At 41.6% G+C, this 115,611-nt stretch overlaps 3 protein-coding genes across 3 annotated transcripts; 2 read left to right on the top strand and 1 right to left on the bottom strand.

Annotated features, from left to right (window-relative positions):
- Positions 1-17,905: 17,905 nt before the first annotated feature.
- On the top strand, positions 17,906-85,381 carry LOC146649775 (uncharacterized). Its single transcript, XM_085387554.1, has 15 exons — positions 17,906-18,151; positions 22,979-23,044; positions 29,434-29,620; positions 33,287-33,721; positions 34,393-34,899; positions 39,979-40,125; positions 46,056-46,235; positions 49,703-49,779; positions 51,611-51,716; positions 58,098-58,322; positions 73,301-73,371; positions 74,576-74,686; positions 74,790-74,887; positions 79,727-79,796; positions 82,974-85,381. The coding sequence occupies exons 1-15, from the start codon at positions 18,002-18,004 to the stop codon at positions 83,223-83,225; spliced, it is 2,682 nt and encodes an 893-aa protein (XP_085243680.1). The 5' UTR covers positions 17,906-18,001; the 3' UTR covers positions 83,226-85,381.
- Positions 85,382-87,056: 1,675 nt separating this feature from the next.
- ascl1a (achaete-scute family bHLH transcription factor 1a) lies at positions 87,057-88,748 on the bottom strand. Its single transcript, XM_085386656.1, has 2 exons — positions 87,967-88,748; positions 87,057-87,876 (listed from the first exon to the last, which is right to left on the bottom strand). Exon 1 carries the CDS (start codon positions 88,547-88,549, stop codon positions 87,983-87,985), a length of 567 nt encoding a protein of 188 aa, XP_085242782.1. The 5' UTR covers positions 88,550-88,748; the 3' UTR covers positions 87,057-87,876; positions 87,967-87,982.
- Positions 88,749-91,000: 2,252 nt separating this feature from the next.
- itfg2 (integrin alpha FG-GAP repeat containing 2) lies at positions 91,001-100,987 on the top strand. The gene is made up of 12 exons (XM_085386846.1): positions 91,001-91,204; positions 91,925-92,020; positions 92,095-92,136; positions 92,228-92,405; positions 92,482-92,621; positions 93,425-93,573; positions 93,659-93,753; positions 94,166-94,219; positions 94,444-94,535; positions 95,132-95,249; positions 96,796-96,969; positions 100,837-100,987. Exons 1-12 carry the CDS (start codon positions 91,109-91,111, stop codon positions 100,902-100,904), a joined length of 1,302 nt encoding a protein of 433 aa, XP_085242972.1. The 5' UTR covers positions 91,001-91,108; the 3' UTR covers positions 100,905-100,987.
- The last annotated feature ends 14,624 nt before the right edge of the window (positions 100,988-115,611 follow it).

Here is a 115,611-nt window from a genome sequence, read left to right as displayed (position 1 = left end):
ACTCCATAACTTTATTAGTGCAAAAAAACCCCAACAATGTATTTTCACTTGAACAAGCAGCTGTTTTTTATGTGCATTAAGGCTATATAAAAATTTTACAGTGCAAATGCAAATCCTTGCTGACAGTTTAACCAAAAGGCATTTCCAGTGGAAATTGGCCGACATATCCTCAGCATAACCATGTATAATATCCACAAAACTTAAAAAGAGGTAATACACACACACAATAGACTATGTGCATGTTAGCATATGCCACTTCTGGTGCGAAAACTCCTGTGGGGAGCTTTGTTTCCGGTTTCCTATTCGCGCCTTGTTTACGGTCCAAAACAAGTTAAGCAAATGAATGAATCAAGCAGCGATTTACATTTCTATAGATGTCTTGAGCATTTACCCAATATATCTGTAAATGATGTTCATCAACTTGTCGATATTTTTCCCCCGCGTCTCAGAGGAAAAGAGAAAAGGGATTCAAATGTTATATTTCTCAGTATCTGTAAACAGAGGTCCCTCGTTTATTGCGGGTGTTATGTTCTAAAAATAACCAAGTAGCCAATTTTATTTTTTGACGGTGCAAAACGTTTCGTGGACATCGTGGACATACAGTACTGCACTTCAGAGTCACACTGATACTGATCAATGCAGCGATTCTGCACTGTACAGGAGAGACGTCATGGAGGAGATCGTCTGCAGTGATCAGGGCGCAGGACACAATGTGATGTAAAAAAAATAAGCATGCAAACTTGCACTAAAAAATCCGCGAAACAGCGAGGTGAAAGGTGAACCGCGTTATAGCGAGGGACCACTGTAATTTTGAAGGTAAGTCACAACATACCCTTCGTAAATACTAATGTATAGAAACCGTTACCAGCAATCATTCATTTTTTGTGTGGCTTTTTTTCACGGTTTGTTAACATGCTGTGTAAGTGTGTACTTGACTAGCTGATATCGACATAACGGGGGAAACATCTGGTTTGACTATTGTTCACCTGTAATTTGAATGCTGAACATTTGCCTGTTTAAATCATAAGACCAGTATACAGAGATGTGCTTCTGAATGTGGACAATGTGTCTTCTGATTTTGTAATGCAGTTCTGCTTGTGTTGAGTGATGTAAACAACTGATTGATCTAAACTCTTTAAACGTCAAAATTGATCATTAGATTTTTTATGACACAACAGTGGTGAGTGTTCCCACCTTCTGCTCTTTGTAACTTAACGCGATCTTTCTCATTTTCGAGTTTTGGACATGATTTTGGAGTATATCTTCGCAGTAGTGATTGGCCGCAAAGTAAAGCTACTGGAAATGTACAACCCTACATCCGGTCTCAAACCATGAAGTTAGCATTTTCTCGTGCACAGGGTCTATACGGTAATATTGGTTTTGTCCAAATTCAAGGCTGCATCCTCCTGAGGACCCGGCCTTCGCGGTCTACGTGGGCCGGGTCCTCAGAAGGTCAGGTAGGCCGGAAGTAAACGGCTGGGGAAATTGGACGGTCTAGCCTTCTGATTAGCGTCACTGCTATCTCGGTGGAGTTTAATAAACTCAGCCGTCTGCTCCTTGCTATCTAAAACATAACAGGACACTGGCGTAAATTCTCGACTGTCTCATACTTCTGTTTAATCAGTTTTCTGTTTGACGTTTAGTCAGCTGTGTAAAAACCAAGGAGGAACCCACCAGGGGGATTAATAAAGTTTTATTTTATCTAATCTAATCTAATAACTTTAATCTCAGCCAAACCGATTTACTCACGAACAAACAAAACACTGAAAAAAGCCCAACAATAACATTTTTAGGTTGTCTAAGTGACTTATATATTACGTTTAACCTGAGTAGCGAAACTCCGCAGTGATCTGAAAATGATGTGCCGGGAGTTGTGCCGTTCTCGGCGGCATCAGTGACCATCGAGCTTCCGGCTAGCTATTGAGCTGGTGGGTAGCAGACGTCTCCGAAAACGTCGAAGCACTTTAGCAAATATGCGATATCTTGATAAACCGAGCAGATATTTGATGTTTACACAGCTACTTTCTCGCCTGAAAATATGTTAAAAGTTTATTTTGTGACCCAGAAAGATTAGTAAGAGTAATTCTAAAACTTAGTAACGGCTACCATTGTTGGAAACTGGAGTTTGGCTGGGCTGCGCTATGAATTCTGGGATATGGTAGGCGACGAAGGACACACCCGACCTATCCTTCAAATTCGGGGAAAAGGAGGACGCATTTGTCGGCTGCATTCGGAGGAGTCTACGAATTTGGACAGCCTTCGGCGCGTCGCTGTGACGTAATCGGTCTACAAATGCGGCCTCAGGAGGATGCAGCCCATGAATTTGGACACGACCATTATGTTGAAGCACAGTATGTATCACTCCGCGAGGCTCCTGCCTACGATAGCTGTAATGCTCCGACAATCCATCAAGCGGTGCAGGTTTGTAGCTTAGCAAAGTCGTACTAAAACATTTGACAGATTTTCGAGCACCGTGTACCACATAAAATCGCTTCGAGGTCAGTAAACACAACCAGAATTCATACATAAGGCACACGGGATTATAAGGGACACTGTCGATTTTCAGAAAAATCAAAGTGTGCCGTATTTTCCAAAAAACACGGTAATAACGACGGCCCGCTAGCATGCTCTACCAAAAATAGTGCTTTGTTGTGTATCTGACGGACGAAAGCTAAACCAGTTGCACACCACTGAAGTTGCAGCATTTTTACAAACCAATTCGGGTTCATCCGTTTCATTTAACAGTCCGCTTTCGCCCTCCTCATTCTCCGTTGCCGCCATGCTTTTTCCGCCATGTGTGTATGAAAACAAAGGCACTGCGCATGCGCGTTTTACCCATATTCTATTACCGTATGATATGGCTCAGCCCTAGTAAATAGTACATTTCCAGAAGACGCTAAAACCACTAGAGAATGTTTAAGAGAAGCTAATGTTGTAAATGTATTATTGTAGAGTCTTTACCTTACAATATAAAGAGCCTTGAGGCAACTGTTGTTGTGATTTGGCGTTATATAAATAAAATTGAATTGAACTAAATATGAACTTTCAGCAGACGTTTAAACTTCATGTACCAAGCAATTTTAGCAGTTAAGGCCAAACAAGGCTTTGAATATGCTTTTTTTTTTTGCACACCCTACTGGCCTCATTTAAATGCACATCAACATACAGTTTCTCTGCCAATTAGGACCCACAATGGACCTCTGTATGTGCTTGTCTCCTCTGGTTAGCAATTTGCCCATGAACCCATCTGGGACGTGATGTCACATGAAATCCAAAAGGTTTCTCAGTGTTGTCCTCACACTGTACAGTAGATGGAGAGCTCCCTACTGCGTCATTTACTGTCATTAATGGTGATGGACACAATTGCTCATTTATCACAAGAAGTGGTGCAGTGTGTGTCTACAATGGCCTTCTCCATAGGGCCTCAGCCTTATTCACACACTGAAGATCCATTCTCACGCTGATGATTAGACAGATGCAAGTCAGAGTTAATGTCTGATAGGTTTAACATGTTAGGAATGAGCTTCTGAACATGCTGCAGCTGTCTACACTCTAAAAAAATAATAATTTGAGTTTTTCTCCTGATTATACAACTCCATGTTTTTTTATAAGTGGAAAAGTGCAGTTAAACAAGGAAGGCCGACTTCAGCACAGAGCATTGCTGTGCAGGAGGAGTAGCAGGGGTGCTTAGAGATGATAATCGGTTATAGAGTTGTGAGGCTCCTAATTGTGCTTTCATAAGACGTTGCTGATTAATGGACTAGTTGACAGACATCCTGTGAATGTTGTCCACATGTGCACAGTCCACAGGGGTGCTGAAGAATCCACTTCAGCCTTCCAGCAGCATTGTGGAGACTCTTTTCTGAGAGGAGGAGAGCTAGAGAGGGAGGGGAGGGGAAAAAAGGAGTGGGAGCAGGGAAAAGAGAATGAAACTTGGAGGCTTTCGGCAGCGCTGTTGTAAAGGAGAGTGAATGAGAGCAGGGGCCGTGCAGCCAGCCACATGGGCAGTTCTCACTCGGAATAATGGGAGCCTTTCTGTGGCTCTTAACCCCCTTGTCGCATGCTGGGAACGGGCAGCCGTCCGCCCGCCGCTCACAACAGACACGCTCAGCCACGCTCACCCGCTGGATAATTGAATTTTACACCCAAGAAAGTCATCCCTTTCCCTGGTCATGTCCCCTGTTACACGTGGCCCTGACAGGAACTCTCCCAGGATCAACTTTTTATCCAATGAGAAAGTCTGATGAATATACTGAGAGGCAAGTTAGCAGTGTGATTCAGTGGACAGCTGAAAAATCCCAAATACTATTGGCTGGATTGCCATGAAATTTGGTAGTTTTAAGTGAAACAAATGGTCAATTGAGTGGTGGTACTTTTAGCTTATTTCTAACAGCCCCTTAACTATAAGTGGTTATAACAGTTAATAGTGTATGTTTCAGACCCTTGGTGCCAGTGTGAACAAGTTCCTTTAGATGAGGCAGAACTAAAAACTTTGAAAATGAGCTTTCTAATGTGTTTTATGTTGGAAAAGACTCAGCAAACTATCTCTGAACAAGTGGGCGTGGTACCTAAAATGAACTAAATTTAAAAATAGACTCAGGTGAGACTCAGTCTCTGTATTCCCTCCAACCCAGCTTAGTTCCTAATGCAGATTTTGTCACCTTTTGGAAGGGGACTTGTGTGTTACAGTCGGTAGAAACAAATGGCTGATATCACTGTGTATTTGGGACACTTCTTGCATGGTTGACAGACTGACTTGTAAGTTTGGTGACCATTTGAAACTGGGGTAGGAAACCTGTTTCTCGCCATCTTGGGCAAACAAATCCATTGTAACTCTTCAGCATATTATACTTGAAGAGGCCTCACTCCAGTACCACCTCACAGTGTTTTAGAAAGTCTAGACCATGATGGGGCCAATCTCAGGTCTGGTTAAGTCATGAGGTGAGCAGGAGAAGTAGTACAAAGAGCAAAAAAGACCATGTAGTAAGGAAGCAGTGGTGACACAATAGGTTAAGTGGAGGACTTTGACCTGCGAGAAAGGAGATGTCAGAGACGGCATATTTTTGGTGTGTATAATGCACATGCACATGTGTGGGAGCTAACTGATCGAGACACTGGGCTAACCACACTACAGGGTTATAATGCATCAAAGGTCATGCTGGTCCAGAGAAGAAAGTTCACAGTGCAACAAAAAGAATTATGCAAAATTTGCACAAGAAGAAATCTAAGTGACAGAAACGTGATTTTATATATAAGAAAACCTTAACTATTATATTTATTTAAATACTTGTGCGGCCTGTTCCTATGTGGGTGTCTGATCACCATTTAGTGACCAGATTATTTGAACAAGAAAACAAAACAAAAAATAACAAAGACATTTTCAATTACTTTCTTTATTGCAATAAAGTGATTAATATTTCTTCTTCTTTCTTTAAGAAACAACATTAACATCTGTCAGTCTACAGCATCCAGTTTCATTGGCGTACCTTGGCTTCACACTGCTGCCTTCTGTAACATAACCCATAAGATAAGGTTTATCTCTAGGAAGTCATTATTATCAAGTTCTTGGGTCAATCACCATATTAACTTATACTGGAAAACCTAACCCATTTTGCAGCAGGTTATGTTTCAGATATAAAAGATAAACACATACTGACCAATCAGTTCTCTGAAAACTCATGGGAAAAGCCTGTTGACCTTAGTGCATAGGTAGCAGGAGTGCGTATAGGTTTGTCTTTCCCTGATGAACATCAGTCGAGAACTAAGCAACCAAGTTTAGAACAACCATGAAAATATAATCCAGAGCACGTGTTTGTACTGCCTGACTTTACAGGCGATTAAAGCAAAATGTTAAAACAGGCCCTTGCTTGGCATTAGCATTGCAGCATTTTCAGGTTGAGTGTGCTGTCTTCTCATGACCAAAAAATAGGAACATCTTTTTGATATTGACTAGAAAGTATTGTTGCATAATGTATGTATGCGTGTTAGCTGCAAAATGCCAACCTGACTCATCTGCTTCTCTTTAGTGACATCTTCTGCTTTGCAATTCATCTGTGTATGCCAAGAGAAATTGAGGCTAAAAGATATATTGAAAACTTTATCACTTTATTCTTGAGTCTACCAATATCTGTGCTGACAAAGCTTGTAATGGGCTTGACAACTGTTTTGTCACCTCTGCAGAACACGCAGCAGAAAACAGAGAGGGATAATATTACCTACAGGTGGCTGCTGTGTTGTAATGGCTTTTTAAGCCATCTTGTTTAACAAATATAGTAAAGATTGAGATTAGATTAAGTTTGTTTTAAGGAGCAGACCTGAGGTGCCTAACAGAGGAGATATGGCTTCGACATATTGATGTTGTGAAGAGTGATCCATCCAGACCCTTCCTCCTTAGCCTTAGGCTGATAAGCAAGTTGGGAGGGGGACCCGGGTCACCGCCTTCCCCTGGCTCTGTGACCAAACACAAAAGGTGGTTTCCTTCTGTCAGTTGTGGTCACTTTCACCTGTCACTCAGACTCTCTCTGAGTGAACCAGCGTCCAGGGAGGGCGGCTCCAGGTGAGCATTCAAGCGTGGATAATAGCTCCTGTCCTCTCCTCACGTCACCTGGGAGTCCCAGGCACAAACCCAGGTTTATCAACTTAAAACTGATTCTTAGTGGTTTATTGTTATACATTTGTGCCACGATAGCAGTTGGAATGATGTTGGAAGAATGTAGTTAGGTTATTAAGAGAGTTGGTTGCACAAAGAGTCCTGATGTTATCTTAAGTGGATCAAAACCTGATCAGTTGGAGCTAAATTCTGGATTTCAGACTTTAGCTTCTCTGTGCATCAATCCACACAGGTATGAAGAGCCTCGAAGTTTTCTTAGCACATCATGAGGCAGTTGTTATTTTTCAAGCTCTTTAATTTATGATTAGCACGCAGCAAAACTAATGAAGGTTTTTTCTCCATACATGGATTTCTGCTGTCTTCCAAAGAGGATTCAGCCGAAGCCAAAGGAAAATCCTTAGCATTGCAAACAATCACAAGATTGAGAAAAAACATCAAAACATCAAAAACATCTGCGTGCCTTGTCATTCCAAGTACATAATCTGTAAATAGTTGCCTCTGGACCAAATGAAAACTTGTCTAAACTGTCAAAGTGTCATGGCGGGACAGTGCATTTATGAAATGGACCCAAGGGCGGAGACAGGAGAGATGAACTGAGGTTTAAACAAAAGGTGATCCTTTATCCTGATTGCATGAATGCAAAAGCAAAGAAACATGAACAGTGGCAAAAACGAAACAAAAACAAAACTGGAAAAACTAGGACTGATTTTGTGCAGGAGTATGAGAGCAACTATGAGATAGAGAAACATAAACTAGAAACATGAACATGCCCAAAATCATGAAAAACCTGGAAACTTGACGAGGTAGAAAGGAACACAGACGACCTGACAAAGACTGAATGAAAACACACAGACTAAGTACACACAGGAGGTGATCAGGGGAAGTGGAAGCACTTGGGGAAACAGCTGGCTCAAATAATCATGACACCACAGGGAAAAGTAGAACCAAGCACAATGAACTTAGAAACATATAAACAAGACTTTCAAAATAAAACAGGAAGCATGGAGAGGCATGAAGTGGGACAAGCTTGACGTTAGAAACGTAAGAAATCAACAATACAAAATAACACAAAACGCTGGGTCACTGACCCAGACAATAAAACCACTCAAATGTGGACCTCTGTACTCCTCTTTTTATTGGTTCTCAGTTTGTTAAGCCAAAGAAGATACCACCAGAAGCCATAGGTCAACATGCAGATCATAACCGATAGGAGGGGGGAAGACGAATAACAGCTCTCAATCTCATCACAGCACTTACAGTGCTTTCTGCTTAGTTTGCATCAAAATGTTTAATATGACCATCACAAATCAACAAAGCAAGCACAAGCTTTATGATGACTTTTAGTAAAAATATGATAATATTATGTCTCCACCTGTGCAAAGGCAGGCTGAACAATATAGCTGAGAAGTAAATAAGAGGTTTTTCACAATTCCTTTAAATTCTTGAAAATGACAAACTACAGAGACTTTAAGTAAGGTTCATCAGACTCACAGACCAATCACACTTACATACATAGTCCCTCTTTATAGCCATTAAAAATCCTGATTAATGATGTAAGTCTAAATGATGCTAGGTACTCAGACATAACCTCAAATTTAAGTTAGAAAAGGAGTAATATTTAAATATTTTTATGTATGTGTGCATGCTGCTAGACAGTTAAATGAAACAGTGAGGAGCTACAGTAAGAGTGGATTTTTTCATGTTCAAACAGGTCTGTACATATGTTCTCTCAGTCTCAACAGGCATGTTTTCATAATGTAATTTAATCCCCTGGAGTAATCAGATGTCGCTAAATCCATAGTGTTTAAATGAATCCTGAACAATGGAGTGAGTAAATAGATATCTGTCAGGGGATTTTAGATTTCCTTGGCGTAGGTTTCCTGTAATAAAAACACTATCTGACCTAAGGTTCATATTACAGTCCCAAATGTGACGTCCCAAACATTTCCAAGTACTGCTGGCTGACGCGTTCATCAGCCAGGCATCAGCTCTTACGTGTTTGCCTTTCGAGGTGCCCTCAGGTCTGTGTTTACCCAGCCGTCACGGGCAGAGCCAGCAGCGTGCTGTACTTGGCGGGTGACAGTGGTTTAAATGAGAAACCTGTGATTGATCTGCATTCATGCAGCCTGTCATAATACCTGCATCAACACACACAAAGGGAAAGTCACTCTGCAGCTGCTAATCAGGCTCACATATGACAAGTAATTTCCTCACTCTGTATGATGTATGGTATGATTTTTTTAAAGAGATGGAAGTGAAAAGATGTTGTTTACATTACACATATCAAATAAAGTATAAGTGTCCACACTTAATCGAGCAACAAATGTAGGTATCAGAGCGCCTTCTTTCAGAGACATCACAACATAAACACTTGTTGATTATAAGCAAAAATGTCTAATATTTGCCACATTATTCAGAAATTATTTATTTTCGCCAATAATAGTAATACCTATACAGTAACCTTTGCGATTATTTGGGACCTGGTGTCACTTGATATTAATAGATCATTGTGATGATAATGATTTTGTAACCTTAATCCTTAATGGAAAAGAGGCTGCTGTTCAGACTCCAAAATATTCTTTATCAAGACTCTAAATCCGTACTGCCTAGTGCACCTTTAACCATCAGTTAAAATGGAACATTTCCTGTGGATTGATACTGGGATTTTTATGAACAGAAAGTGGGATCATGCAAGATGTAGGATACTTTGACAATTTGCTATTCATATTAAGAATATGTATGTAAACTTATGAAATAAAAGGAAATGTTTTTCTGTTAACCAAATCAGTACTTTTTAAAGTTATGCTTTCCCCCCCAACAATCAACACGTCGGTCCTCTAAATAAACCAAACCATGACAGCCCACCAACTTTACATGTGCCCCAAGAAAGAATAAAAATGATAAGCACTTGCAAACCCAAATATTATTTGCTGTCTCTGAATATCACAGTCACCGTTACAATGAAGAGCTCAGCTATTCAAGTTACAGTTTCACCTTGAAACATCCTAAAATGACATTTTTAATTAACAAAAATTATTAATAACTGTCATCAGCGGCAATTATCTGCTGCAGAAATTAATGCATTATGTAGCCCATTTATGACTTTTAGAGATAACTTCACTTTATGGGACTTGAAGAGCTCTGAAGACATCCAACATACTGACCTAAATCTCACTAACTTTTCTCTAAATTTATTCTGTTTTCAAAGAAAAAATAAGTGATGTAGCGTAATGTACGATAAAAGTAAGAATTAAATGGTATCTACTTAGCTTTTCCATAATTCTCATCATATATTTATATTGTTGCACTGGTAGAACAGGTACTCGGATTAACTGAGTTTCAAATAATGACATCAGAATATGTACAAGTAATCCCTGTGAACCAAATGCTCGGACTTCATCTAGATCTAAATGCTCGGTTTCAGTCTTTTTAACCCTTTTCAGTCTGTGCGTTCACATCAAATACCTGAAGGCAGTCTTTTTGGAAATATATGAATACTTGGCAGTAACAGCCAATGGCACGAGGAGGGGAAGTACCCAGAGCTTGAGTCAAGTTACTGTAACATGTTTTCAGAACTTGCACTGCATCCTCAGTGGAAGCGACGTGTCAACCAGAGAGCAGATGAAACTGTCTTACCTTCCAGGATTGCAACTAAAGTAACTGCCAGTGAGAGTGCAGGATACCATTTATTGGCAAAGCTAGTGTTGCAGAGCATTCTCATTCCCGACGCGTAACATACCGACGATTTGTCACATCCTGAGGCATCCCATTGGAATGCAAAAGATAACTGTGATACGCGTGCGATTGTGGATGGAATCCAATAGAATGACGCTCCCAGCGGCAACACACGTTCCAGCCATGTATTCGAGCCCTAACCTTAACCTTAACCCTAACCATAACATTAATCGTGTTAGATAGTATTTTTCAAAGCTCGTGATGAGAAAGTAAAATAAATGTACATGTGTAGATTCAGTCCAAATGGTTCTCCTGTTTCTGAACGCGTAACATAGGAACGTGTTGGGTGGCCGAAAGCGTAACATAATGACGATTCATCACATAGCGTAATATGTTACCCTTTGGGAGGGAGAACGTGACGTGTTGGGTGAATATATTAGTTGGTTACCTAGGTAACTTGATGTTGGAACGCCCACAAGCAACCAGCCATAAGCTTGAAATCGATGAGTGATATCGATAGTATTGATACCGATGCGGTTATCGATACACATTGATACTAGTATCAGTATAGGTGTCTGCAATACTGGCCCTGTATTTAACTATCAGATCGATACTAAAATTTGCACATTATTTTAGAGAACCGAAGTCCTACATTTGCAATTACATCTCCTTATCTTTATATATAAGAGAAGTTGAACCCTACAGCCCCAGCTGCTCTCACACAGCGTCACTTAGCTTGTTTTTCATTTTCAGACGAATCCTGACGATATGTGTATAAAAACTTTTTCCCCAATTCGATACATTTAACTTGCATAAATACAGGTTCGCTTCTGTTGCACAAATTCATGTCAGTTTGTCTGAGGTTACACAGCTATAACTATAATGACAGAAGCCCCACCCACCTGCTCTTCAAACCTTCTGTTTGTGATGAGAAGAAAGCTGACATAAAAAGAAAGGAACTAAAAGAGGTCAGAGAGGGTGCACTAAGAGGGCTGTAGCACAGCTCAGCATAAGATGAACTGATAAATAAGGATTATTTTGAGCTGTAAATCATGCAGAGCTGCTCTGAGCAAAAGCCTGCAAACTGAGAAACATAAACTTTTGCTTTTTTCCTCATTTTAATGGACCTGAGCTTTTCTGTCAGCTTCATAAATGCTCCAGGACTTTTTTTGTCTTTTAAATAATTCATTCAACAAGTGTTTCAGCGTGGTTTGTCTCTGCAGTCCATGTGCAGTACTGTAAACCCCCTGCTCTAACACTCACCTCCAGCAGAGGACGACATTCGCCGAGTAACCTCTTTCCAATCGGCCCCCACCTCACCAGTGACCTCCTCCTCCTCGTCCCCATCGACGGCCCCTCCTATCAAAGCCATAACCTCTCCTAATCCCCCCTCCCACCCCTCGTTGCCCTGGAGACGGCTCAGACGAGCAGGTGATGCATTGACAGGGAGCAGATGGTTCCCTGTGGAGGTAAGCATGGCTGAACAATGCTTCCATATTCATCATAAAGTCCTGCTAACTCTCGGCGTCTCCCTCCTTCGAGTACATGCGTACACATAACTTCAAAGTTGGCGTTTGCAGAGACCGAGCAAGGTGAAAATGTTGTGACAGGGCTCAATAAATGAAAGCGCCTCCATTCAGAGGGGGCTGGTTTACAGTATCTCAGAGAGGAGGCAAGAAGGCAAGCATTTTTTCTTGCCTCGACCTTCCTGTGCTTGTCTCCTGCAGGTGTTTTTGGGCTTTTTGCCGCAGTAACTCACTCCTCTAAAGAAGCTCCTTCTTTAGCCCCTGTCTCCCCTGGAGATAAAGTACAAACACCCCACTCTTGCTGCCTCTTTCTTTCAGCTAACTCCTCAATAATCCAGCAACAATACAGGGCTCTGAGGCGGTGTGCAGCGATTCGCCAGAGGCCTGACTTGTTTTGGGGTGCAGCGGTAGGAGGGGAGGGGCCGGCGGTGGAATGGCATTATGGAGATCAGCTAATACATGTAAAACATTGCATCCATTTTTTCTTCTCTCTTTTTTTTATTGGAGCAAGTGGTAAAGAAAAAACGTCTGCAGCACAATACGCTTAACCACCACACCTGGAGCTCACAACGGGGGCGAGAATGGCTGCCTCACCCGTCATCACCAGCACGGCAGCACCTATCAATACAGGCTGTAAGGAGCTTGGTTGGGCCGCAGGAGGAGGGGGCCAGCTGTATTCACAGCCTGACTATGATAAAGACACACAGTGAGGAGCCATTCAAGAGCCCTGTGCCCATAATGGAGTCACTAATAGGTGCCTATTCAGCAGGGAAAGTGTTTTCTGAAGGGGCGAAAAAAAAGTTTCAGGGAAGCAACAATCACTTTGTCTGCTGCCTTGTGTATGTAAAATGTATGCAGCGCTCCACCCCTCCACCCTTTTCCAACTCTTTCTGCTGTCTTTTTTTTCCTTTTTCCTTTAAAAAGCATCACCAGTGAATAGGCGACATGCATAGTTTGGAGTCGTCCTTTCATCCTTACTTGAAAATAAACTGAATGGTCTGTTCTCGAGTGAGTATAGTCCAGCAGGCGTGATCTCAAAACTGGGCTCTCTTATTTCATAGAAGTGTTAGCCACATGCACAGGTGACCAATAAGTCTTCCACTGTATATTTTCCTCATCAGATTCATGCTTTAGACTTTTAGAAATAAAGTTTGTAGAAAGCAGAGATCAGGGAAGTTTGTTTGAGCTTCCCCTGATCAAGAAGTTTTAAATGTAAATGTGAAACCTCTCTTCACTGAATGTATTTTAGGAGCTCCCTGGAACTGGAGCCCATTACTTACCATATTTTTCATTTGGTAAATTAACTGATTCTTGTATACTTCAATGCTTTTAAGTGCTTACTAACCCGCATTCGCACACATTCATACCCTGATGGATGCATCAGAGGCTACCTCCTGAGCAAACTAATGTTTAGTTTTATTCTTTTTGATTGTTTTGGCTTATTGATTTGAAGATAAAGTTAGAAAAGGAAAGATGAGATGGTTTGGATGTGTGAAAGAGCAGGGATGGTGGATGAAAATCGAGCTGCCAGGCAGGAGGAAAAGCGGAAGACCACAGGGGAGGTTACTGGATGTAGTGATGAAGGCGATGCAGAGGGTTGGTGTGACAGAGGAGGATGCCAGGAATAGAGTGAGATGGAAGAAGTTGATTTGCTGTGGCGACCCCTAAAGGGAGTAGCCAGAAAAGAAGTCTCGCTTATTACTTCTTAGTTTTATCTACTTAACTGTCTCTTAATGTAATTTACTTTGTCTTGTCTCTTGTCTTTTTCTTATTTTTTTTCATAATTTTCAAATATAATTTGTTGTGCTGTACTGTTGTTGTAGTTATAGGCTCTGATTGTTATGAGCTGAGCCTGGGGACCCACATCTAGGATGCAAAGGCAGGTAGAGGTAATGGAAAACAGGCTGTTTATTTGGCTGAAGGCAGATATCCCAAAAGCAAAAACACAAAGTCAGAAAAGGGAGCTTAAAACTAGAATCTTACTGAAATCTGGGGAAACATACTCGAGCTGGAAATGCTGGTGCTATGAGAGGGAACATTTAACTGCTGTTGTACATTAATAAAATGTTAATAATTTGTTTAACTAATTAGCATTTCTGGGACCAACTCAGTTGAACTTTCTAGCAGTCAAATCCCTAAACCCACCCGTACGATGAACGTTTAAAACTTAAGCTGTTGTTTAAGTTTTTTAAGAAAGTGCAACTAAAATCTTTTACGTGCAAAAAATGTGAACCTTTTTTCTGTGGTTCTGTGCTTCTTCCTGTCTGTCCTCTCCCCCGTCCTGATTTCTGGTTACTCTTATTACTGTTTTTGGTTTAACCTCGCCTGGTTGAGGCAGATGCCCACCCTCCCTGGTGCTGCTGGAGGTTTCTTCCTCCCCACTGTTGCCAGCTGCTTGATCACTACATGTCTCGTTATGTTTTAGTTTATCTTTCTGCAATTGCAGTTTTTCTTATGTGAATCGAATTATATTGGCATAAATCAGTTTGCAGGGGTGCCATATCTGCACAAAGCCTCAAACACACCCGTGTTCAGAACGCAAACATGAGCCAGCTTAAACAAGGCTATAAAATGTATGCATTCCATGTTAGGACAGAGCCCATGATCTGTTTGGAACTTGCAAATGTGTTGGTTTTGCAGGAAAAATTGGAAAATTCAAACTGCTTTTCAGGCCGTCATGCTGACTCACCCTGGATCCTGAGGCACTGGGGAGCAGACCTCGTGGGTGAGCTGACTAATCTTGAAATACTGGGACCATATTGAAAGAGAGGGCACACACTAAAAAATACTGGGACCATATTGTTTTGTGGTGTCAAAGGGCTTAGCTGACAGATTGATGAGATGAGGAAATAACGGAGCCAACCAGGGGGGAGGGAGAGGAGAGGAGGATCTCAGCATGGTGTGGCAACCAGGGTTTGGAGTCAGTGCAGGACTCCCTGCAGGCCTGCGGGCCACAGCCTGTGCAGGTCACCGCTCTTTGATTCTGGGTCCCACAGCCCACAAAGGGCAGCACGCAGTGGGCAGGGCTGCTTTCCTTAGAACAGCATGAAAGCCCCTTGTAATGGTATTTTTATGTGTTTTGTGAGAGTCTTTGTCAGCCTTTGTGTGCTGATGTATGTGTTTATTTGTGTGAGTGTGTGTATGCCTTTGCAGTCCTGCAAAATCCAAGTTAAGTCAAGTGTGTACTTCTAAAAGCCTAAGAGTCCCACGTTTCTTTTAAGTTTTATTTAGCATACTAGAAAAAAAAAATTACTTTTATGTTATTAGTGGAAAACATGACTATTCTTTTCAGCTTAGTGTTTTTTGCTTCATTGTCAGAGCATATATTTTGGACCGGGATCAGCTGGTTTCAGCAAATCAAAAGCTCTAAAATCCTACAGTATGATATACTTAACAAACACCACATGGCAGGCATTTATAATTAGCTACAGTAGCTCCATGTAGCTCTGGGAAGTAGAGTAGTATTTGGATAAAATGTGAGATATTTCACCTAATTACCATACCATACCATACCACCTTTATTTATAAAGCACTTTAACATAAAACCAGAGTTCACAAAGTGCTGTACATGCTAAAAGCATAAGTAAAGAAAATTAAAATGAGATAAGATAAAATAAATAACTAAAAAACTAAAATAAATTGAAACATGTCAAAACAAATTGAGTCAACCCCTCTAATCAATGCCAAAGGCTTCAGCGAATAAATATGTTTTAAGAAGACTTTTAAATTCAGAGAGAGAAGAGGCCTGCCTAACATGCAAGGGTAGATCATTCCACAACTTTGGAGCAACTACAGCAAAAGCACGATCACCTTTAGATTTATACTTAGTTTTTGGTACCTTAAGGAGCTGCTGATTGGCGGACCTAAGGGAACGGGGAGGTGTATATGGTTGTAGTAGCTCCGAGAGGTGGGGGGGGTATCTGGTATAATTGTCAGATACCAGAAAACGAATACATTTTTGACAGTCAGATGCTTTACTTATTAAGTCAGTAGGCTTCCTTCTACTGTATGGTTGCCACCAGAGAGACAAACCACTTACTGAATCCTGAAAATCATTGGCAGATCAAGCAAAAGCTGGAAAACAAAGTCATTGACATCTATCAGTCTTGAAAGGCTTATAAAGACATTTCTAAGGCTTTGGGCCTCCAGTGAACCACGCTGAGAGCCTTTATCCACAAATGGAGAAAAATTGGAACAGTGGCAAACTTTCGTAGGAGTGCCTACCAAAATTACTCCAAGAGCTCATCAACAACTCATCTAGGAGGTCACAAAAGAACCCAGAACAACATCTAAAGAACTTCAGGCCTCACTTGCCTCAACTAAGGTCAGAGTTCATGATTCAACAATAAGAAAGACACTCTGCAAAATGCGATCCATGACGAAAACCACTGCTAAGCAAAAGGAACATAAAGGCTTGTCCCAGTTTTGCCAAAAACATAGTCTATGGACTGATGAGACAAAAGCTGAACTTTTTGCTTTGCTGCTTTAGGACGACTTGCTGTAATTGATGAAACCATGAATTCTGCTCTCAACAAGAAAATTCTTAAGGTGAACAGCCGACCATGAGTTCATGCCATTAAGCTTTGGTTATCTACCAGAACAACGATCTGAAAAACACCAGCAAGTCCACTGGTGAATGTCTCAAAAAACCCAAAGGTTTTGGAGTGGCCTAGTCAAGGAATGGACTTAAGTCAGATCAAGATCTTTTGGCATGACCTCAAACAGGCCGTTCATGTTTGAAAACCCTCTAATGTGGCTGAATTCAAACAATACTGCAAAGAATTTTCAAGTGGGCCAGAATGATGAATGGAAGAATATTTACATTTTCAGTAGTGGACAAGTAGTTTTACATAACTGATTATCATATTCACCATTGAATTATACATAAAAACATCTTGTATAAAGTCTGTAGGAGAGAAAAGAGATGAAACAGCAGATCACGAGAATACCAGTTTTATGTGCAGTTTCTTTTAGTAGAAAAGCCACACATTCCACAAAAATACTTACAGCTTCCTCTGACACGAGTAATTTTATTACAGTGTCTTAGCAGCTGGTATTGTGGGATGTGGATTACCCAAAGTGCACTGCAGGTTCCCCACAGGGCTGAACAGAGAGGGATCTCAGGGAGGCGTTGCTTTATGAAGGGAAATGTAAAGGAGAGGTCTTGATCTCAGACGGTCTCAAGAAGCTTTAGCTCATGTTACAAGTTGTGCTCAGACTATGTTACAGCAAAATCCTTATTCTGAAAGCATTTAAATAAAGCACTCATTTTAGTCCCTGAATGAAAGAACAAATGTCACAAAATGAGGAACTAAAACAGGTGCAAAAGCTGTTCTTTTTACGTACTTATTTATTTTATTTCAGCAGAAACTGGTTGTGCAGAGGTGGCTGATGGTGTCACTATTGTAAATGTTTGGTCCGGTCACCATGGAAAACACTCACTACTTCTCCCTTGGCCACCTCCCCTTGTTAATATTACACCAAGAAATTGTTTACTAGGATTTTCCTGCACAACAAACCTGAAGATGAAAAGCCCGAAGCACAAGACGCACTCTACATAATGAGCTTTGATTGCAAATACAGATAGAAGGCTGTTCCGGGCTTACAAACACACACACACTGGTGAACTCTTATTTGTGGAATTGATAGGGTCCATTGTTTCCACAGTGCTTTCCACTATATGCCCTGTAATGCAATTAAGGCCAGGAGATTTATGCTGCTTTGTAGCAGCCCAGAACCTGATCCGTGTTGTGTCTGGAGTCGGACTGAAAAGCTGCCTCTCTGTCCAGCTGGTCCTGGTTTCTGCTCTGGCCTCTGTCAGTGTGTGCAGCTATAGTGCTGTTCACTTCCTAATTGAAAGCTTTGGTTTATTGTAGGCCTGTTTTTGTGTCACATTATTTGCCTGAAAATTTGTAGTGAGCTGAGAAGGGAGATAGCCTCTTTGTGCCCAGTGTCTCTGTTATTGTGTTCACCAAGGAAGCATGCCTGAGAGAGTTGCACTAGTTTAGCTGGATGGTAATTATTAACAGCCATAAGCTATTTGAATAGGCTGCATTTTTTCAGCCTCCCACAGAGAGAGGCTCTGACTGCAAAGTGTAAACGCATAAAACACCTTCTGGGCGAGTGGAGACGTTTTCAGGCTCCTTTTAAAGAGAAAATGAGTAAACTGAAAGCCTAGAGTTCCCTGGACATGTCTGCTGTGGAGAGAAGAGAAGTTTCGGAGGCTCGCTGGGAAATTAGACCTTCCAGAAATCGGGATTTCAAGCATCCACTGAGGCCACTGGTTCTGCCCAGGCATCCTGTCTGCACGAGCACCTGGCCGGCTGATGGCTCCAATGGGGTGAGTCCATGCATGCCCACCCAGCAGTAGTGGCCTACTGCCGCCACCGCCCACAACTCTGAAATCCCAAATGAAAGACACGTCAAATGCTGCTGAATGAGCCCCATGGCGAGAACATGAGAGGGAAGATCCGTAACACCCGGCACATCTGTCCACCTCTCTGACACTAATGAATGTTAAGTAGGTTAGCTGCTGGTGTGCCAGTGTCCCACCGGTCATTGTGGCCAGTGGTGGCAGCGGGCTGTGCTTTTGTCATGGTGCGCCAACCCCCCGTGATACGTCTAAAATGGCTCGACCACTTACTCCTGCACACAATCCTGACACCAATAGTCACCATATTGATCCCTCGTGCTGGCAGATTAAAGTATAAAAGGAGGTCTGTCCTATCAGCAGGGGTCTCCGCTGACTTCGAGAGCTCATTTCAGGGTCACAGAGTCCTCTCAGCCTCCTGACCCAGACCCTAAGTGAACACACGAAAACACCGGTGCAGGGCAGGACAGAAACCTTTCCAGGGATGAAGTCCATTAAACAGGATTGGTCAGATGCTCACATTCACAGCTCATTATAGCTGACCCCGGGCTCTTTCTCTTTCAGTGTGCTGCTCGTCTTTTCTATCTCTGGCTCTAACCTGGCCAAAGCCATGCTGAGGTGGTCACTCTCGCCTTTTGTTTGCATTGATAGCTCAGCCGTTAACTTGATTGTCTTCTAGACTGGATCGCCTCGTCCGTTGTGTTGCTTTGTCGAGTTCCTCGAGTGTGCTTTTTAAGTTTAGGGACTGTGCAGCTCTTTTGTCTCAGTGCTCAGCGTTACTCAGGCTCTAAGCCTGGGGTGAATTTCCTGAATAGATTGGAAACTGTCATGTTTTCCACTTGTGAATAATCTTTTTCATTGAAGAATGATGGACTTCAGATTGTTTTTAAATGACTTTATAACCTTTCCCAATTATTCATAATGGGCAGCAACAGTTCCCTAAGAGCATTGCTGATGTCTCCTTGATATTGTGTTAACGCACACCGGAAAACTGCCAAAATGTGAGGTGCTCACACTTGCTGATGATCAGTTATTCAGATCAGATTATTCCAGTGGAAGCAGTTAGGGTATACTTAGATTTATACTCATTTGAGGGTGTATTTAATTAATTATAAGGCCTGCTGAGGACCAGATTTTTTTTTTTATCATGCCCTGATCCCTAAAGCCTACTTTCTTTTTCCTATTACTCAATATGAATATACAGAATCTGTATATGACAAGACTTTTTGTACTGGAAGCTTTCTGCCAAAAGGTGGATTCTGTTCATCTGGACATCCACTTGTAGCCTTCAAGTTATTGACCAGTCATGCTTTAGCAATCTGTGTGAAAAAGAAAAGACTGATACCAAACTGAAAGCTTGACACCATAAAGTATTTCTGCATTTGTAAAAAAAACGATTGTCATGAAAAATACCCTTCAACACTTCCAATATATTACTAGAAATTGTGCCAGAAACCTTTAGTCTGATTTTTATTCTAAGGTTTGCACATGTACCACCACCCTAATGGCAGCTTGTTTACTTCCGTAAGCTACCTGCATTGTTCTGGGTAATTTGTGTCCTTGGTGCTGACCTCACGAGCGCCCAGCTCACTGTTCGATTCCTGCTCCCTTAATTAAATGCTGATTAAATGCCTATTAATGCACAATGACTCGCAGACGGGGTGTAATCAGGTAAAACAGAGTTAATAAAACATCCAGTGTGGTGCTGGGGAGAAAAGGAAGAGCTCCCCTGAGAAAGACAGACAGATGGCGACAGGAACCACCAGAGAGAGGACAAAGCAGAGTGGGAGAGGGGATAAAGCAAATACCAGCCACCACTTTGGTGATTAGTTCTAAATTGGTAATTTGATCTAACCGCTTCCACCTACTCATTATTGATAAGACAAACCATATTTGACCATATTTCCCCCTGCTGGCTCAGACCGACAGCACAACACTTCCTGTCCACTTGCCAGCCCACGCCACCCTACGCTCAGCAGTTCTGACAGGAAGTGCCGTGAGGTGGAGCGTCGACACACGCACAGTGGAAATCCCATCTGCCAGGAATCTCCCTAATCTCATCATCTGAACTGAACAAGGAAAAGAGGAGCAGCAATCACTTTAGACAAACCCTCTGTTGGGATTATGTGATGATGGGTCAAACGGTGACATCAAAGGCAGAGCGAGGACCGCGAGTAATGAAATTCTGTTTGAGCTAATAGACCACTGGCTTTCTTTTTTTTCTTTTGTCACGAGTTTGCTTCTTTGTTTGGAATGAATAACATGAAGACTAAATGTTTTCATCGATGAGTTTGGGAAGTGATTTCCAGAAATTTTTAAACCTTTCAGGAAAACACACGTCAGAGATGTTAAAAAAAGTGATTTATGGAGCTATAAGATAAAATGCTGAGTAAATGTAAATTCATAACTTTTATCTGTAAATTTGTAAAGTAGTCTTTACCTCAGACTTGCAACAGTAATCTGATGACATTTGCCTTTCTTGGCCAGGCTTGATTTTTTTACCTGGCAGCAGAAAACATTAATTATGATATCAGAGTGAGGGGTTATCCTTAAATGAGATATCCATATTTTTATTGTTGGCTAGAGCAGCTTTACATGACTCACAGTTAAAAAAAGAAGCTTCTTTATCTTGCTGAGGGTTTGGTGCAGCGCCTCCGCTCCTCTCTTGCTAGGATTGGTTTTCCAATATTTGGACTGAACACTGAAACAGTATATGATCATGAGGAAAAGCCTAATAGTCAACTTTAGTATGATCATTATTTTGACATTTATAATTTACATTAAGTTTTCTTTATGTGACAAATGCACATTTAACTAACAGCTCATTTATATACCAGGATAGCAGGATTTAATGAGCCTTTCAAGGGACATGGGCTTCAGAGAAGAATCACCTTTCATTTTGTGTTCTCTGTTAGTTCATTGTTTCCTTTTGGATTTTGAGAAGTGCTGAAGTTCATGTTCTCTATCATTTCATAGTTTCTGTTATAGGGTTATTTTGCATTTCCTTGTGCTCGCGAGTTTTGTTATTTTCTGGTGCTTTGTAATGTTTCCTTATTTTCTCTAGATCTTAGTTTAGTTAAAGGTGACTCTAGGTTTATTGGTTCCCTTTAGCATTCCCATTCTGTTCCTTCAGCCTCGTCTTTGTGCAGGTCTTTATGTCTTTCTTGTTCCTGTTCAGTTGTGTCTCTCTTCCTGTTTAGTTTTGGTGAGTGTTACTCTCTGTGTCAAGTTTTACTTCCGTATAATCATTTGTGTCTGCAAATTATTCCACCTCTCACATACCCTTTAAATGACACTCTCAGGCCGAGCTTAGGATCAGGACTTTTTCACAGTGGTTAATCCAAACCACACAGCAACATATTAATGACTAACCCCATGTTGTGGATGGCTTCATCTCAGAGGTGTCATCTGATAGCATTTGTCTCTTCCTGCTGGGGACTCTCAACAAATTAACCCTCTTACTGCATTTTCCCTATTCTCATGTGTTCATTAGTCTAACCACAGCTTTGTAGTTAGGCTTATATCACAAACCCTCCAAGCACTGTTCATATCCAGACATAGCGTTGCCAAAAAATGTTAAATCCATAATGAGACGCATATTTTTTAAAAAACTAACAATTCCGAAATTAAAATCTTTTTCTAATTGCATTTATTGAATAATAAAAACTGAACACGATGTTTTTTTCTGCTATGTGACTGCAGCCTCTTTTTTGTTTTGCCCAGTTTTCTCTTTCGGCTCATTTGATTTCTCTACATTTTAATCACAGGCCACCCCAGCCCCCAGCCACTCCATCCTCTGCTGTCTGAAAATGATGTACTTGATTTCACATTCAACGTAATTAGCGACAATGAGGTCACTGGGCCACAAGTGCCGTGATTTACTGAAAAAAACGGTTGTTTTTCCCCGTCCGTTCATTATTTGGCAGCAATTAAGGCGTCTATTAAGGACGAAGAGCTCGTGAGGTATTTCTGGCATAATGTGTGTAATCATACATAATGTGCTTTGTTGCATACAACAGGTAGGTAGACAAAGGAGGTAAAATGGGCCAGACCTGACGCTGCCCTCTAGCCTCTCATGGTGGCACTGAAGCTGTTTGAGAGCTCCGCAGCAGAGGAAATGGAAGCACGCATCAACCTCCATTGTCTTCCTCCTCCGTGTGCCACTCTTGCCCCATGTCACCTACTCTGGTCTGGGGTTACAGCCCATGAATGAAGGGTGAAGCCTGGGAGGGTCTGCTCTCCTGCTCCCTGCAGTGGATCAACTCTGGAGCTGACTCAGTGCTTCTGGGAGCTGCCAGGAGCTGCAAAGAGAGATGGATGAGCTGCTGGGAATTGGCTGGTGTTGTGTCTCCGGGTGATTGATGAGTTAACACAGTGCCTCTTGCTCCATGGGTCAAACCGACACATCGGGACCACAGGACCACCGTACTGTCCCAAGGAAGCTTTATGTTCGAAGAAATGAGGAGCAGACGTTCTGTACACTGAGCAGATGTTGGAAAGCTGGTTGTGTGGGAGAGAAGACTTCATCACAGAGTCCTCAGCTTCTCCTGGAGGTGTTTCACAGCAGCTCAATAATCAAGACAGAGGGGGTTTAAATATCTCCAGAGAGCCCACTCCCTGTGTGGCATTATGTGTTTTCAAATGCTTCAGTCATTGTTCTCAGTCCCAAGGCCTGTGGAGTTAAAAGCATTTCAACTCTTTCAACTGATCAATCTCAATCTGATAGATCTGTACTTAAATAAGCCGTCTTTCTGCAATCAATACTGTTAAATGTGACTTATTTTCTTTTTCTTGCAGAGACCCATTTATGTCTCTTTTGTCAGCAAAGCTATCCTGTGGGACAGAGGAGTCTGCCACTACACTGTGAGTGCCCAATTTTACACTTCGTAGCCACAAAGAACCTGAACAGATTTTGGTATTCTTACCTGTTGTTTTTGTGAGATTGTACAAGTGATCCTTCTAGCTTTCCAAACTTGCCATAAAATCATGAATACCTCCTGTTTATAAGTGCGCTCTTGTGAGACTAGATTAAGGGTGTTTCAACCCCTGAATTGTTTAATCCATTTAAATCAAACTTCATTTCCCCTCCTTGGAGCAGTTCGTTTATGCAGATGTGAACACAGTAATCGCACTTGTTTTCAACATGATCTGACGCCGATATGATCATAGTACCAGGTGTACATTACAAGTTTGAGCTAAGAAACTTCCTGTATGCTTTGTATGGAACAATGGATGCACAAAAGTCTGTACAGGCTAGCAACTAGCCATGAAACGAACATAAAGTCTCCATTCTCCAACAGTTCAGAACACAGCATCTTCTTTCTGTTTTTTATCCTCTGTTATTACACATCTGAGCGGATTAAACATTGTGACGTGGTTTGTGCTGATACATTTTGGTTCACTTGGATTTTTCTCTGTGTGAAAAGAATCCAAATCATGGTGAAAAGCGGCAAGTTTACAAACTCATCAACTGATTCGGACCAGAACAAATTAACTACAGGTGCCCTAAAAGATATAAGATAAGTCGTTGGAGTCGTAGAAAATGTTAAAAGGGTAGGTTTTGCCATGGCTCACAGCAGAATCTAATGTGTCATAGCATAACAGGAAGTATATTTCATGTCTGCATCACGTATTTTGCTCAGGCAACGCAGGGATGCACCATCGTGATGCACCATGGCTTTTCTCTGCCTAATGGGGCGTCCAGACGGTGGTGAGGTGGCAGCCAGAGTCCTCAGAAAATCAGTGACATTCAGGAACTTCCAGTGAAATAGATGCTAGGACTCAAGATTTCTTAACTTCAAAGCAAAGGTAGTGAATAGATTTAGAAGGGTTCTTGGCAACCAGAGTCAGCAATGTCTGCTTGCAACCAACTGTCAGCACCAAAGTGATGGCTCACTCAAACCAAGTCATGGTTCAGTATTCAATGTTTGTACAAAGACACGAATCGTGACATCTGAGACAGATCAGATGAAAAGTGTTGTTCAGCGACAAAAATATATTGCAAGTTAATGTACAGGATCCAGAATCTATACTTTGGTCCAGATACCAAAGGCCGTTAATGAGTATGCCTCTGACATAAGGGGTATTCGACATGGAGCATGGAGGATCATCCATTTAAGGATGAAATCAGCAAATAAATGTTAAAGTTTTAGCTCTGTTTTCACTCAGAGAACAGGGCAATTTAAATTTTTTTCAAATTCCTGAAAGCTTTTTATAATTTGAACCCTTGCTTTTCCTCTAACAAGCAACATAAAACACACACACACACACATATTCTTCTTCTTCTTCATCTTCTTTCTCTTCAACACTCACGATTCCCCACCTCTCCCCTCTGCTGAAAAGCGTCCGGGAGTGGATGTGCCGCAATTAACAGTGGAGTTGCCATGGGGACAGCACAGTTGTGTGGGCTGGCTTCCTGTCTCGGCCTCTGGTTAAACAAACAAGTAAAGTCGTCGGACAAAGGGGCCCGCTGGTCCTTACAGCCTCATTTACATCCTCAACCGCTTTCACCGCTTCTGCATTCACAGAGTTCATCAGGCCTGGCATCACCCACTGCCATTCTCCAATCTCCTGCGCCCGCTCTGGTTATATCTAATAAATCATGAGGGCATTGTGATGGTAACAACTGCCCGCTGTCATACAGGGGGACAACTTTTACAACAAGGGTAGCTAAGCAGAGAGACAGAGAGGCTGTTGACCCAGACATTGATGCTCCTCTACTCTCACCCAGGATACGAGATGCAGGTCGGGCTGCACAGGTGCCCAAACATGGAGGCAGAGCACTCATATATAACAGGGTTTTTACATAAAAATGTGGTATGTTTGTTTGTTTTTTAGTTTAGGAGCAATATTGTTAGAAAGAATTTACCATATTTAGTTCATCTGAAACTTTATTAGTTCAACAACACCTGCTTCCAAACAATTTCACCAAAATGTCGGAGTTGTGTCAGCACATGGCCATAAAGGAAGTATTAATGGAGTCATTTACTAAACTTTGAGGCACATGCTGTTAATAAATTTTTCCCCAAACTCTGTAAAGTCCATTATTGTAATATTAAAGGTTGTAAACATAGACAGATAAAAGAAGGTTATGAGGAAATACTACTACTATTAATGTTCATATCACCGTTCATCAATAATTACTCTGTGTTAAGTCATTTTGGTGACTGTACATCAGAGGAAGGAAAAACCAATTAATAAATCCCTGATGTAAAAAATAGTTCCAAAACTTTTGTTCAGTTATACCTGAACTTCAAGGGCCTTAGAGGACTCTGAGCACAAACTGTGCGGCAGTATCGTCACATCCTTGCTGTGCTGAGTTGTTTTGGGATCTGTGCGTTTTCGGGGTAAAAGCTGCCGGACCCTCTGGGGCTGCGTGGGCCCGTAAATCAGGGTCATTGTCTCACCATCGAAAGTAGAAAGTTGCTCTGAATGCTAAGCTGCATCTGAGTCTGGCTTCTGACACGAGCTGATAATCAGATTTACTCCCCAGAATCCGCCGGACTCCACAATGTGCCCCACTGTCGTCGTCCCTCACTTTGCCTCTCGCCGGCCCCCTTGCCAGAGTCCCGACCCTCTCCCCTCCTCCCCCACAGCAAAGCTAATTACACCCCGCAGAAACACAAATCTCCATGATTTAAAAAGTCACTCTTTTTCAGGGGTTTAACCTTGTTAGGGCCTAAGCCTGGCTTTCTTGTGCTTCAGCTCTGTGAAGAATTCTCTGTTCCTGCAGACGCTGGGACATAGACACACTTCTGTCTTTGCTCGTAGTCGTCCGCCTGTCAGAGGGTTCACTCAGAGGCAGCATAATTAAGTGTGTGCATGGATGTGTGTCTGCACAACTGCTTATGTATGCTTGTATGCTGTGTACATATGTGTGTGTGCGTGTGTGTGTTTAGAGGTGGTGGTGGTGGGGGGGGGGTGAAGGAGCACACGCAAGGCTGTCCTCTGCAGGCCATCTGGGACTCTGACTAACTAATAGACTTCCTACATTCATCTAGAAGCGCTACTTGTACATCTCAATCATGTAGCTGTTGACCGCAAACAGGCCCGTAATGACATTAGCCAGCTCTGGCTGTGTGAGGACAGCGTGTGGGTTGCCTGACGCCAGGAGGTTAGCGTGTTTCCTGGGGGCCTGTAGGGCCCCTGATGGAGCCCACACAAGTGTTATGGGCATCTGCAAAAACTACAGTCCTACCTACTGTCACTGCTGGAAATGCCTTCCTCTGTGACATGGGACAGGGAACCTATAAGCCAAATATTAAATACCATAAATCATATAATGCTGTCCACAAGTCTGGAGTCATTATTTTGGAAAATGGGAAACAGGTGCAGAGTTGAACTATTCTAACAAGCTTGAAAGTCAATATTTGGTATGACCACCTTTATTTTTCAACACAGCCTGAACTAACTTAGGCAGTTTTCTTGGAATTTCTTTAGGTAGTCCTCAGGAATAGTTCTCAAGCTTCTTAAAGGACACTCAGAGCTCTGGATGTTGGGTGCCTTTAGATCAGGGGTGTCAAACTCAAATGCACAGTGGGCCAAAATTCAAAACTGGAACAAAGTCGCTAACATTTGTTCCAATGTTGTTTCTCATTGTCCACAGCCCCAACAGAGCTGTGGACAATGAGAAAGATGGTGGGCTAACATTAATATTTATTGAAAAAAAATCTTCCTCCAGATTTAAGAATGAATCTCTTCTTGTGGACTCAAATAAGTTTTGCTGGAAAACTGAATATGGAACAAGCAAAGCTTAATACTAAACAATATATATATTAGCTGTATAATACCAGTAGGCCAGCTCTAATAGTAATTTGGTATGGCTTCGCGGGCCAAATGTAATTAGGCCAGAGTTTGACACCTATGCTTTAGATGATCTCACACTGCTTCAATAACATTGAGGTTGAGGCTCTGGGGAGGCCAATCCATGGCTGATACTGCTCCAATTCTTCTATCCAGGTATGCCTTTACTGCATACCGTGTGTTTTGGCTCACTGTCATGCTGAATAATGAAGCTTTTGCCATTAGGATGTTTTTTTCCAGATGCGTTGGATGGATCCTTGATGTGATTCTGGGTTAATGCTGCCCCAAACCATGACTGAGACTCCACCATGTTTTACAGATGCTCATCCCATCATTCAAGTTCATTCAGCTGACCCACAGTGAAACCTACCTGCTGTGTGACTAACCAGTAATGATAGTTAGCATTATCACATAACGTAGCACTCCATTAACACATTTACCTTGGTGAAAATGTCAACAAACCAGTGGGTGTCATTATAAGGATAAGACATCAGGAAGTTGTAGAAAGACCTTAGTCCATCATATAAATTCAGTCCATAGATAACTAATGAAGTAGAGGACTGAGTATTTAGACTTCCTGCATTGGTGTGATGAGGTAGGATTTAAATAGAAGTGTTTTTGAAGATTTGGCTGCATTAATATAGTTTTTGAGTGGACTGCAGTGGTGTAGACTTACATTGATATTCATGCCCCGACCTGTCCCACAGAAGGCCACAAGCCTGATGACACCAGCCCTACAAAGAAAGCCCTCCGCAGCCTTTTGAGGGCCTGAGTTTCAGGTATTAAGGAGGCCAAAAGGGTGGAAAAGCAGTGTGGAGGAGAGCAGCCCCCATCGCCACCTCTTGTCCTGCCATTTCTACCTCACTTCGCCTTCTTTACATCACAAGAATGTAAATCTTTAAAGCCTGTGCATCTGAGAGAAAGGGATTTAAAAAGCTGATCCTCCCTGTGTGAGTCACAGACAGTGCCCCCACCTTTCACCCTCTTTCTCTTTCTGTGTGAGCTATTGTTTTCAGACAGATGTTGGATCTGTACATTTACTATTTTTATTCTATAATAAAAGAGTAAGGAGCTGCACTTTGTTGTAGAAGGAGCTGAAATCCAAGTCAAATAAAAACCCTGCGTCCACGGGCCATTTATTACGACTGTTTGCTCTCTGAGGGCCGGAGAGCGACTGAATGACTCACTGGCACCAAGGCTGTATGCTGGGCTTGGATTTCTGTGGTTGGCATGCCGTCCCTCCTTCAATATTGACCGGCTTTTATCTCCTGTGTCTCCCTAACAGTTTACTCTAGAGTTTTATCACCCTCGCCATAATTTTCTGCCTCCTCTTGTCATGAAGGAGCCGGGTAAAGAGGAGGAAGCAGGAGTTGCTTTGTGTGCTGATCTGTTTTGTCAACACAAGGGGGCAGTGGTGGTACCATGCATCATTTGAATCTCCCCATCTCCATATACAGCACACCCTACAGCAGGTTTTCTCTTTCAGGCTTTTATTTTGTAACAGCTTAAAGTTTGTATACTGATACATTTGCTGCTAGTTTAGTGACAAATAACAGTTGTTGTACCAAATAAAGTTGAAGGAAAATATTATTTTATTTATTAAATCAGAATTTTTGTGCATATGTTTTCAACCTTTTTATAAATTGGTACCTTATTAGATTATTAATATACAAATATATGTTTTTAATAAATATAATCATTTATGTTTTTCAATGAGGTTATATATTTAAATATGATGGGTATTTTCTTTTAAAGTTATGTTTAATATTTTTGAAATGTAATCAATTTTTTGTCTATTTTCTTTTCTTTTTTAATCTTTTAATTTTATTTATTATTTCCTCAAAATTATTTTTTAATCATGTTATTTATGCTTTTACACAATGTTTAGATATTAGTTCATTTTATTTGAATTAGTATATTTTTTTATTTTCCAAATAAGTTTAAGTAGTTTTTTAATTTGTTATGTAGTTACTATGTGCTTTTAAATAGCCGCCTTTATTTAGTTAATTTGATTTGATTTTAATTTGATCAAATAATATAACATTTTTTATTTTAGTCATTTTTTAATGATCTGTAATGTGCTTTTTATTGTGTTGAGTGCTTAATGTTGTAAGCATTTTCCCCTCTTTTTTAGTATTTATGTTGTTTACATGTGTCATTTTTTTAGTTTATTTTTATTTTTTATTATATTTTATTACTTTTATTATTTTTATTCAATAGGATGTATTTACATCATTCAATATACTTTAAAAAATTACAGTTATTTTACATTGTTGTTGTATCTTTTTGCTTTATTTTTTATTTGTTGGTTCTCCATTTACCTAATCTTCAAAATTCACTTACAGATAGAGTTGATTTTTCACTTTATTTATTCTGTTTTTACATTTATTTTAAGAATAAGAGCATTTCAAATGGTTTTTTTTGTTTGTTTGTTTTGTTTCCTCCTGCAGGCCCACGGTCGTCCAGCTTTCTGCACCTCTCTGTGTCCACGCTTCCTGTCTCACATGAAGGCTCGTCCTAAAGACTTCTGCCCTCCCTATTACCGGAGCTCCAAGTTCACACAGCAGCGTCCTTCTTCTCACGGAAAGGTCCAGAACACACACGCTTCCACTGCCCCAAAGAGCCAAATGCTTCAGGGTGAGGGGTTATTAATGAAACATCTGGACCTTTCACTGCTGACTCCTTTATCTCCACAGGCCTGCTCAGTAGCAAAAGCTAGCAGCCATCAAGCTTGTCGTTAGCTGTGTGTGTAGTTGTGTTTGCTTAACTCCAAATCTATCCTCTCTAGCAAGGACGTACCCACAGCGCCGCCCTTCTGGTGGTCTCCTGGAGTGAAAAGCCTGGTGCTGGGAGACCTACCGCTCCTTTCAGAGCCCAGCCTCTGATGTGAAGGCATTTCTCCCACCACACACCTCAGCAGGGCACCACTCCCAGAATGCTCAGCTGAATGTGTGTGAATGTGTGTGTACAGCAGAGGAGGGGGCATTTCTTAGGATCGGGGTCTAATACTAATTATTCTGCCATATGGTGGTCGGCTCCCTCACAATCGTCTTTAACCCTCCTCTCTGAAGAAACGTGCTGCGCCCAATGCCATGGCTTTGCACTCTGACACATGTCATTCATATGCACATCAACACACGCACGTACACACCAGTTCATGTGCACGTGTGTGTGTGTGTGTAACAGATGGGAATGGCAGGGCATTGTAAGAGGAGGCAGTGCAGAAATGTGCTTTCCAGCGCGTTCTCTTTATCCCCCTGTGCTGACTCCTCTTGGCGACAGACCCCCAGGAAACAAGAGCAGATTGTCTGACACCCTCCACCCCTGCAGCGCCACCACCACCACCACTACTACTACTACACACACACCCTCACAGCAGTCAACAAAAAAAAAGGAGGAGTGAGAGGAAATGGGCGGTGTTGTATGGATTTGAAGTTTGTGGAAGAGAATCTTGGAGCTATGAAAGGAAATGTGGAAAGAAGAGCCGGAGAGAGGGGATAATAGCTGTGGTAGGAAGAGAAAGGAAGTGGGTTCAGGTTTGGACTGAATGTGGGCATTAAAACACATTTTGTGGATATTAAGTGTCACAGTGAAACATAGTAATTTATCCGATGCCACAAAGTTCACAAAACCGCCTCATTTAGTTTATTTTGTATATCGAATGTCTTTAAATCATCTTGTTTGTTGGTTAAAACAAGCGAATCTTGTTTTTTGTGTTTTCTGTGATTTGCTGTGTTCGTTTTCATTCCCCATTAACAGTTTTACTTACACAAGTTCATTTTACTACTTTAGCCCTTATACAAGAGAGAATTTATGTTTACTTCCAGTCTTGTGTATTCACTACGTCTCTGTACTTAAAAATGAAGATTTCAAACATAACATCCATATTCGGGCTTAGCGGGGGATCGGGGATCAAACCTCACATCAGAGATCAAAGTTCAGCTCATATATGTCACAGATTTTTACACATCATTTGCATTTTAATGGACTGGGTGACGTTTTGTGATATTAGTGTTACTCTGTTCAGAGCTGCTGTTCAGCTAAGATAGTAACACTGAAATTCACTGACTGTCTAGAGCTTTATTTTTTTTTATTATGATATTAATTAAAGAAAAGTTTGGTTTAGTTAAAGGTCAACTGTTAAGACTTCTTTTTAATCCTTTTTTTTTGTAAACCAGATTAATTATTAAGCTAAATGAAAAGGCAGACACATTTATTGTGTCTTTATGGAGTTTAGTTGACAGATTATGGAAGATGAAGGATTAAAGATGGACCTACCTCTGTTCGAAAGAATCAGAACTTTTCAAAACTTATAATTATTTGTCTTGTAAATTCTGTGTCTGAATTTAGGTTCTCGCTTTTTCTTTGTTGTTAGCAGCTGCTTGAGAGCTGACAGGTTAGTGGAGTTTAGTCAAGGTATTTCTAAATATGTGCAATTGATTATAGCATTTGTGTTGTTGAGATATTTGTATATGTGTAAATATATGTTTGATTGTATTGTATGATTATTGAAAATATGTAGAAAATGAAGCCAGTTGTTTTTTAGAGGGGTTTCTGTGTGATAAGATAAGATAAGATAAGATAAGATAAGATAAGATAAGATAAGATGAGATAAGATAAGATAAGATAAGATAAGATGACCCTTTATTAGTCCCACAAGTGGGAAATTTGGTTGGTCATAGCAGAAAGTGGACAGTACAAAGCTGAAAGGAGCAAAAATTAAGAAATACAATAGAATAAAACAAAATAGAACGAAATAAAATAGTATGTCAAAATTGCACATGTTGCATCAGAAAAAGAAATAAAAATCCAATATATTGGCCCTCCGGATCAGCCTGTTCATCCCCAGCAGAGATGCTGCTGTCCCAGCAGACCACAACGTAAAAGATCGCTGACGCCACCACAGAGTCACAGAAGCTCTTCAGGAGTGGGCTCATGTCTCTTTGGTTGAACCTAAAGCTACGGCTGGCCAAACTGACATGACAACATGTTCCTGTTTTGTCTGAGCCAATGTGCTGCTGAGACAAAATAGTCAGCAACAGGACGATTCATCCTGTTGCTCACCATCCGTTTTGCTGTGAGCCGATCTCTTCATTTGTAGCATTTTGTAACGTGTTAGTAATTCTCTATTATCATTAGGAATGGCCGGGTTTGTGTTTCAAGTTAAACTCTATACTCATACTTGAGAAGAAAGTAAAGAAAACTCTGAAAGCTATAAACTTATCACACAAACATCAAAATTCAAAGATTACAACCAAAATTTAAAAAAAAAAAAAAAAAAAAAACAGTCTAAAGCCGCTACTCTTCCACATCAAAAGGAGCTAGTTGGGGTGGTTTGTGCATCTGGTTCCCAAATAAGCAAAAGAAGGGCGATGGATGGGAAAAATACATAATAGTAAATTGGAATACACCAAGGACCACGACAGGATGGTCTGAGATTTTAAACTGTGAAAGCGGTAGGGGTGTACTCACTAATTCCACCTGACAGATATGTTTTTTTTAATTTACTTATTTAAATTGTGTGTCATTTATTTGAGTCTGTCACCTTTAAGCGCTGCTTAGTGTTTCTTATTGATATACCGTACACATATACTGCACACAGCTGTACATGCAGTTGCAGGTTTGATTCATTTGTCTTCTTTTTTCTGTGCGTCTTTCTTCATCATACTTTGAAAAAGAAACATTCAAACTTTTAATTGGTTCCAGAAAGTTGGTATTTTTGTTTATCTTTAAGCAATCTTCTGCACATTTAAGTTTTATTCTTTTCTTTTCATCTTTCATATCTGATTCATATGCCACTTTTTGAACCGACCCTTCTCTCTTTCATTTTATATATATCTTTGATGTTATTGTAAAAGCAGAGTGACGTCTGAATCTCTCAGTTCTTACAGAAACAAACAGAGCTTGTGATGTTTTCCACACACTTGTTGCCACAAACAGCTTGCAGGACGCCTCCAGTGTATACTGTTGTAAGTGTTTAGATAAAAGGTCCCCTGCCCTCAGGTCTGATGCTTGTTGTGAATATGGAGTTGGGAAACAGGCAGCTGCTCCAGTGGGGTGATTTCTTGCAGCCTTTGTTAGCAGGCCGATCCACTCAGCAGGGAAACAAGTGTCTGCTCCAGGACTGAGGAAAGTGGGAACAAAACTGTCACGAGCAGACTCTGGAAGTTTTAAAAATGAACCACAATGTGTTGACCTTTGAGGAATAGAAGAGTGGATTTATTCCCTTGATTCAGATCCATATTTAAAGTCAGCTCTGTGGCTGATGTGAATCTTTACTGATATTTATTTGTGTTTTTATAGAAGGACACTTCCATCATATTCCCATCAGAAGAGCGGGCTTCGTGCAGAACGTTGGTCTGATTGCAGGAAGTCGCTCTGCTATAGTCATTCCCTGTGCCCAGCTCCCCGCTGCTCCACCCAGCCTTAATCCAACACCACCCTACAACAACACGCCTCACCCTGACTCTGAAAGACAGGAGAACAACTCAAACCCCACTCCAGCATCTCCTCATCCTCTTCCTCCTGTGAAGGAGAAACCGCTTGGGGGGGAAAAGGTGTCCCTACCCGCAGTGCTGGAGCCCGACCTCAGACCTGCTGGATCAACCCTCTCACCACCACCCAGCTCCCTCTCCCGGGGGTCTTTTTCAGATTTAAGCCGTCCACCTTCCAGTTTATTCAGTCGGAGCGCCGACCTCAGCAGTGGCAGGAGCAGCGTCCTCTGTGACAAAACATCTGGTAAAAATCTCAGTTAGCCGTTTTCATGGCACCTTTAAGACTTGTATGAATTATAACTTATATTTACTAATCAAGTACTTCAGGCTGATTTAAATGATGTTTTCAAACACCCAAACCCCAAATATATTTACTACAAACTAATATAAATGGTACAGTATAGTAGAAATAAACCTGCCAATACTCCAAAATGTGAGAAATTTTATTTCTCAAGAAGAGATTTAAACATTGAGGGAGTTGTAGCTCAGGTTGCAAAGGTGTTCTTGGGCAATATATTGAACTCCAGTTTCCCTTGATGGATTAATATCATCATACCTTATACATGAATTCAGAAACATAGAATATCTAGTGTGAATAAAACAGTCTACATGTAAGTAAACCAGATCTTAGAAAAGGTTAAAAAAGCAAAAACACAAAAAAACAGAAACATAACTTTTAAAAACTTTTGATGTTAAAGATTAAATTTCCATCTGGTGTTTCTGATGAGTTTCAGCTGATGAAGAAGGATATCTGCAAGGGTTTATTTCTGTCCCAAAAATATGGCTTTTTTTTCCTTTTTTGATTAGTGAAATGTGTCAGAATTAACAGGAGAGAAAGTGATGTCATTCTGGAAACTGCAAGCAGCAGTTTAGACTCAAACTTCTGATCAAATTATTTTTTCTTCTGTCTTTCAGCAGCAGATTTGATGGTCTCAGCAGATCCAGAAGGCTATGTTTCTTTATCCCCATCCCATCCTTCCCCTCTCATGCAGTTACCCCTAGCTTCTTCCCCTCCAGAGGAATCAGACCTTCATCAATCCTTCAAGAAAAACACCACCGCCGACAGCACCGCCACCCCTGTGTTCTACGAGCCACTCTTCGGCCAAACCAAACCCATCTCACCTCGCCCAATACCAGCCATCCACTGTAATTCAGATAAACCTCAGAGCAGCAAGAGAAGCACAAAAATACCACAAAATATCCACTTAGAAGTATTTGTAGCTCCTGCCGATCTCAACACATCCTTGGACTCTGATCAAGGTGCCACTCTGGCTTTTCCCTCCACCACTTGGTCCTCCTGCCCAAGTCCACAGAGGACCACTCCCCACTCAGGGTCACTGGCAAAGCTGACCCCTTCTCCTCCAATGTCTCGGATGGAGTCTCATCGCTGGCCGGTCCTGCCTCAAATCTCCCCTGTCAGAGGTGAGAAATGAGCTTGGCGACATATGTGTCGTTCACAGCCTCCTCCCTGCCCAACACTACACTCCTACCCACTTTCTGAGGGCCCTGATTGTCCTGAACAAGGGTGGACATCCACCCCGGGACAAAGAGATCTGGTCAGACAGAGAAATCAAAGCCTACTTCCACAGTGAGGCCTTCAGATGCTCCTGCCCCCATCAGCACATTGTGAAAGCTCTGCTGTCAGCCTGTTTTTTCTCACCTCCTCCCACCACATAATAAATAACACATAAAGCTTTTCTTTTTCCTCTAAATCAGCAATAGAAAGGAGGGCTTTTGATGAAAAGCTGGTACCGTTTGAGTCGCTGCTCAAAGCCGTGAGGCCCCAACAATAGAAGTCGGGGTGCCTACCTCGTGTGGCGTGCCTCTCAGTCTCAGCGCCCCCCCCCCCCCTCATGGCTTCACTTTTCTCTGGGCTCTGAGAGGGAAACGTGTAGCTGATGGTCATAAATCCACACTGACCACCGCTCGCTGACGGCAGAACACTGAGGAGGAACGCCACAATAGAATACCTCTATGGCTTTCCTGTGGCCCGCTAATTTACCGTTCCCAATGAGCATAAAGGACATGCCACTGACATCTGACTTCTCCAGGAACTTTATGAAAGAAAGCAAACAATGTGGAAATTGTGTAGGGATTTTCTCCTTTCTATCAGAGACATCTACTGTTCTCTGTGTGGTGCTGTGCTGCAGGGGGGGGGGGGGGGGGGGGGGGCATGCTGTATCGGAGCACGCTGTTCTCTTCACGGCAGACACAGAGAGCGTGTCACTGGTTCATTTATTTCCTCGCAGATGGAGGCAATTCAAGTTCAATGCAGCCTCAGTGCGGCTCAGTTTGACGCTTGCAAGCTAATTCCAGTTTATTACAACCTTCAGTCTTGTTTGTTCAGGTTTACATGAATTATTATGTTTACTGTTCTTGCCAAAGTCGCAAAGGTGCATGGCAGCATTTATAAAAGACAGACAAAAACCAACGGACAGGTCCACAGTTGGGCTTGATCAACTTAATTACATCCTATTGATTTAAATGGAAGTGAAGGCAGCAACAGTAATTCAGCCCTCAGTAGGCCAGTTCCCTTCCAGTTCTTTCCCAAATAAAATGACTTTACCGGGAGCATTTCGTAAGAAATTACAGCTTTTCACTACAGTTCAATTTATCGTTTTTAGAATAAGCTAGACCTTGCTCAACATTCAGTACAGCTATTAAACTGTTTATTACATCTAGATAAGATACGGTGAGAATTATTTTATTTATCTCAAAAGTACCGGTAAGGATATTCCTGTCCTTCACACACAACCTATAACAATACAAGAACATAAACTGGATGCACAACTAAAAGGGATTTTTATTTTAATCTGATCTCACAAAACACAAGATGACATGAGAGGCAAAGCTATCAGGCTTTGAGGTGAAACTGAATGACAAAAAATCTGTGAAACACGAAGAGGAGGCCAAAACTTAAATATGTGATCCAGGCAGTTAAAAAGGAGGTAAAACAAAAAAAACACTAGATAACTACTAGAATAAAGCAAAATAAACAGAAAAATGCAAAAATCAACACGTCAAAGTCTGATGTTCTCAGCAGTACAGAGCAAGTACAAGGAGCTGCTCTAAGGAAACACAAAAAGTAAGGAAATTTGTGTTTATTTCTTTTTATTAACAATGCTTCTTGGCAATAAATCTTACACTGTTGGAAAGCCTGTTTGTTCCTGAAAAGCATGTCCAGTCTTCTCTGCCAATGCCCAACAGCCCTTCATTAATGTATTGAATGATTGAAGTCTGAAGAAAGAAAGCATACTGGATTCTCCCATATCTTCACTGGTCTGGTACCAAACTCTGTCACCTAAAATTGCCCCCACACAGCACAGCTTAGAAACTGACTCCAGAATTTGGGAGTAGACGGGAAGGAATGGCCTGCCTGCAGTCCTGACCTCAACCTCAATGAACACTCGTGGGATCAGCTTGGGAGTGCTGCCATAGTGACCAACACAACCAGATTGGCTCACTTGTGGAAATTGCTGATTGAAAAATAGCAGTGTGTGACCAAGCTGGTGACCAGCATGAGGAGGAGGTGCCAGGCTGCTGTAGTTGTGTATGGTCCATCCACATGCTACTTGCCGGTATGTCTGCTTTCTTTAGACTTCAATCATCCAATACATTAATGACGCCAAACAAGAGTGAATAGCAGAGTACGCAGTTTGGCATTAGCATAGAGAATTTTCATGGATGTACCTACATACTCAACTCTACTGCTCAACCTACAAATTTAAGAAGAAACAAATGGGCTTGCCAACGGTATAAGATTTATTGCTAGGAAGCATTGTTATGAAATGACACACAGGAAATGTGGTCCAGTGGCATCAAACCCATGGTCTTGCAGTACCCTATACCATACGGGTCATCTACTCAGTCAGGTGAGCTACAGTAGTGCCCAGATTCCTTTTTAAACTTATAAAGTAGTCTGAGAAAGGTAAACCTGTAGTTATCTTGGAAAGTCACAGCTTTTCTCTGTACAAGATCCGCACTTTGTGCTACTAAATGCTTCTCCTCTTATAAAAACTTCACCTTGGAGTTCTGTTGAAACCAGCAAATCAATCAAATTTAAATCAGGCAAATTAAGTTTTATGGACAGATTTCCACCACGTTATGGTCACGTGTCAGAAGTTCATCATTTACTTTAACTCAGCAGAAGATCAAATTCCAGCTCAAGTGACTTTAGACACAACAGACTGTAACTTTTTTATGTCTCACTTAGACAGCTGAAGTCTGAAGGTCTGACGGATTTGTATCACCAACTTTACACCAGATGGTCAAAAAAAATTTGCCTTCTTAAATCTGTGTCTGCAAAGTCATGTTTTTTAAAAATGCTCAAATTAAATTTGTCATAAGCTGGAGTTGTCACTTAAAAAGCTATAATCTGAGAGGTATGGCTTTGGAAGGGATGGCATGGTTTGTATCTATAGCAACAGCCCCAGTGTGGTACTGCGTTTGGCAGCAGACACTCTCCTTGTCTCACTCAGCCCTTTGTGCCCCCCAGCATGGCTTTCTCATATCCCATCAGTCCATACAGTGACCCCAGACTGACCTGTTTTGAGCAACATCTCCAGAGTTTAACTGTCCCTGACAATGAAGCAGGGCACTGTCCTGGCCTGGCCTGGCCTCTCCACTTAGGGCCTTTCAGCATGGCGCTGTGACCAGGAAAAGAAGGCCACAGGCACACAGAGGAGTCGTTGTTTTTATCCAACTCTGTCAAATCAAACCCACTGACCCCCCACAGCCACCCTTAACCTCCCCGAAAAACTCGCCCTGACTCAGTAGAGCCCTCGTCGACTGAGAATGACAGCTGAGTTGACAGCAGCAATATGCTTTGAAGTGTCAAGTCAAGTCCTTCCATTGTCTCTCTGAGTAGAGCGCCAAGCCGCTCAAGTGCACAATAGTGCAGTGGTGTGTGCGTGGCGTTGTTCACTTACTTGACTGCGCAAGGGTGGCTTCATGTGTACATTTATACTCGTCTGTGTGGGTGAAGGAGCTGAGTTTGCCTTTTCCTTTTAGAGCCTCTGTATATATTATCCTTTTGTCCAGGCCAAGCTGTTCTAATGTGAGAAAAGCCTCGACAAGCTTCTTTCATGGCAATGACAAAACACATCACCCAGTGAAACAGTTTCTCTCACTAATCCTCTGAGTTTTAAACCAGGCAGAGTGAAACAGTTTTGATGACGAGCCTGACCGTTTTTAACATTCCTCAAAGTGCCCTCTGTGCGCTTAAGGGAAGATTTTCCTGCTATGTTTAGTGTAGGCAAGTTGAGAGTACTTTTACCCTGAAGCCTCACCTGAGGGGCTTCACTTGTGGATGTCCTGTATTGTGTTTTGCCCACTTGTCAGAATCCCCCTCCTTGAAGGGGTGAGCATCAATATAGCTGACTACATCCAGCCAAGAGAAGCTGTGTAGTCTGACTTTTGTTTTCCTTTCTCTTTGGTGTTCTCATTATTATTAAATTATATAGCAATCTTTTATTGATATTTAAAGGATTTTGTGATAGTTTATGTGGGAATCAGTCAGTACTAATGAAAAAAATTTAAGGTACATTTAATGTTCCAGTCACAAAGGCCTAGAGACCAGCCAGTGACCCATTGAAATGTATCTGCTTCAACTGCTTAGTAAGTGGTTGCTGGCTTTTGGTAGGTGAAGTTGAGCCCAACAATTGCTCTTGTCGCTGGCAGATTACTGCTTTGCCCATAGTTTGTCTCGAAAAATTACAAACCAGACTGTAAACGGACACTGCTCACCTACAAACGAAAAGTTTGCATTACACTGCAACTCACCTTTTACTTTGAGGGGACATGGTCTCAGTTTCACTACTACTTAAAGAGTTGTCGGCAGGCTACAGCTGGTCATATACCACTACTACCAATTTCACCTTGCGACTTCCAACAACCACTTGTTTTCTAATAATCAGAAGTTAGCTAGTATAAAACAGCTAACCTAGCCTTATCTAGTTTTTTTTTCCTAGCCTTATCTAGTGTGCCTGCTAATGCTCTAGAGTTCATTCAATTGCACATTACACCTTGTTTAATGTATACAATATAGCTATGATATAAGTGTAAAAAAAATGTTATACCCATACAAAAACAGTTGTATGGGTTATTATGTGCCACACTAGCAAGCTGAGCTAACTGTAGCTTTATATATAGCTAATGGACATAGCTTAAGTAATTTAAAGAAAAATCTTCTAGCAGCAGAACATAAATATGGATTTAACTCCTGCCTTGGAAAAATCAAAACATTTTACTTCAAAAAGTTGTTTCACAGAGTAAGAAAATGTAAATTGAAACATGTTAAAATAAAAATAATATGCAGTCATGTTATTTGGCGCTTACATTTTCTATTGTTTTCATGCACTGTACTGGGTCCTAATACTTTTCAAATGTAACAATCCACTGTGCCCACACATGTCATTAAAAATACATTTAATCCTTATCTTCAGCTTCATCATCATCTGTATTATCGCCATAATATTAAACACCCGCTCTGTGCTGTTGCAGGGCGCTCAGCAGCATCTCGTTGCTCTGAGATCAGCTGCAGTCAGTCTGGTGTGTTCGATGAACTGGAGGCCATTGCGCCACTGTCAACTTCCTGTTTGTCTTTGGACCAGCCATCTGACTCATCAGGCTGCCCTTCACCTGAAACAGGTAACACGTTCAGCACTTAAACAGCTTCAGCTAATGATACAGCTTAATAATTACAGTGTTTCCAGCTTTTTCCACAACTTTGGTCCAAGCACTTAGGTCTAGGGCTGCGTATCGATTTTGATTTCCATAATTGATTTGATTTGATTGACTGATTTGACTCAGACAATCAATTTATCAGTACATATCCATACTTTTATATCTATGTATAAAAACAAAACTGACACTTGGTTTTATACAAATATAAAACCCCCAAAAATACAAAATGACAATTATATTTGACTTCATCAGAGGTGTAAGCATCACAGCAGCTGCCTTTGTGTCAAAGTAACTGAGGATAAAACAAAGAAAAACATGAAGGAGATTTTTCTGGCTTGGTCTTTTATAGCAAATAACCCCCTTAAAAATATTCTGCAGTAGACCAAAAACGGAAGAAAACCATGAATCAGCAGATGAACATTACCTGATGCTGCTGAAGTGAAGCAGCCAAAGTTACAGAGGTTTATTAGACACAGCCAAGCGTTTTGTCGTTTGACATAATTTGTAAGTTAAAATTTCTTTGGTGCTGACCAGCAGAAATTTGGCTTTCTTATTGGAGGTCATTTAAAAAAAATAACAGCAGTAGACAGCACTGTGCACAATGGTAGACTGGTGTGCAATAAGTAACCGAATAATGGAGAAAAGAGAGATTTTTGATGGTAAACTCTTGAAATACACTGAGAGAGAGCTGAGCAGGAAGTGTGATTTAATCGTGGTGGAAGCAGAACAGCAGAAGTAAGAGGGAGCTCATTACAATGTTTTTCAAACGTGAAGCGTAGTTTTGGTCTTCTTTTGCCGCTGCTAGTAAATTTTGGTTGGAGAGTGACGAAACCTGCAGCTTCCGAATCTGTGAGATGTCGGCTTTCAGCACTCGATGGCATCCATACGTGCCATCGGGTGAATGGGGGGGAATCTTTTTCCATTTACCTGCTCTTTAATCGTTTGCTGTTTTAGCTGTTTTGCGGTTGTTGAAATAGTTTTGTGAGCTTTAACCTGAGATTTCTGGCAAAGTACATTTATATTTAAAAATCAATTCAGGATTTAATGAATCGATATCAGAATATTCAAACTAAAATTGATTTGAACTGGAAAAATCGATTTTTTTAAACCCACCCCTACTTAGGTCTTGGATTGTCCTGAAATTTTGTAGATACTTTTGTAATCCACAGATGATATAACCTACTGACATTCTCAGTCTTATTACCATGACATTGAAATTTCATGGTTTTAGTCAACTTTCTCGACAGCTTTTTGATGGCTTGCCATTAATTTTTTGTGCAGACATCATAAGGTTAATATAGAGGTCTGACAATAAAGGACCAATTACCAATCAAGTGGTTAATATGATGTCTTCAAAAAGTATGTTTTTTTCAGAGAATGGGGAAAGTAGGACCCAAAGGCAGGACTTTCTACGTTGAACATTTCTCCCAGTGTCCATGGTCCATGTTTCCATTCCCTTTGCGTCTGTATACAATGCATGCGGTTTTTCCTCTTGTTTCTGCAATACTCCTGGAAGTCACAGAGGCAGCGGTTAGTAACATCCACATCGGCGGCAAACTCAAACACTCAAACAATCTCACAGCTCAGCCACTCTGTTAAATAACTCCCTCGACGAGGCTGATCAGCAGCAGGTGCATGCGATTACGCTTTAGGTGCGGCAGGTCTCACGGTGGGAAAAACAGCCACACACACACAAATATAAGGGGAAACGAGGGACATCACACAATACACGACCATTGCAGGTCACCCGGCGAGGACAGTGAACAGTTTTAAGAAGCAACAGGTCATCAGGTATAAATACAAAACTAACAAATGTACAAATATTGAAAGGTAATTCATTCTCATCTTTGAGGGTCTGTCTGATGTGTTTTTGATCGTTCAGCTTACTGATTCATTTAGTAATTAAACCATAATTTAAAACAAAAGTATCCCCTTATTATTGTGTGTGTTTTTGTTTTTGCTTTTTTCAATTTAATTTCAATTTAATTTATATAGATAAAATCGCAACAACAGTCATCTCAAGGTGCTTTATATTGTAAGGTAGACCCTACAATAATACATATACACGTTGCGTTTTTGCGGTTCACAGGTTATCAGCATTTGGAAATTTGGTCAGGCTTTAGTTTGGCTCCTCTTTCTCTCTCTGTGATTCCAATTCAAAGAAAGTTAAGTTTGTTTATTGTTGCTTCCATCTATGTGTGGCTCCCATTCATGTCTCAATTAGACATGCTCTCCTTTCTCTCTGACATCTGCCTTGTTACCAGCAGAGATGAGCTTATCTGACCACTCACTCTGTCAGGTCCTTGCATTGGCCCACACTGGCCAACAAAGGCGGAGTAAATGTGATTTGTGTTAGTGTGCATGCCTGTATTAGATAGCATGTGTGTGTCCTGGAGGTGGTTGAGTGAGATGCGGAGAGAAACATTAGCCAATGAAGACTTCCTCCACGTCCCTCATAGCCTGCTAATCCCTGACAAGGTGTTTAACCTGCTTGCTTGACCCGAACCTCTGTCTGACCTCCACGACCTTTGCCCCGAGGATGTGAAAGGATCAGCGCAGCCGCAACCACGGCAACCAGTTTGATAAAATCAACACAGGGCTCAGTCCAGAAGCTCTGGCAAATGCGAGCTAATGCTCCAGACTGATTGTTATCAGGCTGACGTGAAGCACAATTTAAATTTGTATAGGATATACAGGATTTAAAAAAAAATACAGATATTTAATCAGGCTAAACTGCATAAAGCAGACTCAAGAACAGCCTTTTATTTCAAAACAGACCAAAGGAACTCAGGCCTGGACCAAGAAAACCCCAAAAGAAAATAATGGTGAGCAAATTGCAGCTTCAGATGAGAGACTTTGCTGCATGTGTTTAATTTGTCCTCTTTAATGACTTTGTAGAACTTGAAATCTGACATGAACCTCTTTTAAAAACCTCTGTCATTACTCATGACCTTTGCTGATGTTGCACAACATCACTTCTGATCAGCGCTTTGAAGAAACCGTACAGCAGTTCATTCAGGAGCATGTCACTGTGACACTGAGTGGGTGGCAACCACAGTGTCCAACACCTTAGTCACAGGATTAGTCATTTGTTATCTGCCACTGTGTTTGCTGAGTGTTGCTCAGTCTTTGGGCAGCTTGTGGCTAACGATAGATTAATACCCGACCTAACTGAAAGTGCTTCCCGCCACATTATGTTACAGCCACAGTTATCCCAGGGATTTCCTCTCAACGACTTCTTAATTTATCAGCAGCAGAAGCAACAGTTCCAGTTTTCTCACCTGAGGGATTACTTTACCAGTTCCCAACTGAAAACACTTAACAGAGGAATGTGCTCTGTGTGGATGCAAGCGCAAAACTTTCTCTGATTCTCTTTTCTAGCACTGCTGGGATGCTGCTGGGAGTGCTAGTGTGTGTGTGTGTGTGTGTGTGTGTGTGTGTGTGTGTGTGTGTGTGTGTGTGTGTGTGTGTGTGTGTGTGTGTGTGTGTGTGTTCGTGTTTGTGTCCATGCAGCAGAGCGTAATGTGTGAAATCCCCTCAGATAGGAATGGTAGCTCCACACCGGGGATTTGCATGGGCAGTGAGCCACACTGTCACTGATCCGCTTTTAATTGGGTGTGACGGCGAGAACTTTGGAGTCTGAGGGGGGAATTGTGTGTGTGTGCGTAAGGTGGGGTAGATCTGGGGTGGTTTGCTTGAGGTGCTGTGCTGTATAATTTACAGTAATTTAATATTTCAGTTGAATCAAAAAAAATTTCAGCAGATTATTAATTTTTCCAACATCTTTATGGTTGGAATACAAATATTAGACTGTGTTCTACTCTTTCAAGACTATGATATGTTGTATACTAACAAAAGTCTCTGAATGCATATTATGTTTTACCTAATTTACTTTTACCAGCTCATTAAGATGATGTCATAAGATGGCTTCCTGCGTACCTCATTCCCAGAATATAAAACACCTTATTATACTAGACCTTCCAGTTTATATTCACATATTGGTTCTAAATCATTTCATAGAGTGCTTTATCTTACTAAAAAAAGCTATCCCAAAAACATTAAAATATCTGCATTCAGAAATTTCTCATTAGCACGACTGAGGTGAATATTTTCTCAGCAATTCTAATATTCACTGCAATGTTTTCATCCTGATTTCTTCAGCCAATCGACTGTCAGCTGTTGAAACTTGTATCTATTTAAGTAAGTAAAATATAGCATGTGTCAAGACAAGAAAGCAGTGACACAGTGCTTTACAGAGGTGTCAGTAAAATATAACAAACATACTTGAACCGATAAAACAACCCAGAACAGTTTAAGCTTTTTTTTAAGGATATTACAGAGTTGCAAAGTTTTATAACTAAGGAATGAAATTCAAAGTCCCTTTTAGTTTTCAGACGAGTAAGTAGGAGCACAAGAAGACCCAAATCTGCAGACCTAGGGACCCGACTTGGAGAATAAAGGTGGAGTAGGTCGACAATATAGGTGGGGGACACTCACCTTGTTGGGCCATAAAAGTAAGAACCCAGATTTTGACCTGACAGGAGGCCAGTACAGAACCTTTAAAAATTGGAAGATGTATGAGAAGATTTATGAATAAGAATAAGAAATATTGTGGTCATGTTTTTGTTTTTTTCTTGTTTTGTTTCTTGGGTGGACTCTCAGCTGTGGGTGGGTCTCTGGGCCTGTACCCAGACTGTTCATTGGATAATCCAGCCCAGGTTGATGTGTTCTAAAGCCCTGTTGTTCTGCCCTTGAAATGGTACTTGTTGCTATTGTCTACCTTTTAAAATATACCTATTAACACCTTAATTAATGGGTAGTGAATTTTGTAACTTTTTTTAAAAGATGAACTTTTGTACTAATTTATTAATTTGTCTTAGACATTTTATTACTAATTTATTCATTTGTACACTTAGACGTTGGCTGGTATTTTGATCTATTCTTTTTACTTACTGACCACTCAGCAGACCTGCACAGCTGATATACATGGCAATGCTTTTTATTTAAATGAAACAGTAAAACTTTGTTCATATATTTATATTTTACTAATTGACAGCACACATATACTGCACCCCTATGTGTGGGAGTGTAGTATGTAGTTTTACTTCATTGGGTGGTTATTAGTCCACCCTGCTGAATGGAAGTAATGGGCAGGAGTGTTTTCTTCAATGGTAGCAATAGGGGTTAAAGTTTGTTTTGACCTCTTTGTTTCCCTTACTGTTTGGTTAGATTCAAGCACCAATACAATACCAGAAAGTTTAGTATAGGTTAATTAAGTAAATAAATGAGTACTTTTATTATTTAAGAGTACCTAATGGCAACATTTATATGACTTAAAAAGAACTCATAAATGCTGTTGAATAGGTTGATAACAGGCTCAGATTGGGGTGTGGTGTGTGGTTTTGTCGGACCAACTGGATATTTTCTGATATTCTCTTTTTGTTATCAGGTTAACTTGAAGTGAGGCAACAGTGCTAACCACCGTGCTGCTCGCTTCTATGACAACCATATAAGGAAATTCACTCCTACTGACATTTGTTTCGATTTTGTTCCACAGGTGTTACTTTTATATAAGATGACCTCCATTATTGGAACTTTGGCCATGTTTAATACATGTATCCACCATTATTCATATTTATAATAGCATGTGTTATTATACTGTTATAGGATCTTTTCTATCCTATCTAAATTAACATTTTACATGTAGATGTATTAATTTTAAACGGCTCCAACATGTCTGGAGCTTTAAAGTTTATTTTTCTGATGAATATTTGAAATAATAACTGCCTGGACTAACTGGTCTGTTTGTCTAATCTTCACTGCAGAATATCAGAGGTCTCTGAAAGATTCAGATCTTGTTTTTCTGGTGTAACATCTGCTGCCTCCCCCAGCAGAGCTGTCCCCCGGCCTCGCAGCACTCACAATGGGCTGCGACTCTGGAAATCTGGGCTCCCTGTCCCGGGTTCAGCTGCTCCTCCTGGACCGACCGGCGCCTGAGACTCTTTTGAGTCCCTTTGAGCTGGAGGAGGAGGTGTCCCCGAGGTCCGATCTGACGATGCAGTATGATTCAGCAGGTAAAACATCAGCAATATTAAGCATGATAAAGCTAAAAAACCAAGCTGTGTGGAAATGCAAAGACCTTAAATGTTATGAATGGAGGGAAGACGGGTTTGTGGGTAGTTTGGGAGATTGCAACATAAACCATGGATTTAACACAACCCTGCACAAACATGCAGATACACCTGTAGCTTGTAGCTTGTTAATGATCAGGGGACACTGAGCCAAAAGAGGAAGTTCAGAGCCAAAGAACAAACTCTGACTAACACCCGTTATTTCAGTTAAGATGTTTCTGAACAGTCTGGATCGTTGGTGTGAGAGTGAGAAAGTGAATTCCTTCTGATTTTAATTGTGGTTTTGCATGTTTGTTGTAACTTAAAGACAAATCTGAGTTGACTGAGCGTAAACCTCCTGCTCTGACGGTTTGAGTGAGATTGTTTGATAAGCAAAAACCGTCACTGTAATAACAGGCAGCAGCTGGACAGGTGTGCCTGTGTGTGTGTGTGTGTGTGTGTGTCTGGAGAAAACACATAAGACCTTACATGGGGGGAAAATATGACCCTGAAGGTGTGTTTTCTCCATCTACGACTGGCCTTGAGAGTAAGCAATGCATTTATGGTGTAAATCCCCCCCCCCCCCCCCCCTTTTTTTTTTCTTTCTTTAACAAGCTGTAATATCGACTCTCATCTGCTCCCAGGCATGCCGCTGCGAGCTCTTAACTGCTTTTCCCTCAAGGTGCAGTGAGGCAGAAAAAGGTTTATAGGGATATCAGGATGTGCCATATTAATAAAGATCAAACCGCTAGAGTAGATCATTAACTGGGAAAGTCCGACTAAGAAAGCCAAACACACTTCGAAACAACACTGACACATAACACAGGATAAGAAACTGAGAAGAGTGTGTGCAGAAAACCCCTGCTGATTATAGACTGATAAGGCACCAGAGAGGGAGATAAACACTGTGGATGTTTAAGAGGTCAATTCAACCCATTCATGAAGAAACATCTCTCATTTTAACTCGACTCTGAGATTTTTGCATCTGTTCAAAAGCACTAAAGATCAAGAGAGCTCGCTCTTCGTCGCTTCATCATCTATCCCGTATCTACTGGAAGATTTTTTCACATAACCTCATGTTTGAGTTAATTCTGTTCATGTCTTTTAGACACGAACACTGTTGTGGATTAACAAAAGTGACATATTCTGATATTTTATTGTTAAGCTGATAATCTCTGATGGTGACTTAGACCTCAGATGGTTCACTTTTTATAATAAATGAAGCGTGTCTTTGTCCCTCACAGCCTCTGCCTGAGTCTGATTCTCCAGAACGTCTCTTGCTGTTTTTCCTTCCCACTGACACCAAGTGATTTCTCATAACAGGTTGTCTGATTGTTGTGGTTTTCTCTTTATGATTAGAGGATCTTTTTCTTACAATATAAAGCACCTCGAGGCAAGTGTTGTTGTGATTTGGTACCATATAAATAAAACTGAAATGAATAAATATAATGGCAAGCATTAAACTGATGTGCTTCCAACTTTTGTCCCTAGTTGGGCTTTTTTACCCCTCAGCTTCAAAGGCTTCAAAGGCAGCCCGCTGAGCAACCAGGCAGGCAGCATGGACACGCAACTTGGTGAATGAGGGGATGTAGGATTTTCAAATTGATACCACAGGTCTATCTACTAGGTCGTGACAGACAGTTTTTTTCTTTGTTCAAACACAGACCTGTTTAAACAGACCTTGGCTTAATAGTATTAATGAATTAATAAGCTGTGTACTTTATTGTGAAGAAGAGACTGGGAATCGTGTTTTATCTGTACAAAAAACAGATTGTCTGCTTCCCTAACATCCTCCTCTGTCACACCAACCCTCTACACCTTCTCCTTCACTATAGTACAAGCTTCTCTGTGGTCTTCCTCTTTTCTTCCTCCCTGGCAGCTCCATCTTGAACATCCTTTATCCATAATATCCCAAATCCCTGCTCTGTCCAAACCATCTCAGCCTTGCCTCTTTAACCTTGTTTCTAAACTTCTAAACTAGACCTGAGCTGACCCTCTGATGTATTCACTTTTAATCCTGTCCATTCTGGTCCCTCCCAGTGAAAATCTCAGCATCTTCAGCTCGACCTGCTGTCTTTTTATCCCTCAGCCGTAAAACGCTGAAAGGGTATTATCATCCAAAGTGCTTGGCAAGCGGGGAGTGCACCCAAGTTTGTGAATGCGACAACTTGAGAACGAGCTGACATAGGGATTTGAAATTCGTACCGTAGGTGTATTTTCTAAAAATACACTCTCAGACAAAATACACTCTCAGACAAAATACACTCTCAGACAAGTTCAAATCTCAGCGACCCCAACCTCAAGGTCAGGAGCTCAAGGATAGGATGTCACATGACTTCCAAGCGTTTACTGGGTGAACCACTTGACAGCGTCACAATTTATGATGATCTGTCTTCTTCTTTTGTTGCCAAAATATTCTTCTAAAAACATTCAAGACATTTAGTTTAATTCAGTTATCTGTACAATGGCAAATAACAACAACAGTCGCCTGAATCTGGCATTAGATAAAGACTTAGCAGAGTGAAAATCCCAACAATCAGGCAACCTCCTGTGAGCAAGAACCTGCGATGGTGGGAAGGAAGAACTCTGAGTTTCTAACCTGCTAAATTAAATGAATGTTGTCTTCAGTTTGGTAATAAACAGTTAGTTTTGCAGGTTTTCTCAAGCATCCTGAGGTGCCCAGTTGCAGACCCCCTGATTTGCAAAAAGTAAATAAAAGACAGTGAGTGGGAAGCTTGAAAACGATGGATCTTGTGGAGACTTGCATCATCATTATCTGTATGATGGCAGTGTTTTTGCTCTTCATTTGGGGGTCAGTCAGAGTTAGTCAGTCAATTTGGTCTTCATGTAATTATACCTTTGACCTCGTACTTTTTAAACTGTAACGGTTTGTGGCTTATTTATTTAATCAGAAACAAAATTTCTCTGGGTGAATTTCCGCTGGAATTCCTTTAAATTGTCTTATCAGTGGAAATCTCCAAACTGGGCTGAATAAAACCATATTTATCTGGCTCATGCCCAGCATAAAAAGAAATATAATCACCACGGTGTTGTTAGCATTCATGCATCCATGCCTCCGATGTTTACAAAAAGACAAAATCTGTCTGAGTTTTCTGAAAGCCTGTCTTTCCTCTCTCTGTGTCTGCAGAACAATGTTTACACCTGGCACGCTTCTGCAGACAGGTGCTCCTCTGGGGTTTTGTTGCTCCATTTTATGCCATTATTTGCTCAGAGATTAGGAGCCATAATTGGAACTACTACACAACATTACTCATATCTGAGCACACACACTCAAGTACAAAAAGACAAGCGCATAGAAGTGTGTGCCAGAGGCCAGCACTTATGTACACAGATGCATGAACACAACTGCTAACACACAATCGCTTCCTCTCCCTCCTGCCTGACGCTGTGTTCTTTGCTGGTTTCGTCAGGTGTTTCGAGGCCGCTCACAGCTGGCAGCGTCTCTGAAAGGTTCAACTCTGCAGGGAAAGTCCAAGAAAACAAATCGGTGAGTGCCGCTGCCCCTTGTGAAACCAGTTTTGGTTCTCTCACACACATACCCAAACACACACACACACACTCACCCCTCCTTCATTCATCTATCAGATTTCCTTCAAAAGCAGGACTGTGCTTTGTTGTCAACAAACACTAGACCTTGAGGAATCAGCTACTATCGCACAACAGCCCCAAGCAGTGCACACATCCCACACAAAGACACCCTTTTACAAACTTGAACCAGCATGCATTTATAACTGTCATGCCAGTAAGACAAGCCAAATTGTTGATGATAATTGAGACACAATATAACAGAGGGCACGCGGCGTGCAGCAGGTGTGTGGTTAATCAGTCACGCGCTGCAGGAGAAGGGGGAGGCCCGACTGTATGGTAGGCTTTTACACCACCTCATTGGTGTGTCGTTGTGGTGGTGGTGGTGGTGGTGGGGGGGTGGGGGGGGGGGGTTAGAGCTCGACACGATAGGATTCTTTTGGAGGATGCACCACCACCAGGATCAGACAGGGTTTGATGGGGTGAGGGGTCGGGAGGGTAAACAGGGCTTTTGCACGCTGGGCTGCAGTGGAATGGATGCAGGTGCTCCACGTGATCTACGATTAATCTCCTCTTTATGACAGATGAGAGGGAGCCCCTGAAAAGCATGAATGAGAGCCATAAGCCCCCCACAATTATGCCTGACCACGATGGGGGTCTAGCCGGAGTGCTCAGAGCAGGATTCATACAAACATTTGCATAATTCACCTCACTGAAACCAAGTATCCACCCACAGGATTATTTACAATGATGAGAAACTCATAAACCATTAGTAGGTTTTTCAAGATAGAAGCTGCAAGTTCTTCCTCACGTGCTTCTTCAGAGGCAAACCCGACGTTATTAAAAGTTTTGAACCAACTTCCCTACTTGCTCATTTTGATTACTCTGCTGTGTCTTTGAAGAAAAAAAGGAAGTGCATGTACTAGGTGTTGGTTTTCAGTATTGGTGGTGGGGGCAGGGGGGGGTCCTTTTCTGCATCAATGTATGATAAAAAAAAAATTATAAAGATGGAAACACAAAAATTAGGCAGCGAGTGGCAGCTTACACAGGAACGAGCCATCTGCGTCCCCAACAAAAATCTACACTTAATAATGAAACAGAATTTTAATCTCAGTTTTTGTAATGATACACACAGATCAGCCACAATATTAAAACCACCGATAGTTAAAGTGAATAACACCAATCTTCAATGCCCAACAAAAAACTGTTAAAGCAGTCTTTGCAAAGACACTCCCCTGTGGCAGCAGCTTCCCACAATAAATGGTAAATACTTTCTCCTCAATTTGAGCACTAAAAGTGCTTTCTTACTACAAGGAAGGATCAAACAAACATCTTTCCCATTATTAGAAGCACTGCTACACTACCTGAGCCCAACCATGCTGGAAAAATCACCATGGAACTAATAGAGAAACAAGCAAAGCCTCAGGATGTCCATATAGCTGAGATCTCCCAGAGTCAGTTAGGGAATTTGAAAAAGGGGAACATTATGTGCATCTGAACAGGGTTAATTTCCACCCCATCTATAGCTAGGTACATTATTTAATCATTTACATATAAAGTTGCTGTTTACACCTCAATTTGTTAGACATGGCAACAAATAGAACAAGAAGAAAGATCCATGTGCATGTGGAAATTTCCAGATATGGTGGCTATCGCAGACTTGTACTCAAAGAACCGCACATTACATTACGCAGGTCAATCTAATTCCACCGAAACCTTAACCTAAAATAGCTCCTTCCTGTTTCTGCTGAAAAGCAGCCTAACTGATTTTTTTCCTTTCTGTTTCCATGCAGGATCAGTCCGAAGGAGGTTCAGGGTCGCCATCGTCATGGATCATAGACCCAAGTCCGTCATTCGACATGTTCAGATCCTCCCATTCTCCCTCCCAGTCCAGCCACAGTATGTTATCCATTAGATTTACTCAGAACACATATTTTTTTTCAGGCTCTGTCTGCGCTGTCATTACATACCACCTCTGTTTCAAAACTAAGAGCCTACTACAACAATACTTAATCAATACGAGAGCCCATCTTCACCATTAGCGCTTGATCCAGTAAAAGCCCACTCAGTCCCTGTCGGCTCTGCTTTATTAGAGGCCATTGTCTCCTCACTGTCAGCGCTGTGTTTGGCGTTCCCTTGCCTCCGGTACACTTAAGCCTGTTAATCCTCGCTAGGGCCAGCTGGCCTGCAGTATCACCTTCACCTGTAGGGCCAGCTTGTGCACATTCATGAGTGATGGTTTAGGAGCAGTGCTTTACTGTATGGACCACAAACACTAGAGAGCTGGCAGCAAAAGGCCAGAAAACAGGCAGGAGTGTTGTCAGCGCAGTGGAAATGGAGAGCCACCCTTGAAGTAATAGCTCGCTCTTTTTCCTCCCACCTTCATTTGACCACATCAGTCAGACTGTGATCATTTTCTTTCTTTTTCGCTGGTGTCTTACTTATCCATTATCCGTCATTGTGCTATAACACTAATGGTCCATGGCCTGCTGTATTGCTAGAGGAAGTTACAAATGCATCCATCACAGCTGAGATTGATGCATCCGAAGGCTGAGCTGCAGGGCGCAGCGTTGTCTACCAAATCCAACATGTCTGATGCCACTGTCGGTTGATTGACATAATTAACATAATTACTTTTTTTTTTTTTTAAGTGTTCGGTTATGTTAATTGGATAAATAGTTTTCTAATATAATGCACTGCTTTTCCTTTTACGATCATGTCAGCATTACAGAGGCATTAAAATAAAAAGTATTTCTAAATCTTGATATGAGGTATGAGTCATGAAAAACGATGAAACACTTGTTTAGTTACAGAAAGTCTCCATGTGAAGGATTTGGCATATGTCACTTTTCAAAGCACACGTTGGCACAGTGCTTCAGGGTTTAATAAATATACAGTACACAATCAGACTTTCAAGCACATTACATTCTTATATAAATTCATCAGCGTGTGTGATATGGACTGGGTGTGGGGGTGTCCCAAAAATGTCATACCTCAATAGGTCACATGATAGGGTGGGACAAACCTCTTGTGGTATTGACCCCATGCCTATTTGCACACCTTGACTCATGTGATGACACACTTGATTAATAGTGCGTCACCTACCCTCCTGCAGGACAACCCCCTACTGGGATTAAAACGCTGTGAATCTCCACCTTTTGATTTTAGAGCTGAAGAGAGGATGAGAGGGTAAAAACAAAGCAAAACAATATGAATTCCTAATAAAGTTAATAATATATAAATAAATAAAACGGCCAATAACTAAGATGGGCAAATATTGAAACGTGGATAACATCTGGTGTCACCAAAAGTTCTCTTTTTGTATCAAAGACAATAATTAAAATGCCCTTGAACATCTAGGCAGCCAAGGATGCAACCTGGACGTCCAAGCTCAAGTTCTGCTGTTTTGCATCATAGTGTAATTGTGTATTTGAAGAGATCCGTGTTTGCTTCAGTTTAGTCACTCAAGATTTTCTGATCAGGTGTCAGAACCTTTGGGACACCTTTGTACATTCAGATCCAGTCTCTTTATGGATGAAGACCTTTTCTGCAAACATGAACATACAAACTCAAAACTCTTGTTATGAAGACAAATTTTAGTTTCAACGAGGTACGGAAGTGATTGAAACTTAGAGAGGGTCTCCTAAAAAAGAGTTTGTGAGGACACCCAGAACCTCTTCTCTGTGTTTTACAGGTCTTTCCTAAAGGTTGACTTTACTGTGTAACATGTTTATTTACCTCCTCTGTTTCTGACTGTAAGAAGTGACCACACAAGTAAAGAGCATTTTATGACTCTTTAAAGGCATTTTTACAAAGACTGATTGATTTATTAGCTTGTAGAAGGTATACAATGTATATCCATTGTCTAGTTACACAATAAGTTAAATTCCATTAAGCTGTAAAATGCTCCTTTTTTGGTTCCTGACAGATTTTAGAATAAGTCTTTGCTTGTTTAACTACCCTGTAAAACTTGGGCAAACATGAAAAAGATGTTATGTAGAGGATCCTGGTGATGGCTTATGTGCTTTGACCTTTTAGAGGCCAAAGACACGGTCACCCTCAGAGGGAAGGGGTCATTAGCAGGCCGTGGAGAGGTCGCTCTGGAGGTTACGGCGCCTCTAAAAGATGCCCAGTGTGTGGCATGTCTTTGTGTGGATAGGTGAGATTTGGCTACCCTGGACGTGCGAGCAGTTCAACCTTTCATTTAAGCCCCTAATGGAGGGAATGACCCCAATTTGACTCCATGAGAATATGGGTATCCCTTTTGTAGGTTTAGTGTGATGAACAACTTCTCAGAATGGATTTGAAGATTATGTCAGATTTCCATCCTGAATGAAGTTCCCTACATTTGTAGAAGTCATAGATCCAAACCCTACAATTATAGTATGTCCATCACTTTTATTAATAACAAAGGTTTTATGGATTGTATCATCCATAAAACCATACAACCAAACCATAAAGCCATCCATTGTTATTCATTGGACCCATGGAACTGCAATCGTTAAATTGTTGCTGGTGTTTCGAAGCAGCACATCTATATGCAGGCTAACATTGACTATAGCAGTGAAAAGACATATGTCCTGCCCTATTATTTTTATTTATTAATCATGTTTATTATTATTATGATTGTTGTATATATGGTACGTTATTGTACCATGACTGAGGGCCCAGCCAAAATACTGCAAACCATAGTTTAAGAATAATAAGATCATCACTATATGAATAAAACTGAATCAAACAGAACTTTATAATAATAAAGATAATAATGATATTACTATTAACATGTGACGGGGCTTAATGCACAAATTGCTCGTTACCCAAACATTACAGCTAGCTGACTAATTTTAGCTACTTCATTCCTAATAGTGTTAATGCTAATGAAATTCAATTTAAAGCACATAATTCATTTCAAGTTCAAGTGTTATTGTCATATACACAGTAAAAAAAACATAGTTCCCTGTACAATTAAATAATTCCACTGCAGTTCACAACAGAAAAGAATCCAATGATCATTTAAAACAACAGAAACAATTATAAGAGCAGCATATGAGAAATACAGTAGAAATAAATGCATAATATAATATAACATAATAAAATCAAAAATCAAAAAATATGAGCTGAAATAAGCTATTTACATAATTATACAATTTACATTCTTTTTAAGTTATTTTGTTCTTATATAGAGATTTAGGTGGTGATTATCAAAAGTGAGGCATTGAGGCAATAACCTCAATACCAATGTTGTTACCAATAAATTGGTAAAAAGAAAAAAAAAAGAGTTAAATACATAAAAAAAATCTTCTGCACCTTCTACTTTGTTCTGGCCAAGCTCCATGAGTACTGATATCATGAATTTCCTGTAATAGAATTGAATAAAATAACCAATTTGTAATCTCTAGAAAGCTCCACCCCAGATCCCCACATCAATGAGTCACCCATCCCTTTGGATCGATTGAAAATGGTTGAATGATTTAGAGATTAAGCCAGACCCAGAAATCAGCTGCTACAAGATGCCCTGGCTCCCCAGTGAGGCCTGCGATAAGACCTTTGTCCATCTTTGCTCATTTGGAATTCATAGGTAGAATAATCCCTTCCCTCGTAATTGTTTCATGGCTGTTTCTCTGCTGCTCGGTCACTCTGTGTTCACCCTCAGAGTTTAGCATTCAGCTGCAACTAAAGATGTAAGTGTCCAAATGAATGTGGCGATGTACAGGGCCACAAAGAGCACTAATCTGAACTGACCTCAGTGGATTGTTTCAGGGAAGTTGAGGAAACTACGGGACAGATTAGGCTGCAGAAAGACAGAGGTGATGCAGCCAGAGATTAGTCATGTACTAAGCAAGGATCGTTTCACCCCCTGTGGACCACACACTAACAGTGTAGCCATGTCACTATTGTCTCTGAGCCACCATCACTGTGGACTCATTGGCTATTGTCTCTGAAATCCTCCGGCGTTTCCCAAAAACCTGGACTCAAGCCCATTGATTGGCACTTGTCAGGGCAGATAGAGAGGGTGACGTGTTGGGAAAGGCATCGATAAAGGAGGCCTGAAAGGAAAATCCCCTCCCCATGAATAATAATTTGAGAAGGATTTTCTTTTTTATTCCACCCTGCTCCTATTCTGCCATTCATTCAAGACATAGAGGAGTGAAGGCTCCGGGTGGCGTCAGTGAATGGCCTCGACACGTTGATTGTCTCGTTGATGCTCATCCCTTTCTCAAACATGCAAAGAAAGAGATACAAGTCCAACCTTATTGCCTTTGGCTGGTGCGCTGCATGGCAAAGGGCAGGCGGTGTGTGTTGTGGGCGGTGTGTGGCCTTTTTTCGAGATCAGCGAGGGGATTTGACTTGGCCACTCGCAGCCAAATCCAGCTATCTGCTGTGCTCAGATGCTGCGGTTGGTATGGTAACCTGCTCTGTGTGTTTTAGATGGGCTGTTGTTTTCAGCCTGAACTAACCAGCAATCACGGCTGTGCATTCATGGATTAGGCCACTGCAGGTTAGGATAGGAGGGCTTCAAAACGAATAAACTGAATACTGAATCCTTTCACCCTGATATAAAGATTGTGCAGGTTTGGAATCAGTCAGAAGAAAATATATATATAAACACCTCATAAATCACGGTATGAAGGGGATACATGAAGATGAAGGTGATTTTAATGTCGTCTTTATATTTTAGAACAATCAGTTTTAAAGTCTTGACAAATGGACACCCCCGTTCATATGCATCACAGTAGTTTGGTCCACCACCTACTGTTCACTAACTGAAGTCTGCGACTTTTTCTACAGTCATCAGAATTAAACACTTAGCAGCCACCATATTGTTTCGGGACAGCTGCAACTCCATATTTATGCAGACTGGAGGTCTCTCTGGGAATGATTTGGGGCTCAAACACAGGCCTTCTCCCAGGCAGCATATGTTACATAGTTTTCCTGCCTATGCAGCTGAGCTGTTTTGATGCCCAGAGTCTATTTGCTAAGGGGAATGTAATTTTCTTTGTAATTAGCCATTTCATGGCTAGTAAAATTAAAGATAAAGTTTTATTTAATGCTTTGACTCCCTTAAGTAAGGCGCCATCCACACTGAAAGTGATTTGCAGTGGCATGGCGACCAGAGACAGGAAAGACTGGGAAACTGGGAATATGGGCCCTGGACTTTAAAGGAGAGCGATGGAAGATGTTTGGAGTTGACCATAAACACTAAATAAGAAATGAATTATTGATTTTAGGCAGAGGAAAACAGATGAGTCTGGTTAATCATGTCTGTTTTGATGTTTCTTTTGTTCTTATGAGGGCTGTATAAAGTTTTGAGTCAAATTTGTCATTTCTTAATTAATGAATCAAGATGATTGATAAAATGAATTGTAACCAAAGCTTTTGTTTTCCTTTTGAAATCGTGTTGCTTCTCATCTCATTTGTCATCGTGTCACTGTTGAAGTTTTTTGTTGCATATGAAACAGAATGATAAATTTTTTGCTCTGAAGATGAATACATTTCTCCGTCTTTCACCCGTTTTGATGACATTGGGGCTTCAGAAGGACGTGGAGGCGTGTGATTGTGTGCACTGTGGTGGAAGACAGCCTGTCAAATGAGACATGGCTACATCAATCTGAGCTGCTGACCTCTGCACGCAGGATAAATGAACGCTCGCCACCACCACGTTCGTGAGGCTTATTGAATCCAATGTCCATCATCTACTCGACCGGTCGAGCTTTCTCCTCTTAATGAATGGACCCGTCTCCTGATGTATCACATTTTGAATTTTCGCTCATGTGCTAACAGAAGAAACACTCGTGTTTGCAAAAGTAGCACGAAGAAAAGAGTCTGAAACTCTAATGGAAACTGTCGCAAAAGACAATTTGAGGCTCCTTTAAGCTCAAGTCTGCATTGATGGCGCTCTTTGTCTCTACGCTTCTACACCAAGAAGTGTATTCTGTGGACTTTGTATTTGGAGATAATGGGACTCGTAATTGGCTGGTCAGTGACAAAATAGATGGCTGTTTAAGTCTGGCTCTTTAGTGCGGCACTGAAAAGACTGAAGGAGATGTGACTGCAGCATTCGAAAAAACAATTTGATGAGAATTAGTGTTAGCTATTAACAGCCTGGAAATGGGTTTTAGTGCTTTCTTCTAAGTGGCTCCTTCCTCGAGAATCATGAATACAAATGTGTTTCTTTTGCAGCACTGTGATGTTTAAAGGGTTAAAATGTAGAGAGTAAGCATGGTAGAGCCAGGTCTTTCTTTTTAAATGTATATTTCATGTTGTATGCCTTCACTCCAGGTTCCCACACAGGCGAAGGGGGCCCAGATGAGGAGGAATCCAATTATCCAGGATGGAGGGACCAAGCTGAGTCCCCGGCTGGAGGGAGAAGGCCTGGGAGTCTCGAGGATAAGGAAAGCAAGATGGAGGAGAGGAAAGCAAAGGTGCTGAACGTGCTTTCCAAACTGCAGGACGAAACGCCTCGACAAAGCAAAAGCAGCAAAGGCCACTCAAACTTCGAAGATTGTGAGTTTATAAAAAAAATCTCAGAATGGTTAAAGTATCTTTAGGTTGTGTCCTGGCAGAGATTTTTCCATGTGAGTCTTATAAATCTCTGTGGCGATGGCATCTTAATGAAAAAACACCCTCAGGGAACAGCTTCTTTCCCCACCACGACCTCTGTAATATTTCAAAACATCGGCAATCTCTACGGTGTCACGCTCTGTCTTTGACCAAAATGGGGGCGGTGTTTATGATATCATCAAATGTAAATAAAACCTTGAAGAAGACCGTTTTTCTCACCATAAGCACTTGAAATAATCGTTTGGAAAATTAGGTCCCCTCCCTTAACTTTAAGGGAGGAGGGGACCTACTCCCTTAACAGTACTTAAAGTATTGTTTGTAAAAACATGTCACAAAAGGCCAGAGACCGGTAACTGGAACTGAACCCAAGCGCAGTACCCAGAGCAGAGGCAGAGAAAAGGTTTTAACAGAGTTTTATTGATCAACACAAGGATAATATGTAGTAGTGACAAACGGTACAGGATTTGGGTGGCGTGGCAATGTGGCTGGGGCAAAACAAAGGGGCAGGACTGAGAAGGAAACTGGAGCGGGAACAGTCACATTTGCAGGTGAGAGATGGATGTGTTGAAGGAGAGGCGGCGTAGGTCCGGGTGAGTTTGATGATGTGGATGTGGCTGAGCTGAGATCCTTGTGGTTCCAAGACTGAGGGACTGCAGGAGGGCAGGCAGGTGAGGCAAGGAGTGAATCCCAGGAAACGGAGAGGAAAATCCAAAGTCCAAAAGGCTGTGCGGTTTAAAGCCGTGGAGTGTCTGGGAGCAGCAGGGTAGTCGATGAACTGGTGGAGAAGAGATGTCAGCACAGCGCTTAAATCTCCCAGCCTAATTAGCTCAGTCAGCTCCAGGTGGTAGAGGGTGTGGTGGCCCTGCCCATGGGCGGAGACCAGGGAAGTTCAAGAACCTAGTGGAAGTTTCCAGCCACTCACCCAGACCATGACAAAACAGTTTCAAATCTTGCAGAATTAACTAAATACATCAATGCGATGTGTTTCCAAAACATTTGTGTGTTGTATTGAAGAGATATCAGCTCAACATAAAAAACTGCTGGGCAGTGCTTCTGTGTATTACCGGTTCATACCACAAGATGGTGCAGTGTTTAGTTTAACCCTTATTTAACCAGTCGAGTCATTAAAGCTTTGAAATTTTATACTACGGTTCGGAGCCGCGGACCTGTTTTATATATGCGTGAATATATACAAGATCGCTGCAAAAAGTGCAGCCTTACCTAATGTCCACCCTGCTGTTACTCATTTTATATTAAGATTTAAAAATCTAGTTGGTATTGGTATGGCGAGTAACCTTCAGTAATAGTAATAAATTACAAAGTAATAGTACATTCATGTAGTTGTAAAAAAGCATGATAATATAATAGGTAATCCAAAGTATTGAGAATACGTTACTGTCATTGAGTAACGTAACGGAATACGTTACAGAATAAATTTTGGGGCATGTATTCTGTCATCTGTAGTGGAATATATTTTAAAAGTAACCTTCCCAACACTGTCTGTATATTTATAAATCTATATATATCAGAAGTTAAACATTCAAAACTACCTCCTCACTGTCCCTGGTGATAACATTTTATATTAATACTGCAGAAGCTAATTACAAAACAGCACTTGAAATAACAGCCATAAATAGCTCTATTTCCCATCATGTAGATTGAACTTGACCTGAAATGAGCTGTTCATTGTTGTCCTAACATCTCATTGAGCACACATAAACTCATTTCTGTTTCTTCAGTGGCCACTTAAAGCTGCCTAACAGCTGTGTGTACAACCACTGCATTTGGATACCATTAAAGCTTGAAGTTATGAAGTGTGGCACCTAGACTGATGGGTGTGCAGGTGCAGGGAGCTGTAGCTACCTGCTAGCTGCCTCCCATTGGACCAAAAGGGTTAATGGGTGATGTCCTAGTGGTTACATCCATCTTTTATATACAGTTAAGTTGGAGGTGCAATAAAGCTGGTGTCTGGTATTTTGCTCGTTTGTGTTGTTGTGTTTGCACATCTCTGTTGCTTGTGGGGCTCGCACACAAGAATTTCACTCGCATGTGCTGTGCCAGTGTGCCTGCACATGTGATGTGACAATAAAAGTGATTTGATTTGATTTGATTTGGTAAGCATTTTGGCATTCCTCCGATCGTGTCATTTCACTGTTTGTTAACATGTTGAAGTTGTTTTTGCGGCCATTTGCATTTTAAATTCTATACACCTTGTAAAGCGTTTACAGTCTGAACTGAAAAATAAACACAGACAGACATCAGCCTGGTTGAAAATGTTAAGTGTTATTCTTAACTGTTAGCAATTAGCAATATTTGAAGGCTGAATCTGTCTGTCTGCCAACCCTCTTCTTTGCCTCACTTCATAGACGATGCATAAAAAACACAAACGCATTTACCAACACTCCTCTCGACTCCAAAAATTTACCCTCAATTACAGCACTTGATTTTTACAATTGCCTTTTTTCTGCAAGCAGGAGTTTTAGCCAGGAGTTCTCGAGTTTCCCTCAAGTGCCTAATTTCTGGCATCCGAGCCTTTGTAAGAGCGCTGGGGACAGCAGCTCCGACAATAAGCATCTACACCTAAGGTCAAGTCTGAAGGGGCTGGCCCTCTGCGGAGGTCAGTCAGGTCAGAGTTGGCATGTGAGTGTTGGCACCCATGAATAGGACTGATTGGACAGGTTTGTTCAGAGAGTAATCAAGCAGGATGGAGAACCCAGCAGCTGGCCTCGCTACTTTGCAGAAAGGTTATTACTAATGGAAAGCCTTTGTGTTGTTACAGGAGTGTGCACTGTGGTTACTGTGTGTGTGTGTGTGTGTGTGTGTGTGTGTGTGTGTGTGTGTGTGTGTGTGTGTGTGTGTGTGTGTGTGTGTGTGTGTGTGTGTGTGTGTGTGTGTGTGTGTGTGTGTGTGTGTGTCTACTGTCACTGTTTATTTTTGACCGGAGCATGACATCTGTTTTCAGAGAAATGCTCCTAAAACACACTGTGAACTGGATTTTCTCATTACCTCATTATCAAACAATAAACGGGTGTCAGGGCTTGGTGGATACAAAAATTGAGGGAAAAGAGAGTGACTATTGACTGATTGCTATGCCCTAACCACAGACTGCTTTCTCAGATTCTGCCTCAGACCATTTATTTCAAACCCTCTCCACTCTCTCACTATATTCCACTCTTGCAATCTAATAAGGCTAAATATAAATCTCAAAAACAAATGATAACATTCAAAATACCTTTGCTCAACTAAATACTAAACCCCAAATTTCACTCAGTCGATCCACCAATGTCTGTAGCATCAGATGCTTTATGAATGTGCCCTTGTGGTCAATTAGACTAGGAAAGAATGGTAAATGGTCTGTATTTGTATAGCGCTTTACTTGGTCCTAAGGACCCCAAAGCACTTTACACTATACACAATCATCCACCCATTCACACACACATTCACACACTGGTGATGGCAAGCTACATTGTAGCCACAGCCGCCCTAGGGCGCACTGACAGAGGCGAGGCTGCCGGACACTGGCACCACCGGGCCCTCTGACCACCACCAGTAGGCAACGGGTGAAGTGTCTCGCCCAAGGACACAACGACCGAGACTGTCGGAGCCGGGGCTCGAACCGGCAACCTTCCGATTACAAGACGAATGCCCAGGTTTTTAAAGCTAGATTTATCACATTTACTATATTTAAATATACTAACACTTATACACTTATTTGCTAACAATAGAAAGCACAAATGCTCTGGATTCTGTAACACTAGTGAGATAATCCCATTAAAAGTTCTCTAGAAAGCATCGCATGCACACCTGTCAATCAAATTAGCCCCACTCCAACATAACACCTCGATTACATCCAAACAGGTGATTAAAAAAAGTGAATGGTGTAACTGTGTGTATTGTGAATGTAAGCCCAACACGGGGCAATGGCTGGAAGTGAGCAATAGCTATAAACCTATGTGCAGTACATCATTTGATATTTTATATTTGGACTATGTTAAGCTTCACTGTCCCTTTTAAATAAATAAAGAATTATAAAATGCTAAAATTAAAGGACTTCCTGTCCACAGAGACCAAACCTGTTGTTGTACCAGGCTGTGAATGTGTTGTTTTAATACAGTTTTTAAAAGTAATTCTAATAAAAAAAATGTACGTACATTAATAAAGTAACAAGACTCTCAAGGGGTGAAAAAAAAAAAAACCCTTGAGATTTTTCTCTCCATATTATGAACGTCAAATAAATCCAGTTAGTTTTGAAATCTTTTGTCTTCTGTAAAAAAAATAGACTCCTTGTATTGATGCAACATGAAGGATTCTTTCATTATTTTTCAGGTTTAGAAAAACAGTTTTGGTTAGAATTAACACAAAATTATTAGCATTGAAAATTTAATTAACACTGAAATATGTTGAAATTATGAAGGCACTCAGTGACTGTGCTTGTGTGATTGGCTGCTGTGTTTTCTCTCCTGGCTCATTTTTGTATTTTTGTCTGCCAAGGGTCCTTTTGTTTTCTCGTGTTTGTCCTTGTGTGTGGCTTGTATCTGTATGTCTGTGAACTCCCTCTGGTTCATTCTTGTAACTGTGGCCCCTCATTAGTCTCTAAAAAGGACATAATTGTTGTTGTTTTGTTCGGCACCGAGCCCTTGCCAAAGGATTCCCAAAATCCACCCCCACCCCTACACCTGTAATGTTTTTGTCCATTCAGTCCCGTGACACTCCAGGTTGTCATCAGTCAGCAATCGCTGCCATGCGCCTCGTGTCTGGAGTCATTCTGCAGAGATGAGTCAAAGCAGAGACAGTATGTACACAGGCACAAAGAGAAGATTTTATGTGATGAGCTGTTGGTTTCTTACACAACAGAAAAAAAAGTAAAACCTTTTTCACCTTTGATCTTCTGTGCCCCCTTTTTATAGAATAAGTGGCACCTAAATAGTGCTTCATATGCTTCATGTGCCCTTTTTTATGCTGGGACTCTACTAAAGAGAATCTTTTTTTTTTCCTGAAATAAGCTATTATGGCTCCTGATTCCCCGAAAGCTTTGGAAAGGACCTCCTGCTTTTGAAAAGTACTGTGTGTACTTTCTGGGCATGCCATGCCTGGGTAAATGACCTTATTGTTATGGACACGAGCAGGTAAAGAAAAACTCATCTAAGCTCTGTGACCACAGCATGCAGAAAGAGGATGCCACACCCCAGATTCATATTATTTTTACTTGAAAGCAAACATAAACTAAGCTACAAGAGGCGCAAAAGAAACAAAATGACGTAATGCAAATAAGCCAAAAAAAAATTCCTCCCTAAACCAGTTAAAAACTAAAAATTAATTAAAACTATGAGAACAGGAAACACAAAGGATATATACTCAGAAGTCTATCAAAACATACAAGCTTAGCATGTAGCAGCTGTCTGATCTAAGAGACAGGCTTCGTTTCCAACCTCCCTTAAATAAGAACAGGATAACCTTTCCCATTACTTACTCCATCATGTCACACCTGAGAATGAGAGGGAGGAGGTGAGGAAGGGGGTCAAAAAGAGGGAATCCTGACTGAGAAGAACCTCCTTTTCACTGCTTGTATTTATGATGTCATTCTTTTGGGCATTAAACACCGCTTGTATGAACGTAGATGGACCAGTAACTCTCTTCTCACTAATGATAAGGACCCTAAGAGACCTTTTAAAGGCCTCCACTTCAGGGTTCATGTCAATTCCAATTCACCGTGGGTACTGAAAGCCTTGAACTCCAGTTCCAAAAACTGTTTCAAATGAACAAATATAAAACAACATATGTAGAAATGGATTGAAATTAATGAGAAATATTTACTTTCTCAAAAATAAAAATCTATTTACACTCAGAATTACCTTGCAACACAAAACAACAAGACAGGAAGGTTATAGCTGATATTCAGATGAAAACTGAGGTTTTCAGCTGTGATTTGAACTGTGTCAAAGAGTCTAGCTGACAAAGTTGTAGTGCTAATGAGTTTCTGGACTTCTAAAAGCCACTTTGGGCTCCATTCACCTCTATCTCCAATGGACAACCCAAGCGGATGTCAAGTAGTTGTGGTTTCCTTTGTGTTGCTAAAGCGTGCCTGTTAGCCAGCGGCTGGCTGTGGTGGAAGGGACCCTGTGGGTCTCTGATGAATGCCATTGTTGATATGGAACACCTGCCAGCCTTGAAACCAGCCTCACTTTGACCCCACCCAGTAACACCACCACCACCAGCCCACATTACTGCTTTCTACCTGTGGGTTGATGTCTAATTGTTGGCTCCAAACAGTGAATTAAAGAGAAAGTGAACAAGAAAGACCAGTTGCTTAAAGAGCAGGTAACAAGAGGTCATAGAAATAGTTACGTGTTTGCAGGGGGATGTCCATAGTGTGCGTTCAGGTACAGTGCTTTTATGTAAGCCCTGTTTGTTCAGCCTTTGGTGTGGCATACCTCTATGTATTTACCATCAGTCCAGAATGACTAGGCAAACAAACAGCTTGTCTATTGATGAGCAGGAGCGTGGAATATGCCCGCTGTATTCATAAGAGAGAAAAAAAAGAAGGGAGAGAGCAAAGTAAATCTGTCAAAGCGTCTATTATATGGTGTCCAAACAGAGAGTGCCCTCGACAATGGCCTTATTAATGGCACAATGTCAAGGAGCGGCAGGGCAATAATAGCAAATGATTTGTCTTTGTAAGGTTATCTCTGGAGATCAGGTATTGCAGCAAAGCAGATGATTTGGACTCTTGGGAGCATATCAGGAGGATCTGCGGCAGGAGCTGATTGGTCGTAGGCGTGTGTGCATGTGGAAAGCGTAAGTTGTGGTTTGTGGTGAGGCCGATGGCGTGCAGCCAGAATCAGGAGTGTGGCCGCTACGTGCGTCTTTGTTTGTTTTCCTACCAGAGCTTTAACCCCCCCCCCCCCTTCAACACACACACAAACACAGTCTTTTTGGAGAAAGTGAGGGGTGGAGTCATGAGTCCATGTAGAAACAACAGAGGCTTAAGGATAATGCTGCTGTGCCGTCACCTGTTTTAGCACGGTAGTACCTAACTCTGCTACACTGTGTTTTGAACACTGGTGACCTTTAAAAAAAACTGTTGCATTTAAAGTTCTTGCATTTCCCATGTTTGCAACAATTATGATTATAATGTAGTCTTTCACCACAGTCACTGATATGACAAAATTACACCTCACTTCTTGTTTTCTGTTTTCTAAGCTCCTTATTTACCTGCTAGTATAGAAAACAAGTCGGCATTCTGAAGGTGTTTTTAAGCTCCATAAATGTTTTCCATGTATCCAGTGATACAATTGCCTGCCTGTAACTTAGTTTCTTGTTGTAATTTAGTCTTTCTGGACTGTGAGTGAATGGTGGGCTACAGTTCCTCTTAAACAATATATTCTATTAGGCCATTTCTAAATGTGATGTAGGCTTTGAACTGACATAAGGAGACACAGAACCACCTCAAAAAGACTCTGAACCACCAAAAATGTACCTGCGATGTTCCCCCTTTACTCCCGATGTGATCTCCTGTGCTGTTCCCTCGTGTCTACACCTGCAGTTTGTATTTTGTGGATTTAATATCAACTAATAAATGTAATTAATTTAATGCGTAATGTGACATGCATTGAATTTGTGAGTACAAAGATAACAGGTTAGCTGTTTATTCTTTAATATTAATCCTTTGCAGGCTGAGTTAAATATGCATGAGTTGTCTGTTGTAACTCTGAACTCAGGTAGGTTTCATGAAAAATGTACAGGTACAGGGGGAACGTTATTGCTGTTGCACAACTTACTCATACATTTGACTCTATGTGTTCAGTATAGACTGCACCTCCTGCTGGTGTATCATGTGGAGGCTGACATCGCCACCTCATCTATATTCTATATATTCAATATTATTGTGTAATGACACGCTCAAAGCTCCTCTCACCTGCTTAACACATAGGGTCTCATCACTTTTACAGAATCATCTCATTTTTAAGGACCCATTTCTCATAGATTTTATCCTGTCAAAACATGTTTATCTGCTTCTGTATGAACGCACTTTGTTCTAAATCTGCGCTCTTAATCACATATTTTAGTCCCGTATATGTGGGGCATGTTTCACCCTGACATCTTCCTGCTGTTAAAAACGAGGTCACCTCCTCTCTGCTGCTGAATGTGACCTTTGTTGAAGGAATTATGGATCACAGCATACAGTGTGATGATGAGCAGAAACAAAAGTCTGGGATTAAGCGGGAAAGAGAGCAACAAACAAGTGGACACGTTACAAACACAATGAACCCCTCTGTGTGCCCGTGTGTTATACATCACAGCCTTACATTGTTTTACAGAGGTGTTTTTGTGTAGGTATGCACAAATTGAATGTGGGCTGTATTTTAAACTTAAGGCATTAAAACAGTCAGAACTGGGTGTGATGATCTGTTTTCACATATTTCACTTTTGTCACGGCTGGCGGAGTGAGCCGTGTGGTGTGGAGGAAAGGGAGGACCCAAAATGCAGCAGTGACTGATGATACGAGTGAAGTTTATTTACAAAGTGACAATGGCAGAAACAGGCAGTGAGGCATGACAAAACAACTGAAGAAACCTAAACTGGGAGAACTAAATGACAAACCTGAGACCATACAAAAGGGGTGCGGGGCAGAGAGACGCAGAGACAGGAACACCATAGAACGCAGAGATACACGGAAGAATGCAGTGATACATGGATGAACGCAGACGAGCCGACAACGAACACAGACCGACACCCACTAAATATACACACACAAGGTAATCAGGTAATCACACACAGGAGGGAAGAACAGCTGAACCTAATACACCTGGGGACTGGAGGAGACAAGCTGAACACAATAACAACAGACACAGACCTTCAGAACAGAACAGGAAATCCAGAACACGAGCCTTCAAAATAAAACAGGAAACAGACTGATGTACAACACAACACGGGGACATGAACAGAGCACCAAGGACAGACACAGGTAGGGCTGACAATACACCAAACTTCAGGTTAACCCTAACTAATACAGATCAGAAAAAACGCAAAACGCTGGGTCAACGACCCAGGACCATGACAACTTTTACTCCCAGAAAAGCACATTTTTATGCTTAACCCTAAAACTTACCGGAATTTTTTTTGTAAATACAGCACACACTTTAACCAAGTGTAGTTTTCCTGCTGAAACTATGATATATCCTGTTACATGCTCAGAGTTGAGGGGGGGATATTTCAACCCTCCCCCATGCACTTTGAGGGCTTGTCATTCTTTCATTTATTTCATTAAATATACTCAAATTACCATAGAAAAACTATGTTTTTAATCCAGGGGTCACGTGGTAACGTTTTGCAGATTTGTCTGATTTTACATTTGTGTCTCTAGTATGCTGTTCAGTTACAAGACCGGACCGTTTTGCTGTTTCTATTCAACAAGTGAAAGCTAAGGGGAAAAAGGTAACTAGCTTAGAATTTGTGGGGAAACGAATTAAACCCATTATCGAGCACAAATTCCACCAAAGCGTTAATTTAAAATACTTTGGTGGTTAAATTATAAAGGACTGGTAACCTTAAGAGCAGAAGTTATTAATAGCAGATATTGAGACTCAGGAAGGGCAAAACACAGCTAAATCAAATGAATATAGGAGCTGCTGAAAGTAGCTTTATTAATGGTTTATTAACAGTGTTAATATGCAGAGTAATTGGTAACTAAAATCTTTAACATCTTAGGACCTGGCGTTCACATGTGTGGACATCACATTTTGGGTTGTCTAGACCAAAATACTAAATTTTGCTCTACAAGGGCCTGATATCCACTAAAGAGGACATTATACTGCCACTTTTCTATCAAAATTTAAAGAGAATGTCCTTATGTGTGGCTCTTATTTTTATCAGAAACAAAAATCAGGTAAAAAAAAAAAAAAAATCATGTCATTCTTTGTTTTTACATTCATCAGGTCCCAATTGGCCCAAATAGCAAAAAGAAATTAAAAATACATGCCATGAAAGAGTTTGGGTCTTAGGAGGTTAACATTCATGGCCCTGCTGCTGCCAGCCTGCAGTAGGATTTATCAGAAACCTGCCAAATATAAAGAGCTAAGGGAACTAGAGAAGCAGTTTATCTGCATACAAACACGTATTTATTTTTTTGTTGTTGTTGTTGATTCAGGTGCTTTGTGCCTATTTAAAACAAACCTCCGGTGGTTTTAACGTTTTGAAGAGGAGGTCAGATAATTAACTTTTATTGGCTTAGCTCAAAGCTTTTGATAACAAACATGATTAAAAAGATGTCGTAAACTCTTCTTTCACTCCACCTGGATTCACTTTCTTGGTCGCAGCAAAGAGGCAGGGCTTTAAATCCACCATGAAACAGATGCTGCTGGGCATGACTTGGTCATGGTGACTTTATTTATTACATGTTTGTTTCCTTCATTACAGTCCATCTACTTCTAGTTGCACGTGCGAGTGAAACGTTTCACTACCGAGTGCGGCACACGCATTGTCCACTTCCTGCTTTGTTTTCCACAGCACTAAGACAACCTCTGTATTTACTACAGACTGCAAGAAACAAGCGAATAATTAATGAGGGTTGCATCAGCCGTTATTCAGAGCTGTGATTACTAGAAACAGCATCAATATTTGCCATAGAGGGAAATATAAATCATACACAGACTGATAACGGTCAGTGGAGCAGTCAGAAGTATTTTTCATCTGTCAGCTGCAGACGTTGGAAACAATGTCCGAGGGTGTGTATTAAATGAGCTGTGACCTGCGGCTCTGTGCCGGTGCAAGAGCACTGACTTCACGAGAGAAAAGAAACAAAACAGAAAAACAAACGCCGGTAAAAGAGTGAACCTCCCTGCTCATCATCATCATCATGGCCCCATTCTTCCTCTTTCAATTGCAACTGAATCGCCTCGGTCTCATTACAGATTATGGCCTCAACAGAGTGACTCTCCCCTTTCTCTCGCCTTTCTCCACACAGTCCCTCTCTTGATTAACATTTTCTGCTAGGCTTCACACCAAAGGCACAACCTGTGCGCTTTAAAGGCAGGGTGAAAAAAAAGCCATCGAGCGCTGGAGTAGAATCAGATAAGGCTATCAGGCAGGAGGCTTTACTGCCTCGGCTTTGTCCCGCTCCTCCACCCGGCCTCGCTTCCTCCCTCAATCTCTCACTCCACTGCACCTTTTGTCCAGCCTGATTCCCTGACAGTACGCTCTTCTCAGCCGGGGACCCCCCAACCTCCTCCAGCACCACTGCACTGTGAGCCTGAGCGCTGCAAACAGCAGCTGAAAGAGAAGGCGAGGCTGATGTTGAAGGTGAAGCCCCAGCAAACGGCTTTAACTCTCAGAACAAGCCTCATTCAGCGTGTTTCACAGAAACAAGTGGAAAATAAAGTGCAGTTTTCATCCGGAAGCAGTACTTAGAGGACAGTTTGGCCCCAGATTTCATTCATGTGAACCATTGGCTCTGGTGAAAGCTGAGAAAAGTTCCTACCTGACACCATCAGAATCAAGTGATTTATTCATTTATTTAGCTTTTATATTGTAACATTAATATATGTTTATGAGGCAAAACGTATATATAATATACTGTTGTTAATAACAACAGGTCTTGATCTAAGACCAAAATCTTGCTTTGTTACATAAAACTTCAGATGCATTAACATCATGGGATATAGCAGAGTTTCAGTAGCAAAACTTCATCAATTTAATGTCTCAGATTTAGAGTTAACATGCTTGAATATTTGTGCACAAATCTGCCATATTGTTTTAAGTTTAAGTTTTAAGAATGCAAGCATGTTTGTAGCTTAACGCGTATCATTAGACCAGGCAATGTTTCCCATCTTCTGAGAGCGTGTGAATTGTAGCCTGTAGAGGAATAGCACCTGGCGTGGTCTTCTGCTGCTGGAGCCCGTCTGCTTCAGGGTTGTGCTTTCAGAGATGCTCTTCTGCATAGATGTAGCGAGTTTTGTTTTACGTACTTTAGCCTTTCTGTCAACTCAAAGCAGTCTGGCCACTCTCGTGTGACCTCTGACATTTTCACCCTGAAAACTGTCCATGCATACACTGAATATAATATATATTGTCCCGTCCCGTTGAGTGTAATTTCCTTTGCTAAAAAGAGGGGGGGGGGGGAAGTATTCAGTGGAGTTTTTTTTTTATGTAGATTGTGGCTTCCTGTATTAGCTGTGTTGTCATATATTTCTGGGGTGAAGTCTCAAAATATAAAGTCTAATGGAGTGCAAAAATTAAAAAAAAGAAAAAAGATCCTGCCTGAGTAAATGATCGGAAAAATTATTTTAAAAATGCACCTTATATACGCCTGGATGGTTTTTATTATTAGCGGTATCAGTGTGTGTGTGCGTGTGTGTGTGTAACCTCATATTGTCATTGTGGACTCACAGACGTCAGCACAGGTCAGCTGCTCACTCTCCTCCAGATGGTCAGTGAACCTCAGCCTCCTCAGAAAAAAGAGGAGGAGGATCCATTCACTGTGTCACACAAGGTGCCAGTTCACTTCAGCAGATTGACAGGTGCACTGATGCAGCCACCGAGGAGGATGAGGAAAGCCTTTAAATCCCCGCCCGGGCCCGCTGCAGGCCGAGCTGCGGCTGCACGCATGTGTCCCTCCAGATCCTCGTCCCGCACCCTCGTCTCATCGCAGATATTTGCAAACAGATGCGAAGAAGGCAGGCCGCCTTGCTTTTTTTGATTAATCAAGCTTTAACAAGTCAAGTTGACTGGATGCGAATGTAACATTTAGCATGTGAAAAGAGGAGGCCTGGTTTTGATTAGGCCTAAGCTGATAAATGGCAGATTCAAACAGGCCCCCCTGCCATTGGAGAGAAACCCCAGAGGTCCAGAGGTTTAAGTCCAGACTGATATCAACTCTGTTGCTTCTCTTTCTTCTTCACACCAATGAATAGATCCATTATTCAGTAGACTCATTCGCATCTCCTAAATTGAAGTGGCAGCAGCTTAAAAGCCCCGTTTTCTAACCCCCCTTCTCGCTTTTTATACGGAGTCGCTCTCCCTAACAAATTTGCCTGCTGAAATATTCATGGGTGCGATTTGTCTCAGTTTGTGCCCCTCGTGTAATCATCGCTTTTACATTTGGGATTTTTGCACTGAATCAGGGAAATAAGCTCATGTTTTTCTCCTAATAGAGTATGTTTAAAAGGAGTTTACATGAAAGCGGCATAAAAACATCATTTAAAACAATATAGAATTGAATTTAGCAGATACTGTTTCTGTACTTTGCTTTTTTGCATGCAAAAGGACTGTATTGTAATCTGCTGGCATGCTTATCTCCCTTCTGTTTTCCTTTGGGTAGCTTTACATTGTTATAATAATGATTCTCACTCACAAGCTACAACTTTCTCTTTTTTCAAAATCAACTCCTAAAAAGAATTTTTTTTGTACATCTTGTAAATAAACTCCAGCTTGATATACTTGGTATCTTGGGAAACTTGTAAATCGACAGTTTAATTAATGCCCCATAAAAAAATACATGTTTTTTTTAAAAACTCTTCTAGAAGGCCAAAAGTGATGCCTAGAAGATTAGCCTGGTTTTAAAATAAAAAGAAGACCGTTCATATGCCAGAAGTTGTTTTGACCAGCCACCAATTCCATATGGTGATCAAACAGCTGGGACATTTACCCCAAATGTGCCAAAAAAAATGCACAGCAAGTTATCAGAAAAGACTTTGTTGCCACAACAATGCAGTCCGATGGTCTATAACTCAAAAAACCTGAAGGTAACATTTTGTCTGGCTTCATTAAATATACTAAAGTCAATATATAAAAACAGCTGAGCCTCTGAAAAGCTGAAAAGCTCCGTGTAGTTCCACTGTAGAGTTTGCATGGAAACCTGCCTCCCAGTAGACCCACATGTGGACAAACTGCCGTCAGTACAGGGAAGCATATCGTTATTGGGTTGACACTAGAGCGAGGGTCGAAACTTTGTTTCTATCTAAGTTCAGTATGTAGGCCAGAGAATTTTGTTAAAGCGATTCATTTTTTAAAATGAAGAAATAGAACTGAAGTTGTAAACAACACAAGTTGACATCACCAGAGTTAAATGTTATGCCTTTGATCTTCGAACACATCTGGAAACAGTGTTTTGTTTTGTTTTTGTTTTTTAAGTCCTTAAAATAGAAGAAATTTAAAAATAGAAAGCAGAAAAGTTTGCTATCACAGAAACCTCAGAAAAGTGGTCAGTCTAGGCCAGTGGTTCTTAACCTTGTTGGGGGTACTGAAGCCCACCAGTTTCATATGCGCATTCACTGAACCCCTCTTTAGTGAAAAATAAAATGTGATTTTTTTCAAATTCAAGACAGATATGTTTTTTACTGGTGTACAAAATGAGCCGTGCATGTCACGGCGGAGGTTCTGCCGAACCCCTGAGACCGACTCACCGAACCCCTAGGGTTAGTGTTTTTCCTAAGTAGAAATGATTTAATACAAATGCTAATATTTCCCTCTAATATACTCAAACTCAGGAAAAACCTTTTCCCTATTCAACCACAGCAGTGCCGTTCATTTCGAGGCCTTGACCGCTGCATCTATTCATCTCACTTTCTGTCTTCATATAAAGACCCAGCAGCCAAGTGCCACTCTGACCCCCTTCCTCCCCTCCTTCGCTCCCTCCTCCCCGATCTTGGTCAACTGGACGTCCTGTGAACCTCTCGCCCCGTATTGTCCCCCCTCCCTGACCCCGGTGCGACCAGAGGAGAGAAATATTGCCCTAATCCACTCTGCACACACACACATGCACACACCGTGAGAAGCCTGACGTTGTTACTCGAGCTGCATGTTTCTTTTGACTATCACACATAAAGATGATGAATTCACCGTCTGAAATTTAGTATGTCTAAGAGTACAGTTAACATGGCTTCCCCTAGCTCTCAACTTTTGCCTTTGTTTTCTTCTCTTTCCAGTCGACTTTTTGGCAAAGTACTGCATTTTCAGTCAGGAGAAGCTGGCCGAGTACAAAAGGGCTTTTGAAGCAGTAAGTGAAAAGGGATTTAAACCCTTTATATTCCCCTTTTTCTTTTAGGATATTCTGTTTCACTCACTGTAATTTGCTGCTCTCCCTCCCAGAAATACAGATTTTTTTTCTCCTAACAGTAGCAATGGCTTGCAAAATTTAGGAAAACTGTAAAAATGTTTATCTCAGAATTTAAGAATTAAAAAAAATCACTTTTTTCCAGTTCACAATCACAGTCAACAAAGAAAACCAATGAGTATTAAAAGAAGGTTGAAACAGATTTCAGCCTTAAGAAAAGATTCTGCTAGTTAATTAATGTGATAATTCACACCTTGGTTGGATTCCTACAATATTTCCAAGGGTCGAAACGAAAAGTCAAAAGAAAAGACTTTAAATCTCAAGTTTTGAGTTTTTGTTTTGCTTTTTTGTAAAATATTTATCGTTTTTTCCACTTTAACCACTATGCTCTGCAACTGGTTGCCGAGTGGTTGCTGGATTTTGCTGGTTGTTACTAGGTGAAAGCACCAAAAGCCTTCTATGCTAGTGATTGCTTTGGTGGTTAGCATGGAAAACGGCGACTTGTCTGCAAACAGTTGACAACTACTCGCCAAGCAGTAGTGAAATGTGAAAAAGTATGAGGCAACCTGGAGTCTTTTTCCCTTCAAACTAAAAGTTCTACCTTACCGCCACAACCAACATGTTTTAAAAAGCGCAGTTTTTAGTTTGAAGGCAAAATGTTTCTGTTTCCAGTTTGCGTTTTGAAGTTTCACTACTGAAAAGACGACAAGTTGGCATCATTCATGCAAACTAGAGGCAATCTGCTACCAACAAATCTGGTGGTGTAACCTCGAGCAACCACTCTCCAACTAGTTGGGGAATACACGTTTTCCTCTAGTCCTGCGTGATTCAGGTTTTATATTCACCTTTATTCTTTAGTATATTCTCTTTCTTTCACTGTAATTTGCTGAACTTCCTTTTAGTAATAATGTAATTTTTCCCACTGATGGTAGTAAGGTTGACAATAAGTTGGCTTTTAATTAATCAGTTAATCCAATCATCCTCAAACTGGATGGATTTATTTCCAAACATAATAAAGAAAGTAAAGGTCAAGCTACAGATTTTAATCATCTATCACAACTTTCTGTTGTTTCTTTATATAGTACCCAGCATTTTTCCCTGTTTAATCCTTTAAGTTAAAGATGGTAATGGCAGTCTTCTTTTGCAGGAGGACAGTGACGGTGATGGCTACATCTCCTGTCTGCAGGTCCTCCTCGCTCTTAAAAACATCATCCCTCCTGAGCTGCTTTCCGAAGAGGAAGAGATCTACGTCTACAGGGTGGGTCTTCGCTTTGCCTGCACACGCTCACATCACACATTCACGACGCTTTAACAGTTGCATGGGTTTGCTTTTTGGATTTCTTTTCTTTCTTATTTTTCAGATCCTGGAGATGGTGGACTTCAGAGTGACAGATGGGCTCGTGGACCTGAGGCTGTTTGCTGTAATTGCAAGCCTGGCACAGAAAATTGCATCCATGGAGTAAGTGACCAACTAACACACCCCTCAGAGAAGCCGGAGGAGGAGTCGCTGACCTCCCATAAATAAGAATAAGACTGTGTATGCAAGTTTGTTCCAGTGATTTTGCCATCGTGTGTGGGACTCTCTTTGATCCACTTTACCTTTTTAGAAATGTTTTATACGACTTTAGAGGTCAAGGTTTCGAGTCTGGATGTGATAACTGTGCACTTTGCCCTTAAGGGCTGAAACCAATGTTGAATAGTCACCAGAATTTGACTTAATTCAAACTTATCTTACCATGAAAAAGTTAGATATCATATATATCCATTAATTTGGAAGAAAACAGCTAGAAAAATGATGCAAAAGCTGTAAAAGAGTTAAAAACTTTATTTAAAGAGCTGTGTTGTATTACTTTAAAAAAGTAATGCATTGCCTCCTTAAAGAGAGTAAAAGTTATATAATTACCAAATAAACAGTATAAAACTAACATTACAGCCACACCGTGACACAAATCCCTGTGCTAATGAAGGCACACGCTACTCTTTCTTTTAGTCTTTAGGTTTTATTACAAAGATGACCAATGAGTGCATCACAGGAAACACTGACTGCACTGTGGCCGTGAAGCAAGTCTGCTCAACTGGTTTTAGCTTTCGAAACTCAAGCTTTGGCTCTTTTCTTGTAAGAGGGGTCTTCATACACTCACTCTGGGGTCGTTGCCTACATGGACCGTCGACTACTGTGTCACAAACGACCGTTCTGTGTGTTACTCTCACGTGTGCTGTTGTTGGTGCTTGAAGGTGTCCACTTCAGACACTTTCTGGGCTTCTCATGCTGCTTTTTGGATCTCTGATGTTTTTTCGTGCTTCTCCCGTTCCTAAAGAGCTGTGGAGCTGGTCTGCAATTAATACATGAAAAAAATTCAACAATTTATTAATTAATTTATTTAAAACAACCCTGAAACAAAACAAAACAAAAAAATTCTCCTCATATCAAACACTCTACAATCCAGGGGCTGCTCGCTGTGTGTCTGTGTTTTTAGCCAAAAAGATATCAGGTGTTTTCACTCCTTTCTCACTTTTCACGGTGTAAACGGGAGAAAAAAGAATTAGCAGGCGAACAGATCGTGAAAATAACCGAACCCTGAACCCTGCTCGGGCGGCGCTCGGCCTCCGCGTCCTTGTGTCTCTGCATTGTGCCCCATATGTCGCAGATTCCCACACACAGCGATCTCTCGCTGCCCCGGGCTCTATAGCTTCCTACACACAGGAGAGTGTGGAGCCAAGCCAGCACCAGAGGTCCCCGAAGGTCAAGGCCTGCACCCAAAACCTTCACCCCAGAGTGAGAGCTCCCTCTCAGCGAGTACGGGGCCAGGGTCACGGGTCCTCTGATTTACGGCCAGCCCCTTTGTGTGGTGCATTAGAGGAGGCCTGTAGACTGGCTGCCTCGCTGGCACAGAAAGCCCAGGGTGTCTGTGCTCTATAGAGGCAATTATAGTAATGATAATGAATGTCCATATTAAACCTCTTTTCACAGAACTCCTTTCTGCGATTTAAATGATAAGAAGAGAGGAGATCAGCGCTCCTATCGCCACCTCCTAAACAAGGAGAAAACAATAGCATCCTTCTGCCGTCTCATCCCAACTGAACTCAGCTGATCCTCTTACCTGTTTCACTTAATCCTGTTGTCTGTAATCCTAGCTTCGAAATGAGCTGCAACAGTAGTTACACAATCAGCCTTTCTGATCATGAAGGGCTTAGAGGAGGCGGCTCCCTCATGTTCATAGATGTTTCTTGCAGTTTAACGGCACAGTAATTACACCCTCCTCCCCCGTTTGCTCTCCTCTTTTCTTTTCATCTTTAACTGTCCTCCCCTCTCGTGTCTCTCGTCTCTCCGGCTCTCTTTTTGCCTCCCTCTCACCCTCTCTGTGCTCTCCTGTTTTGGCCCTTGACTCAGGCCATCTGTCCCTGTGTGGCATTGTGCTTCCTCACAAGTCCACCTCACACAGCACCACATTCCCTCAGGCAGCATCACGTGGTCTGACGGGAAGCACATTACCATGCAGAATTCCCGAACGGCATCGAGCGGAGCCGGCTCATCCTCGTGCTTTCGCTGGAAGCTCACGCTGACGATCTCCCCACTACGTAAACTGTCTGATAGAGTTTCCCATCACCCGTCAGCCTGCTCAGAATATCCCAAAACAACCCTCAACTCTGTCAAGTCGAACTAGGTCAGGATATGTTTGCATCCCTTCACCTCCTGCTTCGCCAGCTCCCCAGCGAGGGGACCGCCAAAATTTGGGGAGTATTACGCAAGCGAGAAGTCTGCTGTGCTGGCCACAGCGGGGTGCCGGAGGAGGTCCGACAAAAGAAAATGGGTTAGGCTGCTATTATCCTCCCTGCAGTCCATCATCGGTCCCCTCGCCCCTCATTTACGCGAGCCATTATCACGCCAGTGTCCTTAGCGCACCAGCATTTGGACTCTTTTACTGCAAACCAAGTGCAATTAATAATCATTAGCTGCCCTGTCTCTCTTCATCCCCATCAAGCCCCTGCCTGCACCGTGGTTGGAGGACAAGGGCCAATCATGGAGCTGGGAGCACTCAGGCGTGCACTGCACTCGATGGCCTGGTGCTCAGCCATTCTTTGGTCTAACAGGCCATTGAGCGCTCGGCGAGGAGGGGCTCATTAACACTGGGCGCTCGTTAGAGAAGGGACGGCCGTCGCTGTGCCACACGCTGGACAGGAGAGGCCTGTGCCCACATAATCGGACCAGTCTCCCTCTAATTATCTGAGCAGACCTAGATTGTGCCAGTCTGCGACTTGTCACATTGCTGCAGAGTGTGCGTCCGGTCGCTGACACCCCTCCCCAAACCTCCACACGGACTCAAAACCAGAGCAGTTTTATCCGTTACTGTGGCGGGGTGTCCCCGTTTGCCCACGCATTGTTTGGCTACTGTGAACAACCACAATGGACTCAGAACATTTTACCATCACGTCTCCTGTAAACACGACGTCGCACAGGACAAACCCGCCAAAAAATGCCGCCAAAGTTTTTCCTATTTTTGGAGCGATTACATGACCACAATTATTTGTATTCACAACAATCCCGTTTGTCCTTAAAGGCCAGCTGCTCTCTTCTTTTACACTTCATGACTTAGTCAATAAAAGAATTAGTGCAGCGTGCTCTGGAGGCTCATGGAGCCACTTTGTGTCTGTATTATGAAATCAGAACAGGTTTGCAATCAAATAGCAAAACTATACAAACTGGAAATGTGTAAATAAACTTAACCCTAATCTGGTTTCCTCTGCAAAAAGTTGATCATATTTCTTCTTTTTTTTTTCAGTTATTGCAAAAAATAAGCTCTGTTGGAAAAACATATTTCAGACACTATTTGGTTTGGTTAGATGTAGGAATCTTCCAAATTTTAAAATAATATGTTGTTTTTATCTGTTTCAAAACATTAGGGAGTTTTTTTATGTGTCTCTTTTTAACTCTGTAAAGCCTGAACCATGAAATAACTGTCATCCATCCATCCATTCTCTAAACCTTATCAGAATCGGGGGGGGTTTGGAGTCCATCCCAGCTACCACAGGGCGAGAGGTGGGGTACACTCTGGACAGGTCGCCAGTCTGACGCTGGGCTGAAATAATGCCAAAATAAACCTCATGTATCAGATATTATACACTCGATGTTAAACAGTTAAACATGTGTCTCTGAAAACCATGAAACCTTTACATGTGAGTTTGGGCTGCAGAAATACAAATGACTTGACAAACAAATAAATAAATGCATTTAAACAATAAATTTAAAAAATGAAAATAAGGTTATAAATAGCTCTAAAAAAAAAAGCAGATGTTCTATGAACTAAATGATGTGCATCCACACGTTGTATAAGTGTGTGTCATACAGTTTGGTAGCTTGTATTGTGTATGGGATTATTTAGGGTCTTTTTTATGTTTTTAATCTTTAGGCCAGTAAACTACTTGTGTTTTTTCCCCTCTTATTTAAAAAGAATAATAAACAATTCTATACACACAAACAGCGCACGTTAGGCATTGAACATTACAAACATTTCTGGGATTGTTACTTTTGAGCTCATGGGTGTAAATCTTGTTTTAATGATCTGCAGTGTTGTAACCGGTGCTGGGTGTAACACATTCCAAACTAACATGTTACTGTAATCACATTACATTTGTCAGTAGTAATGTAGCTAAATTGTACTAACTTCATTAATTACATTACAGTTAATTGTGTTGTTACTCGTGTTACATTTACTCAACACTGAGTGTTCGCCAGCTCCTGTTCTCTGGAACCGGCTAGAATCACTGTGGCTCTTTGGGCTCGTTTCCAGCTTTGCATTGGATCTTGTGTGTCCTCATTAGGATAGGGATTTATGTCAGTATGTGGGACTGTAGCCTCAGGTTTATGTTGTTAGCTGGTAATTGTGTAGCAATGTATTTCAGGTCATGTTATAGAATAATGCCAAAGTAATGCAACAATTACTTTTTCCGGTGAGTAATTAAGTAACGTACTGCACTACTTTTAAGACAAGTAACGTTTAAGAAATCACATTTTAATTGTGAATTTATCTGACTGGCAGTAAAGCCTTATTTCAAAGCAGCTCTCAGATCCATTGTGATTTCACTTTATAGCTTTATAAAGATATAAACGTAGCTCCTCTCTTTCGGGAGTTTCCCAAAGCCTGAAAAATACCCTGATTACATCATCGGGGTAATCTCACTTTGGACTTGGAAACATGAGTTTAAAAGTGAAGATATTCTGGATGTGACTTCTCTACAGGTAGAATTAAACCTTGAAAAGTTTTCAGCTCATGTTCTTATTTTTGCTTTTTCCTTTCAGCGAGTTTATGCGATCGCTAATCAGCAGCATGGACTTCCGATCCTTGGAAGTGAGACTCTTCAAAGCTAAGGTGCAGTGAAAGCTTCCTTTGCCTCATGTTTACACTCTGGAGTTTGTTTTCATGATGTGCCCTCAATGCAACATCAGATTAACTCACACATTAGTCACATTTATTCCACACAAGCCGTCCCCGCCTCTTTTCATGGCCTTGCTGGTATAATTATAATGAAATAAATGCTGGCAAACACTTTGAAGAGTAATTCCAAGGCATCCTTTATACAGCAAGCTTTTTTTATGAGAGGCACTCACCCCTCATGCATAGAAATGAGGGAAGCAAGTCAGGGAGAGAAAGAGAGGGGTGCCTTTCCCTTTTCATAGATTAGCACAGCCTTAATCTCATTAAAGTGCCCAGCAGTGAACATGCCGTCCACTCCGCCCAGCCCTGTAATCAGCCTGAGACACACGGCTCATCTTAGATGGACCAGGATGGATCTACCAGCTGGCCCAGTACTCAGTCACGGAAGGAAGTACTGAGCAATAGAAAGGCAGGAGGAACATGAAAGCCTGCAGCCATGGGTTTGGAAACTGAGCCCCTGGCCAGGTAGGGGAGGCTTCGTAATTACAGAGCTGTTAGGGATAGGGTTGTTAACTGGAGAAGTTGGGGGGGGGGGGGGGGGGGGGCAGCAGCAATGGGTGTTTGCCAGAGGGATTATAACCCTCCCACCCCTACTCCGCCTCCGCGTCTGACAATTAGTACCTTGACTGCATTAACTGTGCAAACAGGTGCACTCAAAAAAGACTAGAAACAGCCTGTGGTAATCTGAGGCTTCCCTAAAGAGCACACACACAATAACAACACACAAGTGTACTCTGTAAAACAGCAGAAATTTACTTGGGCATTCTGCGAAGCTCTGCCAGAACCCAAATAGCCAGCGAGAGAAGAGCCACTGAGCCAGACTGGCTGTAGTTAAACCTTTACTCAAAAAGCCATCTCTAGACCCAGCAGTCTTAGCTAATTATAGGCCAATCTCCAACCTTCCTTTCATATCAAAAATCCTTGAAAGAGTAGTTGTCAAACAGCTAACAGATCATCTGCAGAGGAATGGTTTATTTGAAGAGTTTCAGTCAGGTTTCAGAGCTCATCACAGCACAGAAACAGCTTTAGTGAAGGTTACAAATGATCTTCTTATGGCCTCGGACAGTGGACTCATCTCTGTGCTTGTCCTGCTAGACCTTAGTGCAGCATTCGATACTGTCGACCATAATATCCTATTAGAGCGATTAGAACATGCTGTAGGTATTACAGGTACTACGCTGCAGTGGTTTGTATCATATCTATCTAATAGACTCCAATTTGTGCATGTAAATGGAGAGTCCTCTTCACACACTGAGGTTAATTATGGAGTTCCACAGGGTTCAGTGCTAGGACCAATTCTGTTTACATTATACATGCTTCCCTTAGGCAGCATCATTAGAAGACATAGCATACATTTTCACTGCTATGCAGATGACACCCAGCTCTATCTGTCCATGAAGCCAGATAACACACACCAATTAGTTAAACTGCAGGAATGTCTTAAAGACATAAAGACCTGGATGGCCGCTAACTTTCTGCTTCTTAATTCAGATAAAACTGAGGTTATTGTACTCGGCCCTGAAAAGCCTAGAAATATGGTATCTAACCAGATTCTTACTCTGGATGGCATTGCCTTGGCCTCCAGTAACGCTGTGAGGAACCTTGAAGTCATTTTTGACCAGGACATGTCCTTCAACGCACATATTAAACAAATATGTAAGACTGCTTTCTTCCATTTGCGCAACATCTCTAAAGTTAGAAATATCCTGTCTCAGAGTGACGCTGAAAAACTAGTTCATGCATTTATTACTTCCAGGCTGGACTACTGTAATTCATTATTATCAGGATGTCCAAAAAACTCACTGAAAAGCCTTCAGCTAATCCAAAATGATGCAGCAAGAGTACTGACAGGGACTAGAAAGAGAGAGCATATTTCTCCTGTTTTGGCTTCCCTTCATTGGCTTCCTGTTAAATCCAGAATTGAATTCAAAATCCTGCTCCTCACATACAAGGTCTTAAATAATCAGGCCCCATCTTATCTCAATGACCTTGTAGTACCATATCACCCTATTAGAGTACTTCGCTCTTGTTCTGCAGGCCTACTTGTTGTTCCTAGAGTATTTAAAAGTAGAATGGGAGGGAGAGCCTTCAGTTTTCAGGCCCCTCTTCTGTGGAACCAGCTTCCAGTTTGGATTCGGGAGACAGACACTATCTCTACTTTTAAGATTAAGCTTAAAACTTTCCTTTTTGCTAAAGCATATAGTTAGGGCTGGACCAGGTGACCCTGAATCCTCCCTTAGTTATGCTGCAATAGACGTAGGCTGCCGGGGGATTCCCATGATGCATTGAGTTTTTCCTTTCCAGTCACCTTTCTCGCTCACTATGTATTAACAGACCTCTCTGCATTGAATCATATCTGTTATTAACCTCTGTCTCTCTTCCACAGCATGTCTTTTAACCTGTCTTCCTTCTCTCACCCCAAACGGTCGCAGCAGATGGCCGCCCCTCCCTGAGCCTGGTTCTGCCGGAGGTTTCTTCCTGTTAAAAGGGAGTTTTTCCTTCCCACTGTCGCCAAAGTGCTTGCTTATAGGGGGTCATATGATTGTTGGGTTTTTCTCTGTACCTATGAAGCGCCTTGAGGCGACTTTTGTTGTGATTTGGCGCTATCTATCCATCCATCCATCCATTCGCTTATCCTTTTCAGGGTCGCGGGGGGCGCTGGAGCCTATCCCAGCTGTCATAGGGCGAAAGGCGGGGTACACCCTGGACAGGTCGCCAGTCTGTCGCAGGGCTAACACACAGGGACAGACAACCATTCACACTCACATTCACTCCTAGTGACAATTTGGATTAATCAATTAACCTATCCCCACAAGCTGCATGTCTTTGGACGGTGGGAGGAAGCCGGAGTACCCGGAGAGAACCCACGCAAACACGGGGAGAACATGCAAACTCCACACAGAAAGACCCTGGCCTGATGGTGGAATTGAACTCAGGACCTTCTTGCTGTGCGGCAACAGTGCTAACCACCGTGCCACCGTGCTGCCCATATAAATAAAATTGAATTGAATTGAATTGAATTGAATTGAAGTGGTTCAAAGAGCAAGAGCAGAGCCAGTTTTCCATGTTTGAGGTCATGTCAAAAACTATGATTGTTATTAACTCCTGCAGCAACTTTTCCTGTTCCTCCTGGAGGACCAGCAGGGCGATGCGGGTGCTCAGAAGGGCTTCATCAGCGCAGAGCAGCTGCTGCTGGAGCTGAAGGCCGGGGGCATCCACCTGGATCAGGAGGTGGCCGTCAGACTGGAGCTGCAGCACATTCCTCCTCTGGACCTGCTGGACTTCTTGGCCTACCTGCCCCTCTTCATGCTCATTCACAAGTCGGTGATTTCCAACCCTTTTGATGACTCCAGCAACCTTTGACCTCAGCACTCTGTGGATGACATCTCAGCTGAGCCACGTCTGCTTGTATGAAAAGACGACATGTGACAAACAGAAAAATGATTTTAAAAAGGACATTTGTAGTGGAGATACAAAGTATTTCTTTTAAATTATGCAACTTTGTTACATTTCACTTCTAGCTTTAACCTTTAAATTTGCTGGTAACAACCAGCAAGACTGAGTTTAGAGTGGAAGAAACCATTATACCTTGCTATCTCCGCTGCACCTGAAACTTATTTCTTTCATTTTAAATTGCTCTAAATTAGACATTCAGCATTAGTTTGGGTTTCATAAAATGTATATATATAAATAAGCACTAATATTTATGCAATTAGATATTTAGATCTTAAAGACGAACTCGCTGAAAGAATGCTTTCACATTCTAATGATAAAAACTATGAATACAGGATTTTTAATAATTTAACAGACTATCAGAGACAAGTGTTTGTTGTTGGACATTAAAAAAATAACAGAAGCCTTGGTGATAAAAGCCGCCAGAACAGAAATTACACTGGATGTTTATGACACACTGATAAAAGATAAGTCGATCATTAGACTGACGATCCCTTAGGGACTTCTGTGGGGTAATGTTCAAACAATCTCTCTCCTCGACAGCTGTGTAAACACATATTTCCATATGAATACTTTGAATATAAACAAGAGTCAAGATTTTGGAAGCCAAAATGTTTTTGACCTTTTATAGTTCAATTAATGAATAAACCATGGAAATACAGTTGTGAAACCATCAGTTATCTTCTGTCAAGGAGTCAGATTTTTATTGTCTCCTTTATTTTTTTCTGCATTAATAATGTAAACGCTCTGCAGCATGTGTGTGTGTGTGTGTTTATATCCACGTTACATTTTACACTTTGTTTGCACTGCGCTCCCTTTAGCAGTCATTTCAATTCCCTGAAAATAGAAATGAATTTACTCTGCACTTCCCACTCCATCTCTCATCTGTACGAGTAGCTGAATTTTATTGGCATCGCACAGTCTCAGGTGGTCACATTGCTGCTGGTCTCTTCCTGTGCGCATGTCCTTTACGTCACACGTGTGCTGAGTATGTTCTGTTTCCAGCCTCTGTCGTTTCTCTGAGGCATGTGGATCACGTCACAGAGCAGTAAAGTGCTGTCTGTGGTCCTGAAATCTTCTGTGGCTGCTGTAGTTTCAGAGTCTGACGCTCTGATTCATGTAACAAGTGTTCATTGTTGTGGAGTTTATTAAAAAAAAAAAAGACACAAAAACATTTGAGAAAAATGCAGCAGCGCAGCAGAGCTATTGGCTACCGTCCAGTTCAGTCCAACTTAATCAACACTGATGAATGATGTTCGCTAAGATACTCAACTGATGTGGTTTGAGCCTTTGTTTTGCCTAAGCTTTGCCAATTAGATATGGCCGCGCTCTCCTGCCGCTTGTGTACGCTTGACAGACTGCCGCTGAGGGAAACATAATGAGCTGTGACAGGCAGCAAACCTTTGTAAGCTCTATGTCACCAGAGAAAACAGTCAAAACTGCTTTTATTGTGACTCTTTAGATGCATGTTTTGAACTCCATCTAGTTTGAAAATGTGGCTGCAGGTGAGCTTAGGGTCTTCTTACCAGAGACTACAGGAGGAAAGTAGCTTTGTATTATGTACTGTCCATTGTTCCTGCTAAATAAATACAGCTAAATGATAAAAAAGTAAACATTAACTTTCAGCATCCTCCCCTTCACTCCAATAAACACTTTCCTGTGGACTTCCTGGGCTCAGTCACTTGTTTTGTCTTACTTAAAACAACTTGATTTTCATTTTGTAATTTTGGTCCTCCTCAGATTCCAGAAGGTTGTTAGTATAGTTCATCATGTGACTGGGTCATTAGTCAGTGAGCTCAGATCCATATAGATTGGTTTTAAAACACTCAACAAGTCCATAAGCCTAAATGCATCTTTTATATAGAATCTATAAGGTTAAATGCATCTTTTATTTACAGTCTATAATAATAAACGTGTATTTTGTGTACACTCTCTGGGCTTGCCCTACTTGCCATAAGTTGTCGTTTTATATTTTTAAAACAATCCAAAACATTGATTTTATCTTTAGAGAAACAAAGTTCCTCACTCCATAGGTTCCTTGAGTCATAAAGTACCACTGTGTGGCTTTCCCCCCACTGCTGAGCCCCATGACAAAGTCTGGGGACCTCTCACTGTTGGTTGTGTGTTGGAGGTCTTTTTTATTTATTTGTTTTATGTTTTATTTTAATCCAGTCATCATAATTGTTTACTTGTTAAACTGTGATGGTGCTTGGCTGGAGGCTGCCGTGCCTCTTACTTCACTTTTTTAGACACTGAATTAAAGTTAAATTTGAAAACTTAAAAAAAAAAATCACATCTCATTTTTATTGAAGTTCAAGATGCCTTTCAAAATAAAAGGTCTTGAAGTAAATTGAAAGAGGTGAGGAAATTAGAGATGTATTTGCACATACAAGAGTGGGATCAAACCTTTCTCGTGTGCTATTCTGATGGAAAAGTTTTTATTCGGGTTTAAAGTTATTCCAAGCTGGCAGAAAATTTTACTCACATCAGAAAATATATACAGAATTTAGAGGTATCATCTGTTTGATCTGAAGTGTTGCAGGTCCTGTGCTTCTAATAAATAGATTAAGTGAATAGATATTATAATTGTTTATTAATTATTGTACAAACAATGAAGTGTCTGCAAGTTAATGCTAAACTCAGACAGTTTTCTAATAACTTGTGTTTTTGAATGAGCCAGGAGGACCCTCTGCCTCTCTCTCAGGCCCTCTGGTGGTCCACGAACTCTCCTTTGTGCGCTCATATTTACAATAAACACGAGTTTTTCCAAAGAATTTCATTAAAACGTGTCTTATTTATGTATTTAACGCCATTTCTGCATAAACACCCACATTAACACCAACATGTTGAACCCCACACTCTGACGGATGTTTTTCCCCTCCCAGGTGGTGGTTGTGTGTTCAGCGGCATGCTGCTGTCAGGAGGCACACGCCATCAGCCAATTCAGCTCCGTGTCTCCACTCGACCACCATTCAGACCCCATTCACTCATTAAACCAGACACGCGTCCGGCTGCAGCCTCCGCCCTACCTGTCAAACTCAGTTGTGCAGAAACCTCAGAGCTCTAGTTCACAATCTCACGTCATGCCCTCCATCTGCAAATTTTAAAGCCTCCTGTTTACTTGAATTATATTTCTCGGTGTGAGTTGAATTGGGGGAAATAGTGTCATTGTAATCCTACAACTTGGGCGATCCACCTTCCAGCCGCTTCGTGCGCACAGACGCTAAGGAAGACTAGCTTGAAAAGCTCACTCGAGGGTTCATTAACTGCAGAGGTGTGTTCATTTTAAGGTCATGTTGTTAAGAGAAATATCACAGCAGTATTTTTATTTTTCACGACATCAATGTGGTGGAGGAGGTGTATGTGTGTTTTTAAAATGGAGACAAAGTGGAGTTTTACGCATGTTTTGCGAGTGTGAAAAAATGCGTCTGTTGGGTTGAAGGTGCTGGCTGGTATTACCAAGGAGAAAGAGATAGCGGTGTGAGAGTTCTCTAGTAAAAGACCTGCGGCTACAGAATTAGTTGAGCCACTCTGCGCTCAGCTTCAAACAAGAAAAGAGAAAATGCATCGTGCGTAAAACGTGCGTTCTTCCCCTTTTATCTCCACGTATTCCATCTACTCATGTTGGTTTTAATGGCCACACAAGGAAAACTGTACCCAGTCGTCCCCCCCCCCCCGACACACACACACCACCACACACACACACTTTAAAATTAAGACATGAACAGTAATTCAGTAGCATCTCGTTTTATTTTTAGACTAGAGTGTAGAAAATATGGTTATAAGACTTCTTATCTTCCGCTTATGTGGAGAGGATATAGAGCTGGCAGTATAAAGAGACAATGCGTGGCTATTGCACTCTGTTTGGACAATAGCTGCATAAGTTTTTGATCATTGTGACATGACATAATGCAATAACGTGGTTCTGCTATTAAATAAGACACATCGGTGCTATAGGATAAAACATCGGAGTATCAAACTCCCTCTGGAACCTCGTGAACACAACAGCCAGAGAATAATAGACTACACGTCTACATAGGCAGGAGGTATAGAAGCGACTTCGCAAATATATAGACAAAATATATACAAAAGGATGTGTACAAAACATCTATAAATCTCTTACATACAAAAATATCTTAATATATCTTAAAAAAAGAGCGTTTGATATAGAATTTTATAGAATAAATCCGTGACTTGGAAGCATTTTTCTGAAGTCAGCGTCTGAGAGAGAGTTGGTGCTACTGTGATGGGGTTGGCATAGAAGAGTTTTTAATGTGCTGAGAGCGTGAATCGCTTTAGGGTCATTTTCTTTTGTTTTTGTTTTGTTTTTGTTTGTTTGTTTTTTTATCAAGGGGACACACAGAAAGTTTGGATTCCCACGCTGCATGTGGGAGACCCGTCTTCCTTTAATCCTTTGGCGCTGATCTCCGGCCTGATGTTCAGTTAAGGCTCCGGGACCCTGCTGAGACTGTCAGGTGGACCGGGGAGGACCATCTTGTTCTTCTCCTCCTCGGGACCATCCCAAGCCCAGGAGAGCAATAAAGTGAGCTGATCCATATTTCTGCGAGGAGGAGGAGAAACGGGAAGTTAGGTTTGTCGGGAGTTAAATGACGATGGTGCCTGGAACGAGCGCGGTGACGTGTGCGCTTACCTCGCACGGATGCTCTTCAGAACCAGTTTGTGAAGTCCAGCAGCTCCTGCTCCTCCGGACTTAGGGGGTCATAGGAGCCCTCGTCGGATGAGTAGGAGGACACGGGGGAGCCTGCCATGGAGTTCATGTCCGCGGAGTATCCCTGCGACATGCCGGGCGACAGCACGCCCGCCTGGAACGCCGCGCTCACGGCGTCGTGCTCGTCCAGCAGCTGCTGCAGCGCGCGGATGTACTCCACGGCGGAGCGCAGTGTCTCCACTTTGCTCATCTTCTTGTTGGCGGCGCCGTTTGGCACGTGCTCCCGCAGCGTGGCGAAGCCGTTGTTGACCAGCTTCACGCGGTTGCGCTCGCGCTCGTTCCTGCGCGCCACCGCGTGCGGCTGCTGCTGTGGCAGGCTGTAGCCGAAACCCGCGAAGTTCAACCGCCGCTTGCAGCGCAGCAGCTCCGGGGAGGAGGAGCGCGGACGCTTCGGTTGCTTGCTCGCGGACTTCCCGCTGCCGCTCGCGCTCAGCTGGACGCTCTGCGCGGAGAAGAAGCACGCGGGCGGCATCAGCTGCTGCTGCTGACTCGCGTTAATTTCCATTTTGGTCGTGAGGTCCCTACCCGCGTGTGGGGAAAAAAACAGAAGTTTTAAAGAATCGCAGAGATTCCGGGAGCGCGTCCCGCTCGTGCCGTTCACGTGCTGTGGCCGCTGGTCGCGCACTTGCTCCAATGTGGAGGGGGGGGGGGTGCTACTATTGGTTAGGAGGGCAGTCGCAGCTCCGCTGATGCTGCCTCGCGCTCCTCAAAGCTGCTCTGAGCTCTCGGAGAAAGACGCCACTGCTTTTCAACACGGGTGGCTGAGGGGCTGGCCACGCCCTCCGGTCGCGTGGATACACCTTGGGCTCCTGCCCCGGTACCGGTGCGCCGCGCGCCTGACGCGTGCCACTTGAAGCACTAAACAAACAGTGAGAGGAGAGGGGTTTTTTACGAGAAGGTGAAACAGACTCATAGAAGTCCACACCGAACTCAGTCTGATGCATTTCCAGGTGGACAGTCACGCGTTTTGTTTTGGGTTTGTTTTTTGTTTTTGTTTTTTACAGGTCAGCTAAAATACAGAGGAGCGAGAGAAAACACAAACTGTGCATAAAATCTATTCACAAAGTGAAGTGTGCGACGTTCTCTCTGCCCGATCCTGATTCTGGTCCCTGTCTGTGCCATTTCTTTACACACAGCCGCTCGTTTGCGGGACTTTGTAAAATTTTCCACTTTGCGCGCCTCATCGGCCGCACAAGCGGAACGAGGAGGCGCAAATCCTCGGTCTGTGCGCGTAACTGGACTCTCTATGCGGGACTGAGAGGTGCATAACAAGAAAACACGCACAAACTCCAACACGCTCTCTCGCGTCTTTGCGCATGCACGCACAACTTTGCGCACTAAACAGAATTAGGATTGTTTTGGGGTTCAGTTTTTGCGGGTGAACTTCTTGCGTGTGTGCGCGCGCACTCTTTTCTCTCCCCCCTTATTCTGGGCACCCGTGCATGCGCGCCTTTAGAGGGGATTGCCATAAATAGTTCAAATTTTCTGTGGCATTCACATTCAGGCACACACACACAGATACACGCACACACACACACACACACCACCTCCACTTTCTCCTTCAAAGCCCAGCCGGAGAGTTTAGAAAAGAGGCGTGGGTCCTATTCAGCGTCCCCCCTGCGCCCCTCCGCCCTGCCTGATCTTTCTGAAACATATATCCACGCTGTTAGCGGGCTTCCACAGTCCAATTATCGTTTTGTGAGGACTCTCTCTCTCTCTCTCTCTCCGCTGCTGCTCGTCGTCCAGAGGCTGGGAGGGCACTCACTTTACTCGAGGGGCCTTCCACTCAAAACTGGGTGTAATAATTAATATGACATCTGTCTACCCGAGTTCCCTCTTTAACCACTTTCTGTATTTTTCCCTCTTTTCTTTGGTGTTGGTGTGTGTGCGGGGCGGGGGGGGGGGGGATGCGAGGGATTATCTCTCAGTTTGTTTTGTGGCAGGCTCAGTCACCCAGAAAGACCGATAAACACTTCATCTCTACAAAAATAAATGTAATTCATCATAGTATCATATCATTTATTGTTTTTTGTTTGTTTGTTTTTTTAAACTGAATTATAATTATGGCTGACAAAGTTAAAAATAACTCTTCTGCAGTGGAGCTTCTCTTCTCTTCTAGAATGTTTGGCTTCACACTGATTTAACTCCCTCACGCCTGCGTCGTTTATTGCTTTACAGGTAAAGTTGTAATTAACGGGCGCCCTCTAGAGGACAGCAGTGGACGTTATCACCGAGAAGTAAATCCTCCCATCCTGCCCTGTTTCAGATTGATAGATAGATAGATTCCACAAGAGAAATTGTTGTGTTAAATAAGCAACAATGTTAAAATAAAAATAAAAAACAAACCCGAATTTAGTTAAAAGGACTGACACTGTGTAAGAGAGAAGTGCAAATTGCATTAATAAATAATATGTGGACTATGATCTAATAACATCTGCAAGTTTAAATAACTTTTTTTTCTAATTTTAGCTTATGTTTATGTTTAATAGCTAGTTTTCTTCACTTTGAGTGTTCGTTTTGGTGCTTTTCACGCTTTAATATGTTTTAATATCGTGTTTGTTTGCAAAATGTTTAAATTAATAAGATAACGATGAGATTTACTTTTTCACCAACTTGGGGAAGATTCAATAGATCACCAGGTGCATGGTCTGGGTACATAATGTAATTTTCTTTGCTGTTATGGGGGTCCAGCAAAGAAAGAACAGAGGCAAGAACGAAAATCAAACTATTTGAAAGTATGCACTTACGCTCATTGACCGCCAGGTGTCAGTATTTCACAGCGTACGTAAACTAGCTCAGTTTTAAAAGCTCTCTTTCTTCAAACATACACATGTGCGTACATGTTTTTACTACTACTAATAAAATATATATATGGAAACAGGAACACGTCCAGGCAGATCAGTGCTTTGGTTTGCGGATCACCTTTTATGTCTCTGCTACGATCCCGTAGATATTAGGTCACGTGGTTTTGTTTACTAGGAGGAGGCGGTGAGCGCGTGAATGAGGTAGCCAGAGCAGTATCGGTAAATCAGCGGCCGTAAAGGGAATACAAAGACTATCAGCTATGCGCTCTCTGAACTATGTGCACCGGGCTAGCTTAGACTTCACAGGGACTCTGTTTCCTCACGCCATCTGTCTGGGAGACGCAGACAACGATTCGGTACGGAAGCTAAGCTAACTTTTGTTTATTATTGTTATCGTTAATGTTTGTTTTGTCTTCTCGGACCTCTTGAATGCAGACTTTTAAATGTTTAAATTAAATTCTAAATATATTTAGTAATGTATTTATTTATGGTTTGATAACTAGACTTTTTGCAGTCTGTTCTTATTATAATAAGTCTTGAGTCACCGCTCATTTCTTTCTCCATCTTGCTTCCAAAGAGGAAGAAATTCTGGTACTTTTTTTCAAGTTCTCCTTGGTTGTTCGGACACTGGCTGCTTTTTAACTTATTTTCAGTTGAGTGCTGTTTGCTTCCTGATCTTTTTCATTTTTACCTGACTGAAAAAACAATTAAAAAGGCACCACACTAAAGGGACGAATCAGTGCTGTGTCTGCACATGACAACTTAGGGTTTCAGCCAGTGTCGTGTTAGAGAACTCACATTTTGATCCACTATTGCTGATGTGTGCCAAATTACCTGGAAAACATCTGATTGGCAGTGGCTCTGTTTATCAGCATGACAGTGATTCCAAACACAAACACATCTATTCCCCATTTTCCTAGCAAAATATAATGATGTTTTGTCTCACAATTAATGACTTTTTAGCTTCTCAGTTTAGAATTTGTCTTGATCAAGAAGAGTAAAAAAAAAAATTTTATGACCTGTGTTACCTGATTGTTCAACTGCTCCACTAACACGGCTGTCTCCCTTCTCTGCAGCTGAACGAGCTGGTCGTAGGAGACACCAACGGAAAGCTGCTTGTTTACAAGAACGATGACTCCAAACCTTGGATCACAAGGTCCTGCGTGGGCATGGTCAGTGCAGGTGCTAGAAAAATCCTTTTGTGTCATGTGATCTGTGGCTCATGTGGTGTGTTGTGCTTTCCCAGCTGACCTGCGTTGCTGTTGGAGATGTGTGCAACAAAGGAAAGGTGAGAACAGAGAAGTCAGAAGCTGCATATTGTCTGAAGGTTTAGGATTTGATGTGACGGCGTGTTTTTATTTTTATTTTTTCTGTGTCAGAACTTCGTGGTTGCCGTGGGCGCAGAGGGCTGGTTTCACCTCTTTGACCTCACAGCTGCTGCCGCGAGCAAGGCAGACTCATCCAGCCAGCACGAGTTTCAGTCACCTGATGACCAGAAGCCCTTCCTCACCCAGCACATTCCCGCCAACACCAAAGTCATCCTCATCAGTGATATTGGTAAATTCTCGCTAAATTCTTCTGTGATAAATGTGGATTTTTGTGATTTTTGAGTGCAGCGTGTGCGTGTCTGCAGATGGAGATGGGCGCTGCGAGCTGGTGGTGGGATACACAGACCGAGTGGTGCGAGCCTTTCGCTGGGAGGAGCCGTCTGACAGCTCTGATGCAGGGCCTGGTCAGCTGATTCTGTTGAAGAAATGGCTTCTGGAGGGACAGGTGAGCTCAGGTGTTGTTTCTTACCAGCATGTGAAATCACTAAACTTGATTTGATGCGGGGGGGGTATTTTCTGGGCACACTCTGGACCCCTTTGTACAAACTGAGCATCATTTAAACCCCACGGTCTACCCGAGTGTTGTTCCAGACCACATCTATCCCTTGGATCACAGTGCACACATCTCCTCATGTACTCTGTACTTCACAGGCTGTCATCAGATCTCAGTACAATAGAGCACCTTTGGGATGTGGTGCAGAGGGAGATTTGCGTCATGGATGTGCAGCCAACAAATCTGCAGCGACTGTGTGATGTTATCATGTCAGTATGGACCAAAATCTCTGAGGAATGTTTCCAGGACCTTTTTAAATCTGTTCCACAAAGAATTAAAGCACTTCTGAACGCAAAAGAGGGTGCAGTCTAGTGCCAGTAAGGTGCACCTTATAAATAAACTACTTTATATTTTCTCAGCAAACTTTAATGAAAACTTTCACCACTAGGTGGCAGCATTTTACCAAATTATTTTAGCGTAGTCCACCCCAATGAGCGGTACCTCCGCCTGTGTAGACGTGACATTATTTCGTATTACCACTGTGAAAACGTTCAGTTCAGTTCATTTTTATTTCAAACATTTCAAACATGTGCCTTCACAATCATTACAAACTATTATTCCATTAGACAGAAAACCCATAAAACCATGGCGAGCTGACCTTAGTAGGTACTGATGGAAAAGGGCGTTTGGGCACTCAAGGCCCTCCATAGATGAGACCTAGCTGAATAAATAATCAGGTATTGGCTGTTCTGCAGGTGGACAGTCTGTCAGTGAACCCGGGTCCAGAGGGGTTACCTGAGCTGATGGTGTCTCAGCCAGGCTGCGGCTACGCCATCCTGCTCTGCTCCTGGACGCAACAGGACTCCTCCGACTCTGGCGACGACACCCCCACCACGCCTGGGAGGTAGACGCCTCCTCCATTATAATGTGAGTGTCGGTTAGATTGATTGATGGACTGGATTAATTTAGCGTGATTTCCCTCCTCACAGCGAGGGGCCCTCCAGAGACGTAGTTCTCCATCTGACCACCGGGCGGATACACAACAAGAACGTTTCCACTCACCTCATCGGCAGCATTAGCAAAGGTAGACGCTCTTACCAGCCGGCTCGTTTTACACTCGCACCTACGCTTGTTTACTGGGTCGCTGATGAGGTAAATAATGTGGGGACAGAGGGCGTCTGCAGGTAAACCCGGGCCCTGTCGCTCACCTGGAGACACTTTTAAACTGCAGCTGAGTCTCGTCTCAGTGGGTTTCTTTAGGTGTGTTGTAATTGTACAATTTCTTTAAGTCTCCTCTTCTCATCATCCTGCTGAGATGCAGAAACACAGATGATGCAAATGATTTCCTTTCATACTGCGATCGGTGTGACAGTAAAAACATATAAAAGTGCGTTTGATATGGTTTTAAAAAAACTCACAAAAAAATGGCTGATTGCATATTAATAGAAGAATTCAGTTTTTTTGTGTGTGTGTGTTTTTTTGTTTTTTTTTTACAGGATCCAAGGAAGAGTCGTCAACGTGTGGACTGTTTGCTCTCTGTACTTTAGATGGTAGGATGGGAATTTTAAACACTTAAAATTCACATCTCTGTGGAGAAGTCTGTGCTTTTCTATCAACTAGAACAAGCTGGTTAAGCAGGAGAAAGAGTTTTTTAATTTGTTGGCTAAAATGCATATGACAGTGACAGTCTGTACACAACAGCAGTTTTTAGCCGTGTTGATTTATTTTTGACCATTTTTAAGGCCGACCTGTTTTCTGCCTCCCCGTGTCACAGGGACGCTGAAGCTGATGAACAGTTCGGAGCAGTTGTTGTGGTCGGTGCAGGTGGATCATCAGCTGTTTGCCCTGCAGAAGCTCGACGTCACAGTGAGTCTCTGCGACAGGCCGACACTCGTGGACGCTTTCAACTTTTAACAAAAATATAAACCTTTTGTTTGTTTTTGTTTTTTTAGTTTCCAGTGAAAAACAGATGTTTTGCTAACTCGTCTGTTTTTAATGTTCTTACGTGTGTTATTAGAAATTGTTGGAGCTGATGGGACTCATTTAACTAACATTTAACTTAAAATGCAGATAAAGCCGGCAGGAAGTCAGACGTAACAACAGCACAGAGAAGCCATTTAGTTTTCAAAATAAAACCCCCCGTGTAGGCTACACGTGACATTGCAGTCATGCAGCCGCTGTCGAGAAAGTCTCTCTGTTCTTCTCGGCACTCATGGGTATTTCAAGTTAGTCACTTTAGTTTATACTATACCAGTTTGATCTCCATTAAGCCACCACAGCAAGAACAATATCCGACCAAATTCAGATTTTTACCCTTTACCCTGCTCACTTAAAAACTTTTACCAGACAACTGTTTCTACTCGATTACATGCTGAATTAATTCAGAAATGTGCGTTTGCCTTTGTGTATGCGCTCAGCTACGCAGCAACCCTGTGTGCGTCTGTGTTTGTGTCTTCTTCCAGGGGGACGGCAGAGAGGAGGTGGTGGCGTGTGCTTGGGACGGTCAAACCTACATCATCGACCACAATCGGACCGTGGTGAGGTTCCAGTTCGACGAGAACGTCAACGCCTTCTGTGCAGGTGAGGGACGTCACACCACCTCCTCCTTGTTTTTGCTCCGCCGTCGTTTTTCTGTGACGGTCACAGACACTCGTCAAATTTTCGGCTAATGCGACGACGCGCCACTCGGACCTTTCCAACAGTAGATCTAAATCTGCAGCTTTGTCCAACTTATAATGCGACTTTCAGCTCACTGTTGAATGTGACACACTTAAAAACAAGCCGCTGGGGCGTTTTTGGCTTTCACGTTAACTCACTCAGCTCAGTATTGATGGTGAGCTTAAGGCAAAGAGAATAAATGATAAACAGACATGTGTATGCTCAGATCTGTGCTCTGTAAATCGTTTACACATTTTTGCAGGTAAATCCACCTGGAGTCTTCTAATCCTCTGGATTAGCGGAGTTGCTGAACATCCATAAATCTGTTGATTCTGCTTAATGTGTCTCTGAGCCTCTCGCAGCGGAGCTTTCAGCAGCTGAAGACACAGATATTTCCCTCAGGCTGTCCACACAGCTCCAGATTAATGCAGATGAAACCATTTTTCACTTGAGGTTCTGACTGTTTGAGGAGAAGGTGTTTGGAATATTTTCCACTGTTTTCCTCTCTCAGCAGGAAATGATCTGCTTTACACTTCTGGATTTGAGGTTAAGGTACCTAAATGTTTGACAACACCTCAGCTACAACTCCTCCCAGGCTCTAGCTTCAAACTCCTTTTAGTTCATGGGCCACAAACATGTGCGTACTGGGCCAGAGATAACAAGCTAAAACTGTGAGCTCAGGTGAAGGACAGCTCTTTACCCCACACCCTTAATAATAACCAGAAAACTGAAGGTTCTCAAATTAAATGACTGAACCCTTTAGAAAATGACTGCATTGTCATCAGTATATCTCAGCTTTCCCACATGTTACATTACATTTTGCAGGTTAGTGGAAAATCATTTTTGTAGCTAAGCGACGAGGATATTTATTACACTAACAGTTCAAACAAGATGTGAAAATCCTCTGGACTTTTCATATATTTTCACTCCCGTGGCCTCACTGCAGTTTTCGTGCTCTCTACAACCTGATTTCTTACCTTAGTCCAGGCGTTTGTAACCTCAAACAAAGGTGGAATTTCAAACCTGCTCCACCAGATGGCAGCATAGAACTTTAGCCTCGCCTTGCTTTGAGCTTTTCCTCCTCTCCTCTCCTCTCTCTGTCTTTCTTATCTGTGCTGTCAGATCTCTCTGCAGTGTTTGGACAGTTAATCTGAGGCGCCTAGTGTGACATGTGTGGTTTTAAGTGGATTAAAGAAAGAGACAAAAGACGCCTGAGATCTCTGATTCCAGCCATTTTTGCTGCTTTCCACCTGCTGAGTTTAAATGAGGTGTTCAGGCCTCACTCCCCTCTGCTCTCAGCTCCTCAGACAGATCAGACTTGTTGTGTTGTGTGGAGGCTACAGTAGCCCGGCAGCGGAGGATTGCTGATTTGTTTATTTGTATTCACAAAGCACGGTCCCTCATATCACTGCCACCACCTGTTGAGTAAAAACTGTGTGTAAGATTCTCAGGTTTTCTCTGGTTGCAGGTCAGTACACATGTAAGGAGGGCAAAAACGGGCCCTGCCTCGTCTATGTCAGCTTCAACCACAAAATCTACATCTACTGGAAGGTGGAGCTGGAGCGCATGGAATCCACCAACCTGCTGCGAGTGCTGGAGGAAAAGCCCGGCTTTAAAAGCCACCTGAAGATGCTGGGAGTCGGTAAGTACGTCGGCAGCTCAGCGTTCGGAGTCAAGCACACACCTCCTCAGTTTGAGGGCGAATAAGAGCCCAACTGGGGCTCTGATCTGAATACTGATGAGGAGGAAGGAAGAAAATGACCCCACCATGACAGACTTTACAACTAACGAGGCCCTGCCAGCAAGTTCTTACTCTTCTTTAAAGAAACAGTTTGCAGCACAGTCTCTGCAAGAATTCCTATTGATCACCAAACAAATATAACTAGGATATTGTAAACTGGTTAGATGTAACGTTGGGTATTAATTGAGTGTTAATTCAAGTCTTGTGGCTTTTTCTACACGTCGCTGTAGTGTCAGTTTATGCTCTCCTCCTGCAGGCACACACTTTAGCTGCTTCTGGCTGTATTATAAAAACTGGTTGTTTATTACCCAGCCTTTCCCTTTGACTGCTCGCTTTACATGCAAATATAGCTGAAATTAAAGAACAGTTACCATCTACAGTGTATGTGGTTAAAATGAACTGCGTGTCGCTGCGATGTATGCATCTGAGTTTTTTTCTGCCCAGTGTTCTCCATTAGAGGCCTCAAGTTGGTGCAGAGTACACAGTCACGGTGCAACTGTAAATGTGGGGAGAAGTAAATGACTGTGGTCCTGCTTACGCTTCCAGTCGTCTTCCTTATCTGTTGTTTAATCGTTGCTGTCCATCTGCCATCTACAATTTCCAGTAGTTTGAAGGAAAAGAAGGTAAACTGTTCTCTAGGTGTCGATGGTTTTAGCTGCCTCACCCTGACCTCCTTGAAATGTCAGCAGCAGCTCTGAGGCGCTCCCCTGCTGCTTTTTCACCATAATAAGCTCCCTTTAGCCAAGCGCTGATTATGAGTTTGCCAGTTCTCCATCACAAAGAGGGGAAGGTTTCTAAATCAGCTGCTCCTACGTGGGCATTTTCAAATTTGTGACGGACGAGTTCAAACATCAGCTTGTAAAGTGTCAGCGATGTTTGCTGAGCGGTGCAAGGTAAGCGGCGCATACCTGACATCAAAGTAGAGATGAAGGTGGGAGGCTGACTGTGAAGTTAGGCGTTTATGTCCACAAAAAGTCATATTTATCCAGTGTGTAGTTCAGGACTAAATATAGCTGCTCACTGATGTATTAACTCACTTAATCTGCAGCTGTTTCCCAGAAGGTTCTGAAATTTAGGGGCAGATGTTCCCAACAATAGTGTCTGATAGTCACACACAGAATACCTCAGCACAGTGCCGTCTCTTAAAGATTCACTGGGATTTTAAAAAAATCCCTTTTACGATGTGGTGTGACCGTTTCCAGGACCTTTTCAATGATGCGCAACCAACAACAAAGTCGTCGGCCTACAGGGAACCAACATAAGTGATCTGAAGTAAATACAATGAGTGGATGCTTAAGACCTCTTTCAAATCTGATTTCTATTTCTTTCGCAATCGAGGCCTGGAGGGCAGTGCAACGCATTGGAGGGAAAGCTGAAATAGCATCTACTTTCACCCCAGTTAACAGCCTGGATTCAATATGAAGGGTATTTTTTCTTCTGGAGACAGATAACAGACTATGTAAACAACTGTATTAAAAATGTTGAGTACTCTGACATTTAAAAGCATGCTGTGTAAATTTTCAGTGGGTGTTGCGGGATTAGTGATCCTAAACTGGGACAGACCTGAGAGAGGGAATTGAGATCACAGAAAGTATGTGAGAGGACAATTGGAATAATGATTTGTACCAATTTAGAGCACTGCAGCTTAAAATCCTGCACTCAAATTCAATGCTATGACTTCACCTTCATATCCTATGTGTAAAAGAAATACTGGAAGCATTACACACTGGAAAATATTAAGGATCATTTTAAAAAGTGCAGAAGATCTTAGTCTCGTCTCCTTGTCCTCCCAAGTATTTACATCTATACTGGTATTCGATGGCAAATGCCAATCGGGCTCAATGGTGCCGGGCAGCGAGCACAGGGCCCACTGATTGTTTGCTCAGACATTCACACTTGTGGCCTCGTGGAGGTTATATTGTAGCTCTGGCAGTGCTCATCCTATTCTTTGTTGCACAAAGGAGCAGCTACCTGTCCTGCTGATGTGTTAAGGCCTTCTACGGCCCTGTAAAGACTGTTTAGACTCTTGAGACTGTGCTGTAACACTGACTCTAGCCAAATGCAAAACTACTTAACAAATGTAATACTTCTTGGAGAAGTCAGAAATGAATCAGGAATAAATAATAATCAACCACTTAAAACTAATTCTTCTGTTTAGGAAAACAAATGCAATTTAGCATCTTAATGTCTCAAAAAATAATAATGTGCTGGTTTGATTAGTAGGTTTATATTTGAAAGTCTGCCAAATAATAAACTAAAGGTTTAAAGCAAATATTCTTGAGTATAAACTAAAATATTTGCATTATGAATGTAAATTGCACGATGATTGATTATTACTTCCACAAAAAGGCTGAAATTTAGGGGGGGGTTTTTTTGCCTTTTTCCCCTATGTAAGACTTCTTACGATTACCCAATAGAAGATGCAAGCTAACATCTTTTCCATTTGAGCTTGAAACAGTCGATATGAGTCGATATGATCTGCGCCTTTGTTTGTGTAAATTCCTGTTTAATCCCGGTGACATCAACAGGCTGTGAAAGGCTGCGAGCTGTGATTGGTCGATCTCCAACATGTCATCAGTCACGGCCATAATGTATGGCTTTCCTAATTGTGTAATCTGACACGGTGCCTATCAGACCGTGCCCGAATGCACCGTGAACGTTTGTGGAGTCATTTCCTGTGAAGTCATGTTAATCTGGTCACATGTCAGTTAGGGCTGCCACGATTAGTCGACTAGTCACGATTATGTCGACTATTAAAATCGTCGACGACTAATTTAATAGTCGACGCATCGTTTGAAGCTTTGTAAGATCACAAAGGACGCAGGAATGAGTAGTAGGATTTAAGGGTGTAATAACGGACTGAAACAGAAGATGGCAGCACTGCATGTACAAGGATGCCAGCTGCCGTTAAACCCCGAAGAAGAAGAAGCTGTGTCCCAGAATTCATAGCGCAGCCCAGCGCAGTTGTCAACAATGGCGGCAGCTAGTTAGTTTTAACTTTACTCTTATTATTCTTTCTGGGTCACAAAATAAACGTTTAACATATTTTCAGGCGAGAATGTAGCTGTGTAAACCTCAAATATCTGCTCAGTTTATCAAGACACCACATATTTTCAAAAGCGCTCCGACGTTTTCGGAGACGTCTGTTACCCACTAGCTCGTTAGCTAGGCGGGGGCAAGGCTAACTAGAGCCGTGAGAACACCGGACTCCCGGCAAATCGTTTTCAAACCCACCACTGTCTTTCGCTACTCAGGTTAAACATGATATATAAGTCACTTAGATAACTTAAAATGTTATTGTTTGGCTTTCTTTAGTATTTTATTTGTTCCTGAGTAAATCGGTTTGGCTAAGATTAAAGTTATAGTTTTTGCACAGCTAAATAAACTTCAAGCAGACAGCTGATCATCAGAAGTTTGAGACGCTGGATAATATACTCCGGTGTCCTGTTATATTTTAGAAAGCAAGGAGTTTATTAAACTTCACCAAAACAATCTGCAAATTTCATTAAAAATTAATAAACTACCATCTTGTCTTTATTTTTAGTTAGCACAAACACTTCAAGCTGTAAGCTAATGATAGTTATATAAGACCAGATGCTGCTGGTGCAATAAGCTGTACGCTGTACGTCCAATGGATGATGATCTGATTAGTCGACTAATCAAAAATAATCGGTGACTAGTCGACTATCAAAATAATCGTTTGTGGCAGCCCTAATGTCAGTACTCCGGTTTCAGCGGTAACCGTCACATTGTGTTTCGCCTCCACAGATGCTGATGATCCGGCCGCAGTGCGAGCCCTGGTGGCAGATGTTCTCTACAAGGATGCGCAAACGTAGCTCGGTGACATGCATCACCACGCTGCCTTCTCTGTTTTCCCCCTGACTGTAAATACTCTGTAAATAAACACTGACAGACCGTCTTCTGTGCTGCTGCTCTTGTTACTCGCGCTCCCCAACAGATAGATGTTGGGGTTTGGGTTTCTGATCGGCTCGCCACTGGCTGTTATCTCAGACCTGCACGCTGCCTCTGTCATTGGTATTCTGTCCGCCCAGGTTGCTTTTAACAAGGTGGGCAGAGGATGAGAGCAATGAGACATAATGCAGGGGAAATGCTGCACTGTTTAACCTGCTGTTTTCACTGGTGACTATGTGAATCTGGGAGCGAGGGGAGGGCGGGGGATTAGCAGAAGCTTTATGTGGCCGTCAGTCAGCGGTGACAAGCGGCTGAAAAGAGCTCCCCAATCAAACAGCAGTGCCTTCCTATTATTCATTCCCTGTAGTGTCTGAGAAAATTCTCCTATCCAGTGTATCATCTCAGACATGAAGCGCTTCTGATTATGCATAACACGATTACTTACATTTGACTAGCAGTGAGTTAGTAGTGTTGAAGTGATGATGGGAAGGACTGGGGGAATCTCCCACTGTTCCCAATGGGAGGATCCTATTACCACCTGTGTCGACTGCCTCTGTCTTTCCCATGCAATATTAATAAGATGAGCATGTGGCTCAGGTGTCCTGGTAGCCTCTTATCTCTCCTGCCCTTTAGAGACTTACAAAAAGAAGGCTTTCCTTTGAGGACCAAGTCCATGAACTTTTTCTTAGTCTTGTTTTGTTTGCATCCCATCTAAGAAAAATCCAGCAGTTATAATTTCTTCTTAATCCACTCTTAATCACGTGATTGTCTGCATTAGCTTCAGCTAAAGATAAAACTCCTTCAGTGGAAAAAGTTGATGAGGTGAAAGATATTTTACATTTTGAAATAAAATTTGAATTTTTTTTTTTTTTTTAAAAAGGAAAAGAAATGATCACGCATATAAAGGAAAGTGCAAAACAGCCCAGTGGATCATTCTGGTGGCAAGTTTGGAGGCAATTATAGCAATGTGGGACACAGAAATGCATAATCTGTTCTCTAATTGTTTGTAGGATGATGTATTCTTTGTGGGCTTTACTAAGATTTTAGTCAATCCCAAAAATGCTGAATGGAATTGAACTTATTATTTATTTATTTTTACATTTAAAAAAAATTGTCTGCAGAAGCAAGTCTCACTGCAGTAAAATTAATATTCTATACTTTAGTTGTTTTCCTCCTGTGGTCTGGAGACATAACAACTCTGTGGAGATGAGAGTGTGGTTGTCTGCTTCTCTGTCAGCCAAGTGACCAGTCCTCGGTGAATCCCACCTCTCCCGTTTAGCTGCAACCCTAAATGAGACGAGTGATCAAGAAGATGGATAATTTTGCCATCATTTCTTTGGGTAAGCACTAAGCCCAAAGAGGTTGACGATGGTAAACCATGGATATGACAGTTTACAGAGAGTTTGTTTGCTCTAATCTGGATTACTGGAAACAAACACCTCTTCTGCATCAGCGAACCAACAAATCAATGATAAAACCACTAATGCAGCAGCCTCACTTAGCGCCTGCCCCAGAGGAGCTGTTAGCTCACAGATGATGAGAATAAGGACTTCAACACGGACCAAACAATGCTAGCTCTTAAATGTAGCTTGATTGCTGTTGACCAGTTGTGTATATATCTATTGGCTCTACTAGAATGAGAGTCTTGAGTGCATGGGTTCCCAGATCTTTTCCAGCTAATTACTGATAAGGACTGCTATTTCCACATTGTGTGTGTGAGTTTGAAAGCAGAGCAGCAGACTCTTGCACAAATTTCCTGAATTCCAGGCTGAATAGAGGAGAAATGTTTCAGGAAGTCAAAACGTGTCACTGGGTTGTTGGTGAACCTGAAAATGACCACAAAGCAATCAGTTTCATAAAATTGTAGAGATTATAGGCAAAATAACTATTAGCAATGTGAAGTGTGTGGTACTTATATCAGATGGTTATCTTAAAAAATCACAACCAAGACTATCCACAAGCAACAAAGTGATGCACGACAAGCAAATTGTTTTTGTGCTGCATCTCTATTTGATAGCTTAAAGGCAGAGGTGGGACCAAGTCATTGTTTTGCAAGTCTCAAGTAAGTCTCAAGTCTTTATCCTCAAGTCTCAAGTCAAGTCTCAAGTAATGTCAGGCAAGTCAGAGTCGAGTCTCAAGTCACTGGTGTAAAAGTCCAAGTAAAGTCACAAGTCTGAAATTTTGAATTTCAAGTCCTTTCGAGTCTTTAAAAAAAAACGAAAAAAGAATGTTGCAGTTATGCTAAATGTAAATATTAGACCATGTAATTTTTAAATCTGTGTTTTTCTCAACACATGACAAAATAGTGAACTTAGAAAATATACACAAATTGTGAAATTGCACCTCTTTAAAATGCAGCTCAATTAAACCTAGCTCCAAGAATAATTTTCACCGACAGTTCTGAGATAAGCTGCATGTTATTCTTGGATGCGCTTGTAGGACCGGCTTTAAAATCGCATGACAAAAATATCATACACATTAAAAAAAACTGCATCACCAACGTAGCCTGGACAACATTTGCTAGTTAGATGAAGTCAGCTATCTCATCGTAGCATATTTATATGCATATTTATAATCATACGGTTCTTGGAGTGAGTGCATACACTCATGAAGTTTAGTAACTTCAGGTCACTGCAACAAGCCCAGGTACAGTTTACCGACGGATGGGTGCAGGACCTTGAAATGCACCGTGTAGAACGAAAGACCATCGTACGTATCATAAGTTTACCAGTCTCACAAATCGTCGTCATAAATACACATTCCTTAACCGTTTATTAATAGGACCTTTGAGCTCAACGGTAATTAATTAGTAGTGGAAATAATTTCTGGTACGCGTTACAGAAATGTAGCAGTGACAATAATACTGTATGCTGTAATCGTACTGGGCAATTAGTGATACAAAACAACTGTTTTATCCTGTGAATAAAAGTATGTTTTTGTCAATGTACCATAATAACAGAAGCGAAACACAATATTGTGTCAGGACAATTCACTATTTATGCACAATAAACAAAGGAGCATAGCGCGACAATTTCTGTTCAGCGTCAGACTTGCTTGTAACCTATATCACCAATTATGTTATGAAAATGACGCATTAACTACAACAGCAGACTGACCTTCGTGTAAATGCTTGGAGCAGACTAACATGTGAGCTGGAGTGTTCTGGGACGTTATATTTGCTCTTTGAATGGCTGCGATCCAGGCCACCCGTCGCCTCTTTGTTACTTCGGAAACATGGCTCGAACAATTTCTCTTCAACGACGTAATCCGATAACAACCGATTTCTTTACCCGTCGGCTTCCCGTGGCTGTCATGTGACCGGCTATTGCAGTTAATAATACAACAGCTTCTTGCCATTTTTTGTGTTTCTTTTTATCGCTGTATAACTGATTTCAATTAAAAGCCTGCGTGCGCTAGTACCTCTTGCCACGAGTTCCCAGAATCCTTTGTGGTTCTACCCCAGAATGACATCACATTTTCAATCTCTATATGCATGTTACATTTTATATTTGGGGTGAAATATCAAGTCTTTTCAAGTAAACCGGTTCAAGTCCAATTCAAGTCCCAGGTCATTGGTGTAAAAGTCTAAGTCAAGTCACAAGTCTTACAACATTTTTTCAAGTCAAGTCTAAAGTCATAAAATTAATGACTCGAGTCTGACTCGAGTCCAAGTCATGTGACTCGAGTCCACACCTCTGATAGAAGCCACTAGAAACAAACTATTCCAGCCTAATTGATGACATTTATGGCATTTGTTTTCTGTGCTGACTGATATGCTGCTCAGTGCTTTGCTGCCTGCTTTTAAATCAGGTGTCACTCTGAACATAAACACAAGCTACATGTGATGTCTCTGATGTGTATCTGTTTCTACCCGTGCTGATGCTAGCATGACTAAAGCTAGCCAAGCAGCAGTAAATATGTGAAGCAAGGCAGAAGGATATACTCATCAAACAAACAGGATCATAAGAATATAAAACCACGAGCACTACAAATGTAACAGAAATATGTTGACATAAAATGGCATGTTATTTGAAATCTACACGAAACAATGACACAACTACTTTTTTTCAATTTTTTCAATTTATTTATTTTTTACCAATTGTCCAAATTAGTCTGTGATTGGCCTTAGTGTGACAGAAATCATATTTATATACAACTAAATATGACTCAGCAAACATGTTTTAAATGGATGATTCCTCACTTGATGACGAATGATCCATTTCCATATTTGCTGAGTCTTAAATTTGATGTCAGTGAACTTTTCAGTGGTTGGTGTTAAAAAAAAGCCCCCAAATCCCCTATGAGCAAGCACTTGGCGACAGTGGAGAGGAAAAACTCCCTCTTAATAGGGAGAAACCTCTGACAGAACCGGGCTCAGGAAGGGGTGGCCTTCTGTCTTGACCGAGAGGGGTTCAAATGTTCACTGACAATTTAGTTGTATATAAATATGATTTTTAGGACTTGATGTTGACACCAATTATGTGAAATTGGGGACGCGCACAGTTCCGCTTCTTCTTGTTCTTCTTCTTACTTGGCGGAATCTCTGGCAGGCTCTTGACTTCAGTCTTGAGTTCAGCCACCTTGACATTGAGCATTTTCTGTTTGTCTTGTACACTTTGCAAAGATTCCTGTACAGAAAATGCAGCTGACTCTTCTTTTTCTATCTTCTGTTGTTCTGTGGTGTCTTTTTCTTTCTGAGGCTCCTGCAGAGACCTTGCAGTGGATGGCCGTGAGTCCTCTTTTTCCATCTTCTCCTGTTGTCCAGTCTCGTTTTCTTTCGGAAGCTCAAATTTGTGCATTTCATTTGCAGCAGTGGAATTTTGTTCTTTGTGCTGCTGTGGGATTTTAAGTGAGGAAGCTTTGGCCCCTTTCAGCTCTCGCTCCAGAGACTCTAGCTTCAAATCATGAAGGGCCTTGTTGGGGCAGAGCTGGGATTTCAGGTCACTGATTTCCAGGTTGAGTGTCTCCTGCTCCTGCCTATGTTTAACGGCCTGCTCTTCAAGCTGATTTTGAGCTGCTAGGAGCTGTTTCTGGAGCATCTCAATCTGCTCTTGCTGAATCCTACATTTGAGCTCAAATTCAGCCTCCTTAGAGGACTTCAGTCCTACAGAGTCAGTGTGTGAAGCCTCTGTGGTTGGAGTGGCAGACTCCACACACTGCTCTGTGGTAGGGTGGCTGATTTGGTCCTGCAGGGTAGCAATCACCTCATCCAATATGACCATAGCTTCATTGTCACTTGCGAGAGTGTCTGTCTCACTGATGTCATAGGTCTTATTACTAGAAGCCTCTTCCAGCTGCTCTATGAGGCCTTTGATCGTTTCCTCGTGATTTCGCTCGTTCTCGTGAATTTCTTCACGAAGTTTGTTCACCTGAAACTGGTGATAAGAGGCCCTCTTGTTTGCACCTACCATTTTACAGTAAAGGTCGTTCTGATGGTATTGGGAGGCTTCCAGTTGGTGTCTGAGAGCAGCAATCTCGTGCCAGGGATTAAACGGGGGTCTAAATGTGGGAATGGGTTGATATTGCCAAGTCCCTCCATTAGGCACAGGGTTTGGTCTGCTGGGGTTCTTCCCATTTCTCTCTCTCTCCATGTCCTCCTTTGCATTTGAAATGGGGAGGGATTCAGCCTTTTCTTTTTCAGGAGTGGCTCCAGTGTTTTTTTGCATTTCTTCATTTTTCGGGTTTGCTCCATCACCCGTGCTGTTTTGAGCTTCAAGAAGAGCCCGGGCATATGCCCGAGTAATTGCTCTTCTTGGTTCTTCAGCCACTCTTTTCTGTTTTTGCATTTTTTGTTTCTTTGGTTTCACAACCGTTTCCTTTGGTGATTGTGCCACAGGAGACTTTTTAGTATTTGGTTGTGCGGCTTTATCAACCTCAGGTTTTGGTGTGATGACCATTTCTATTTTTGCTTCTGCCATTGTAGATGCGTCAGCGTGTGCGTATGCGTTTCTCTGCGTCCGCCTTGTCTTTGTTTTAACAACCAGGTTGCTTTGTGTTTCTGCCATCCGAGATCCACTAAAGTCGGTTGAACGTCTCCCCTATTTATAGGGTTTTCCAGTAGAATGTGCACTGTGACATCACAGGCTGTTCCTGTGATGCGCTGTTCCTTTGAAGTGCCATGATTGGAACAATTCAAAATAAAATGCCCACAAACCTAATGTAAAGGAAAGGCTTTTATTTTGTAGCACATACTGAATTAACACTATAAAAGCTACTCTACAGGAATTGCAGTAAAAAATAAAACAAAAGCAAAATATGTTTTTTAAATGGTTGTTAAAAAAACTAACCAAAGTAGAAGACAACTGTTTAGTGGAAAGTATTCGACATTCTAGAGATTCTCAGGCATAATAATTTCTTTCATAATTTAAACAAGGACAGGTAGAAAACGTTCATATTTAGTGAAAGATATTTATTAACATTATCCAATGAGAGTTACTGAATGTCTGTAGGCAGTGAGATCTTGGTGGTTGATGAGGCGACAGAATGTCATCTATGTTTGGTTTTAAATTCAGTTTCAATGCTGAATCTAAGAAACAACAGACTGCAGAGGGAGACTTTAATAGAGGTTTACTAACTCTTACTATCATATACATTGTGGAAAAATCTGTCTTTATTTAGCATAATATATTTGTTATAAGCACTAAATATGTTTTATGATTAACTAATGAACACTAACGTACCAAGCTGAAAATTCAGCTCACCAGTCAGCAGCTTATATTCACAAAAAACAGATAAATCTGCGATCCATGCAACTCTAACCAGCCAACAAAAACATGTGTTCATAATACAAAACAAGTTTACTTTGTGAAATGTTAAAAGGTACAAAAAATAAAACAATAAAATAAAACAATATGTTTTCAAGACTTTTTCACAAGTTCCTATATCTCACTGAAATGTTACTCTGTAGCTGATTTCTCGTATTTTAAGTGTGATGAGAAATTTTGACTAGAAACAAGACAAATATACTTGATAAGAGTTTGAGTTTTTGCAGTGTATATGCAGCTGATTGATTTGGTCTTTAACCAACATGGAATCATTTATGTTGGGCAGCTGTGGCTATGTGTACTAATCAGTGCTTCAGTCCACACGTCAAAGGGCAAGATACTGAACCTTCGATTGTCCCCAATGCATTTGGGTGTGAATGAAATGTATGACTATGACTTCTAGTTCAAAAAGGGCTATTTATGTATTTAAGTCCAGTTGTTGCTCATTCACTGTTACCTTGAACGAGTCATGCTATCACCACTCTGTGTAACAGATATTTCCTATATAAGCAAATATGTTTTACACTATTTACCTACTGAAATGAAATGACTGAATGTATCAAACATACATTTTGCTCTTACTTCACATTTTAATATTTTTAATGATAACATTATTAGGTTTTTAATGTCCCTTACTGCAGAATAAAGATTTCTTATGAAAGTTTGGTTTTGTTTTGTTTTTATCTTTAGCTCCATTCTAAGAAAATGACCAGTTTCAAGTGTCCTCAGTGTAGGACACATACAGGATGCCATGCTGAAATGTAAAGCACTTACAATAGAAGCCACTAGAAACAAACTATTCCAGCCTAATTGATGACATTTATGGCATTTGTTTTCTGTGCTGACTGATATGCTGCTCAGTGCTTTGCTGCCTGCTTTTAAATCAGGTGTCACTCTGAACATAAACACAAGCTACATGTGATGTCTCTGATGTGTATCTGTTTCTACCCGTGCTGATGCTAGCATGACTAAAGCTAGCCAAGCAGCAGTAAATATGTGAAGTAAGGCAGAAGGATATACTCATCAAACAAACAGGATCATAAGAATATAAAACCACGAGCACTACAAATGTAACAGAAATATGTTGACATAAAATGGCATGTTATTTGAAATCTACACGAAACAATGACACAACTACTTCTTTTCAATTTTTTCAATTTATTTATTTTTTACCAATTGTCCAAATTAGTCTGTGATTGGCCTTAGTGTGACAGAAATCATATTTATATACAACTAAATATGACTCAGCAAACATGTTTTAAATGGATGATTCCTCACTTGATGACGAATGATCCATTTCCATATTTGCTGAGTCTTAAATTTGATGTCAGTGAACTTTTCAGTGGTTGGTGTTAAAAAAAAGCCCCCAAATCCCCTATGAGCAAGCACTTGGCGACAGTGGAGAGGAAAAACTCCCTCTTAATAGGGAGAAACCTCTGACAGAACCGGGCTCAGGAAGGGGTGGCCTTCTGTCTTGACCGAGAGGGGTTCAAATGTTCACTGACAATTTAGTTGTATATAAATATGATTTTTAGGACTTGATGTTGACACCAATTATGTGAAATTGGGGACGCGCACAGTTCCGCTTCTTCTTGTTCTTCTTCTTACTTGGCGGAATCTCTGGCAGGCTCTTGACTTCAGTCTTGAGTTCAGCCACCTTGACATTGAGCATTTTCTGTTTGTCTTGTACACTTTGCAAAGATTCCTGTACAGAAAATGCAGCTGACTCTTCTTTTTCTATCTTCTGTTGTTCTGTGGTGTCTTTTTCTTTCTGAGGCTCCTGCAGAGACCTTGCAGTGGATGGCTGTGAGTCCTCTTTTTCCATCTTCTCCTGTTGTCCAGTCTCGTTTTCTTTCGGAAGCTCAAATTTGTGCATTTCATTTGCAGCAGTGGAATTTTGTTCTTTGTGCTGCTGTGGGATTTTAAGTGAGGAAGCTTTGGCCCCTTTCAGCTCTCGCTCCAGAGACTCTAGCTTCAAATCATGAAGGGCCTTGTTGGGGCAGAGCTGGGATTTCAGGTCACTGATTTCCAGGTTGAGTGTCTCCTGCTCCTGCCTATGTTTAACGGCCTGCTCTTCAAGCTGATTTTGAGCTGCTAGGAGCTGTTTCTGGAGCATCTCAATCTGCTCTTGCTGAATCCTACATTTGAGCTCAAATTCAGCCTCCTTAGAGGACTTCAGTCCTACAGAGTCAGTGTGTGAAGCCTCTGTGGTTGGAGTGGCAGACTCCACACACTGCTCTGTGGTAGGGTGGCTGATTTGGTCCTGCAGGGTAGCAATCACCTCATCCAATATGACCATAGCTTCATTGTCACTTGCGAGAGTGTCTGTCTCACTGATGTCATAGGTCTTATTACTAGAAGCCTCTTCCAGCTGCTCTATGAGGCCTTTGATCGTTTCCTCGTGATTTCGCTCGTTCTCGTGAATTTCTTCACGAAGTTTGTTCACCTGAAGCTGGTGATAAGAGGCCCTCTTGTTTGCACCTACCATTTTACAGTAAAGGTCGTTCTGATGGTATTGGGAGGCTTCCAGTTGGTGTCTGAGAGCAGCAATCTCGTGCCAGGGATTAAACGGGGGTCTAAATGTGGGAATGGGTTGATATTGCCAAGTCCCTCCATTAGGCACAGGGTTTGGTCTGCTGGGGTTCTTCCCATTTCTCTCTCTCTCCATGTCCTCCTTTGCATTTGAAATGGGGAGGGATTCAGCCTTTTCTTTTTCAGGAGTGGCTCCAGTGTTTTTTTGCATTTCTTCATTTTTCGGGTTTGCTCCATCACCCGTGCTGTTTTGAGCTTCAAGAAGAGCCCGGGCATATGCCCGAGTAATTGCTCTTCTTGGTTCTTCAGCCACTCTTTTCTGTTTTTGCATTTTTTGTTTCTTTGGTTTCACAACCGTTTCCTTTGGTGGTTGTGCCACAGGAGACTTTTTAGTATTTGGTTGTGCGGCTTTATCAACCTCAGGTTTTGGTGTGATGACCATTTCTATTTTTGCTTCTGCCATTGTAGATGCGTCAGCGTGTGCGTATGCGTTTCTCTGCGTCCGCCTTGTCTTTGTTTTAACAACCAGGTTGCTTTGTGTTTCTGCCATCCGAGATCCACTAAAGTCGGTTGAACGTCTCCCCTATTTATAGGGTTTTCCAGTAGAATGTGCACTGTGACATCACAGGCTGTTCCTGTGATGCGCTGTTCCTTTGAAGTGCCATGATTGGAACAATTCAAAATAAAATGCCCACAAACCTAATGTAAAGGAAAGGCTTTTATTTTGTAGCACATACTGAATTAACACTATAAAAGCTACTCTACAGGAATTGCAGTAAAAAATAAAACAAAAGCAAAATATGTTTTTTAAATGGTTGTTAAAAAAACTAACCAAAGTAGAAGACAACTGTTTAGTGGAAAGTATTCGACATTCTAGAGATTCTCAGGCATAATAATTTCTTTCATAATTTAAACAAGGACAGGTAGAAAACGTTCATATTTAGTGAAAGATATTTATTGTGTCATCCTTTAAAAAACTTACGTTGATCACCCTGGGGACCAAAAAAGGTCCCGCCCCAAAAAGTGCAATAAAAATGTTATATACTAATATTTTTTACCACTTTAAATGAGTCAGTCTTTTAAGACTACTTCTGCCTGAAATATTCACATAAAGTTTTAATTATATTTTCGTTGTTTTAACCCTTTAAATCCCAGTTTTATTACATGAACGCCCTGTTTTTTTAGCCCCAAAAAACAAAAAAACTAAATATTTTCAAAAAAAAACATTTGAAGTAATATTTGATTGTTATTATAATTAGGCCTTTAGATGGACTAAAGATTGGCACCAAGAGTCATTTCGATCGCCTTTTATTTTTTTTCCAGGAGCGCATTTCATAAAATGCACACTATCGACCACGCCCAAAAAGTGCAATAAAAATATTAAATATTAATTTTTTTTTTCACTTTAAATTGGTCAGTCTTTTAAAACTACTTCTCCCTGAAATATTCATATAAAGTTTTAATTATATTTTCGTTGTTTTAACCCTTTAAATTACAAAAAAACTAAAAAAAAAACTAAAAAACTAAATATTTTCCCAAAAAAACATTTGAAGTAATATTTGATTGTTATTATAATTAGGCCTTTAGATGGACTAAAGATTGGCACCAAGAGTCATTTCGATCGCCTTTGTTTTTTTTTTTCCAGAACCAGAAAATGGTCTCCAGGCGGCAAATGCTGCTCGTCGAGGCCGAAATGAGTGCATTCTCCCGGGTTAACTCGCGACGATGATCGGGGCATGTTGCGTCGGACTCCTTTTTCCAGCGCACACTTCCGGTACCACGTGACAACAAATACGTCATTTCCTGTTGACTAAAAAAAAATGCACCCTCTCATGGTCCTAGGGACCGAAAAATGGTCCGCCCGATCAGCGGGCGAAGCCGCTGCTGCACGCCGGAAAAGAGGCGTCATTTCCGGCAAGTCTGTCCAAGCAGCCCGCTGTTTTCCAGCAGAGGTCAAATGTGAAGCAAGGGCGCCACCCGGTGGACAAATAAAAAAATTACAACTCTAAGGCCTGTAGTCCAAAACGAAACCTAAGCTGGAGACCTGACGATCCCTTTGACCGTAAATTTTCTGGCGTGAAAAATAGCGTTTATAATGGAAGTCAATGGGCCCAAAACGGTCCCTAGGGTGATCAGTGTGAGTATTTTTGCTGCTCAGCCGTGTTAGGCTGATTTAAGAAAATCAGACTGGAATTTTAAATATTTTACAAAAACGAAGCCGTTTGGCAAGTTTGGCTATATTACACCCAACACAGTGAAAATGGCTTTCATGCAAACAAACAAAGGGACCCAAAAAGGGCCCCGTATGTCACAAGGGTTAACATTATCCAATGAGAGTTACTGAATGTCTGTAGGCAGTGAGATCTTGGTGGTTGATGAGGCGACAGAATGTCATCTATGTTTGGTTTTAAATTCAGTTTCAATGCTGAATCTAAGAAACAACAGACTGCAGAGGGAGACTTTAATAGAGGTTTACTAACTCTTACTATCATATACATTGTGGAAAAATCTGTCTTTATTTAGCATAATATATTTGTTATAAGCACTAAATATGTTTTATGATTAACTAATGAACACTAACGTACCAAGCTGAAAATTCAGCTCACCAGTCAGCAGCTTATATTCACAAAAAACAGATAAATCTGCGATCCATGCAACTCTAACCAGCCAACAAAAACATGTGTTCATAATACAAAACAAGTTTACTTTGTGAAATGTTAAAAGGTACAAAAAATAAAACAATAAAATAAAACAATATGTTTTCAAGACTTTTTCACAAGTTCCTATATCTCACTGAAATGTTACTCTGTAGCTGATTTCTCGTATTTTAAGTGTGATGAGAAATTTTGACTAGAAACAAGACAAATATACTTGATAAGAGTTTGAGTTTTTGCAGTGTATATGCAGCTGATTGATTTGGTCTTTAACCAACATGGAATCATTTATGTTGGGCAGCTGTGGCTATGTGTACTAATCAGTGCTTCAGTCCACACGTCAAAGGGCAAGATACTGAACCTTCGATTGTCCCCAATGCATTTGGGTGTGAATGAAATGTATGACTATGACTTCTAGTTCAAAAAGGGCTATTTATGTATTTAAGTCCAGTTGTTGCTCATTCACTGTTACCTTGAACGAGTCATGCTATCACCACTCTGTGTAACAGATATTTCCTATATAAGCAAATATGTTTTACACTATTTACCTACTGAAATGAAATGACTGAATGTATCAAACATACATTTTGCTCTTACTTCACATTTTAATATTTTTAATGATAACATTATTAGGTTTTTAATGTCCCTTACTGCAGAATAAAGATTTCTTATGAAAGTTTGGTTTTGTTTTGTTTTTATCTTTAGCTCCATTCTAAGAAAATGACCAGTTTCAAGTGTCCTCAGTGTAGGACACATACAGGATGCCATGCTGAAATGTAAAGCACTTACAATAGAAGCCACTAGAAACAAACTATTCCAGCCTAATTGATGACATTTATGGCATTTGTTTTCTGTGCTGACTGATATGCTGCTCAGTGCTTTGCTGCCTGCTTTTAAATCAGGTGTCACTCTGAACATAAACACAAGCTACATGTGATGTCTCTGATGTGTATCTGTTTCTACCCGTGCTGATGCTAGCATGACTAAAGCTAGCCAAGCAGCAGTAAATATGTGAAGTAAGGCAGAAGGATATACTCATCAAACAAACAGGATCATAAGAATATAAAACCACGAGCACTACAAATGTAACAGAAATATGTTGACATAAAATGGCATGTTATTTGAAATCTACACGAAACAATGACACAACTACTTCTTTTCAATTTTTTCAATTTATTTATTTTTTACCAATTGTCCAAATTAGTCTGTGATTGGCCTTAGTGTGACAGAAATCATATTTATATACAACTAAATATGACTCAGCAAACATGTTTTAAATGGATGATTCCTCACTTGATGACGAATGATCCATTTCCATATTTGCTGAGTCTTAAATTTGATGTCAGTGAACTTTTCAGTGGTTGGTGTTAAAAAAAAGCCCCCAAATCCCCTATGAGCAAGCACTTGGCGACAGTGGAGAGGAAAAACTCCCTCTTAATAGGGAGAAACCTCTGACAGAACCGGGCTCAGGAAGGGGTGGCCTTCTGTCTTGACCGAGAGGGGTTCAAATGTTCACTGACAATTTAGTTGTATATAAATATGATTTTTAGGACTTGATGTTGACACCAATTATGTGAAATTGGGGACGCGCACAGTTCCGCTTCTTCTTGTTCTTCTTCTTACTTGGCGGAATCTCTGGCAGGCTCTTGACTTCAGTCTTGAGTTCAGCCACCTTGACATTGAGCATTTTCTGTTTGTCTTGTACACTTTGCAAAGATTCCTGTACAGAAAATGCAGCTGACTCTTCTTTTTCTATCTTCTGTTGTTCTGTGGTGTCTTTTTCTTTCTGAGGCTCCTGCAGAGACCTTGCAGTGGATGGCTGTGAGTCCTCTTTTTCCATCTTCTCCTGTTGTCCAGTCTCGTTTTCTTTCGGAAGCTCAAATTTGTGCATTTCATTTGCAGCAGTGGAATTTTGTTCTTTGTGCTGCTGTGGGATTTTAAGTGAGGAAGCTTTGGCCCCTTTCAGCTCTCGCTCCAGAGACTCTAGCTTCAAATCATGAAGGGCCTTGTTGGGGCAGAGCTGGGATTTCAGGTCACTGATTTCCAGGTTGAGTGTCTCCTGCTCCTGCCTATGTTTAACGGCCTGCTCTTCAAGCTGATTTTGAGCTGCTAGGAGCTGTTTCTGGAGCATCTCAATCTGCTCTTGCTGAATCCTACATTTGAGCTCAAATTCAGCCTCCTTAGAGGACTTCAGTCCTACAGAGTCAGTGTGTGAAGCCTCTGTGGTTGGAGTGGCAGACTCCACACACTGCTCTGTGGTAGGGTGGCTGATTTGGTCCTGCAGGGTAGCAATCACCTCATCCAATATGACCATAGCTTCATTGTCACTTGCGAGAGTGTCTGTCTCACTGATGTCATAGGTCTTATTACTAGAAGCCTCTTCCAGCTGCTCTATGAGGCCTTTGATCGTTTCCTCGTGATTTCGCTCGTTCTCGTGAATTTCTTCACGAAGTTTGTTCACCTGAAGCTGGTGATAAGAGGCCCTCTTGTTTGCACCTACCATTTTACAGTAAAGGTCGTTCTGATGGTATTGGGAGGCTTCCAGTTGGTGTCTGAGAGCAGCAATCTCGTGCCAGGGATTAAACGGGGGTCTAAATGTGGGAATGGGTTGATATTGCCAAGTCCCTCCATTAGGCACAGGGTTTGGTCTGCTGGGGTTCTTCCCATTTCTCTCTCTCTCC

This window comes from Rhamphochromis longiceps, linkage group LG17, assembly GCF_057381845.1.
Source record: "Rhamphochromis longiceps isolate RC_006_pf linkage group LG17, R_longiceps_female_GT1.1, whole genome shotgun sequence".
Taxonomy (NCBI): Eukaryota; Metazoa; Chordata; class Actinopteri; order Cichliformes; family Cichlidae; genus Rhamphochromis; species Rhamphochromis longiceps.
This window is presented reverse-complemented; position numbering and strand designations above follow the sequence as displayed.

Coding starts and splice junctions, on each gene's coding strand:
- LOC146649775 (XM_085387554.1), top strand. CDS start 18,002: ATGTCTGCTGTGGAGAGAAGAGAAGTTTCGGAGGCTCGCTGGGAAATT. Junction 23,045..29,433: donor GAGGAGTCTGCCACTACACT/GTGAGTGCCCAA, acceptor TTCCTCCTGCAG/GCCCACGGTCGTCCAGCTTT. Junction 49,780..51,610: donor AAGTCCAAGAAAACAAATCG/GTGAGTGCCGCT, acceptor GTTTCCATGCAG/GATCAGTCCGAAGGAGGTTC.
- ascl1a (XM_085386656.1), bottom strand. CDS start 88,549: ATGGAAATTAACGCGAGTCAGCAGCAGCAGCTGATGCCGCCCGCGTGC.
- itfg2 (XM_085386846.1), top strand. CDS start 91,109: ATGCGCTCTCTGAACTATGTGCACCGGGCTAGCTTAGACTTCACAGGG. Junction 92,137..92,227: donor ATGTGTGCAACAAAGGAAAG/GTGAGAACAGAG, acceptor TTTCTGTGTCAG/AACTTCGTGGTTGCCGTGGG. Junction 95,250..96,795: donor CGTCAACGCCTTCTGTGCAG/GTGAGGGACGTC, acceptor CTCTGGTTGCAG/GTCAGTACACATGTAAGGAG.